The following is a 111042-nucleotide window of genomic DNA, read 5'->3' on the forward strand; positions in this document are numbered from 1 at the left end:
CCACCTCGGGATCTTCTCCTGGAGCTACTGCTCTGCTGAAGCTTCGGTTTCGTGAAATCTTAGGCAACACGATTCCTTGGTTTTATACTTATCATTATCCAGAAAATATAAGATAGATCTTGCTAATTTTTGACTTAGGGCTCTGAAGTGGCATTTCAATAGGAGGAGGGGAATATATTAATGTATAAGCCTTGGGCTATAGATTTTACTCCTGTCAGGCTGTCATACTGTGTTGTCTGGTAAGTCTCAAGTTTAAATATTGAAGGGTTCTATGGCAAGATTTTGAATGATGCAGGAAGCATCAAAAGATCATGGGAAAAAGACACAGTCATTGTCCCCAAAGGGGTTCCTGTTGACATCCAACCATTGAGCATATGCTCGAACCAATGATCCTGATAGAGCTCCAAATTGCACTGATGTCACTGGCAAAAAGCAAGGGAAGAGAGTATGCAGACAAGTTCTCTAAACTCACATTTAAGGGTCCTGGGAGGCCAGGATTCTCATGGAGGGAGGCCTTCCTGTTCGTGGGGTGGAGATGCGTCCCAGTCACATTCTCCTAAGTAAAAGTTATTCTCCACAACATCCCCCGTAATGCCAATCTCAGGTGCTGCTTGCTAGCACATGGGGGTTACTATGTACTCTTGAGGGTCTGCTTGAACGGTATCTGCCACCAAATGCAGTCAGACCATCGAACCCTAAGTAAGGTGTACTCCCATCTGATGAGGATCATAGATTGTTCCCCTGGAGAGAACCTCAGGAGCAGTTAGGTCAAGCCAGCTCCGAGAGGACCAAGGTTAGGCAGCTTACTCTAGAGCCTTAGTATGTACCTCCCTGTCACATGTATGCCTCTAGTATCCCCACTTCCTATTGCATGTACACCCCTAGCTCATCCCCCTGTTATGTGTATACTTCAAATAGAACCTCTTCCTGTTATGTATTACTTACCATGGCTTGCATGCCTGAGATCATATATGCTCATGTGAGAATACATTACTGCCTTGTCTGGTTCCAGTCGCCATGGAAGAGGTGAGCCCTTGCATGCCTTATTTCACGTCTCTTTAATTTATACCTCAATTACACAACCGCCTCTTAGGACCCAACCAGATGTGGGCTGGATCCCACAGCTCCAGGAAATAACAGAGTACCAGCTGAAAATGCTTCAAGCAGCTGATGAAGCACTGGAAGCATTCACTCATCTGGGCAAGAAATTTGGAAGACAGGTCCCTGGCCAAGTGACAGTCATATTTGTGCCCATTCTAAAGAAGACCCAAAAGAAAGTGGAAACTATAAAGCAATATTAATATCACATGCAGTTAAGATTTTGCTGAAGATAATTCAACAATTGTAGCAGTATATCCACAAAACATTGCCAGAAATTCATGTGTGTGCAGAAGAGGATATACCACAAGGGTTTTCATTGCTGACACCAGTTGGATTTTGGCTGAAAGCAGTACCAGAAAGTTTACTTATATTGTATTGATTATATAAAAGCATTCTGCATGGCTCATGGAGAGCCCTGGTGGCATAGTGGTTAAACAGTGGACTGCTAACCACAAAGTCAGCAGTTTGAAACCACCAACTGCTCTGAAAAAGAAAAATGAGGCTTTCTATTTCTGTAAACAGTTACAATCTCAGAAATGAAGAGCAAGGAGTTTAGCCTTCAGTATGGATTGCAACTAAATATAAAAACAAAAATCACACCGGAGCCAATAGAGAAGAGAAAAAATATTGAAGTTGTCATGGATGAGTCCACACTCAATGCTCATAGAATAGCAGTCAAAAATCAAATGGTGTATTGCCATCGGGCAAATCTGCACAAGACCTTTTCAAAGTGTTGAAGAGCAAGAATGTCCCGTTGAGACAAAGACATGCCTGGCTTAAGACATAATATTTCCAGCTGCCTCATGTCCATGTAAAAGCTGGATACTGATTAAGGACGACCACAGAAGGATTGATGCCTTTGAATTACACTGCTGGGTGGTGAGTATCGGAAGTACCTTGAACTACCAGAAAAACAAGCAAACCTGACAGAAATTTCAAGGGCCGGAGGCAGCTCCCTCTCTATGGGAAACTGACAAAATAGAAGAACATGTGTCCATCATGAGCAAATCTGCCCCACATGGCATGGATTTGGGAACTAAATGGATTCAAGAAAGCAAAGTAGAAGTTGCTGTGTGTTTCATGATAACTTCAGACATCAGACTCGGTTATTTTTGCAATGTCCCGTTGGTCACACATGTCAAATTACTCTCTGTTCGATGTGGGAAGGTGATGCTATTGGCTAAGTATTGGACTGCTAACCTTAAGGTTGGTGGTTCAAAACCATATGGCCTCAGAAACCCTATGAGTAGGAATCAGCTAAACGGCAGTGAGTTTGTATTGGGGGTTTTATTCCATGTGAAAGGAGTCAGACAACACCAAGAGGTGAAAATCAGTGGCTATCATGCTGACCATGATTTTGCCCAGAGGACTGAGGAACCACTGTGTGAATTTCTGGACTTTAAAGGCAGGAATGAAAATTGCTACTTTGGGGTAAGGCAGTTCATATTTCTTAGTCATAGGGTTGGAATCAACTCGATGACAATGGGTTTGGGTTATTGCATTGGCAAATCTGCTGTAAAAGAACTCTAGTGAATGAAAGAGCAGAAATGTCACTTGGGGGAGTGAGGCGTGCCCGACCCAAGCCATGATACTCGCAGTCAGTCTGCCTGTGGAAAGCTGAAGAGGAAGGCAGACTGAAGACCTGCCAGGCATTCAGGCAGCCCTGATTCTGAGCCTGTCGCGCTCCACGGTCCGCAGGGTCACTATGAGTTGGAAATGACTGCACAGCGCCTAACAGCAGCCGTGTGCCAACAGTAAAGTGAGAAGTGTGTACACAGATCAAGGAATTTCTCAAACTCGAGCTGCTGACAAGGGGAGCTGCAGAAGACAAAGCCAATTGTTATCGTGAGCGTGCAAGGATCTGGAATCAGAAAACCGAAAGGGAATCATATCAAACTGAAAGAACTCAAGTAAACTCAAAAAAATTTTTTTCAAGCCTTGAGTTACACTATTGAAATATTCTATGGGAAACTACCTGGCCAACTGACTGAAAGAGATCCATTTTTGTACCTACTGCAAAGAAAGGTGACCCCACAGAATGCTCAAACTATAGAACACTATCATTGATACTGCGCACAAGTAAAATTTTACTTAACATCATCCAACAGTGGTTACAGCAGCACATTGATTGGGAACTGCCAGATGTTCAGGCGGGAGTCAGAAGAGGACAAGGAACAAGGGGTATCATTGCGGATGTCAGATGGATCTTGGCTCAAAGCAGAGAATACCAGAAAGATGCTTGTGTTTCCTGGACTATGGAAAGGCATTCGACTGTGTGGACCATAATAAACTGTGGATCACCTTGAGAAGAATGGGAATTCTGGAACACTTCATTGTGCTCATTGAGAATTTGTACATGGATCAGGAAGCAATTGTTGGAACAGAACAAGGGACTACCATGTGGTTTAGCATCAGGGCTGTAACCTCTTACCACACTTGTTCAGTCTGTACGCGGAGCCGTCATCGAGAAGCTGGAGCAGCAGCAGAGTTGGAGGAAGGCTTATGAACAGCTTGCACTATGCAGATGACGTGGTTTTGCTTGCTGAGAGTGAGGAGGAACTGAAGCACTTGCTGATGAGGACCGAGGACTGCAGCCTGCAGGGTGGAGTCCAGCTCAGTGCACGGAAGACCAAATCCTCACAACTGGACCAGTAGGTAATAACGTGATCAATGGATAGATAGATTGACGTGGTCAAGGATTTGGTCTTACTCAGATCCACAAGCAGTGCTCATGGAAACAGCAGTCAAGAGATGAAAAGATGTATGAGGGGTGCAAAAAACCAGCGACAACCCCGAATCCCCCCCCATGTATTAATTTTGTTTTTGTGCAAAGCAGCCTTATGACTCTCCATTACACTTAATACATTTATCAAATCTGTGATTCCATTCTTGGAAACATTTTTTAAATCCTTTTATTGGGGGTTCATACAACTTTTTTTAAAATCATTTTATTGGGGGCTCGTACAACTCTTATCACAATCCATACATACATCCAGTGTGTCAAACGCATTTGTACATTTGTTGTCATCATCATTCTCAAAACATTTGCTTTCTACTTGAGCCCTTGGTATCAGCTCCACACATTTCCCCCTCCCTTCCCACCCTCCCTTCCTCGTGAACCCTTGATAATTTATAAATTATTCTTATTTTGTCATATCTTACACTGTCCAATGTCTCCCTTCACCCACTTTTCTCTGTTGTCCATCCCCCAGGGAGGGAGTTACATGCAGATCATTATGATCAGTTCCCCCTTTCTTCCCCACCTACCTCCTCCCCTCCTGGTATCACTACTCTCATTATTGGTCCGGAGGGGTCTATCTGTCCCGGATTCCCTGTGTTTTGGAAGCTTTTTTTCAAGCTGACAGCACCTCCCTCTTTGTTTCTTCACTTCTTCTAAGTTGTCAAACCACTGTCCTTTCATGACCCTCTTCATTCACAGAAACAAAAAAAGTCACATGAAGTGAGGTCCTTTGAGTAAGGTGCGTGGTACAAGAGAGACATGCTATTTTTGTCAAAAACAGGCACACTGAGATGGCTGCGTGAGTAGATGCATTGTGGTGGCAAAACTAGTCTCCTGTCTGCCACAAATCAAGCCTTTTTTTTTTTTGCCATACACTGTTATGCTCTCTTTTCAGAACCTCTAAATAGAAAGCATGATTAGCAGTCTGACCTTGTTGAATGAGCTCCAAATGCACTATGAGGCTACATTTTGTCCATTTGGGAAGTTGACAGACATCCAGAATGAGGTTTGTCATCCATCAATATTTCGTCTTAGTTGAAATGAGAAAATGAACTACTTGTACACTTGAGTTTTTCCCATAGTGTCCTTGTAAGCTGTGTTCAACATCACATTTTCTGTGGCATTTCCCCACCCCTAAAAGCAGGAAACAATTTCACAGTCACACACTGTTCTCTTAAATCAGCCATCACACAAAAAAATGAGATTTGAGCGAACCTCCCTTTAAGAAAAAAATTCATGGTGACCAGAGAGAACCTTTCCAGGTGATGCCTCTGGGTGAACTAACTCAGCAAATTGCCGGATGCTCACTTAGCAAGGGAAAATTTGTAACATAGGAATCTCCACTCAGTGCAATTCTTGGTTTGCTTGTTTGTTGGTACCCCTCGTATTTCATTAAGTAAATCTGCCCAAGACCTCTTTAGAGTATTGAAGAGCAAGGGATGTTTCTTTAAGGATCAAGGTGTATGTAATCCAAACCATGGTATATTTAATTGCTTCATATGCTTGTGAACATTGGATATTTAAGGAGGACCAAAGAATCGATGCATTGAATTGTGGTGCTGGGGAAGAATACTGAAAGTACCATGGACTGCTAAAAGGACAAACAGATCTATACTGGAAGAAGTAAGGCCAGAGTGCTCCTTAGAGGCAAGGATAATGCGACTTTGTTTTACATACTTTGGACATGTTGTCAGGAGAGGCCAGTCCCTTGAGAAGGACATCCTGCTTGGTGGAGGGGCAGCGAAAAAGAGAAAGGCCCTCGAGTTGGGCTCAATGGGTGCAGGACCAGACTGTTTCGTTCTGTTATGCATAAGGTCACGGTGGGACCTAACGATAGACAATAGCTTCTAATGAGCACTAATTTAATTTCTATCCCTTCTTTGTCTTCCAGAATGCCATATAAATGGAACCATAAAATATATATTCATTTGGCTTAGGACCACCGGAAGAGCGTGTTTGAGATCGCTGACTAAAGTGGCAGAGACACAGAGACCAGGGCATGGAGACTAAGGGTTGAAGCCAAGGATCCAGGCTGAGACCAGAGACCAACACAAGGAAGCTCTTAGCTGTACCCGTGCACATGCTCTGGTCTAGCTGGATTTGTAAGGTAGAACTGGGGTCATGATGGTGGGGAGGTAGGCAATAAAGAACTAGAGGAATGGTGTGTGTTGTGTCAGTGCCACACTTCACCCTGACTCATCTCTTCCTTGTGACCCTTCTGTGAGAGGATGCCCAATTGTCTACAGATGGGCTTTGGGTCTCCACTCCAACCCCATTTGTTTGTATCAATAGGATTGTTTGTTTTAGTCCTCCTGATGCCTGATACGTTGACACCTCACGACCACACAGGTTGGTGTGCTTCTTCCATGTGGGCTTTGTTGCTTCCCAGCTAGATGGTCACTTGTTTATTTTTAAGTCTTCAAGACCCCAGGCACTATAACTTTTAACAATTGGGCCCTATCCGCTTTCTACACCACATTTGCTCAGGCGCCCATTTTGTCTTCAGCTATTGTGTGGGGAAGCGAGCGTCACAGAATGCCAGGTTATTAGAACAAAGTGTTCCTGTGTTGAGGGAGGCCTTGAGTCGAGGAGGCTCAGTTCTTTTTCTTTTTAAAAATCATTTTATTGGGGGCTTGTACAACTCTTATCACAATCCATCCATCGTGTCAAGCACATTTGTACATTTGTTGCCATCACCATTCTCAAAACATTTGCTTTCTACTTGCGCCCTTGGCATCAGCTCCTCATTTTAGAGGAGGCCAGTTCTCACAGCTTCTTCTTCTCCGGCCAGCTCTACTCTGACATCCCAGTCCTCTGCACAGTCCAGGCAAGCAAACAAAACTTGCAGCCACTGAGTCAGCTCCAACTCGCAGCCATCCCATAGGACAGGGTAGCACTGCCCGTGTGAATTTCCAAGACTGTAATTCTTTTTTCATCCCCTGCTCTTATTATCATTTTAAAAATCATTTTATTGGGGGCTCTTAAAGCTCATCACATTCGTACATCAATTACATTAAGCTCATTTGGACATATGCTCGAGACTGTAACTCTTTACAGGAGTAGAAAGCCCCAAGGAACGACTGGTAGTTTTGAGCCCCTGACCTTGCAGCTAGCAGCCGACGCATAACCATTATGCCACCAGGGATCCTTCGTGCTTGCACATTTCTCTATTAAAGCATTGATTAAAGTGCTTCCAGGGAGAAGACAATGTAGCCTTCGGGATCTGACTTATTTCACTTAACACAATGCTTTTGAGATTCAGCCACGCTTTTACATGCATTAGCAGTTAGTTATGTGCTTCAGTGGTTGGTTCCTTTGTTTAATAGCCGAATAGTTTTCTATCCCACAAGGAGCCTGTGGAATAGTGGGTTACTTGCTGGGCTACTAATTACAAGATCAGCAGTTTGAAACCATCAGCTACGTTGTGAGAGAAAGGTGAGTCTTCTCCCATAAAGTTACAGTCTTGGAAACCCACGGGGACAGTTCTACTCTGTCCTCTAGGATTGCTATGAATCCAAATTAACTCCATATCAGTGAGATGGGCGAGGTTTTTTTTGTGTGGTATTTTTGGTATAGGTGTACCATAAATTGTTAATATTTTCAGCAGTTGATGGACACTTGAGTTGTTTCCAGTTTTTGTTTATTCTAAATAAAGTTGGCTTAAACATTTGCACACAGGTGTTTGTGTGGACATGTGTAGCAAAATCTGTGAAATCCGCTACCTGTGTAAGGCGGAAACCTGTCAGAAGTGGGACACAATGATCTTCCACCAGAACCAGCGATAGGAAATGAGTGAGACCTAGGAAAACAAAGCTGTGAGTTTCTGCTCTCCCAGCTTCCACGGGATTTCGACTTATCTTACATAAATGCCCAAACTCGGATTGCTGTGTTCCTGGCTTGTAGTGTAAGTATGTGTTTAACTGACAGGAAACGGCCGAACTCTTTACAAGGTGGCAGTATTTTCATCCCTACCAGCAATGTAGGGGAGATGACTAACTTTAATGCTACCTTGTTTTCATTCTAAGTGAATTCCTCCTTTGGCTCCGCCTACAAGTCCCAGGAGGCTCATCATATTGGGAATAACGGCGCTGTATGTTTAAAATCTAAAACATATTTATTGCATTCTATACAGAAGGCACACAACACAAATGTACGAGCTGGTGAATTTTCATAAGGTATGCACACTCATGTGGTCACCAAGCAGACGAGGAAATAAACAGGGTTAACGTCATTCTAGAGGGGCACCGCATGTGCCCGTTTTTGTCATCCCTTCCTTCCTCAAAGGCATGATTCTGACGTTGAATAATTTAGATTAATTTTGCCAGCTTTGAACCGACTAAAATAGAAGGCACCAACGACATACATGATGTACTTATTTTGTTTGGCTCTTTAGCCAGACGTTATGTTGGGAGTGGTCATCCTCATTACCCACATAGCAGAGGTCATTTCTTTTTCTGTGTGCAATAGGACCACAATTTATTTATATATTCTGCTGGTCATGAAAATGCGGGTTGTTTCCAGTTTGGAGCTATTAAAAATAAGTGTTGCTAAGGACTTATTCAAAATAGCCCCAAACTGGAAATAGCCCAGAAATCCATCAATAAGAGAATGAGCAATCAAATTGTATATTTACATGATGAAGTACAACTCAGCAATACAAAATCCTGGGTGGATGCCACATCATGAATAAATCTCAAGACCAGGATATGGAAAAGCTAACCATTGAATAACATGTGCAATGTGGTTCTACTTCTACAATGTCCAAGAAGAGGTAAGACTAATTTGCCGTGATAAAAATCGGAAGCTGACTACTGATGATCGCGATTCAAAGGAGTTTTGGGGGACGTTGGTGGCAATGTCGCACACCTTCATGCGGTGGTTACATGGCTGTATGTCTGCCTGTGTCAAAACTCAGACTTTGTACCTCTTTGCATTTAACTCTATATTAATTCTAACAATCAAACTTACAGACAGAAAGTGTTGCTTATTCATGAAACGTCTTGCCAGTGCTGCCGTGACCCTGTTTGGGATGCATGCCTGTGAGGATTACTTTGGAGCAGAGTTGATGGATCTGCATCCTAAGCCATGTGGAAATCCTGGCCCTGCCACCGACGGCTGGATGACCTCAGACAAATAGATGTAACCTTTAGAGAACACTACTTTCCTTGTCTGTATCAAGGCGCCAATCTCGCCTTCCCAGGAGTCAACTTGAAAATCAGATTTTGTTCATGAACACAAGGACTGAGTGATGAGAAACGTTATTTTCTAAAATCAGATTTTCAGAAAACTTGATGTTTGAAATCCTATAAGAATGGAGCATTTGGCTGTTGCCAGGAGAATCTGAGTTACTATGACAGAGAGAAGCAGCTTCAATTTCTCAGCCAGGTGCAGAGCTTCAGATAAGGCATTTCCAGATACATCATTTCACATCTATCTTCAAGTTGTAGTTTCCAAGGAAACAGGATCCCAGGTCCTCTTGTTAGTTGAAGCCTGATGCTAATCCTTTTATACACAGCCTGGTGTGCTTTGAGGCTATAAAAACACAGCTCCTTTCACTCACGTCCTAGAATAACTCTCTCTCTTTCTGTGCCTGGTGAGATGCTCCGTGATTCGAAATCTCTATGCCAGCAGCGACACCACAGATGGGCCTTATCAGCTCAGATTATCAATAATTTATGTAAAAACGGGATTGGCAATACTTTATGTAAAATGTGTACACACTTCTTGGCACCTAATAGGCATGTAAGGAATGGTAAATATCTTAGGTATCTAGTGCTGCTCTAACAGAAATACTGCAAGTGCATGGATTTAACAAACAGAAACTATCCTCTCACAATTTAAGAGGCTAGAAGTCTGAATCCAGGGCATCAGCCCTCGAAGAAGCCGTTCTCTTTTTGGCACTGGGTGAAGAGCTCCTTTCAGCATCTGTGGAACCGGGGGGGTGGGGGTGGGGGAGGAGTTCCTTGAAGAGGTTCACGTGTCTTTGCATCAGTCTTCTCTGAATCAGCTCAGGAAGCCTGGGTCCTATGGACGTGCTACATTCCTGGCTCTTTTTCTTGGTGGCACTAAAGCCCGCTCCTTTGAAAAGATGTGATGCAGTCCGCACCCCAATAAGAGTCCCCATAAACCCTGACCCCAATAAAAAATGCTGTACCATACTCTCACCCCCTTACCACTGGCTGACTAATCACATCAGACCACACCGTTAGTCAAAACAGTCAGTGACATCAAGTCAGTTCTGGCTCATGGTGACTCTAAAGACAAAGTCGACCTGCCTCTTTGGGTTTCTGTAGCTGTGAGTTTTACAGGAGTCAAAAGCCTCATCTTTCTCTGATGGAGTGGCTGGTGGTTTTGAACTGCTGACCTTGTGGTTAGCAGCCTAACACATATCACTAGAGCTCCTTGACACCATTAGATAACTGCTAAATGACAACATTACATAATGCCAAACCACTGAGAATCATGGCCCAACCAAACTGACACATTTTGGGGATACCATTCAACTTATGACATAAAGTTATTTTTATTATTCATATATTAATTCAATAAATGCTTACTAGACATCGAGTATTTGCAAAACATAAACTGTTATAATAGATGAACAGATGAAAACAAAGGGAAAAACACAACTGAAGCAGACCATAGATATATAGGTAAAGTAAATACTATAAATGGATTTTGAGCTAAGACTTAAGAGTATAAGCCCTAGTTGGAGGACAATTAGTTCTTACGATGTGGCCTTGCTCCAGTGTTGACCCTCGTGAGATGATCACGGGAGACACGCATGCCATGTAGAGCACAGCATAGCAATCTGATGGTGCCCAGCTATCAAAAAGAATAGCGTCTGCAGTATGAAAGGTTTGTCTTAAAAACAAGCCGTCGTCTAAGGAACATGTCAGCTAGTTCATACAGAAGAAGCTCATTCGCCTAAATGTGATCAAAGAACTTTTAATAAAATCCATAAACAGAGGAGGGGGTGGATTAGAGCTTAAATTCTAAACAGTAAGTTTGCAGAAGGCTATTTTTTAAATTGAAAGTCCTAAAACTGGAAATAATAATCTATAATTTATCAAGGGTTCATGAGGGAAGGGGTAGACATGGGAGGGAGGGGGAAGAAATGGGGAGCTGATATCAGGTGCTTAAGAGGGAAGAGAATGTTTTGAAAATGATGATGACGGCATGTGTGCAAATGTGCTTGACACACTGGATGAATGTATGGATTGTGATAAGAGATGTAAGAGCCAATACAAAGCATTAAAAAAAACCAAAGTCCTAAAACCATTTTTGAATCTCCACATAGATCCAGCCTCGATTGAATTATTTCTGCCCATTACCCATCAGTGTGAACAGTTTTGCTCTCTGACAGGATGTGTTTGGAAGTGAATCACTGCCATTGCCCTAGCCGATCCAGTCCAGCTCTCAGGAGCTTGGCTGGGTGTGTCCATCATGGAATTTGAGGTATTAAGGTCTGCGCGGTCAGGAGTCCTACTCTGAGTGCCTTCATCAGATGGCTATGAGCAGTCTTGCAAGTTTCTCTCTCTCTCCATATAGTGTGCATATCTCAATCGTGGTCCTTTTCCTGTTCTGTAGTCCTGCCTTGACTGTGATGTATTGGTCTGCCGCCAATCATTCTTGTTTTCCTTGTACCCCACGTCCTATTTAAGTGGCTGGGTTTCTGTACATCCCTGGGCTGCTGGAGACCCACCGTGACCTGTGCTGATGGTCTCCCGCATTTGGATGAGGTGTCTTTGTCTTTGTGCTATTAGATTTAGTAATAAATGTATCTCCATAAATTGTCACTGAAATATGGGGTTTCTTTTCTCCTCTAAGCCCTGGTGGAGTAGTGGTTACAAGTTGGGCCGCTGCTAATCACAAGGTCAACAGTTCGAAACCCCAGCCTCTCTATAGGAGGAAGACAAGGATTTCTGCTCGAGTAACGCATTATAGTCCCGGAAATCCCCAGGGGCAGTTGCAATTGACTCAGTGGAAGCGAATTTAGTTTTGGAGATTTCCCCCGCTAGAACAATTCCTAGGAGATAAATACATGTATTATTTATGAAACTTCACTCTGTATAGTCTTAAATGCAAGTTAAAATATTAAATACTATTTTATGAGTAAAAAGTAAAATTTACATGTTTTTCTATACGACTTGACATGAAGCTATGGCTTCTAAGAAATGACAGCGTTTTAATTATTATAATTATGATAAGATATGAGTCCTCAAATGTCATCTGTTCTTCTCCATAGAGAAAGAAATCCTTTTACAAATACGTGAGAGAAAAATAGAGGGAGTTTTACTAGTTTTGCTTACAAACACTCTGAGGCTGAATGCAGACTCATTCATCTATTTGGAGCGCCCTCCCACATACGTAAACATTGGCAAGCAACTTCCTCCTTCTCTGCAGTTTCTCCGAGGCTACACACCAGGCTAGGATAGGGCAGCACGGAGAACACAAAAAACCACCTCCGTCAGCTCCCCTTCTCATCTTCCCTGCTTTCCAGTCTCCTAGATGAAAATCTGTGTCTTTACCTTCATCATATTCTGGCAAAATGCAGTCGTACAAGAACATTGAAGTCTTATACTCCACATTTCTTAAGGGAATATTTTTGACAATTGGGAAATAATAGTTCTCCAAAAAATCTCCATTTTGGATCCAGATGAATAGGCCATTTGGGAAGAGTTTTTATAGACAATTAATTTGGGATCATGGGGGTGAGTTTTAGGGATATTGGTGATGACAGAGTTAACTTAGTGTATGAGTTTTGCAAACTTTAATAAAGAGAACCTCTGTGATATTTTCTCATCTGTAAGAGGGAAAATAATAATGCTGATTTTGACCAGCTACTTCAATTTTAAAAAGTGTTCATTATTTATTTTGAAGATATAGCAGAACATTGTCCCTTGCTATAAAAAAGCTTATATACAAGTGAATTGCAGTGAAGATTTGCACACAGCAAATGCTCAATACATTTTATTTATTGTATTATTACTGATCCAATATTTATTTTTATTATTTAAAAATTATTTAATCACTTTACTGGGGGCTTGTACAACTCTTATCACAATCCGTACATCCATCCATTGTGTCAAGCACATTTGTACATTTGTTGAAAATTCTCAAAGCATTTGCTTTCTACTTGAGCTCCTGGTATCAGTTCCTTGTTTTTCCCCTTCCTCCTTGCACCCCTCCCTCATGAACCGTTGATAATTTGTAAATTATTATTATTTTGTCATATCTTACACTGTCCGACGTCTCCCTTCACCCACTCTTCTGTTGTCCATCCCCCAAGGAAGAGGTTATATGTAGATCCTTGTAATTGGTTCCCCCTTTCCAAACTACCCTTCCTCTATCCTCCCAGTATCACCACTCTCAGCACTGCTCCTGAAGGGATCATCTGTCCTAGATTCCCTGTGTTTACAGTTCCTATCTGTACCAGTGTACATTCTCTGGTCTAGCCAGATTTGTACATTAGACTTGGGATCATGATAGTCGAGGGTGGGGAGAGAAGCATTTAGGAACTAGAGGAAAGTTGTATGTTTCATCGTTGCTACACTGCACCTTGGCTGGCTTGTCTCCTCCCCTTCTGTAAGGGGATATCCAGATGCCTACAGATGGGTCCCCAATCTACACTCCCCCTCATTCACAGTGATTTGATTTTTTCTTTGATGCCTGATACCTGATCCCTTTGACACCTCATGGTCACACAGGCTGGTGTGCTTCTTCCATGTGGGCTTTGTTGCTTCTGAGCTGGACGATTGCTTGTTTACCATCAAACCTTTAAGACCCCAGATGCTATATCTTTTGATAGCCGGGCACCATCAGCTTTCTTCACCACATTTGCTTATGCACCTGCTTTGTCTTCAGCCATCATATTGGGAAGGTGAGCGATCATGTCATGGAATGCCAATTTAATAGAACAAAGTATTCTTGCAGCTCAATACATTTTATTCATTGTTTAGAAGATGGTTGGAGGGAGAAGTTAACGTGGTATGTAAACAGTTAAAGTGCTCCTCAACTACTACCAAAGACGACTGCATTTCCCTCATTGGGCTGAGACCTCAGAACTATATGAAGACGGACTAACCATCAAGATTGGATGAAGGCTTATTAACAATTCTGCTTACAAGCTGCCATATGTAGGGTACATAACCTTGCTTGCTGAAAAGATGAGGACTTGAAGCACTTGTTGATGAAGACCAGGCTGTGGCTTTCTGTGTGGATTACCTAAATCCTCACAATTTACAATATCATGATAAACAGTGAAGAGACTGAAGTTGTTTAAGATTTAATTTTACTTGGATCCACACTCAGTGCTCATGGAAAAGCAACCAAGAAACTAAACGATGTACGCATTACATTGGGCAAACCTGCTGCACAGGACTGACTTCGTGAACCTGTTGAAGAGCAAGAAGGTCACTTTGAGGACTGAAGTGCATCTGGCCCGAGTAACAGTATTTTCAATGGCCTCGTGTACATGTGAAGGTTGGACAGTGAATAAGGAAGACTAACGAACGGGTGCGTTTGAATCACGGTCTTGGTATAAAACACTGAAACTACTGTGGCCTGGCAGAAGAGCACACAAACCTGTTTTGAGAGTACAGGTTAGAAGGGAGGATGGCGAGCCTTCAACTCATGTATTTTGGGTTCCTTAGCAGGAGAGACCCGTTCCTTGGGAAAAGAGCAAACAAACACCAATCTTGGTAAAGTAGCAGGGCAGAGAAAAGGAGGAAGACTCTCGACGAGGTGGATTGCCACAGTGGCTGCAACAATGGACTCAAACATAACAACTGTGAGGATGGCGCAAGACAAGGCGATGCTTCCTTCTATTGTAGGGCAGCGATGAGTCAAATCCAAGTTGGCGTTTAACCTCAGAATGGAACACAATAGGATGTCAGCCGAGATCATCTGGTACGACTTTATGCAAAGCGCACACTCCTGCCGGCTGTCACTGTCCCGGAGAAACAACACCGTCATCCAGTCCCCAAGGGGGGGGGGGGCCCAACGACGTGACGTCACGACCCCGCCCAGTCCCACATTTCCAATTGGCTGTGTGTCCACGCGCTAAGCTAGCGTCCCAGCGTCGGCTCCAGCGGCGCCTGCGCACTGAGGGGCGGGGCGGGGCGGATGCGTCCCAGCGCGTGAGAGGCGGGGTTTCTGCGCACGCAGCGCCCGCCCCTTCCACGCCCTTTCTCGTCCCGGTTTCTCCGTCAGCCGGTCGGTGCCGCCCGGCAGCTGCTTCCGGTCGGGGCGCAGTCCGGAGCGAGCCGCTCAGCCTCCAGTCATGTCCTACGGGCCGCTGGACATGTATCGGAACCCGGGGCCCGCGGGGCCCCCGCTCCGCGACTTCAGCAGCATCATCCAGACATGCAGCGGCAACATCCAGCGCATCAGCCAAGCCAGTGAGGCGGCACTGGGCAGGGGGCGCGGGCGGCCCGGGGCAGGCCTGGGAGGCTGCCGGGACGCGGACCCGGGCGGGGCAGGACCGACTCCGCACCTCAGGCCGTGTAGGGCCCGCCCCGCCGGCGGCGTGGCTGTCACCCCAATCCCTCCGGCCGGGCCCCCAGGGCCCGAGGGCCAGCCGAAGCGCGAGTTTCTTTTCGGGAGTTCTGCCTCCACGGTGTTGGGGCCGAAGCTGCGGACCTGACAGCCCTAGGGTGTGTGCGTGTGAGCTGTGTGTGGTGTATGTTTGTGTGTGTGTGAGCTGTGTGTGGTGTATGTTTGTGTGTGTGGTGTATGTGTGTGTGAGCTGTATGTGGTGTGTGTTTGTGTGTGTGAGCTTTGTGGTGTGTGTGTGTGTGAGCTGTGTGTATGTGTGTGCGTGTGAACTGTGTGTGGTGTATGTTTGTGTGTGTGGTGTATGTGTGTGTGAGCTGTATGTGGTGTGTGTGTGTGTGTGAGCTGTGTGTATGTGTGTGCGTGTGAACTGTGTGTGGTGTATGTTTGTGTGTGTGGTGTATGTGTGTGTGTGTGTCTGTTGTGGGCGTCCAGGCCACCCTGAAGTGTGCGTTCACTTGGTGTGGTGGTCAACCAAGTTTTTTCTGTCACTTGCTTTCCCCATTTCTCTTCGGAATTTAAATGAAAGGAAGTGGCGAGTGCACCAATGCGGGTGACTTCATACACAGTGCTTCCTGTCGTGAATTTGGGGATAATCAGATACGTTGGCTAGTATCTGAGGAAATTAGAAATTTCCGTTCTAATGCGGAGCGTCCACAGAAAACATTTCCGTGCGCATTATTTTGTTTTTCTGTAGCAAAGGTTTTGCATATGTTTTGGGGTTTCAATGATACAGGCTTTTGTTCTTAGTATTCAGCTGCTCTTTTGTACAAGGCTCTGCGACAGGGTTGCCGAGATGGCAGTGAGTTTTGGACAAGCCTGATGCAGTGAAGCTCAGGGACTTAGCTACAATCACTCAAGTTAGACCCAGCAGAGTTAGTGGTGGAATTCAGAATGTCATTGTTTGCCCCCGAACTTCCTCTTCACCGCTGTAGCTGAATGAGCCCAATACAGCCAATAGCTTTTGCCTGCAAGTCCGCTCAGAGCCTTGTAAACGGAGGGACAGCAGCAACAATTTTACTTGGAACAACTGGTAATCTCTATCACTGTTGTTTATTGCTGAGTTTTTGAACTTGGCTGTACTCTGTTAATAGATGGAACTCCGTACTTGTTAATAGCAATAGCTACTTGGTCTTCAAGGACGATTACTGGTATGTTCTATATTTTAAAGAATAAGCCATTACTTTGCTTTTGAACCAAATGTGTGATGTGAAGCATTTCTGATGGGAAAGGATTGAGCCTGGATGATCTGGAAGTGAAAGAAGATATGTCTTATTAAACCCAGAAACTTAAAAAATAGCAAGAATAGGACCACTGGTTAAAAAGCCCCAGTTTTCTCTTGTGAGAAAATTTAAATCAGAAAATTTGGGTCAAGGCAGTAAGCTTGCTGTTGGCTAACTATAATTTTAATGTCTGCTTGCTTGTGAAATAGCCACTTAACATACACTTGAGTATCACACTATGTAGAAAGTAGAGGGACTGGTACAAAATTCTTTCCCCAGGGAGTCTGTGAGCGGCATAATAACCAAAATGTCAAGCTGAAAGGGATGGGTGCTATAGAAGAGTTACAAATAACAGCTGGGTCTTCCAGAAAGAGACTGGCTGTCAGCTGGGAGAACTAGCTAGCTCTGGAAAGGATTTGGAGTTTGAAAGTAAAGGGCGGGGCAAGTATTCAAGGAAGAGGGAATAAAACAATTAATGTGGTCATGAGAAAGTGTGTATAAAGAGAAGTCGAGTCATTCAGTTTGTCAAATAATGATGGACTCAGGAAACAAAGGACATTGGGGTTGGGATACTACATTTATTCTTAGCCAAAGTTGGGAAGGAAGTTGGGGTCCAAACATGCAAGGTTTTCCATGCTGGGCTGGGGGTTTAATGCCTTAGTCATATGCAGATTGCACTGGAAGAGAGACTGGACCGAGGGAATGATAGGACATGGACTTGGTAAGATTTATAGTCCAAAGGGACGCAAAGGGGTACATTCTCTACCACTAGCTGTTGAACCCTCTCTGGAGGCACTTCCGAAGTCAGACCTGGTCATGTGCTTCCGAAAAGTCAAAGCCTTTCAACCGTCTGGAGCAGTTCTATGCTGCATCCTTGGGGTCACGGTGAGTTAGGATCAGCAGTAGTTTTGATTGGGTATTAGACTCCAGGGGGTCATTGGAGTCAACCAATAATAATATTATCAGCTGTCATTTTTTGAGGGCATACTGTATGCCAGGCTTATATTCGCTTACTTAATTTTCTCAAGATATGCTCTGGTGGTGTCATGGTTATGCGTTGGGCTGCTTATCGCAAGGTATGCGGTTCCAAGCCACCAACACCCCTGCAGGAGCAACACAAGGCTTTCTACTGGTAAAGAGTTAAATCCTCAGAAACTCACAGAGGCAGGGCTACCCTGTCCTGTAGAGTGGCTGTGAGTCAGAATTGACTCAATGGCGGTGATTTTGCATTCTTCCATAATTTTATAGCATCCCTGTGAAATAGGTACCAATCGAATTTCCGTCTTAAGGATTAGGGAAAAGTAAGAGAGGTTAAAGAATTGCTTAGCTAATAAATGGCAGTACCTAAATTTGAAACCAAGTCTATCTCATGACCAGCCCACACCAAAGCCATTGCTGTCAATTCTGACTCATAGCCACCCTATAGGACTTGGTATATCTGTTCTATAGGGTCCTTAAGGTTAAAGCAGACTGCCATGTAGGTGTCCCCACAGAGGGGATAATGAGTTAGAGCCACCGATCTTTCGGTTCGCAGCCTGACACTTAATCGACTGCTCTACCAGGGCTCCTTGTCTTTTTTATGATGTTTAGATTACTGTTTGGTTCTGTAGCAGCGAACACTTAAGTATACTAATTTTTCTCTCTCTAGAAGAAACTCAGAAGACTTTCTACTAGTCTTGCTACTGGTGTGTCTTGTCTGTCTGCCTTTTATTACATTTTTAGCTTCTTGGAGGCAGAGGACATGACTTATTCATCTTGATATGCCTAATCCTTATCTCAGTTTTTTTGACAAATATTTTTTTGAGCACGGGATATGTGCCAAACATTCTGGTGCTGGTGTTAGAGGGATGCGGAAAACTGATACAGGCTCTGCCCTGGTAAAGGTGGGTGTACAGAGCCTCATTGAACAATATAGTTGAATGCTTGTCTGCTAACTGAAAAGGTCAGTGGTTTGAAGCCACTCAGTGGTTCCTTTGTAGAAAGATTCAGTGATCTACTTCCATAAAAATTACAGCCTAGAAACTTCTATAGGGCAGTTTTACTCTGTTACTTGGGCTTGCTGAGTCTAAACCGACTCGACCGCACCTAACAACAGTGTACACATATTGCCGAGGAATATGTCCTGCAAAGGGAAATAAAGCAGTGTGAGGGGATAGAAAGTGGAGGGAGAAGGGGGTGGTGGAGGATATGCTATTTTAGATACGCTGGTCCAGGAAGTTCTGTGGGGGTGACGCTTTTGGAGACACATGAATGAAGTGAGGGAAGGAGCTATGTGAAGAGCTATTCTAGGCAGATGGAATAGCAAGATCAGAGACCGTGATGTGTCAGAGAATAGCAAGGCTACTAGAGCTAGACGGCAGTTAGAGATGGAGCATAGCAGGAATGAAAGGTCAGACAGGCAACCAAATTTCAGATCACATATTTTATGCTTAATCAATTCTTACTCAGTTGATTTGAGTAAATGGCATCTGCTTCCTATCTTGGAATTCTTCCTGTCTCTTTCCCCTGGTACTCAGTTACCTACCATATCCTGTGACTCCAATCAGTACAAATTGAAATTCTTCCCTTGGGGTTGTTTGGTGAGGAAATAGGAAATTGGAAGGATGACATTATTTCTACCGAGTTAAGATAATACTGTGTATTCCTCAAACCTCTCCAAGGTGTGACTGGTACATCCAAGTATACTCCCTCTGAATATGAGCTCAGGGACATATCACACACTATACTGGCCTGCAAGAAGATGTACTCATTGTACATTTGAGAGAATGTCTGTTTTCTACATTCCTCAGCTACAGATGGGAGTTTGGAATTGCTAAGTTCATTCTCCCAAGAGACAGCAGGCCAGTGTGTAGCCTGTTACATTACAGCCAAGGTTGACTGCCTGGTACAAAAGGCTGGTATTGGTATATGTACACTACAGAGGAAAAATACTTAACTGTTAAGGAAGGGAAGGCCTGAGTGTATTACAAGGTCAATTACGGGGAAAAACCCAACAGCCTTAAAGTTACCGTAACTCTTAAGAGCTTAAAAAACAGCCCTTCTGTTCTTTTTTTTATATGTAGATATCAAAGTTTATTAATGGTTACTAGGGTCAGTGTACAGAAAGTGGGGCTGGAGAATAGGGGTGATGGAAAAACTACATGGATCATGGAATGGTACACTTGCAAACAGATTCTTGTAATTGCTGACAATAAGGCTTTAACCTGCAAATAACTGAACAGGTAAAAGTTGTGTGATAGATATACTAAGGAGCTTCAAAAACTTTGTGGGAAACTTCCATTATTTTAAGATTTATATGCAGTCATCATTGGAGCTATTTCTTGCTGCTGATTTACTTGCTGGCCTGCTCTTCCTCCTGCATGACCAGGAGCAGGGCTTTCGTAAAACCTTGCAGGACTAAGAGGTGCTTGATAAAGTTGGTGAGCGTGGATTCTGCTTTGTTCTCAAAGGTCTCCAGGTCATAATCAAGCTGCTTGGTCATCTCGGGACAGCTTAAGTCAGGCTGGCCCTTGCTTAGGAGGAAGCCTCAGGTTTCCTGCTCCAACTGCAGGGCTTGCTTTTCGAAGAGCGTTCACTTCTTCCTAGTGAGAGAAGCTGAAGATCCGGGAGGTGCAAGGAGGCCCGGGAGAAGACACCAGTGGGAGCGCCGGCTACTAAGTGTTCAGGCTGCCGGTTCTTCTCTGGCACCGGCTCCCCATCCCTTCTGTTCTTTATACTGCTAAATTATTGATAGGATTTTGTTTCCTAACATAATAAAAAGCAGTTGAACTTCCAGAACTTAACAACATGAAGTCCTGTGGATTCTTCTTTTGAAGTTATTTGCCTACTGGCCTCTTGCTTTTTAAAAACTTCATTGCTACTCTCTTAAATCGTCATCATCTCCATCTGAGAGTGGTACTTTCCATTCTCGTTCAGTCTGATAATGCAGATGAACACGGCAGTCAGACGCTGAAAATCAGGTTCACATTGTGCCATTCACCTCCGTTGTTTACTGCAGCAAACCTCAACAGTCCGCTCTTTCTGAGATCTTGAACTATCCATGTCGTAGTTTCTTCTCCTCAGTCTTTCCCCTGGGCCGGCCATTTTTCATATTGTCCCCAGACACTGTCCCTCCTGTTGTTAAAACCCCTTCTCTCCCTGTCTTACGGGCTATCTAAATTAGACAAATCCTTTGAGTTGTGCTTAAATCCTTCTCCTTGCAACTGAGCCTGCCTTTACTTTTGAAAGGCAGCGGGACGTCATAGGGGAGCAGGGGCTTTCAGTGGGCACATCTGGGAGTGTCTTAGCTGCTGCCTGCTCTGTTAATTTGGGCTGGTTATTTTCCTTTCATGCCTATTACTCAACTGTACAGGGAATTGTTAAATGCATTGTAAAAGTGAGGGGTCTGTGAGTGTCTAGTATAGTGCTGGCACATAGTAGACATTCAGCAAATGGTAATACTATTTGTCAAGCTCTTTCCCACCTTCCATTATCATTTAGTAATTAGATGGGTGGGCCCAAGTCTGTTTCTTACTGTAGAAACATAACACATATTGCTTTACCCATTTTCAATTTCCTCGCCCATAAAGAGGAGTTGATAATAATGTCTAGCATGGCAATGAGAAACACGTGTACCTTTAACAATATTGACGCAGTGGCTGCAAAATGGGCTCAAACAAGAACAACTGTGAAGGTGTCACCGTGTTTCATTCTTCTGGACACTGGGTCGCTATGAGTTGGGACTGCCTCGACGAACCCTTAGCATAACCACACTTCATAGGGTTGGAAAGATTAAGTGGCAGTTTATTTAAGCTGCTTCGACCCGTATACCCTAGTTATCTAGTTGTACACTAAAAGAGGTGGCTTTAACAAACATTCATTTCCTCATAGATTAGGAGGCTTCAAGTTCAAATAAGAGTGCTGGTTCTTGGGGAAGATTTTCTCTCTGGGCTCTGGGTGACGGTCCTTGTCTCTTTGAGTTTCTTCTCCTACATGATCTTCACATGACTTGGCATCCCTCCTCCTGCATCGCTGCTCCTCTAACCTGCTTATTTAATCTTTTCTGCATTTCACAAGAGATGAACTCAAAGCACCGTATGCTAACCCTGTCTCATTATCGTAGCAAAGACAGTCCATTCTCAAATGGGATTATTATCTCTGGTATAGAGGTTAGGAATTAGAACACATAATTCTGGGGGACATCGTTCTGTCCATCACACTGTGCCGACTGCATAGTGTAGCTCTCAAGTCAATTCCAACTCGTACAACATAGTAAGTGCTTTAGAATTGCTAGCTGTCATTGTGGGGCTAGAGACCATGCATTATATAGTTCTCTTTAGCTGCAGTGCCTGGCACAGCAGTGAATATTCAGTTGGTACTCAAAATGAACCTAATTGATTTTATTGCAAAGTACATTTTTTATAGTCTTGAGTTTGATAATAATGCTAATGACTACCCTTCACCAGGGCAAACACTAAGGGCATGCCACCGATCCGCCAGGGAAGCAAAGCAATGAGGTCCCCGGGGAATACCAAAAATAGACTTTGGGGCCAGGGTGTGGCACCCCATCAGACTAGATGGGAAAACACTCCTAAAGGCCAACAAACAGACCTGGAACGATTTATAGGCTTTTCTTTGTTGTTGTTGTTGTTGCTTTGTTTTGCTGTCTTGTTTTTGAGCTTATTGTCTCTGCATGTATGTCTAGATAGGATATGTGGGCTAAACAATCTGGAGAAGAAAACAACAGGATCAATGGTTCCAGGGGACATGGGAGAGGGGGAGGTGGGAGGAAGGGAGGTGTCAACAAACCCAGGGACAAGGGAACAACAAGTGATCTAAAATCGATGTGAGTAGGGCGCCTGGTGGGGCTTGATCAAGGACAATATAGCCAAAAGGAATTACTGAAACTTGAAGGAAAGCTGAACATGCTAGTGGGACAAGAGGAAAGTAAGAAGAAAGAGAGGAAGGAACTAGGAGACAAAGGACATTTATAGTGGTCTAAATACAGGCATTTATATATGTAAATATATTTACATATAGCAATAGGGAAATAAGTTTATGTACATTTATTTATATGTTAAGTATTAAGGTAGCAGACGGACATTAGGTCTCTACTCAACGCAAGAACACTTTGTTCTAGTAACCCGACAATATGTGATACTCATCTTTCTGACATGATTGCTGAAGCCAAAATGGGTGCATAAGCAAATGTGAAGAAAGATAATGATGCCCAACTATCAAAAGATATAGTGTCTGGGGTCTTAAAGGCTTAAAGATAAACAAGTGGCCATTTAGCTGAGAAGAAACAAAACCCACATGGAAGAAACACACTACCTGTGTGATGATGAATTGTCAATGGGATCGAGTATCAGGCATTAAAGACCCAGAACAAAAAATCATATTGATGTGAATGAAGGTGAGGGCTGAGTGGAGACCCAAAGCCCATCTGTAGACAATTGGACATCCCCTTACAGAGTAGTTACAAGGAAGAGATGAGTCAGTCAGGGTGTAGTATAGTACTGAAAAACACAACTTTCCTTTAGTTCTTTAATGCTTCTTCCCCCCACTATCATGACCTCAATTCTACCTTACAAATCCAGCTAGACCAGAGGATGTGCACTGGTACAGATAGGAGCCCACAACACAGGGAATCCAGGACAGATAAACCCCTCAGGACAAAAAATGAGAGTAGTGATATCAAGAGGGGAAGGGGAAGGTGGGGGGAGAAATGGGGAACTGATTACAATGAACTACATATAACCCCCTCCCAGGGGGATGAACAACAGAAAAGTGAGTGAAGGGAGACAGTGGTTGGTGCAAGACATGAAAAAAGAAAAGTGTTAATTATCAAGGGTTCATGAGGAAGGGAGGGGGAAAAATGAGAAGCTGATACCAAGGGCTCAAGTAGAAAGAAAATGTTTTGAAAATGATGATGGCAACATATGTACAGATGTGCTTGACACATAGATGGATGTATGGATTATGATAAGAGCTGTAAGAGCCCCTAGTAAATGATTAAAAATAATTATAATGACACCCTTCATTGAGAACTTTCATGTTCTAGAACACTATTCCAAACTCGTCATTCTGTGATTTCATTCCATCCTTATAACAGTCATAGAGTGTGATCTTGGTGGTCCCATTTTTTAGGTAAGGAAACTGACGCACAGATCCCGCAGATGTGACACCAAGATTCTAGCATCGGCAGTCCTAATGGCGAGTGCTGTTCTTGACCCGATGTGCAGTATCACAAAAGAGTATGCTTGATGTGTAGAACTTATTTCAGTTTGTAGTTTATGTAGCACATCACTGTTGAAATACACTGGCTATTAGTAACCCTTTCGTGGCTAGAGTTTTTTCAGTTTGAATCTTATTGTTGATGCCATGTGCTTTCAGTGTGGAAGGCATGCTGAAACCAAGGGAAGACGTTTTTTAAAGATAAGGATTTTGATACTGTTATGTGGGACACATATCCTAAGTGGACTCTGGCGGTAGGGTTGGTGGAGAGACCCTTTTTTTTCTTTTTCAGATTTCGGCAGTAGCACTTACTACAGCTGGTATAGTAGAGTCCCCAAAAACATGAGAGGCTCAAAGTGTTGATGAGTGATTTATGTCCTGGGGTCACGAAGCATTAAACAGTCAGATAATTGTCATTGTAGCTAAATAAAAGCAGAATGTAGTCCTGTAAGAGTAAGGTAAAGAAATGACTTAATTGTCCTAATCACCACATAGGCAACATTTTTCTCATTTGGTGTAAATAAGGTATTTTAGTTAAAATTGCCTTCGTTTCTTGTTTATTGAGTCTTCAAATGAAGATAATTTTCTTTCCAACCTGTGCTAGTGGTGGTGTTTCTTTTATTTTATTTTTGTGTTGTTAGACCTTGGTTTGGATTAAAGTTTATTTGGAAGTTCAGATCCTGCTTGTAGTGGGTATCAGCTAAAAGCACGTGGAGTGTTCAGTTTAGAGTGGTTCTGGGTATGGATGTTAGCTGTATTGTACAGTAAATTGATCTGCTTTATAGTGTTAAAAGTTTTAGCCAGGCCATGCTTTTAAAAACGGGGCTGCTATGAGTCTGCAGTGACTTGATGACAGAGAGTGAGTCCTCCCAAACATCTAACCAGTGCGGCTTCAATTTCAGCCCTCTGCATTTCTAGCTCACGTTCATTCAGATCTCCAGGCATGGAGAAAGTACCGGACTGTTGAAAAAAAAAACAAAAACAAACAAAACCCACTGTCATAAAGCTGCTTCCGAAACCCACACTCTGTGGGTTTCTGAGAAAGTAAATCTCTGCAGACGCATCTAGCCTTAGAGTCCTCCTGAGGAACAGCTGGTGGGTTTGAGCCTTCGCAGCCCACTGCCTAGCCCGCAGTGCCACTAGGGCACCTTGTCATAATACGGAAGGGAGGCAGACCAGCATGTCAGCAATTACTGACGTACTCACTGAGCGCCTGGCACTGTCCCGCACTCTGGTGAGTACACAGGAACATTCTATGTGTGGGAGGGATTTGAGGAAGGTGGAAGCAAGGACATTAGGCTTTCTGGAGCTGAGGGTGATTAAGTTAGGGAGGTAACAGATAAGTAGGGTGGGGTAAGTGGAACACTGGGAAATCCAGGCCTGAACTGTGTCATTACATTGAAGAGTCAGCCTGATGTTGTTCAAAGAATGTAACTATTGGAATTAGCCCTGAATTTGGTGTCTCATGACTCTGCTCAGACTCATCAGTGGCTTCCCATCGCATTAAAATATAAAGTCCTGACACCCGTTTACAAGCCCTATATAACCTGGCTCCCTACTACCTCTTTGGCTGCTGCTTTTACTGCTTGCTCTTGCTCACACCAAGCACTCTTGCCTTGGGGACTTTGAACTTGTTACTCCCTCGACTACTAGGCCCCTTCCCTGGTGTCTGCATGTTTTGAGCTTTCCCTTCCTTTAAGAGGTCTACTCATTGCCACCTCTCAGTAAGGTCTCCTCCTACTACCCTGTCATTTTATTCCTTACTGACTGTATAGCACTTAACACCACCTGATACATGTTTGCTTGTTATCTCTTTCTTTGACTGTACGCTTGCGAGCAGGTGTCCTTTAAGACTTAGAGCAGCGGTTCTCAACCTGTGGGTCACAACCATCGGAAAACACATAAATATTTCCCAATATATAATTACATATTGTTTTGTGATTAATCACTATGCTTTATGTTTAATTATGTTCAATTTATAGCAATAAAAATACATCCTGCATATCAGATACTTATATTACGATTTATCACAGGAGCAAAATGACAGTGATGAAGTAGCAATGAAAATAATTTCATGGTTGGGGCTCACCACAACATGAAGAACTGGATGAAAGGGTGGCATCAGGAAGGTTGAGAACTATTGACTCAGAGTTACATGGGTGAATGAGTTCTGTAACTTCCATAAGGCTTCGTTTGCTCACATGTAATATTTGGATAATAATATTAAAAAGGGGGTTTAAATACCTAGCCCAGTATCTAGCACTTAGTAAGTGCTTAGAAAATGCCAGTATCTTGCCCTCTTTAGAAATAATTTGTATGGCTGGCCAGTTAGTTCCCGTTTGACTTAAGTAAGAAGGACATTCTCCCTGTTAGAGTAATGAAAAATGATTATTTATATCTTCCATATGCTGCCGTAGCAGAATGCTGTAACTATGATGCTAACGTTTTCACATACAACCATTAATCTTTAAGTAACTCCCACTTAATAAGATAGATATATTTTAGGAAAGTTTGTCAAATGGTAAATTTTTAATCAAGTGAATCCTACATTTTCATTATAAAATTGGAGTTAAATTTTTGCTGGAAAAACATGTTCCCAAGATAAAGTCATAATTTGAAGTGCTATGGACCTAAATATGCTTGACTAGACATGCTTGCTTTGCAGCACCCGTAAGACACTGATGTTGGCTAGGGGGAAATAACATGCACACTGTTAAGGACCAGGCTATTAATTTCTGCTTCGCATTAGAGTCATCTTAATCAATTAATTTGAAGATTTTACTTCATTATAGTTTCATATCAGATTTAGGGCTCCTCCTTACCAAGAAACCAAGATTTAGTAAACTTTTTTTTATTTAAAAAAATTTTTTTAACATTTTATTAGGGGCTCATACAACTCTTATCACAATCCATACATATACATACATCAATTGTATAAAGCACACCTGTACATTCTTTGCCCTAATCATTTTTTTTCTCCTCTTTTTTTACATTTTATTAGGGGCTCATACAATTTAGTAAACTTTTAACTCAGCTTTTCACTACTTTTGTTTCGATGACCAGGTTGGGAACAAGGATATGCTTGTGACCCCCAAATTGTTATAACATGAGCTTGGAACAACTAATTTGAATTTTCTTTGCAGAAATTACATAGTAGAGCATACACCAATTCTACAATCTTTCACGTACAGTTCATTGACATTAATTCCATTCCTTTCGTGGAACAACTCATTTTTAAATTTCAAAATTCTAATAAGGGAGGGTTTTTCTTTCCATTGGATGTGGGCACATCTGTGGATATGAAGGGACTTCAAAAAGTTCATGGAGAAAAAGAATGAAAAGTTAGTGGGAATTTTTCTAATAACTTTTGAAGACCCTTCGTGTTCTCCCTGTAACAGACACACACCGATGCATGATTCATTGGTTCTTCATTTCTTTCCCGCTAAGCTGCTCATAAAGCGGTCTGGTGTCACACGGAAAAATGTTACATTCCTCCAGAGAGAGAGGCCCATGTACCAGGGGGAACCCCCAAAGAACAAGGAAAAGGGCAACTGGGTGGCGCTTTCGTAGCACGCATTTTTCCCTGCTAGGTGAGCATTGAACAACACTCTGAGTTAGTGCACCCAATGGCATGGCCTGGGAAGATTCTCTGGTCACACAGAATTTTTTTTCATGAGAGCAGTTTCACTTGGTCCTGGGTTTTGTTTTGTTTTTTTTGATGACTGATTTAAGAGAACAGCATAAGGCTGTGAAATTTTGTCTCCTGCTCAGGAAAAATGCCACAGAAACTGTTGTAATGTTGAACACAGCTAATGAGGACAGCACTATGGGGAAAACTCAAGTGTCTAAGTGGTTTTCTCACTTCACAAAAAGGGGAAATGTTGATTGATGACAAACCTCATTTTGGATGTCTGTCAACTTCCCAAACGGAAGAAGAACATGTTGACATAATTCGTGCACTTGTGCTTGAAGACCAATGATGGACCATGGAAGAGAAGGGGAAGTTCTCTGGACTGTCTTGGAGCTCGGTTCAGCGAATTTAACAGATGGTTTGGGAATGAGAAGGGTCGCTGTGAAATTTGTCCTCGGGTCCTGACTGACCAGGAAAAAGAGTGCCGAGCGGAAACAGGCTGTGCTTTGAAAGAACAGCTCTGAAGGGCCCCAGACTTATTTTTCCAAGCTCATTACTGGTGATGAGACAAGGTGCTATTCTTAAGACCCTGGAAGCAAACATCAATCAAGCCATCAATACCTCGCCCCCGCACCCCCCCCAAAAAAAACCCCCAAAAAACTCGTCTAGTGAAATCAAAGATCAAGATGATGCTCATTTGTTTTTTGTTTTTTTAATGTAAGGGGAGAATGCATTTGGAGTTTATTCCACCAGGTCAGACTGTTAGTCAAGCTTTCTATTTAGAGGTTCTGAAAAGATTGAGTTACTGGGACAAAAAAGGCCTGATTTATGGCAGACGGGACAAGTTTTGCCACCACGACAATGCACCTGCTCACACAGTCATCTCGGGGTGCCAGTTTTTGGCAAAAAACAGCATGCCTCTCTTGTCCCAAGCACCTTACTCACCCTACCGTGCTTCTTTTTGTTTTCTTTGAATGAAGAGGAAGATGAAAGAACAGTGATTTGAAGCAGAAGAGGTGAAGAAAAAAACAAGGGAGGTGCTGTCAGCCATTCAAACAGATGAGTTTGAAAAATGTTTCCAAGAATGGAATCGCAGATTTGACCACTGTATTACGTGTAATGGAGTGTACTTTGAAAGTGATCAGGTCGTTTTGTAAAAAATCTTAAATACTTAGCTTTTGAGGTGGGGGGGGTTCTGGTTTTTTGGGGGGAGGTTCCCCCCCCCCCCCGTACTTACTGCATTATATTATCCCTCCTGAAGTTTTAGTGAAACTTGAAGACAGAATGTCTCCTTTGGTCATCTGTGTATGCTCAGCTCTGTATAATAGACGACATTTAACATGCTTAAAAAAGCAAGTACGCAAGCATCCTTCCCCCCCAAGAAATCATGCAATTGAATTACAACTTCTGTAAATGAGTGATGACTGAATGACTTTCCCCTTCCCACTGCTCTGTCTAACCAGAGAAGCAACAGGAGAAAGCAGAACACCAAAGAATTTAGGTTCCCCATTTTTGTTGCAGAAATCAGTGAGAAGCAGAGGTATTGAGGCCCCTTGGCAGGCTGGTTTGCATTGTAAGTTTCCCTCCTCATTAACAGATGACCAGTTCCTCTGGACCTTTGCTTTCCTGGTCTAGGTGTGTGGGTTTAGACATCCCGGATTCACACTTGGAAGTTCTGGGGTTTGGGTGTGATCATTTCTAGTCTTAGCAACACATCTGGGAAAAAGTGGAAAGGTTGTTGCTATACCAATACTGTACATTTGCCTGTATCATGATGGACATTGCAGGGTTGAAAACCACAGGCATTGTAATCTGCTGTGGCTGAAACTGAATTTTGACCCTGCTACTTATTTTTATTTAGAGATCATTTTATTAGGGGCTCCTCCAACTCTTAAAATAATAACATATATCAATTGTATCAAGCATATTTGCACATATGTTGCCTAGACATTTACTTTCTATTGAGCCCTTGATATCAGCTCTCCCCCCCATACCACTCCCACGGCCCTGCTACTTATTAATTAAACCACAATCATTGCCATTAAGTTGAGTCTGACTCATAGTGACACCGTGGGAGGGAGTAGAACTTCCCCTGTGGGTTTCTGAGACTATAATTTTTTTTTAAAATAATTAAATCATTTTATTGGGGACTTGTACAACCTCTTACCACAATCCACACATACATCCATTGTGTCAAGCACTTTTGTGCGTTTGTTTCCCTTATCATTCTCAAAACATTTGCTTTCTACTTGAGCTCTTGGTATCAGCTCGCTTTTTTCCCTCCTTCCCTACAGGCCCTCTCCCTCATTAACCCTTGATAATTTATAAATTATTATTATTTGTCATATTTTACACTGTCTGACATCTCCCTTCATCCACTCCTCTGCTGTCTGTCCCCCAGGGAGGAGGTTATATGTAGATCCCTGTCATCTGTTCCCCCTTTCTCGCTCACCTTCCCTCCACCCTCCCGGAGTTGATAAATCTTGATGTGAGTGGAAAGCCTTATCTTTCTCTCTTGGCAGGGCTGGCAGTTTCAAACGACTGACCTTGGGGTTAGTAGCCCAACTCATAACCCACTATTCTACCAGAGCTCCTTATTTATCAAGTATACATCCTTATATAAGATATTTTTCTTGAAACTTATTTTCTCATCTGCAAAATGAGCATATAAAGATATGTCTACTCAGACTTTGTTGTGAAAATTAATAAGATAGCGTATACAAACTCCTATTGTGGTGCCTTGACACATAGAGGTACTCAGTAAATGGTAACTTATTATTATAATGCAATTGCCTTTCTAAAAACGTTTTCTATAGAAAATTTTTTGTGTATTATTAGGCTTACAGTTTGTATTATTGCTAACTGATATTTGGTCTCATGTTCCTTTCAAAGACACACACAGTTTTGAGCCAGTTGCTAGTGGAGATGTGGGAAAATGAGCGAGTTCTTTGGAGGTGATTGAAAAACAAACCCAAAACTACTAATGTCCACTTTGTGACAGTTATCTACATGAGAAAGGCCAGCCTTGTCATTAGTTTTAGGGAAAATGTATTTGCAAGGTTTTCGGCTCACCAAGATTTCTAGTAGCTGCATCTATTTGTTCAGAATGTGGAGAGACCAGTGATCAGAGAGAGTACTTGGTGATTGTACTTTTCTTTAAAGGAATTCTTTTCTCTCCCCCTCTCAGCTTCTCAGATGAAGAATTTGATGAGCCAACTAGGAACCAAGCAGGACTCCACCAAGCTTCAGGAAAATCTGTGAGTGGCTTCCAGGTTGGGTTTTGGGAGGTCCCTTGAAGGATACACTTAGTGGCCTTACTGCATGGCTCGGGTTAGGTCATAGGTCTCCATGAGGTCAGAATGAGTGAGAGGCAAGGGGACATGAGGTAATAGCTGAATCTAGAAGCGGAGCATCAAAATATATTAATGAGTTGTGATGTCTGCTGACTCTCAAAATCCTTGAACTCTGCTTTGTTCTTCCCATAGGCGGTGTAGCAGAAGATTTTAGGGAAGTTGAGGAAGGAACTCCTGCTATGTTTTGCCCATGGCTCTTCCTAAATGACCCTCTTTGTTGGCATAGGACGCTTAATGATCCATAGCGCTTATCTGGTCAAGGTAGAAATACGTATTATTAGAAAAGTTTATTCAGAATGGCCCCAAGGGAGCTTGAAGGACTCCTGGCTCTTTTTACCACAACCTTTGACTACCTTTCCGCTTTTAGAAGTTCTGTTCTTCGTCTCTCAAATACCCAGAACAGTCTTCTACCTCTGACATTGTGAACTGAGGGAGTGATGGTATCACTTGCACCTTGTCCAGGGAATTGTGAAATATGAAAACAGAGACTTTTAGTATAGTCTGGCATGTTCAGGCTCCTGGTCAATTCTTCATTAAAATGACATCCTTTAAAAAAAAATCCTGGATGCCTCATTGCAGTGAAAGAAGCATTAATTATTTGTGGTGCGTTGTCTCTGTCTTCCCTTAAAGCCTTGGCAGAAAGGGCCAGAGAGGAGAAACCACAGCGACAGGAGTTCTTTTTATACTTCTGCTGTATTTCAATCCCACGCATACACTGCATATTCCTTCCTCAGAGCCTTCCCTCCCTACTGCTGTGTTTTTAAAGAACACGCAGCTACTTGGTTTTAGAGGAAAGAGCCAGAAAGTAAAGCGTAAAGGGCAGGTAGAGAGCCAAGAATAACATTGAAAAAGAAGGAACTTTTAGCAAGAATGTGGGAGTAGGTCTTTGAGGGTTGTTCCCCAGGGTGGGAAGCTAGGTTTGTGATGTGCACTCCACCCTCCACCAGGGCCAGGATTCGCTCTAGCTGTGAAATGTGACAGACACTAGCCATGCAGAAGTCCTGGGCAACCAGTGTGAGAGTTTTGTGTTCAAACTCTTAGGGTGGCTGACAATTCTTCTGTTCCTACCAGAACACCTGATAGGCATTTCTTTTCTCCCTAAAGAGTGAAGGAATACTGGTCTGTGCTTCCTTCAGCAAGCTTTAGTGAGGGAGGCGGGTTTCTTCTGTTCTGTGATGGCACGCTATCTTGAAGTGGGTTTTGACGGAGCAGGATTTCTGGAATTTTGTTGTGAACCTGAGCATCATCTGGGAGCCCATTTTCTTTAATTGCCCTTTTCTTTCCTGCTTTGTGAGACCCTCTGAGAACAAGATGATGCTGACTGCCACAGACCTCGAGAGGTGAGACTATCCTGACAATGGTCTTTCCTTTCTTAGGCAGCAGTTACAACACTCGACAAATCAGCTTGCCAAGGAAACAAATGAATTGCTGAAGGAATTAGGGTCCTTGCCCCTTCCTTTATCTACTTCAGAGCAGGTTGGTATTTTCACTTTTTTTTTTTAATAGGAAAGGACTTGCTTTTGATGGAAAGACAGTACGTAGAATGGATATAACGTGGCCTTTGGTGCTAGAAAGCCTTCTCAGAACCTCAGTTTTCTTACCTGTGATAATAGAGAGAATGTATTTACCTGATATAACAAAGACCCCGGCATTTAGAAGATCCCCAGTACACGGTAGCTGCCACCGCTGTCAGTATCTTATTGTTAATAAGTTAATCCAACCAGACTCCAAACTCACTGCCATTAATTCCGACTCAGCGCAACCTTGGAGGACCGAGTAGGACTGTGTCTGGTTTCCAAGGCTGTCAATCTCTACAGGAGCAGAAAGCCGCTGCTTCCTCCCTTGGAGCAGCAGGAGGGTTGGTTTGAATTGTCAACCTTGTGATTAGCTGCCTGGAGTGCCTCAATAAATTAATAAATGGGTTCAAGTTTGCATCCTTTGAGGTTTGACTAGCAGCGTTATGCTTACAGGCTTACCCCTAGTTTGTAGTCTTGGTCCATTATCTATCACAGTCAACCAAATGTCTTTTGTATTTGCAGTCACAGCCATGTCCCTTCCGGTGTCATTCATAGGTCTCAGATTGATGAAATGCTAAGGTGGGGGTGTGTGTGATTATTTTTTTCAACAGTTTTATTCAGTACACAGTTACATCCTTTGAAAACACAATTTCTACTGGACTTCATTGTTCTCTTAGTATGCCAGGCCTTTCCTTCACCCTGAAGTCAGACTTGTTTCTTAAAGGTGGCTTAACTCATTTATCTGTCTTTATGGCCTACCTCAAACCCTCTCTTTCCCAGGGAAAAATAAAAATGCCCTTCCCATCCACTTCAGGCTATGTGACTACATCGTACTTTTAGCTTCTATACTAGACTGCACTTAACATCTATTGACCTTTTTTAAAAAAAAAAAAAGGCAATATTTTGTTTCTCTGATAGCTCTGAAGCGGAATCCTACACTGTCTCTGTCCTGGGTTATTCAGGTTTTGGTTTGAGACCTGTTGGAACACTAACTCATTTAAATTGTTGTGTTTACCATTTGATATAAAACTCCCATATCATACACTTCATAGTTAAATCACTTTTAAGAAGAGTTGTATATACATTATTGCAATCAGCTCTAGGGCATCCTCCCCTCCCATATTCATTATTTGCTCCCCATTTCTCCTCATCCTTCCCATCCCCAGTAAACGATTTCATCAGTTATTGTCTCTATGCATCCACTCCTTCTGTATTTAATAAGCTGGGAAACATAATTGAAACATTATAAAACAAATGAAGTAGAGTAGAAATATAAGCATGTGAAGGGAAAATATTGTTTATGAAACTTTTGTTTCATAAATATGTACAAGTGTAGCCTTAAGTCAGGGGTGTCAAACTCAGTTAAAATGCAGGCCATTTGGTGCACAGGCAAGATTTATGCAGGCCACATCACATTTACAAATTTTGTTAAATTTATATTTTGAAGTGAGGATTCAGGAATATGGATAGGATAATTAAAACACTATATAATTGCTTTTATTTAAACATTTATTTAATGTACTTATCAAACTACAGTTGACAAACGTGATGCACAATCTAAAACATAACAGCACAACCCAGAGTGCTCCTGTTAACCTTTTCGCTATTGGGATCTGTGTGCATTACCTGGCACTGAGAGTGGCAGACATATCGCTTCCAAATGTTGCTGGAACTGAGTCTGCGCGTTTATACATGTCCACAGGCCCCCAGGAGAGGCACTGGCCACGTGCATACTCGTTTTCGTAGTTAAAGGGCTAATGAGGGAATCATGTGTACGGTTTTTCCTCCATCTCCCCAAAGCGCTATTTTCTTCATAACAATTTTTTCTATTTTCATTTTATCTCAGAGCATCGCGAGGCCACAAAAAATTACCTCGAGGGCTGCGTGCAGCCTGCGGGCTGCCAGTTTGACACCCTGCCTTAAGTCATGGTGTTACATTCACATGATGCGTCTGCTGGGAACTTGACACGCACGTTTAACCCATACCTAGGCTGAGCACTGGCTCAGCCTAGGCTGAGCACCGGCTCAGCCTCCCCTGCACGGAAGGGAGGGACATGTTGCTGCTGAATTCTGGGAAAGAGGAATAGAGAACGATGCTTGGGCATCCTGCTACAAAGTGGTTATGATGAAAAAAATAGTCTTAATGTAATCACCTTTTGGTTCACATGCAGAGTCTTTGTTTTAGTGGTTACTCACAGTGATATTTTGATTATGGGAAGCTCCCCTTGCCATCTCATATTACTAGATTTCTCCCTAATTTCCCTCTTCCTCTCCCTCACTGCATGGAAGGAACACACACTTGTTTCCAGTTTTAATTAGTAATAAAAAGGAGTCTGAGAGTCTAATGTAGAGTACTAAAAGTACTTCAGAATTAAATAGTCTAAGCAAAATATAAATAGAAAGTTAAATCTGATATAAAGAAAAATATGCATCTAATGTGTTCCAAAACCAAACAGGAGTTATTTTGGGATTGATCCTTTCCATTAGCTTGGCTCATTACCATGAAATAGATCTTCAAACATAGACTCTCCTCCTTCTACGGGAATACCTTTTCCCTTTCCGTTGTTTCTTCCTCTAAATAACCTTGGCCGTATTGCCCAGCTTTTCCTTCTTGTCATATGCATCAAGCCATACAGCTGGTTGTTCCATACTCCGCTCACACTCGTGCATCAGCATCAATGATCGTCCAGTAGCCAGATCCAGTTTTTACTCACTTTTCTTTACCGTTTCATTTGATTCTCTTGCCCATCCTGTCTTCATGGAAGCTTTTTTCTCTTTATATAATTCTGTCCCCCAACTTTGGTGTTCTTATGTGCCCACTTTTTCTCTTACCCAGCGTTGTATCTCAGCCTCCCCTCTGGTCCTCTACCTTCTTAGAAATGGGCTTGTCCTAAGGTTCTCCCACGGATCTTCTAATTTTATTATTCTACTGCTTTTTCCTTAGAAGTCTTGCCTACTACTGTGAGCATGACTCCCATATCTTTCCCCAACCCGAGCCTCTAAATTTTGAATCTTTGAACCCTATTGTCAGTTCCTATTCTGACATGCCCTCTTGAATCGATAGGCTTCATCTGAAATTTAAGGTGCTTTATGATATGTTTCACACAAACCTTTTAAGCTGATTGATTATGTTTGTCATTTGAAAAAGTGTGCGCCTTTTGACCTAATATTCCCTCTCAGACACATTTTTCCGAAGTACAAACATTCTAAAGGAAAAAACACCACCACAACCATATTAATCCTAGAACCTACGTAATTTCTTTTTTCAACAGTCTTATTGGCACATAATTTATATACTATATAATTTAATAGTTCCGTAATTTCTTGAATTTAAATACCACTTCTGTTTCTTACTTTGTGACCCTGGGGAAATGACTTATCCTCTATGGGCATGGCTTTCTTATCTGTAAAATAGGGATATCGCAACTCAGTTAAATGAATTGTTCGATGAAGAGGGACTCATACATTATAAGCACTATGTACGTATCAGCTATTTGTAGTGGGATTCACTTTTGCTTTCTTTATAATAGTTTAAAAGCTAGGATTATTTCAGTTAAGTTTACTTGATAAATTTGATGGACTGTTACCACAGTGACGACCCAGTCAATCCTCACTCGGCCACCCGATCGGACAGTGTAGGACTGCTCCTCGGGGTTTTCAAGGCTGTAAAGTGTCGTGGAAGCAGCAGAGAGCCTTGTTTTCCTGCCACAGCGCTGACTCAGTTAACCTACTGCACCACATGGACATCTTTGATGCAATAGTGTGTAGTAGTTCAAGGTCATAATTTTGAAGGTATGGCAACATGGAAAATAGTGGTTGTCATGGACTTAAAAGATTGAGTTTTTCCATGGTAAAAGTGGGAAATGACATCTTTTCCCTTTATTATAGCCCTACTGTTGTTTATGCAGCACATGAAAGTTCTAGCAAGAAAATGTGTATATCACAATATTCCTCTGGTTCTTTGAGGCTTCCTCACTGCCCCCAACTATCATGACCCCAGTCCTGCCTTTCAGTTCTGGCTAGATCAGAGCAAGTACACTGGTACAGATTAGAGCTTATGACACCCAGAATCTAGTCAGATAAACTTCTCAGGAACAGAAATGGGAGTAGTGATACCAGAAGGGTAGGGGGAAAGAGAGAACTGATCATACTGATCAAAGCATTATAACACCCTCCCTCCCCCATCCAGGGGGATGAACAATAGAAACATGAGACAGGTTTGGTGTAAGATATGAAAATAATAATTTATCAAGTCACGAAGCATGGGGTGGGGGGAGAGGAGCTGATAACAAGGACTCAAATAGAAAGTAGATGTTTAGAAAATGATGGCAACATATGTAAAAATATGCTTACTATAAATGATGGATGGGATGTTTTAAGACCTGTAAGAGCCCTCAATAAATTGATTAAAACAAAAGAATTTTGTGCATGAATTTTTTAATGGAAAACTGATTTGCTCTCCAAACTTTCACCCAACTCACAATAAAAAGCTAAAAACCAGAGGAAAAAAGCCAAAGTCCTGGGAAGATAAAGGGCTCCTTATCTAAATGTGCTGTCCGCATCCCATCACTGAGTCACCATTGACTTCATCCCTCTGCTCCCACAGCTAGTCAGACGGGCGCGTGTTTCTTAAAATTCATTTCTGTGTTTCCACTACTAACAACGTGTGCACCTAACTTTAAATCTGGAATACTGTATAATCTTTCTGACTTATCTCTGTTCCCCCATTCTATTTCATACCTTATCACAGATTAATCTTTCTCAGTTATCTTTGTTTTTATTATAAAGTTAAAGCTCCATGGATTTTTTAAAAAACAATCTTATTGGCATATAATTCACAAATCATACAGTTCATCATGTTAAAAAGTCTTGTGCAATCATCCCCACAATCAGTTTTAGAACATTTTCTTCCTTCTTGCACTCACTGTTATCAGCTCCCCATTTCCCCAGCCTGCCCTGCCACCCCCCAAGGAGACCTTCACCCAGCTACTATCCTTGTGCATCTACCTGGCCTGGATGCCATATACAGAAAAACACTTAGGAACAAACAAAATAAAGCAGAGGGAAAAATTCCTCAATAGAAATGAAAGTGGTAAACATTAAAAACTAGAAAAAAATTTTAAATGGGTCAAAAGGGAGATAAAGTGTTAAATTTTCACCTATCTACAAGAATACACTTTGTAATGCATTCCGCATGACTGCAAGGTCTCCGCAGCCCTGGTCTGTGGTGGGAGGGCTTTTACCAGGGGTTTACTCCAGGTGTGTTTCCCCTTTACTTTTTTTTTTTTAACTGAAACATTGATTGCCATTGTTTTGTGGTTTTTTTGTTTTTCTTTCTTTATTTTTTGGTTACCATTGCTGTACCCATCATGTTCGTTGCTCTTTATTCGTTAGAGGTTGAACCTCAAACTCATTAGTTTGGCGCTTATAACTTGGCTGTGGTTATTTCCTTCCATGCCTTTTACTTTCCAGTTTCACTCATATGAATAAAACTTTGGATCCAAACAAATTTTTCCCTTAGAAATAGCTTTCCAATTTCTACCCCTTACCTTTGCACCAGAGAGCTCTAGTGGCATAGTGGGTTATGAGTTGGTCTGCCAACCGCAAGGTAAGAAGTTCAAAACCAACTGCTCCGTGGGAGAAAGTTGAGGCTCCCCATTACAGTCTTGGAAACCCACAGGGCAGTTCTCCTTTGCCCTATAGGGTCTCTGTGAGTCGCCATTGACTCTAAGGCAGTGAGTGAGAGTACCTTTGATCAGTCTTGTCTTGCTTGGATTTCCTCACCCCATCTTTACACATGCTGGTGTCTTATTCTTTCTTGAGTGAATACCTCCTTTTGACACCCATCCCGATCACTTGATGTTTCTGTCTCTGAGCTTCTATAATACTAATTGGGTAAATACGTATTAATGATTGTATCGCTTTTATATCTATATCCTTTCTCTACGCACAGATGGTAAGTTGTTCTAAGGTAGGGATGATTATTTCTTTGTTCTCACAAACAGCAAATACTCTCAGTTTATGTTTGCTGAGACTTAGAGCAACAAGCTTGGTAAAGGTAACTTATAGATATATGAAATAGATTCTATATGTATACAAAGTTGTTTTCAGGTTCTCAAAAGATTTTAAGCCTCACTACATTGAAAAAGATTATGATTCTGTGATTTTCAAGAAACTTAAACTCAATACAGAAGACTATAGTTTCAATATTTTAGCAAAAACATGTTCATTTGGATCCAAAAGTATTTTGTTTTTTGAGTCTCTAGATAACAAGAATTCTGAATTTATTCTTTAATTGCCTAACAAGATAAAATCATACCAGTTTCCAGGCTTGTCAGGGAAAATGAAGGAGAATACTGACTTGCTGATAGTATTAACTAGAAACTTGAGTTAGCAAAGAACAAATTTATTGATTTAAGAGAGAACCTATTTCATAGTGATTTTTGTAGTTGGCAGTCCTAGGGGGCAGAATTTTATATTTAGCGATTGAATGGTTCTGGGTTAATATGAAATTCTATGTCTTATTTCGTTTACTGTCTCAGCGCCAACAGAAGCTTCAGAAGGAGCGGCTGATGAATGACTTCTCTGCTGCCTTAAACAGTTTCCAGGGGGTGCAGCGAAAGGTGTCTGAAAGAGAGAAGGAGAGCATCGCCAGAGCAAGAGCTGGCTCTCGCCTTTCTGTAAGTTGCTCCCTTGCGAAAGGAAGAACGACCTTTGTGTTTTTAAAATGGTCTTTCCAGATTTTGTTTTGTTTTCCTCTTTGGCCGAGAGCCTTTGTTCATTATCGCCCCAAATAATACATGTACACATCAGCTGCTCTGAAAAGGAGAGAATGATGATACAACCTCCGTAAAAATATGTCTGCATATGGTCAAAGACTGGAAAGACTCTCACAGAGATTGAAAACCACAAGTAGAATTATGTGTACCCTTGGTGTGCATTGCTCTATCACACACCCAAAGTAAACATGCGTGCGCAGAGCTTCCAGGCTAAGAACAGATTACAAAGAAGGAGTAGGGTGTCCACTGGAGATCTTATGACAGCATTGAAACATTGTCAGATGAGCCCCCCGGTCAGAAAGGACTCAAACTACGACTGCCATATGACCGAGGAAGAGCTGCTTTCTCTAAGTAGAGTTGCCCATGATGAAGGGGATGGAGTAAAGCCTCGGGACCTTCCTTTGCTTCATGGGGCACAACTCACAGTGAGAAGAAACAGCTGCAGACATCAATTCATAATGGGAACTTGGAATATATAAAGTATGGATGTAGGGAATTTGGCAGTTGTCAAAAATGAAATGAAGCGCATAAAGATTGTTATTCTAGGTGTTCGTAAGCTGACCTGGACTAATCCTAGCCAAGCTGAATCGAAAACCTTATGGTTTCCTATGCCAAGATTGACGGATTCTAGAGGAATGACACCATTCATCATCAGAAACGATATTTCAAGATCTAAAAGTACAGTGTTGTCTGTGTTAGGGTAAACTCTACCTACATACAAGGAAATCTAGTCAATGCAACAGTTATTCAAATGAATGTGCTGCCCACAACAGCCACAGGAACAAATTCACAGAGAAGTAAGGGCTTGTGCGGTTCAAATATATCTTGTTCAAGAATCAACTCTTAAGTTATACACAGATTTTTCGACTGCATGGTACGTTTTGCCTCTAACCCCCACATTGCTCAGGGGTCAACTCTATTCAGACTAAGGGCTAATTAAAGACATATTTAATCAGAAGAGAGTTTGCTATCAGGGCACCATACTAAAAGATTCTAAGGGCTATGCTTTACGCAGAAGGGAAATAGATGTAAATGGAGAGTGTGAGAAGCAGAAAGGAGTAAAGAGCAAGCAAATGATAAATATGTTAAAAAAGAGCTATAAACAAAGAGAAAGAATTACTATATGTCTAAGTAACAACTATTCAGAATGTATTCAGAATTGCCATAAATCAATATGAAAAAGACACAGCCCAATAGATAACAGTTTCTCAGGCCATCATTCTCTTCTAAAAATTATTAAGGACCGCAACAAACTTTTGTTTATAGAGAATATAGCTATTGATAATTACTGTACTAGAAATTAAAATGGAGAAATGTTTCATGATTATTAATATTAAAAGCAGTGATAAATATGATATAGTATCATAAACATAAATTATACTATAAATTAACTTTAAAACCAAAACTTGAGAAGAATATTTGCTTATATTTTTGCAAATCTCTTTAATGTGTGGCTTCACAGGTACTAGCTAGATTTTCATACCTGTTTCTGTATTCAGTCTATTGTGGTATGTTGATTTAGTGAAGATCCAGCCTCACAAACATAAGTGGTTGGACAAGAAGAGTATTTTAATAACCTTTTTAGATCATCTTAATATTCTTTGATCCTGCATCAAAACTTGGCTGAGGTTAGTTGCTTATTTTGAAATTTGAAACCATATTAATGGATTTTTATTCCCTTAACATTAGAATCTATTGATCTGTCTGATCATTTAAGTGGATCTTTCATACATGCATGGTTTCATAGCATCGTGTTGGTATCAGCTGCAAAGCACTGGTTCTCTGAAAAATACTTGGTCTTCCATATGTTGATATGTTTCAACATAAGAAATAAATACAATATTTTTAAAAATCACATTTGGGAGTTTTACCATCATATTCATTAGAAGAATGTTTTAAATTTGGGGACACTCTCAGGTTCATGGTGGTAGAAAGACATTTTCCATGATTCCTGAATCACTTGACAACTGTACTTTTATTTTTGACAATAAACACTATCAGTTTTCCTTTAAATGACAGACTTACACTGTCTATTTTAAAGATATTATTAGGCACCCATCTGAATAACTTAGATTTGAGTGTATTTTTCCCCTCTCTCTCACAATGGTGGGGGTCTATTAGGGAAATTAGTAGGTTCCCACAGGTCAAGATCAGTCAGTAAACAGTCAGGACATAGTCACTGGTCCACAGTAATACCTTTCCTCAGCCATGATTATCCTCAATTCTTAGAAGTAAAAACAGTGTTCCAAGTGTTTTTCTTTGAGACAACCATCAGACTTCTGTATATAGAAAAAATGCTTCAGGTATACATCCCATTTCATCGTATAAAAGATTCAAAAGATCTGTATTGAGAAATTAAGAGTGAATGAGTAATTTCGATGGATTCATGCAGGACAGACTAACTTGTAAAGGGAGATAAAATAATATGTTGTTAAAATTTAACCTACCTGCACCTCCAGTAAGGTATAGTGTCAACAGTCCGATCAGGGCCAGCACATGCTGGTCCCTCTATGCTAGATCAGTTTTGGGTCTCTTGCAGAAGGATCTTTACATGTGCGTGATCATAAAGGATGCGAGTAAATGACCCATATGCTCCATTAGTCACATAGAACATACAGAGCTGTTCATGTGATTCATTTTCATCATCTGAGCCTGTTTGCTCCTTTAACACAGGCTTCTTGGCAGCGCTCTTTACAGCAAAGGTGAAAGCTGATGTGACTTAGTACCTGGCTGGCCCAGCCATGGTTTTTCACTCTAGAACATGTAGGAAAATACCTTTCCAATGGTGGGCTGATTACACTGGTGGTCTCTACACATGTAAGCTTCCTATCCTCTGATCCAGGAAAGCCACCACCGTTCTCCAGTAGATACATAGTGCAGCCAACCTCAGCCCCTGTGTCGAAGACCCAGCGGGCATCAGACATCGCACGAAGCTAGTACAACCACTTCCCACAGGGAAGTCGATACCAGTGACATCACCAATTAGCTCTTTAGTCAATTCCAAAAGAATCATGCTTATTTTGAGTGTGACCCCAACTATAACACAGAGGTGACAGATGGCTTTAAAGTCACTGGTGGCAATCCACAAAACCATCCTTGTCTTTGGATGCGCCTTGGCCATTTGCATTATTAGTTCAGCTTCACTGTCTGAGGTCTCATCTGAACTCCGTTACTGACAGCATATTTGATTTCAGATACTTGCTTACAAGGATTTGCATAGACTATTTTCTCTGGAGGCACACTGACACTGCACCAGTTGTGCTTTCAGCTCACGTTATTGTCGTCGAGTCTGTCCCAACTCAGCAACCCTATGCGCAATCGAGTGAAGCATTGCCCGGGCCTGCAGCAGCCTCACAATTGTTGCTATATTTGAACCCATTAGGTTGCAGCCACTGCGTCAGTTCACCTTGTTGGGGGCCTTCCTCTTCTTCACTGCCCCTCTGCTTTACCAACCAGGGACTGGTCTCCAGACAATCTGTTCAAAGTACATGAGACAAAGTCTTGCAAAATCCTGCCCTATGGCAGCTAAGGTCATCACTGTGCCTCAGCTCTCACTCCATCTGACTGCGTCAATGGAGGTGACTAGAGGTAAGAGCTTTTAACTATCTCAGATGTTTCTTTAAGATGTCTCCAAGATCCACAGCGTAGAAGACAGCTTTGCTATATGAAGAAGACACTTCTTTAATTTTGGCGTCCAGAATTCCCTGGGCAGTAAAACCATCATCAAAGAAGTGGCAGTCCAATTCTTCACGACTAAAGTTTTTTATGATTTCTTGATGTTCCTCTGAAATACACCAAAGTGGATAAGTATTAGACAGAATTTAAAGGAATTATTTCCAGCTTTTCACAAGGTGATTCTCCAGGAATTCCAAATCCCAGTGAATAGCAGACTCGGAGTCTTGGTGTACAGGGGAAACGTTCTTAGTGCACACTGATGCTGTTGGCGAGCCCCATGGAAAGACTACAGTGGGAGCTTGGGAGAGTGGCTTAGCTGCCCAGGTGAAGTCTTGCCAGTTCCATCACATCCAGGCAGCCACCGCCCATTTTGGAGAACTGCTGGCCTGCAGTGGTGCTGAAGCTGTTGGCAGACCAGTGGCCATTGGTGGAGGTTAGAGGGGACTGATCCATTTTGAATGTTTCTTTAGGATGCATGTACAAAGGGCCTTCAGAAAGCTCATGGAAATGGAGAATTGAGAGGTAATGGGATTTTTTCTTGAACTCTTTGAAGCCCCTTTGTATACCTTATGATTCAGCATCCCTCCTTAGCTTCTCAATTTGTAGACCAGGGAATATATGTATAAATGTTAATGGTAGTAAAAGATTGGAAACATAGATGTGTCCATCAACAGTGGGATGGATAAAAATGTGGGCTGGTTACATGCTATATTATTTTATAGACAACAAAGCAGCAAACCACAGTTAGAGTCACTGCGAGGGCTGGTCTGGCATAATTTGGATGAATCAGAACAACATAGAGCCAACAGTATGATTCCATGTATGTAAATCTCGAGAACAAGCAAAACTATAGTCAATCAGGGTGCATTTTTTAACTGTCTGGTGAAGAACATTGAATGACATGCCAAAAGAACATACAAATCTGTCTTAGAAATAGAGCCAGAATGCTTCTTAGAGGCAAGGATGGTGAGACTTTGTCTCATATACTTTGGACATGTTGTCATAAGAGGCCACTTCCTGGTGAAGGACATCATTCTTGGTAGAGGGACAGCAAAAAAAGAGGAAGGCACTTGGTAAGGTGGTTTGATGGCGTAGTGGCTCCAGCGGTCTCAGACGTAAGAACACTTGCCTGGACGGCTCAGGACTGGGCGGTGCTTCTTGCTGTGGTACATAGGGTCACTGTGAGCCGGAGCTGACTCGAGGGCAGCTGACAACCGCACACACCACTTTTAAAGGCGAGGAAATGGTCATGTCAGGATAATTATTACTTTACAGGTAAGAGAGAGAGGTGTGATGGGAGAAGGACACATGGACGTTCTTCTGGGACACTCGCGGTGATTTCTTCATCTAGGGAACACATGAAAGTCCAAATTACAAAAACAATGTTTCCTCTGCGTGGGTAGAATTTTGAAATGTTTCATTTGCTTCATTTTACTTGCCCTCTAACGCTGTTATACAAAAAGGGCGGAATTACCTGTTTTGTTTTTTGGTGAAAAAAATGTTTAAAAAAACTCTTTTCGAGACTGAGAAGGCTCAGAGTGAGCGTCCTTCGAGCGCTGGTGCCACGGAGTTAGTTCCATCTCTTCTTGGCAATGTCATGTGTTACAGAGCAGAACAGTTCCGTAGCGTTTCTGGAGCGTCATGTTTGTGGAAGCAGATCTGTAGGCCTTGTTCTTCCATAGTAAGCAGGGTATAAGTAAGAGGAAACCTGGAGAACATGACAGAGCCACACACCAGGATAGCTTCGCTGCTCCTCTCAAATGTGGTCTGGAATCCTGATGGCTAGTGTTTGTCCAACAGAAGTGTGCAGGACACGTGGTTCTGGAAACAGAGCCCTTCTTCATGGAAGAGGAGACCGTGGGACAAAATTACCCACAGAGCCCATTGGAATCTGCACACTAGGAGGGAGAAGACTGCAATGGATGGATGCATGGATTGTGATTAGAGTTGTATGAGCCCCCAATAAATTGATTTTTAAAAAAGAAAAAACAAAACAAAAAAACCCTTTTCTTCCTAAAGTTAGCTTTTAAGTTACAGAAGGAACACATACATTAGACCAGTTTTGAAGTACGTTTGCCACTTTAGTGCCTACGTGCTATAAATGTCAATGTAAAAAATTCTTTGCTTGTTCTGAAATTTTGTTTCCTAAGTTTTCAGATCCTTTCCCTTCACCTCCCCTCCCGCCAGTTCTAAAATACTTACTTTTTATAGCCTTTCCTCTTCCTTGTGTTCTTTCCACCCCGTACAGAGTGTTGTGTGCTCTGGTCCCAAACCAGAACGCAGATTCTCTCCAGCCCCTCAGACCCACCTTCTAGCAGAGACAGATTGCCAGAGTCCTCCGTGTAATTTTACAGCGCTAGCTGTCAGAGCCAAGGGATATAATTTCTTAGCACAGCATAGGGGCACACTTTGTATTTTATGTCCTGTCTGTGACATGCTTCTGGATCGCAGCAGTAATCGTACCATCTGTTTTCTAGGCAGAGGAGAGGCAGAGAGAGGAGCAGCTTGTCTCGTTTGACAGGTAAAGGCCTTACTAACCACCCTGCTGGAGAACTGAGAAGAGATTCTGTGTCTATACTTGTTTTTAAATTCTAGCAATGAAAGAATAAAAGCGAGGAGACAGTCAAGGGTGATTTGGGGTGAGGAATCTTATAATCCACTAAGTAAAATCAAAGAGTAAAAACGATGGGCTTTTTCAGTACCATTGCCCTGGAAAGAGCAATGCCTAGGTGAGTAGGAATTCCAAGAAGCCCTAATGTCTATATGTTGGGGGAGAGTTTGGCTCATTAGGATAAGTAAAGCCATACATCTGCAGATTAGGTGGTTCAATTATTTGACATCCAATTCAGATTAGAGTGCTAGGGCCTCTGTTCTCTCATTCTTAAAGGAGAGGCAACTTACTCTTTTAAGAGTATTAAGAGGAAAAGCCAACAGTCCGAGTACCTCAAAGGCATGGGTGCTCTGTGTTGGTCAGTTTTATATCTCTAGTACCTGGAAGGCATTCTTTAAGTTCTGTAGAGTTAAATGTTGTTACACAGTTGGAAAAAATGGTTATTACTAGATTTTCAAAGCGTTTGCATCTAGTGCAGCGGTTCTCAAACTGGGGGTTACAATCCCTTTGGGGGTTGAATGACCCTTTCACAGGGGTCTCCCGATTCATAACAGTAGCAAAATGATAGTTATGAAGTAGCAACGAAAGTAATTTTATGGTTGGGGGTTCACGACCACATGAGGAACTGTATGAAAGGGTCACGGCATTAGGAAGGTTCAGAACCACTGATAATGTAATATGTAATATGCCTTTCTTTTAAACATAGTATTTGAAAAAGAAGTTATAACATTCCACTAGTTTTTCACTTTTGTTGTTGTTATGTTTTTTAACAATTTGTTGTTGTTGTTGTTGTTGTTAAGAGGCATAACTTCCCAAGTAAATATCTGAAAGCCAGGACTTATGATCTGGACTAGTTAGTGAAGCACTGACAGGTCATTAGCTTGGTTTGCTTCACCCATTTGATAACAACATACCAACAGAAGAGCTTAGGCTGATCATACTTCATTGACTTTAATCCTTGGCTGCCTTCTTGTTTGACAAGCTCTAGCACAGATACAGAGTGGGAACAACATTTCTTATGACCCTGACCAATCTCAGTCTTGCCATGGAAGCCAAAGCTTTGACTTCTGGGTGTTGTCCATTGTTGGCCTCTGATCTGAATGCTGTAAAGAACATAGCCCTCAAGGATTGTGTATTGATGCCATAGGAGTGGGAGGCCTGATCGCTGCCTTTGGCTAGTTTGAATGGCAGTAGAGATATTGTAGACATATTTTGTGCACAACTTGGAGAAGAAGACTTAGCTAGTGTGCTTGTTTCCCTGCAGCCATGAGGATTGGAACCAGATGCAAATCCAGGACGATGATGCCATCACCGAGCAGGACCTGGAACTTATCAAAGAGCGGGAAACAGCAATTCGCCAGTTGGAGGTAAGGTCCAGCTCATGTTTTTTGCTTGACTTTGTGGGTCTGCAGGTATTTGGACTCTCTCTTATGGGAAAGCATACAATAGTTTATTTTATGATTTCCTTATATTCTGTGTTATCACGCTGCCTTTGAACTTCTGTTATGATGGTTTTGTTCATGGTGGCCGGTGGCCCGATCTTTTCCTTAATCACCATGTGTCATTTGGTCTTCACTGGAAATATACATGCAGAACAGAGCAAGGCTAATGAATATTTCATTGATCTTTAGGGCTGTCCCCAAATCTTAACACAATCGAGGTTAGGATGGTCTCTACAGAGTGCTTATTTGCTTAGTCTCCAGAGTCCAGAAAAAAGGCAGGCCAGAAAGTTTGGTTCATTTTTGTGTAAAGTCAGTCCCAAGTTGTGTGTGACACTTTGAGGTGTCATAAATGGGAATATTGAATTGCGTGGGGGCCAGAGGTCTTTAAGTCTCTCTTATCTTTGCTCAATTACCAGTAAAGTATCCTCGAACCTGACTAGTTTCCTCTTCTTTTGAGTAGAAGAGTGCTATCCCTAGGGGAGGAAGGGGGCGGCGGGAGGAAAGTAGAGAGAAGAGTTCTGTCTTGACTAGCTACCGTTTCATAAAGCCACCCATCCCGGTTTCCCTACACAGATAGGCATGTAAAACAAGGGCACACAGCACACAAGAACCAGCAATGATGAGCATATACGTCAGCCTACAGCAAGCAGAGACTATCAAAGCTTTAGAGCAGATTCACGTTGGGTCCAGAGGTAGTCATAGCTTCCTTTTCCTCTTTTTTATGTACTACTAGTCTGTGACTTGGTTCTTTTACATAGAAATACTATTAAAGCAGGGGCTCGAGCCAGACAAAAGAGCCCTGCTTGTGCTCAGATGCGAACCCCAAAGTCAGCAGTTCAGTAAGCTGAAGGAAGGAATGGAACCAATACCGACATCCAACACACCCGGGGTGCGGAGTGCCGTGGATGGCCTGAAAGCCCCAAATCCATTTGCTGCAGGCTCCCTGTGCGGGCTGAGTCCCCGGTGAAGCCTCACAGCCCTGGTGTCAGACAAAGAGCATTGGAAACTGGTCCTCAGACTGGAGTGTACCACCTTGTCGCCAGAGCTTCCTTTGCACCACGTTCAACTTAGTCTAAATTTTTAGTATACTCTGCTTTTTCTTAGATTGAGGTCTCGCTCTGTTTTATATGACCATTGTTGCTAGATCTTTCGTTTTTGCTGTTCTGTGTGTTTATCTGTAGAGGGAAGTCAAGATGGGTAGATTTTTTTCTTTTAATCATTTTATTAGGGGCTCATACAACTCTTATCACAGTCCAGACATACATCAATTATGTAAAGCACATTTGTACACTCATTGCCCTCATTACTTTCAAAACATTTGCTCTCCACGTAAGCCCCTGGCATCAGCTTCTCATCCCCCCCCCCGCTCTCCCCTCTCTCATGAACCCTCGATAATTTATAAATTATTATTTTGTTTATCTTGCCCTGTCCGACATCTCCCTTCACTCACTTTTCTATTGTCCACCCCCAGGGAGGAGGTTATGAAGGCAATAACAGAAATAAGTCACCTGGGCCATGGGAGAGAAAAGGTGGGGGAAATGGGGAGTCACCCCAGTGGGTGCAAGAAGAAAGAAGCAGTTCCAGAGTTGACGGTGGTGATGATTGCAGTACCCTGCCTAACTAATATGATAGGACTACTGAATTGCATGAGGTGGTAACTATAGCTCAGTAAAACTAATTTTTTAAAGTCAGAAGTTTAAACTGACTAGCAGCAGATTCTGGCTGATAAACCGCATGGGGCAGTTTCTACTGTATTGTACAGACGCTGTGCTTCAGAATCCCCTCAAAGGCACACAGCCACTACCACCAAGACATGTGGAACTTAGGAACGCTAGATGTCGCAATCAGTAGAATTAAGTCCAATGTCTTACAGTCTAAGCTTGCCTTTCATATTTAGTTGTTTCCTATTTCTAACATCCAAACCCAGTGTTACAGCCAAGCTAGAGTACTGGTCCTTAACTCAGCTGGCTATTTATATGGCCTCTCCTTTGTTTCAAGACACAAATCAGTCCCACCCTTTCTGCAAGGTTTTCTTGCCAAGTCCTGATTGGGAAGTTCTTGCTTCCTAGGCATCATTTTTGTTCCATAGACTTCTGGGACGCAGTGGATTGTAATGGCGAGCTTTAGAGAAACAACATCCCCGATACTTCATTTCATCACTTGCAAACTATGTGACCAGACAAGTTATTGAACCTCTCTGGGCCTCATTATCTTTAAAGATCCATCCGCGAGTTTGTGAATGATTAAGGCAGCTCTCGAGGAGGCCTGGCATAGATTCCCCACTCGCCGAGAGCAGACTGTCCCTGTGCACTTGCAGAAGCAGATTGCCCCTCTTTCTCTTAAAGCATTCTGGTGGCTTTTACTACTCACTTTTGGCTGGCAGCCAAGCACTTGACAATTGCATCACTACAGCTTCTTTAGTTAAGTGATAGTTAGTAATAAATCAGTTTCATTTCTAGCAAGTTGATTCAGACTCGTTTAGACCCCGTGAGACCGGGTAGAACTGCCCCGTAGTGTTTCTAAGGCTGTAGCTCTTTAGAAGCGAGATGTTATGTCTTCCCTCCACAAAGTGGGTGGATTCAGTTCTCCAAGGTTTTGGTTAGCATCCAGGTGGGTAACCACTGCCCCACCAGGGTTCCTTGATAGTGGAATAATAGCGAACACGGTATTACGTGCTTCCTGCACAGTTATAAATGCTGTACAGGTATGAATTCATTTAAGACCTCTAATAACCCTATGCAATGATGGTATTTTTAGGTGCAGTTGAGTCAACTCTCCCCCACTGTAGAAGAATGAATGGTCACACACCATCCTCATGCTTGTATGTTGGAACTACTGTGTCAGTCCACCTTGTTGAAGGCCTTCCTCTTTTTGCTCTCCCTTTACTTTAACAAGCATGGTGTCATGTGCGAGAGACGAATTTCTCCTGATAACGTAGCCAGAGTACTTAGATGCAAGACGAAGGTTAGCCATCCTTGCTTTTGAGGAGCGTTCTGGCTGTACTTCAGACAGGGTGCTTGTTCTGCTGGCCACCTATGGCACGCTCAGTAGTCTTTGCCGGCACTGTCATTTAAAGACATCACTTCGAATTCATTGTTCAGCTTTCACAGGCATATGCAGTAACTGAAAATACCATGGCTTGGGTCAGGTACACTTTAGTCCTCGAAGTAACATCTTTGTTCTCCATCACTTGAAAAAGGTCTTGTGTAGCAGGTTTGCCCAACGCAATATTGTCATTTGATTTCTTGATGGCTTTTCCACCAGTGTTGATTGTAGTTCCAGCTAAAATGAAGTCCTTGACATCTTCGATCTTTTCTCTGGTCCAGTTGTGAGGATTTTTGTTTCCTATACAATGAATTGTAATCCATGCTTAGTACTGTAGCCTTTGATCTTCATCAGTCAGTGCTTCAGTTCCTCTTGGCTTTCTGCAAGCAAGATCGTGTCATCTGCATATTAAAAGTTGCTAACGAGCCTTCCTCCAATCCTAATGCAGCATTCTTCTTCATGGAGTTGATCTTGTCAGATAATTTGCTCAGTTTGTAAAATGAATAAATATGTTGAAAGGATATAAACCTGACAACACACCATTCCTGGTTTTAAACTGTGGAATAGCTCCTTGTTTGTTTGTTTTTTCAAACAATTGCTTCTTGGTCTGTGTACAGATTCCACATGAGCACAAAGAAATGCTCTGGGATTTTCCTTCTTTACAGTGTGATCCATAATTTAGTATGACCCACACAGTCAAATGACCTTTGCATAGTCAATAAAACACAAATAATCATCTATGGTATTCTCTGCTTTCAGCCAAGATCCAGCTGTCACCAACAATGATAACCCTCATCGAACGTCCTCTTCTGAATTCAGCTTGAAGTGTTTGGAACTTCCTGCTGATGTATTGACGCAACCATTATTGAATTACCTTCAGCAAAATTTTACTTTGCATGTGATATTAAAGATAATGCACAGTAATTTTAACATTCTGTTTTGGCACCTTTCTTTGGAATGAGCACAGATATACCGTATATACTCGAATATAAGCCTACCCAAGTATAAGCCGAGGTACCTAATTATTCCCTGGGAAACCAGAAAAACGGATTGACTCGAGTATAAGCCTAGGGTGGGAAATGCAGGATGTGAATTAACACAGAGACCAGAGGGGAGAGACGAGCACAGCCACAGACACATCCTTACCAGTTCAGCTGCCTACAGGTACTTCTCTGAAATGGAGCCGTCCACGTCATAGGCCGGCTCCGATTGGTTAGATGTGAGTAAACAAACATTCAAAGCTCTGCAGTGTCAGCGGGGCTTTGAGTAGACAGCGGAGGAACGGCAATCACCCACGAGATGTTACACCTCGGCGAGATGTTACACCTCGCTGGGGTACCACTGACCCGTGTATAAGCCGAACCCCAGTTTTTCAGCACATTTTTTTGTGCTGAAAAACTCAGCTTATACACGAGTATATACGGTAGTTCTCTTCCAGTTAGTTTGCCAGGTAGCTGTCTTCCACATTTCTTGGCATACACTAGTAGTGAGTGCTTCCAGGACTGCTGTTAACTAATACTGGTATTCCCTTAGTTCCTGGAGCCTTGTGTTTCTTGGACGTCTTCCTTTTATACCCACGTTACTTCTTGAAGTGTCTTAATTTTAACCTGTTATTTTTGGCATAGCGACTCTGCACAGTCCTTCCATCTTCTCGGCATCATTCAGTATTTTGCCCATAGAATCCTTCAGTATTGCAGCTCAAGGCTTGCGTTTTGTCTTCAGTTCTTTCAGCGTGAGATCATTTATTGTGCTGTAAAGGCTGTCTTCCTGAGCTGCATTTTGAATTTTCGGTCCCACTCTTCCATCCATTTGCTTTTATTGCTCAAGAGCAGGTCTCAGAGCCCTTCTCTAGCTACTCACATTCAGGACTTCTTTCCGAGTCTCCTCTGACATCCACTGCGGTCTTTTCTTCTTTCCTGTCTTTAATGGCCTTTTGCTTGCTTCAGGCATGATTTCTTGATATAATTTCACAACTGTTTTGTCATTTGGTCCTTATCATTCAATGCATCAAATCTATTCTTGAGATGCTCTCAGCATGCAGGAAGGAACTACTCAATATTGTTTGTTGGCTCCTGTAGATTTGGTTCAAAATTTCCTTCAGTTTCAACATGAACTTGCGTTTGAGAAATTGATGGTCTGTTCCACAGTCCATCCCCTAGCCACCTTTTGGCTGATGACACTGAGTTTCTCCAGCTTTTCTTCCCACAGGTGGATTCAATTTGATTACTGTGTATTTGTCTGGGGAGGTCCACGGGCATGTTGACTAGATAGCACCTCAAAACTATGGTCCTGAGCCCTCAAGTCCAATGTCCCTTAATAGACATAATGTTTTTCTTCTTTCCTACCTTCCCTCCTTGTTTTTCTTCTCGCCACTCTCCCTTCGCCCCTGGCCCCAGCCGTTGTCTCATCACAGCCTTCAAAGTCTTTTCCTTTAGTGTGAAAGCCTTCTCCCCCCTTAATAATAAAGGTGTCACGAAGTATTTATCTTTTAGAGAGTGACTTCGCGGAGTATGATGTCTTCCAATTTTGTCCATGTCATGAGTTGTTTGACAGCTCATCATTGTTTTTAAGGATGTATCATAGTTCATTGTGTGCATGTTTATCCATTCCTCCACAGATGAGATTTTAAAATTATTTCCATTGCTTTGCTATTATCAAAGTCAGTGGGATAAGCGTGGATGTGCATCATGTGTTTTGTTGCTAAGTGGAGAGCTTATACTGCCATACTGCTTGCCATAGAGGCTGTACGGTTCTGCAGTCCACCAGCAATGTCTGAACATTCCATCCTCTTGAGCATTTATTTTTAATTTTGATAAGTATATCGATATCAGGTGGTATCTCATTGTTTTAATTTGTATTTCTCTAATAGCTCATGAACGTGAGCATGTGTTCATACAGTTGTTGGCCATTTGGATGTAATCTTTAGTAAACTGTCTATTCGTGTCTTGTACCCCTTTTTGACTGAGTTATTTGCATTTTCTTATTAAGCTGTTGTAGTTTTCACAGATTTTTGAAATTGGCCTTTTATATCTGATTGCCAAATTCTATTTGCCCAATCTAGGAGTTATATTTTCACCCTTTTTCAGAAGTCTTTTGATATATATATATATATAAATGCATTTTTAGAAACCTAGTCGTTTATTTTGTTTTCTGTAATGTTGGTGTTTCTCATTATGTTGGGTACTGTGTTTATGCCTTGTATTAAGGCCCTTAACTATGTCCTTATGTATTTATTAATGATCTTTATGGTTCTAGGGTTTATATTTAGGTCTTTAATCCATCTTGAATTTATTTTAGACATAGTATGAAGTGTGGGTCCTTGTCAGGGGAAGCCAGCCCCTAACACATCATTACGGGTCCGGTAGACGCAATTGTACAGCGATAATAAGTAAAGATCATAGTAAAGTTACAGAGAGCATGAGAGATAGAAGTGAAGTATTGAAACAAGTGGAGTCAGACACGATTCATGGTCGCATGCTCACCTCAGCTCCTCTTGCTGGTCCACATGAGGGAGAGAGAGATCTTTAATGCTAGCCCAGGCTTTTTATATTCTCTGGGGACATGCAAGCCCCCTAATTACAGGTGAGGACATTTGTCACAGGAAGGGGCTGTGCTACAGGTAATACAGTACTGAGGGGGTGGTCTAGGGACATACACGCAATAGGAAGAGGAGGGATTAGGGGTATCCATGTGACAAGATGGATGGATCCTAGATTCAAGATGGCAGCCTATCCTTAGTCATCCTTGGGCGTATTTGACCTCTCTGGGGTCTCCTACATGGAAACAGACAACTACTATCCTTATCAGAAGGAAGTGGGCTCTATTTGTTGTGGGATAAACAGTGGTGACTCCTTGCTCTAGATGGCTGATAGCTCTCAGGGAGAATAACCCCTGATCTACTTCTGATGCCCTCCAAGTGTATAGTCATTTGTAAGCAGCTATTTGGCATACATTTGTGGGAGACAGCCTGGGAGAAATCCTTCTGTTTCCCACAGGTCCTATTTCATTCTTTTGCAGGTAGGGATCCAGTTTTTCCAGTGCCACTTATTGAAAAGGCTATCTCTTCCTCCACTTAATGTGTTTTAGTCCTTTATTAGAAGTCATGTGTCTGTAGCTGCTTGCTGGTATTGCTGGCTTCTCTGTTCTAATCCATTGGTCAGTAGATCTGTCATTTTATCATTACCAAGCTGTTTTGATGACTATGCCTGTATAGTAGGTTTTGAAACCGGGAAGTGAATGGCCTCCTGCTTTGTATCATTTTTTTTCTGCTTTGTATCATTTTTTAAATAGTGTTGTATTTATCCTGGATTTCTTTTCTTTCCATATATAGCTGTCACTTAATTTTTTTCCATTTCTCTTAAGAATTGTGCTGAAACTTAAGATCAGAATTGCATTGAATTTTTAGAATGCTTTCAGTAATATTGACATTTTAATATATTGTCTTCCTAGCCATTCTTCCATTTATATAAGTGTCTTGATTTCTTGTAGAAATATTTTTATAATTTTCTTTGTATAAATCTTTTGTTTTTCTGGTTATATGTATTCCTAAGTATTTTATCTTTTGGGTAGTTACTGTAAATGGAATTGTTCTTTTAATTTCTTTTCCAGAGTCCTCTAATATACATGAATTCCATCAGTTCTTGTATGTTAATCTTACCCCAGCGGTGTTGCCAAATGTTTCCTGTAGTTTCAACACTGTACCGTCATTCCGATCATAAACCACCTCCTGAAATGCTGACCGGGGCTTCTTGATATAGTCACTGTGTAGTCCTTCCATTTCCTATTGATGTTTCCTTTGTCGCTCAAAACTTTGCTTATAGAATCCTTAAAAAAAAGAATCCTCCAATATTGCAACTGGAGACTGATTTTCACAACACCCTCACTACCCACCCACCCTGAGCTCGCTCCTGTCCCGCCCTTTTACAACACATGCTTGTCCTCAGGAGTTTCCTTCGCAGTCTTCCCCTCATCATTCTTCCATTTGCCTTTCTAGTCCATGTTCAAGAGAAAGTTTCAGAGTTTCTTCTGATGTTTTTCGGTTTTTGTTCCTTTCTGCCTATCTTTTGGATGACTTTTTGGTTTGATTATATATGGTATGTTTGATGTCATCTCATCTATGGTTATTTGTGATTAGTGCATCAAAAACTATTCAGAGATGGTCTCTAGAATCAGATGGAATATACTCGTGGTCGTACTTTAGCTCTTAAGAACTTGTTTTAATTTCCTTCAGGGTCCATGTGAACTTGCATACGAGCAGTTGGTTGTTCCACAGCCGAGCTTTGGACTTCAGCTTTTCACCAGCCGTGTTTTAGCAGTGCACTGCCAGGTCCCCTCTCCTTTGCTGGTCATGGGAAGTACGAGTGGCATAGCTTCCGGCAGCAGCCACCCGAAGAACAGGATGGCCGCTGACACGCGGGTAGTGGAGTAACAGAGCCAACGGAAGTAGAGGAAATAAATTTTCCAACATGTTGCTTATTCCTTAATTGTTTTTGCATTTTTTAGGCTGACATTTTGGATGTTAACCAGATATTTAAAGATTTGGCCATGATGATCCATGACCAAGGTGATATGATTGGTATGTATTACTGATTTCTTTAACTTGAAGGTGAGTTGTATTTGTGTGCAAAAACATCAGCCAGACTTACGGACCATAAACATTTTAGGAATGCCATTTTTTTTAATTGCCAAAATAACTTTTAAGCAATTTTCTTCTGTTGTCAAATTCAGAAGTTGTGGTGAGACCTCCTTGAATACTCAGCTCCATTGACTAGCCTCAGAGAAATCTGTAACTGTTTATGGATATAGCTGTCAACTTCCCAGTTCTCTGATCCAGAAACTTGTCCGATTTTTAGATGAGTAACTTGGAGAAGCCGGATTATATTTGTAGATAGTTTCAAGTGTACAAAAGTAAAAGTAGTCCAGGGAACTCCTTCATTGCCTTACTCAGGTCACATCTTAATAAACCATTCTACTCCATTTACTTTGTTAGTTGTGCTCCCGCGCTTTCTATTATACACACTTAGCATTGGTGACCATTTGTGAGTTTCATAGTTCACAGCCCTCTGCCCCAATATTCTGCAGTGTTTATGTCCAAAGTGAGCTATTCTTTTAGAAGGTTAGCACCTTTTGATACCTTGGTTGGATACTTGCAATAGTGAGTTGAACCCAGGAATGCATAACATCAGAAGTCTACTGACTGTTTAAACATCTCTGTGTGGTAAAACGCCTACTTATTCTTCTTCCTGGCAGACAGTATAGAAGCCAATGTGGAAAGCTCAGAAGTGCATGTTGAAAGAGCCACCGATCAGTTACAGCGTGCGGCTTACTATCAGGTAAAGCCAATGGAAGAGACTGGGTCATTACCGTACAGTGACACATTCAGAGCAGCGTAAGCTGGAGGCCAGTAGTCCAGAAAAATAGTCCTAGTTCCATTTTTAGCATTTTTCATTGCTTAGAAATCAAACCTTAAATAAACTTACACAGAAGCCCACCTAGCTAGCTAGCTACAAAGCTAACCCCATAGATTTTTTTTTTTACATTTTATTAGGGGCTCATACAACTCTTATCACAATCCATATGTATACATACATCAATTGTATAAAGCACATCTGTACATTCTTTTCCCTAATCATTTTCAAAGCATTTGCTCTCCACTTAAGCCCTTTGCATCAGGTCCTCTTTTCTTTTTTTCCCCCTCCCTCCATAGATTTTTTTTTTTAGGTGTTTTTTTTTTAACATTTTATTAGGGACTCATACAGCTCTTATCACAATCCATACATACATCAGTTGTATAAAGCACATCTGTACATTCATTGCCCTCATCCCCATAGATCTTATAAGGCAAATTAGATAGCCTAAAATGTTGATTGTTATTTCAACTAGTATACTAAGAGGTACATTAAAATAGGGCTTTATGGATAATTTTGGTTGACTGTTGTCACGTGGGCCCTGGTGGTATAGTGGTTATACATTGGTCTGCAATCTGTAAGGGCAGCAGTTTGAAACCACAAGCCACTTCTCAGGAGAAAGACAAAGTCTTCTACTCTTGTGAAGAGTTACAGCCTTGGAAACCCTACTCTGTGCTTCGAGGTCATTATGAATCAGAATGGCCTTGATGGCAGTGAGTGAGTGAGTTACCACGTAGATTGGGTATAGAATCATCATGTTCTTTATCTTCAAATAAAAAAAGAGGAACCCCTCATGTGGGAGAGCAGAAGTACCCTATAGGGTTTTCTGGGCTGTAATCTTAATGGAAGCAGATGTCCAGGCCTTTCTTTTGAGGTACTACTAGGTGGTTAAAACTGCTAACCTTTTGGTTATTAGCCAAACACAGCCATTTACACCTATGAGGGACCTTAGCTGTGAACAAATAGGGCTTTATCATGAAGCTGTTTCTGTAAAGTGAGATTCCAGATAGGTGCTGAAACTCAAATTTTATGACTTTTATTTGGGTCTTTATCTCAAAATATTATGAATGAGACTCTCTCCCCTCAATTTGGCTTTTTTGTTTGTTTGGTTTCAATGTTTTTTGTTTTAAATTTTAATAGTTTTATTGACATAATTCATGTACCATACAATTCAGTGGCTTAAATATATTAAAGAGTATGCATTCATCACCACAATCAATTTCAAGACAGTTTCTTCATTCTTGTACTCATTATTATTAGCTTCTCATTTTCCCCCAAATTCCTCTAAGAAGCATAACAGTAAGAAACTATTAATCTAGTTACTGTCATTATAGATTGACCTATCCTAGATTTCATATAAAGAAAATGATAGAAAAACAAACAAACAAAAACACAGAAAAGCCTCAATCCAAAAAAAGCAGAAAATAATAAGAACTAAAATTAAAAATGGGAAAACAAATGATAAGATGTCAAATTTTAACCTAACTGTATCTGCTTTAACCTGCTTTCTAATGCTCTCTGCCTGAGGGCAAGACTATTAGCATTCCTGGTCAATTGTCAGAGAGGATTCACCGGAAACTTAATCCATTTGATGCTAGAGTTGCCTTTGAAAACACAAGTGATATATTCGGGTCTAGCGATAAAGGGGAGTACTCCTGTCTGTCTGTGACTTTGACAGTGAACATGAAATTTTACGATGACTCTAAAGCTTCTAAGAACTCATGGACACACGTCCAGATGACTGATTTTGTCCATAGCTCCTGGCTGCATGCATAGCTGTCAGCAGTCCTTTGGACAGGTGTATTTGGGGACTTGGAATTAGAGCCTCCTCTCCTGCTAGCACTGGTGAGCATTGAGATTGGGGGAAGCCTCTGCATATCCTTGTGTGAGTCAAGTTAATTTTTAATTGGAAGGAGGCAGAATTATGAAGCATTCCTGGAATCTTAGCTATAACAACCAACCAAGTAACAGCCTACATTGTTTCATGAGTTACCTTCTTTACATATTTCTTTCCTCAGAAAAAATCCCGCAAGAAGATGTGTATCCTGGTGCTTGTTCTGTCGGTGGTCATTTTAATCTTGGGACTTATTATCTGGCTAGTTTCTAAATGAAGTGATTGCTTCCGAGCCGCCTTCTGCTGAGCTGTTTTCAAGAGCAAGGGTTTGGTGCGGAGTCTTGCCAGAACGAACTGATCACAAGAAGAACGCAGACACCAGAACGTCCTGTCATAATTTAGTTAGAAACTAACTACTAATTAGTCCTTGGAATTAGTGACCTACAGAGACAGTATTTATCAATTTATGTATGAATTTTATTGATTACTTAAATTAGGAGTTAAGTGGATTTTGCTTTCTCTTGTATTTTGATTGCCCTTTCTCCCAAGTATATGCTGAAGATTCCATTCTCAATGCCCTCGCTTTCCCAGGTGACACTACAGTCTTGTAATGGTATCTTTTCATGTGTGTACCAGGTTTACCTTTCTACTAGCAACCCATAGAGAAATACTTTCTGGCACCTGCATATTGGAATCTGTTGGAAACTGTATAATAAGCCAGTAATTTTTAATATTTAACATTTTAATTTGAATTTCTAAGATGCTTATTTATCTGCTTTGAAAGATGTTGGCACGGTGTGCAACTGCAAAGTTATAAAGATGTCCGTGTGATCCAGATTAAATGAGCAGGACCTATCTGAGCTGGTCAGTTGTTGGGGGACATGTTAACAAGCTGGGTTTAAAGTTTACTTCAATATCTGCTAGGCTCCTCGAGCAGTTAGTTGGTCTTTATTACACATTAAGCCATCGTGTTCCATTTGTAAAGAGGTAAATTAAATTCACTTTACTGCAGTCCACAGGATCCCTCTCCTGCCTGTAGAGGAAGGGGAACCTGGACAAAGCATGCTTTGGGAAAGCAGATAGTAATTGTTTGGAGTGATTTCATCTGTTTGATAACTGTTGTCCACTTGAGCCTCCTTGTGGATGATGAATGTGGCTGTCAAGGGCTGCTCCCTAACCCATGAGGCTTGCTTAGGCATTTGATGGGAGGGAGACTTTAAATGCTACACTGAAGTTGGTGTGACACTTAGTCTGGTGAGCCTGGAAATAAAGAAAAGGTTCATTTTTGTAAATAATACTAGTTTTGGGTAGTGACATTAAATGTACCCTAATTTATGAACAAGAGACTAATCACTCCATGCATAGGAAGACGCAACACGCACACAAATGTTTCAGTAAAAGATCGTTGTTTCAATGTTAATGTCTTCCACTCCCCCTTTTCACAGGCCTAGAGCAATTAAAGGGATCATAATTTCTTCAGTTTTCACACTAATATGGGTCGGGCCAATGATTTCAGTTCATCCTTTAGTGTAGGCGTCCTCAAACTACAGCCTGTGGGCCACATGCAGCCCACCGAAGACTTTTCTTCGGCCCACTGGGTGTTTTTGCCTCGTTTGTTTTTTTACTTCAAAATAAGATATGTGCAGTGTGCATAGGAATTTGTTCATAGTTTTTTTTTTAACTATAGTCCGGCCCTCCAGTGGGTCTGAGGGACAGTGAACAAGCCCCCCATTAAAAAAGTTTGAGGACCCCTGCTTTAGTGAATTAAAGGGTATGACTACCTGGATATGTTTATATTCCTTTCTTCCATTCTGCTTAATGCGGCTTCACATTCTTTTACTAAACTAATGTGAACAGCAGGGAAACAAGGACCCAAATGCCAAGTTTCTTTGCACTCTTGCATCATTCCACTCAACTAATACAAATAAACATTTCTAAAGCTCTTGTAGTAAGTTTTTATTAGTTAATATCCCAATGCGGTAGGTATGAAGTAATGTACTCTATCAAAAAAAATGAGACCTGTAACACTCCTTGGAGATCAGGTGCTACTGCACTCTTTTCCGTGCAAAACAGGATGGAGTTGCTGACATGTCACATTCAGATTTATATCCTTGGTCCTGCCATCATAGGCCCGTACATCTGATCCATCATTTGTAACACTCCAGGAAAGAAAGCCAACATTGTGGAAAATGATTTGAATCTGGGTAAAATAAAGTGACTACAGTTCTGTGCAATAACATTCAATCCAATGGTACTGGTAATAGTAGTCATGGGTAACAAAGATGAACTTGGCCAAGAATTTGTGGTAGTTGCCAAAGAAATTGTACATTATAGGTTCCCAAGCTTATTTGGCTGACCGCCCCATACGGGGGGGAAAAATGAGCAACCCTCTGGCAATTAAAACTTTTTGTATTATAGCCCATAATCCAGGATAAAGTGTAGGTATCTGCTTTTGCAGCCACCCCAACCCCCACCCGGATCATTCCAGCACTTCCCAGTGGGTGTGATATTATCCATTTTTGGAAACTGTGCTAGATGGTCCTAAAAATGTATTCATAGAATCATCCTAATCCATGCTTTGATTATTGTTGGAACAACATGATCCAGGAAAATGGTTCTTTTTCCCTTCATTTTAAAAAACGGTGAATGATGTAAAGGTTTACAGATCATCAGTTTTACATCCAACAATTTATGTATCTTTTGAGTCAGCTCATCACCTGCAGTCCCTCCACTTCCTGGGTTTCCTTCCTCCTCCCCTCCTAACCCTCTGGAATGTGCAGGACAGGGGTTTTGAACATCAGCTTCACACTGCAACCATGCACATACCTGTGCGCTCCTGCCCCAAGATTGTCCATTCGTCTGGAGCATCACCTGGGTGTTTTTGTGTTAGACACAGCCCAGTTGGTTCTGACTGAAGTAACTGTACAATAGAACAACACACTGCACCGTCCACACAATTTTTCTTGTGTTTGAGCCCAGTGTTGCAGCCATTGTTCCAATCCATCACATCAAGGGCCTTCCTCTTTTCTGCTTCTCTTCTCCTTTACACCGAGCATGGTGACCTTTTCCAGGGACTGTACTCCTGGTAACATGTTCAAAGTACCTGAGACTAGATCTTGCCATCCTTCCTTCTAAGGAGCATTTTGGTTGTTCTCTTGGCAGTCCATGCTACATTGAACTTTGTTTGCCAACACCATAACTCAAATGCATTGATGCTTTTTCAGTCTTCCTTATTCAAGGTCCAACATATGAAGAAATTGAAAAAACCTTATTTGGGCCAGGCACACCTTAGTCCTCAAAGTAATCTCCTTGTTTTTTAGCACTTTATTATTATATTTTTTTTTCACAAGAGAATAGCTTGTAGTTAGTTCTGGGATCGTTTGCTGGCCCTTAGGAGCATTTTCCAGTCCAGTCTGTTGGGGCACCACGCCCTGGCCCCAAAGTCCACTTTCAGCATTCCCTGGGGACCTTGCCACTCCATTCCCTTGCTGTTCCACTGCACTCCCCTAGTGATTTGCCTCGGTGTGGTGGGATCAGGTCAGGTGCAATTCCCACACTGTCTCTCCGGTGCTGTCCCCTGTATCGCCCTTAGTCACTGAGGGGCATCATTGTCTCATAGTAGGGCCAGCCATGTTGTTCTCTCTGTGGACTGGCTGCTCTACTCAGGAACATCATCCTCACGGCCTGGTGGGCCAGGCTGTGCTCCACTCTCTCCTCCTGCCCCTTCGTCTGCTCCCGTGTGCTCTGATCAGATATGTCCATCTCCCGGCTTTTTAGCACTTTAAAGGCGTCTTGTGCAGCAGAGTTGCCCAGTACAATGTGTCATTTTATCTCTTGGCTCTTGCTTCCCTGAGCATTGATTGTGGATCTAAGCAAAATTAAATCCTTCACAATTTTCATCTCTTCTCTTATTTATCATGCTCTCTATTGGTCCAGTTGTCAGGAGGATTTTTGTTTTCTTGACATTGAGTTCTGTACGGAAAGCTGCCATCCTTGATCTTCATCAGCATGTGCTTCAAGTCCTCCCTTTCAGCAAGCACGGCTGTGTCATCTGCATGTGTCAGATAGTTAAGAACCCTCCAATTCTGCTGCCACATTCTTTATGTAATCCAGTTTCTCTGGTTAATTTGCTCAGCATTCAGATTGACTAGGTATGGAGAGAGGATATAACTCTGACTTTCCCCTTCCTTGTAGTAGTCCCTTGTCTGTTTGCACAACTGCCTCTTGATTGTTCTGCATGAGCACAACATAGGGGTCTGCGTTTCCGATTCTTGTCAAGGCTGTCCATCGTCTGTTGTGGTCCATACATGCGAATGCCTTTGTATGAGTCAGCAAAGCACAAACATCTTTCCGGTAGTCTCTGCTTTGAGCCAAGATCTATCTGATACCAGCAATGGTATCATACCCTTGTTCCACGTCTTCATCTGAACCCGGCCCTGTCGGATGAGCTTCAGCAACATTGTACTTGCATGTGTTAATGCTGTTATGCTATAAACGTGCGTATCCTGTTGGGTCACCTTTCTTTGGAATGGGTACAACTGCAGATCGTTAACAGTCAGTTGGCCGGGTGGCTGTCTTCCAAAGTTCTTGGTGTAGATGGATGACAAAGTGCTTCCAGGGCTTCATCAGCTTGTTGAAATACTTCAGTTGGTATTCCATCAATTCCTGGAGGCTTGTTTTGGATAATACCTTCAGTGCAGCTCAAGAATGTTCTTGAGCATAAGCTGCTACTTCTTATGGTTGGCTGTCGGCTTTGGGGTTCTTTCTTGTACAGTGAGCCTTTGCAAAGTTCCATATTATTTTTATGTGCAACCATATTTGAGAGCCCGTGGCTTGAAGTTCAAACGCTAAATGGGTGTAGGGGACTTGGCCACTCTCAGCTTGCTGTAGGTCTTTGAGCAGGTCACTTAACCCACAGGCCTCGAGCTTTCTCAGTAAGCATCTCTTTCCCAGCTCTTGAATTCTCTGATTATAAGGATCACATGGGTTTAGGGTGACTGTGCAAATTGTACGTTCGATTCTGTATTCCTTTCCTTGAATCTCCTTCTCTCTCCGCTGTGGAACATTCTAGGAACACAGAACAAAGGTAGCATTCACTCTCCAAATGAACTAAAACTGTAGTACTGGAGAGCATCAAGTAGAACTGTCCTGCTGACCACTTCATCTGGAAATGTTCCAGAACAAGCGCTCGCTAGACCCCAGTCCCATGCTCTTAGGAGGTGGGGAAGGGCCCCTGGCAACAGCACTCACTCTAGTTCTCAGCTGAACTTCAACTGCTGTGGGCCGTTGGTGAGGAAGGTCAAGTGAAACTACCCTGCAGGCCCTGCAAAGTTAGATCCCCCAAGGCTTTTCCATACGGAGCACTTGCTATTCAGAGGTTGCCCTCAGTCGTGGGAGGAAACTTCTCTTTGTGGTCAGTAAGTGCAACCCAGGGCCCATCTTGAATTTCAGTCCATCGTGTTCTCTTAGGGCAGCGGTTCTCAACCTGGGGGTCGCGACACCCTTGGGGGTTGAGCAACCCTTTCACAGGGGTCACCCAAGTCATTAAGTAGCAAGATTACAGTTATGAAGTAGCAACAAAAGTAATTTTATGGTTTGAGGGGTCACCGCATGGTGAGGAACTATATTGAAGGGTTGCAGCATTAGGATGGTTGAGAGCCACTCACTGCCTTAGGGGTAGGGAGCTTCGATTTCCCACTTTTCCAAGCCTGTTTAGTGTACCCTCACATTTTAAAGGATTTTTATTACTGCTTTCCAGATCTACACAATATAACTACTTTAGAACTTCTTTTTAAGTAGGAAATGGTTTGATTCCCAACCCCTGGTCCTACATTTAGGCCAACTGAGTGGTTAAGTTGTTACCAAAATGAAATTTGATTCATATTGTAGCGCTCAAAAAAAAACCACAACAAAAAAGAATGTAGCACTTTTTGAAAAAGGGCAAGAACATTTTCAATGGACTGATTCAAGACCAAGTTCTTGCTAGTCCACAGAGAAATATGAGAAATTATATAGTGGTAGAGTCTGACTTTATAATCTTCCAACTTTTAAAAGGAATCTGAAAGTGAAAAGGTTTTATGTTAGATGCAATCTGCTTTTAAATCTCCATAGGTAACAGTCAAAGTTGATTCTACCGTATGACTTTTCCCCTGTTCCAGGGTATGGCACCTCAAAATTCTCCCGTAAGACCCATCATCTTGAAACTAAAGAAGCTGAGAGACCAGGAATGGTAGTGTACTACAGGCATTTAAAGGCTTGAATGAGGTGTTCAGCATGTGGCCGTTCATGGAATAATACTGGAACCCTTATAAACGAAAAGATTTATATTTTATATTCTATTGCTCTAGAAATAGATTTTTGTCCCCCCTTTATAGTTCAGCAAACTGAGTTGTAGTAAGGAGCTTGCTCATGGTCTAGTTATAAGTGACGCCAGGATTTAATCTGCAGCACTCAGCCTTCAGAAGCACAGCCACTGCCTCCCTACCCCAGTATCACTGCTAAAATCCCATCGCGTCTCACTCATCACCTTGCCCGTGAAGTCTCTCCGTAGCACTTGGAATGGCAATGTCTACTCAACCTCTTACTAGCTTCTTCCATCAGTACCTTGTGAGCGTTCCTTCATTCACCATCATGCTAAGTAAAGCCTCCTGCTTGCACTTCTATGCACCAAAATCCAAACCCTCTGCCATCGAGTTGATCCTGGTACACAACAACCCGCGAGAAGCGTGGGACAGTTCCATAAGTTTTCAAGACTGTGCATCTATAGGAGCAGAAAGTCTCACTCATCTCCCAGATGAACTGCTGCCCTTGTGCTTAGCAGCCACCGCACTACACAATATATTTTCAGGAGCTCCATTTGAGTACTCATATCAAAAATATTTTCAAAGCGTTTTCTGACATTAATATGCTTTTAAATAAAATGTCTTTAAATTCTTTTTTAGTTTTTTTTAAATGTCTTTAAATTCTAAGGAAATCTATTAATGACTAAGGAATTAATACCACTTTGTTGCAATGCTGACATCCAAAGGCAGCTGGTTCATCAGTCTTTCCATGGTGAAGGTTAAGGGTCTAGAGCTGCCCTCCAGTTTCTGGACATCAGTGGTGCCCAAACAAAGGGCATTTGCTTTATAAGGGGCTAGTTAAGCATCAGAGGTCAGTGTGAATACCAGCTGTGCTGGGAACATGAAACATGACCAAAGAATAAGGAATTGTAAAGAATTATAAGGGTAAGAATACGAGTCGTTGAAAGTTTGGCCAGCACTGAAAATAAAAATAAATCTTGTTGCCATCCAGTACATTTTGACTCCTGTTGACCCTGTATGTTAGAGTAACGGAAGGCTTTCTTGGCTCTAATCTGTAGGCAAGCAGATGGCCAGGCCTGCCTTTTGCAGTACTGCTAAGTGGGTTTTGAGTCCCCAACTACAGGTTATGACACAGCACAAACTGTGTCACAAGAACACCTGTAGTAGCACAATCACACTGCTGTCAAGTCACTGCCCACTCCTCGACCCAATCGGACAGGGTAGACCGCCTCTGTGGGTTTCCAAGACACTCGCTCTACAAGAGGAGAACTGCCGATTTTGCGCTCAGCAGCCCAGCCTGTAGCCACTCTGATACCAGAAGGGATTAAAACCCACTCACAGTGAGAAAGGCCACATGGGTGAGCTTTTTATCATTGATAGCCAGAAGTGGATGAAGCACCATCTCACACCCGAAAAGCGCATGAGACTTCCAATTTACACACAATCGCTAGGTAAAGTGCCTTGTTCTCTTTGGTTACGCTTTAAGCTTTTGTGGTGGTGGTGGTGGAGGATAAATATATCACTTCCATAGTTGTCATATTTGTAAAGTTGTGTATACATCGCCATAGACATTTCTAGGGCATCCTCCCCACTCCTGCCGTCATTATTTGCTGCTCATTATTTCCCTCCAACACCCTCCCCACCCCCACCCTGAATTCTGGCTCCACCAGATGCCGATAATTGTCTGCTTTTGCCCGTCTTGGACTTTATACTGGGAAACATGGGGGGGGGAGCGATAAAACAACCTAAGGTATTATTTTGTTTTAACATTGTGTCCTTGTGCTCAAAAGAAAGAGCCATAGAGTTTTTATTTTCTTCAGACTAGGTGTAGAATCGGTATTTTCTCCTCAGCCTAGTTTCAGTCAGATTGTAAGGCTGGAAAGGAGGATCTGACTGGGTCATCTGATGAGTGTGCTGGTAAGTTAACATCTTTGCTGCATGAGTTTATTGTGCTTTTGAAGACCTGAGGAAAAAGTGATTGTCCAAGCTCAGAGGTTTCACTTTCAGCTGAGGAAAAGGAAATTCTCCGATCTATTGCAAAGTTCTTTTTTTTATATTAAATCATTTTATTGGGGGCTCTTACAGCTCTTATCACAATCCATACACATATCCATTGTGTCGAGCACATTTGTACATGTTGCCATCAACATTTTCTACTTGAGCCCTTGATACCAGCTCATTTCCCTCTCCTCCATTTCCTCCACTCTCCCTCATGAACCCACGATAATTTATAAAAAAAAAATTTCATCTCTTACACTTACTCTTACATCTCTCTCCCTTCACCCACTTTTCTGTTGGCCATCCTCTTAGGAAGGGGTTCTAGTAGATCATTGTGATCGGTCCCCCCTCTCTCCTCCCACCTTCCCCTTCCCCTCCTGGTCTCTATTCTCATTGTGGGTCCTGGGGGGTTTATCCTGATTCCCTGTCTTGTGGGCTCGATCTGTAGCAGTGTACATGCTCTGGTCTAGTCAGATTTGTAAGGCAGAATTGAGTTCATGACAGTAGGGGGGAGGTGGAGGGGAAGCATTGAAGAACTAGAGGAAAGTTGTATGTTTCATCGGTGCTAAACTGCACCCTCACTGGCCTGTCTCTTCCTTGTGACCCTTCTGTAAGGGGATGTCCAGTTGTCTACAGATGGACTTTGGGTCTCTACTCTGTGCTCCCCCTCATTCACATTGACAAGAGTTTTTGTTCTGGGTTTTTTGATGCCTGATACCTGATCCCATCGACAACTCATCACAGGCTGGTGTGCTTCTTCCATGTGGGCTTTGTTGCTTTTCAGCTAGATGGCCCCTGGTTTATATTCAATACTTATGTTAAGTATTAAGGTAGTAGATCGACATTGGACCTCAACTACTCCCTCAATGCTAAACACTTTTCTAATAATCCAGCATTCTGTGATGCTCACCTTCCCAACACGAATGCTGAAAACAAAATGGGTGCATAAGCAAATGTGAAAAAAGCTAATGGTGCCCGGCTACCAAAGATACAGTGTCCAAAAGTTCTTTCTTTTAATATCCAAATTAATATTCTGTAGTTAAATCTTGATACCTGGGAAGTTCAAGGGCAAAATCTTTCAAACAGGCAAGTTTTGAATGTAAGAACTAAGGGACCAACCACAGGCAATGGAGAAGAAAGGAACTCTGTCAAAGAAAGGTCCCTTAAGTTGCTGTGCAATGAATGCCATCGGCTGCTTTTATAAGGAAAGAAATTGGAGGTCAGAGAATCCTGCCGCCATGTTCCTACAAAGGGAAAAAGGTGTTAGATTGTACTAACACCTAAGCTGTGAGAGAGCGCTCACTGAAAAAACCAGCCTGACAGATTTAGATTGCATTCCCACTCCTGACTTACTTCTAGGAGGAACCTGGGCAATGCCCACCGGCTGAGCTGCTCCTCAGAGATTGTAATTAATATTAAGACTCAGTATTATGAGGATGAGATGATCCAGATAAAATATATGGTGTTTGGGGTACAAAAGAGAACCCATCTCAAATATAAAGAGAACATTTATTAAGTGTTAAAAGAGACAAAGACACAGTCACATCCAGATGAGGGAGACTACCAACAAGCTTCAAATGCTATCTGGGAGATCACAATTGAGGCTGGAGAGAAATAGGGCATGGGGGAGGGGGCACAGAAAACTCAAAAGCATGAGACAATATATCAAAGTTACAGGTGGGACGACAGAAGCTGGAGAGGGACCACGATTGGGGCATACACGTTAAATAGAAGAGCTACAAGCTCTTACAAAGATTGGTCCAGGGCCTTCAGACCAAGGCAGGCAGGGTCAAACTGATAGGGCACAACTCATGATTATGTGAGCCCCCTCCTCCTCTCTATGTCCCTAGTACAGTGACCTATTAAGGACAGACCTAGGCAAGTCCCCAAGAGAGACTGCCCCTCCCTGGGCTAGCCAGACAGGGGAGGTGGCAATTCACTTGTAATTACATAATCTGTTATCAATTTAAGATTTACCATTGAAGGGGTGGGGTTTAGCCTGTCAATCAGGTCACAGCTTGATGACCTCATTTGGAGGCGCTAAGGGGATAAACAGCTCCCTGGAGGCAGGATACAACACTCACTGTCTGGGAGACATTGCAGCTGGCAAGACACATGGAACTACACTAGAGCCCTGAAGCTAGAGGAGCTATATGGAGACCCCTGCCAGCACTGAGATGCTTCCACTCCCACTGGATCCAGAAGACTTTCCACCCACTGGCGTGTGATCTTTCTGTATTCTGTGTTATTGGATGTGTTGCGTGAGTCTGAAGAGGAATTTATAGACTGGTATCAGACAGATGGGCTAATATCGGATTTATAGACTTGATCTGGGCTGGGATGTTTTCTCAATATTCAACTGCTCTTGTATATATAAAGCTCTTTCTTATATACGAGTGTCTAAGAATTTGCTTCTCTAGTCTACCAGGACTAACCCCACCACTCTCCAAGGCATTCTGCTGAGGGAAAATTTATCCCATGCCCGCCCCTCAAAAGTATCTATATCCTTAATGATCAGAAGGCATTCAATAGAGGCTTAATCTGTGTGGGAACTGCAAATGGATTTTGGGCTCCCACTGCCATCCATAGCCTTTTGCAAACCAGGGTGCTCAGGATTTAAGCCCTAATACAATGGCTAAATAAGCACTCAAACTGAAAAACCAAGCTCACTGTCAACAAACATGTCCTTTTTAATTCACTGACCCCAAAGGGTGGACTAGAACTTACCCGTGGAAATCACTACGGAGCTGTTGGTGGATTCAAAATGCTGATCTTGAGGTTTGCACTCAGTCATCAGGGTTCCTAAACACTCAAAAAACAAAGTCATGACGACCACAGGCCCTGCTGATGTCTAAGGGTGTCTTACTGCTAGTGGCCTAGGCCAGACTAGTAACCCCAATGCTTAGACTGTAAACTTTCTTTTTGGCTCGAGCCTCAATTCGAACTCATGGCAAGCTGTATGTGTCAGAATAGAACCGTGCTCCATAGTATGGAATTTTCAAGGACTGATTTTTTTTTCTCAAGTAGTTCACCGAGCCTTTCCTCTTAGGCATCTTTGAGTGGACTCAAGCCTCCCACTTTTCAATGAACAGCTGAGCCTATATACAAAGGACTTAAAAAAAAAAAAAGGTCGGGGGTCACGACTCGATTTGCAGTTTTGCCCAGGCACCGTTTAGGTTTGTGCAAAAGACACCTGCCTCGCTCGTGAGTGGCGCCTGCCCCGCTGATTTTAGCTAGTCCAGAATTTTCAGAGAGACCGTAAGGTGGCTTCCCAGTCCAATGCCCACATGGGCGGGCACACGGGAAAAACAGAATCCGAACTCTTGCTTCTAGCTTCTCTCCAGATTGGGGTAGAGTTCCCACGGTTTGAGGAGTCCGTGCTTGCAGGAGGATGTAGGGTGGGGGGACACCTCTTGGCCAAGGAAAGCCTTCGGAAACTTCCAGAGTACACCAACTCCCTCGAACACTAGAAAAAAGACCTCAAAACCGGACCGCAGTCTCCACCACGACTAAACGCACGGTAGGCAGGCGGCGGAGCCCGCGGGGGAGGGTACCGGCACCAACCCGGGCTCCGCTTGCGCGCGCGCGTGTGCAGAGGTTGCTGGGAGGCCCCGCCCCCGCCGGTCTTCCAGTTTCCCGGCGTGCCTCGGGCCCGCCAAATGGGAGGGGGAGACGCAAGATGGCGGCAGCCGCGAACTCCGGCTCCAGCCTCCCGCTGTTCGACTGCCCGACCTGGTGAGTGCCGGCGAGGGCAGCGTGGCCTGGCCTGCGCCGGGCTGCACGAGCGGCTTGCTCGTGGCCGGCCGAGTGGCTCGGAGACCCGGCGGTTGATGGAAGCGGGCGCTGGCCGCCACGCCGGCCGGGCGGCGTGTGGAGGAACTGGGCACCTGGAGCCCGGGCCCACGAACTGAGGAGACTCAGGGCTGGAGGCCCTAGGGCGCTGCCGCGGGCAGCCCTGCGGAGCATCAGCCGGTCGCCGGGGCGCTTAGGGGCCTCGTCCCGAACTTAACTCAACTCCTGACTGGAGTGCCTGGTGCTTTTGTGGAGGAGCCTCGATCCTGCTCTGCCGTCCGTCCCGAGCGCCCGCCGCCGGCCCCGCAGCCCCCTCGCCGGCCCAGCCCCGAGCTGTCCTCGGCTTCCCCCGCAGACGAGCGCTCCCCGAGGACAGGGACTGCTCTGACCTACCCGCCCCCCTCGCCCGCCTCGGCGTTCTTGGCCACCAGCGCGAAGCCAGGCACGAGTGGGCATCAGTCGTGTTGGGAGGATCCCTCCCATTCCTTCCCAAGTGCCTGGGAATAACTTCATTTAGCCTTGGAGTGGGGGTCCAAGATGAATGAATAGGAATTGCAATGCAAGGACACGCACGCGAGTTAGAGCTATTTGGGATGGAGCGCTTACCCCAGAGGCGTTGACGTGTGTGTGGGGGGGTGGGGGGCAGCCCCGATTCCCGTTAGATTGAGATCCGCAAAGGCACGGGCACGCGTATGCATCTTTGTGCTCTCCGCGCCTAGGCCAGGGCCAGGCTCCGAATAGGCGTTCCCCAAAGACGCTAGGGACCTGCCTCTTCCGAGGGCTCGGGGCCGGATTCTTTGTAGTTTAGCATCTTCAGTTCGATTGGACCAGCATACGTTCTTTCATATGTGACTGTAGGGACTCCGGCGAGGTTATTCATAAACCTCAAAGGATTCAACTTAAGGAAGCATGTGAATGTATGACTACTCTGTGGGTCCCTGCACGTCTGTAGCTCGCAGTCACGTCAGCCTGTAGTCTATGTCCATTTTGGCATCCCAGTGCCTTGACTTCGGACAGAACAGCAACGTGCAGGTAGAAGAGACCGTCTGAGAGTCATGTACCATCTCCTCTGCTTATGATATGTGCCCGGCATGTGTGAGTGATTTGATGTATTTGTATGTCTCTTGAATGGTCTGACTGCAAGAGTAGGGAGGAAAGTTCCTTTAATCAAGGACAGCAGGTAGCTCTTGTGGTTTCGTGGACATGTAGCTGGAGGGTTGCCCTAGCTCCCTAACTATGGGTAACTGAGTTGGGTCTCAGAACCTAGGACAATACTCTCCTTGTCCTGTGCTAGGACTAATTGTGATTAGCCCAAAATTATCAACTGGGTTTGTCTACTGCTTTATGGTATTAATGATGATAGTGCTAAATCTTGGTTTCAAACTGCAGGCCATCAGACTAACTAACCAGCTTATTGTACTTGCACTCCGCTGCCCTCTCTCCAAGATAACAGCCCCAAACCCATGCCACTGACTCGTTGATTCTGGCTCTTAGGGCCCCTTCAGGGCACTGCCACCTATTAGCATTTCCGAGGCTGTCGTTCTTACGGAAGTAGGCTGGCACATCTATCTCCCTCAGAGCACCCGGTGAGTCTGGTCCTTGGGTTAGCAGCCAAATGCTTACCTGTGGCACCACCAAGACTCCTTCCAGTGGTAAGATATAGGATTCACTGTGTGATCTCAGTGCAACTACACTAAAATCCCTTTTGGAACCACTGAATCCCGGGGAAGCAAGTGTCAAACGTAGAGAGGAGCTGTGATAACAGTGAAGGAGATGACATTTGCTTGAACATGAACTAATTATAGACTGGGAGGAGAACTGAGCTGTTGAATGGGATGGTTGTAAATAGCCTTTATGAACTCATCATGAAAATGCTTTTTTCCTTCTTTATTTTTGCAGGGCAGGTAAGCCTCCACCCGGTTTACATTTGGATGTAGTCAAAGGAGACAAACTGATTGAGGTATGGCAAACGCATGTCTTCTCCCTTTCTCACTGTGCTCAAGCTCGCTGCGGTGACTCAGTCTCCGCCCCTCTCTTGTGCTTTGTTCTCCAGCAACGCTACTCTTGTTCATCTTGATTTTTTTTTCCTATTAAAACACAGTGAGCTTCGTCTCGCTCATACTCAGTTTATTGTGACTTCTGCCTTTCCGGTAGAGAGCTTTAATGGGTCATAAGTCCATGGGTCTCAGTAAAACTGAGGCCATGTAATTTGGCATAGCCCTTCTCTCTGAGAATATGTGAAATTCTGTGGCAAATACAAAGGTCGCAATAACTGAAGTGAATGATACAGATTAAGTTCAACTTTTAAGTTACTTTTATACGTTTCAGGCCCAAACCTTTCAATGAAGTATGATTAACTAAGGGATTTGCTCAAATACAGTGAATGGTGGTGAAATACATTGATTCACAACATTTATTTAATGCTTGTTATATAGTAAGCCCTATGTTAGCTATAGATATTACAACAGTGAACAAAACAAAGATAATTATTATCTTCAAATAATTCAGTGGGAAAGACAAATCATACACCAGAAATTGTATAATTATAATTGAAATAAGAATTACAAAGGAAATGCTCTCAGGCATTCCAGCTTATGTAGACGTCTCTAGAATAAGCACCAAATACAAAGGGGCTCCAAAAAGTTTGTGGGGGAAATGGAATTAAAAGCTAATGGAATTTCCCACAGACTTTTTAACGTCTTACTTGTAGAACTAGAAAAAAGGAGCTTTGAATAGTTAGGTTATATAAGTTTTTTAAACTTATATTTATGCAATATGAAATGAAGAATAAGTTCATGGAACTGGGAAGTCTCCATGTCTTTGACCAATTTTATTTACTTAATCAGCTAGTACTCTTTGAGTACCATTTTTATCCTTTGGTGCTTACACTGAAAACAGTACATTCCATGGTTGCTAGCTTGAAAAGTCATCTGGGAGAACTGAACCATGCTCTGTAAATCATGTCACTGTTAGGGTATCCCAGGTAGTTTTGCAAAGTTTTAAGTCATGATTATATCAAACTATGCCATTGCTAACAAACCCTCATTTCCTTAGGCAGTCACTTAGTACCCCTTTGTCATGGATCCTTTAATTTTACAGATTACGGACAGTTCCTGGATTATCAACTACCAGTGAGTTCTGTTCCTAAATCTGTCTTTAAGTTGAAGCAGCTGGTATCTAAAGTCAGTCAGGTGTTTGTCTTTGTATGTAGTGTGGTTTTTTTATTCATTAAAAAACATTAATGAAACATTTCTAGATATAGGCAAACATCTTTAAAAAAATACAATAACAATTGCTTGATGCACTAAGTAGTCCCCCTTTATTATCATGAACCATTGTACATACCTTGGACTTTTAATAGGCATGAAGTAGGCTTTATGGAGGTTATTTTAATCTGGGGACTGCCGGTACGAAATATCAAGATTATTGAAGGAATTCATTGAACTAAAACTTCTGTAAAACCCTTGTAATTGCAGTTTTCCTCAGAAACAAAGTATTTGTTGCCAAATAGCATAAGTTGCGGTAGGAATCTATTTTGGTTCCAAATTTGGTAAATTTTTAGTTGGTAACAGGAAGGAGCAGATAAGCTTAGCTTTAAGGGCAACATCAAAGTCCTTTGTGAAATGATGCTTTTCAAAGCACTATACTTGTTAAAAACCCCTCGATTACTTGCTTCCATTAGCTAGCAATGTTGTCTGGTAATAGATTGAATTATAGCCCTCCAGAATATGTGTAGTAGATCCTAACCTCCGTGCCTGTAGTTGTAATTCCATTGGGAAGTTGATGTCTTGTTATGTTAATGATTGAGGGTTAGTGAGGCTGTGTTTCCCAAAGTGGGGGTGCTGGAATGATCCAGGGGGTTGCAAACTCATACCTACAGGTAGGGTTTGTTTCAAGTCAGTCTCTTGAAGTATAAGAGACCAAACAAGGAAGCCGAGCTGCACAAGACCCATGCCAGCCCCGTGAACATTGTCTGGGAGCAGAAGCTCAGAAAAGAGAGGGCCCTCCTTCCAGAGCCAATGGAGAGAAAGCCATCCATCCCCAGGGCCAGGATCTGGAATTTGGACTTGTATCTGCTAACTGTGAGAGGCTAGGTTTCTGTTTGTACGGCTGTAGTCACAGTGCTGGGCTCCTGGGTGTGCTGGGTTGCCACGTAGTTGTCAAGGTACAGGCTGTGCAGAGAGGAACAAGCCTGAGATGACATGTGTTTAGGGCTGTAGGCAGCACTTGATACTAACCGAGCTATCTGTGTCCTCGCCTATGTCAGCGGCCTGTGACGTGTTGTGATAGCTGGGTTTAAGAAGTGCAATATTAAAACAAGCCATGAGTCTTTTAAGCCCAGGGTGTAAAGCCACACTCTGAGTTATAACTCAAAGGCACAACTGACTGGTGGCACTGGCCATATCAAGACAAGAAATTAAAGCTTTGAAATACTGAACAACCAATGTGTTACTCATGTGGACAGAAGAAGCACGTTGTCCAAGAATTAGCACATTTCCTTGATTCTAGGGTAGACTAGAATTACAATTCTGTCATTGGGATGCCTTTACTGGTGAGAATGTACATTCAACTTGAAGGGCTCTCCAACCCTCCAAATATCCTAATGTCTTTGATATGATTTGGGCACCTTAAAATGCTAGCCAGTATTACTATATTCAGCTCTCACTGACTGCCATCACGTCAATCAGATGCATAGTGACTTACGGAGCAGGATGGAACTGCCCCCTTGGGTTTCCCAGTTTAGTCAGTCTCATCGTTCTTCTGTGGATTGGCTAGCGGGTTTGAACCACTGATCTTGTGTTTGGCAGCTCAAGGCATAACCTGCTCTGCCACCAGAGCTCAAGAACTGGTGGTCTTACGTGTTGTTTTCCTTGAGAACAAATGAGTACTAAGGTTATCAAATTTAAATTCCTAAGGCAGTGGTTCTCAACCTTCCTAACCCTTTAATACACTTCCTTGTGTTGTGGTGATCCCCCCCACCATAAAATTATTTGCGTTGCTGCTTCATAACTGTAATTTTGCTACTGTGATGAATTCGGGTGACCCCTGGGAAAGGGTCCTTCGACCCCCCCAAAGGAGTTGCGACCCACAGGTTGAGAACCGCTCTCCTAAGGCTATAATCTGCACAAATGTAAATATAAATGAGAAATGCAGTGGGATCCAGTATATATGAGTAGCACCCATTGAGAACAAAATGTTGGAATTTTGAGATTTTGAATTCCAAAGATCTCTCATTTTTCACCTGAGACTTGGAATTTGGGTCAGAGCAGACATGGACGTAAGCTGTCTGAGCAGTGTGGTTCTGGGACCAGCCCAACCGGTAGCAGATGGGTACTGCTGGAAAGGGTTTCCCAGAGGTGACCCACATAGCCAGGCTAGCTTAAAAACAAAAGAAACTAGGTAAGTGATTGTTTATAGAAAAATTAAGTGTGACCCACAGTACTTATTCAGTCTTTAAAATACTCCTTGCCATATTGTACATCTTTTGATGTAAATGGGATGAAGTAAATATAGAATGTACTGGCCAAGGGTTTAGGTTCTTCTAGCAGAGAGACCTGAATTTCCAACCCAGCCCCAAAATAGGTAGTGATGTGAACTGAAGTGTGTTGCTCAATTCCGTTGTGCCTCAGCTTTGTCTTCTCTGTAAAAAGAATGATAATGTGCCTGCTCATTTTATAGGATGGTTGTGACGATGCAAATGCACACGTCTGGTATGTGTCACCTAAGCATTGAGTACTTACCAGTGCAAGAGCCTGTTTGCATGAGGTGTATTTCTGGTCTTATAAAGGGGTACCGGAGCATAGGGAAGAGTAGTTGCCCTCTGAGTTGAGTGGCGTGGCCGGGGATGAAACTCAAACCCCTGGATTCCTAGCCTAGTGCCATACTAACTTGGCTGCCCTTTCCTGGTCAGCTTCATGCTTCTACACGGGGCTTTTAGAAATAAAGTGTGAACAATGAATTAAAGCTGAATGAGACTTGAAGTTTAAAGGAGAGGAAATGTCTGAATGAAGCTTGCTCTTCAAAGTTGGTCAGATTGTAGACTCTTAGAAGAGTGTTAGTAATAGTAAAAATCCATTTAGCGTTAGCCAATCTGGCAATGGCTTTACCGATTCAGTCTTAGTTTTCATAAAGATACATTCAGTTAAAAGGATGCTTTTGTTTCAGACCTTGACTGGAACATTAGCCTTCCCCATCAGCCATGGCTGACTTTAGATCCTAGCTCTGCCACTTAACCAGCTGACCGCCTTGGACAAGTGACTTCATGTTTCTGTTTTCTTACTGTTATCAGTAGAAATGACACCTTTCTCACAGAGTTGTTCTCAAAATTAAATGAGATGTTTCAAATACCTAGAAATTAATAATTCTTTGTGTCAGACTCCCAATTTGCCCCATGAGATCATCTCATGCTTGGAAGCAGCAAATACACATTTGGAGTTAACTCTGGTACCACTTTTTTGGGAGGTCCATGGTAGTACACTGATTAAGCATTTGGCTGCTAACCAAAGGGTTGGAACCCAACAGCCATTCCACAGGGAAGAAATTGGTTATCTATTTCTGTAAAGATTACAGTCTTAGAAACTGGAGTCACTCTGAGGGTCACTGTGAGTTCGAATTGACTGTGGTGAACAACAGTAATACTTTTGTGTGTACAAAATGAAATGTGATAATGTGTTGGAATTTCAGGGGTTATAGAATGGTGCCTAATGTAATTCCAATCCTTCAGGAGGATTCCAAAAGCACTTGGGGTTATGGCAGCATACTTAGAATAAAGAGAGATGTTTGTACCCGTTCCCTCCCAACCAAGTGGTCTCCTTTACTTGAAAGTGTAGGTTCTAAATAGCAGTCTTTGTACTGTCTTATGATCCAGCGAAACCTTAACTTTCCAGTGGACAGAAGACATTCACTCTTGATGGAATTGTTGATCTCTTTGATGTGCATGATATTCTAAGTAGATGTGCAGATTATTAAATTCTAATTTCTAATGGAATTAGAAAAAATTGGTTTCATACCAACAATATACATATTCGTACTACATTTGGGGAGGTTAGTCAGCATAAATGCCCTGCCATAGAATTTAGACTCAGAGCGATCTTTTTTTTAAAATTTATTTTATTTTTAAAATTATTATTATTATTTTGCCTCATAGCGATCTTATAGGACAAAATGTAATTACCCCTTTGGGTTTCCAAGCCTCAGGCTCTGAATCTTCATCTGTCTGCTTTCGGTGACCATGGCGGTGCTTTAACTTGCTGTCCCACCACTCCTCCTTTTAATGCCACGCATCCCCAATGTTGTCTTTGTACATTATTCTGTGCTTGAGGGTCTTTTATTCTTGAAGATCCGCTGTTTGAGTAGAAACATGTTTTGACAAACCCTGTTGAAATGAGATTTAAGTAACATTTAATCTAATATTTATTCTTTAGAAACTGATTATTGATGAGAAGAAGTATTACTTATTTGGGAGAAACCCTGACCTGTGTGACTTTACCATTGACCACCAGTCTTGCTCTCGAGTCCACGCTGCCCTGGTCTACCACAAGCACCTGAAGAGAGTGTTCCTGATCGATCTCAACAGTAGTAAGTAATCCACTCCACCTCACACAGCCCCTCTTGGGGAATGTGAACCTGCTCTTTGGCTTCTTCAGTTTGGAAAATGTGCTTGATTGCTTAGTAAAGTTTTTAAAATCAGCTTTCCTCTGGTCATATAACTTATATTTTCATAAAGTAATTGCTGGCTGAGTATAGAAAGAAGGGAGCTGTAGGGAGCTTTCCCCTGGAGAATCATAGGTAGAGAGAACAAAGAGAGTCCCTGGGAACAGAGATTCTGTGTGAGATGATCTTGGAAATGGTTAGGGGTGGTGGTCATAGAACATTGTGAAATGTATTGAATGCCACCAGATTCTACATTTAAAAATGGGTAAAATGGCAACTTTGATACATATCCCTTGTCCCCCACCCTCCAAAATACTACCATTAGCTCAGTGTATGTTCAGTATTCCTAAGGCATGTGACACACCATGGTCTGGTTTCAGCAAAAGCCATGATTCACTCTGTTAAAGTAGAAGAGCATCAGGGCAAGACATTTTTAAAAATTGTTTTGAGAAAAATTTTCATTTTTGATAACGGATTCTTTGTCCTAGCTACATTTGTTTTGATGACTACTACTCCCATTTTCATTTCATGAACACCCTCCAGTTGATGATTGGAAAGGCAGCCCCAGCCTTCGATGGGGGATGGCAAGATGCTCGCTGAGATGATCATGTTTGATCCTCTCACACACATACACACGCTCCAGTCTGCTCAGATGGTGGTCCTAAACAGCCTGTCTCAAAAATACTTACTTGCAAGTCCCTGGTGCCACATGGCCCTGCTGGGTGGGGTTGCTCAGAGCCTGGCTGCCCATTCTGTGGCACTACCCAAGCCAGGGAAGAATGAGGGCTGCGGGACTGGAGGCCCCATGATTATTGAATGCAAGAGGTCAACAAGCTGGCCTCTGTGCTCCATTCAGTCCCTGAAGAACATGGGTGCCCAGAGAATGCCTGCCTGGGGTCAGCAGACAGCAAAAGCCAGATGCCTGAGAGTGGCAGGGTAGCAGTGGCTCCAGTGCAAGCAGACTCCAGCCCTGAACTTGCTCCCCCTTCCCACGTGTTAGTTGTGCATTGGACACGAGTTCCTGCGCTCTCCTCAGCTGTCAAACACTTGTGCAGACAAAAACACTCCACTGCCTTCCATTGTCCCCCAACCCCTGCGGCAGCCACCTCCAGGCCTGTTGCTATAGAGCCTACCTGTATGTCAATAAACAACAGCTGAAGCAAAAAAAAAAATACTTACTTGCAAATTTACCATATCTTCCCTCCATTTCAGAATATGCAGAATGCAGGGGTGGGAAAGTATTCAGAATGTCCAGTAGGGTTTTGGCTTACATTGGCGGCATTCCGCCACATCTGTTTTAGCCAAGCTCTTTTCTTGTCTCAGGAAAAACTCAAACATAATTGTCATCAGGCCATCAATTCCTGTGCTCCTTAGAGCTCAGGCCACAGTGATGCTGTGTCCTGGCCTGAAGGGCACATGTACTGCTGATTAAGAATAGAGCCACGTCTATCTGGCAGCAGAGGGCAAGCAGTGGGGTTTGTTTTTGGGGTGACCGCAAATCTGCAAACGTGTGGAAGTCCACTGGAGAGACTTAAGTTCCAGTGAAGGAGTTTTCCTTTTCATTGTAACATGCTACAAGGGCTGCAAAATCTGCCAAGTGCCATTTCCAGTATTGAAAGTTTGTTTTCTCTGACCATAATCTGAAAGTGTGGCATTTCTAAATGCAGACGGGCGGGGGTGGGGTGGCGTGACACACTGGAGGTGGGGAGGACGAAACCAAAGCTGATGTGCTGGGAGGAGCTCACCTGGGACAGGAAAGTTGAAGATGATACTGTCCCTCCTAAAGGTTAGGTTTGGTCTCTCTCTCTTTACATTTCTGATTTGGCTCTTCCTAGCACACGGCACTTTCTTGGGTCACATCCGGTTGGAAGCTCACAAGCCTCAGCAAATCCCCATTGATTCCACCGTGTCGTTTGGTGCATCCACAAGGGCATACACGCTCCGTGAGAAGCCTCAGACGTTACCATCAGCTGTGAAAGGAGATGAGAAGATGGGTGGAGAAGATGATGAACTCAAGGGCTTACTGGGGCTTCCAGAGGAGGAGACTGAACTTGATGTAATTCTCTTTCCATCTTACAGTTTTATCTTGGGACACTGTTTACTGTTTCTGCAGCCTGGAATTGTTTTGTGTAGCTTGAAATGCCATTGATTTAGCAGTAGGTTTCCTTGAGACTAGTAAATGGTCCTTTGCCGCTTTCAAACTGTGTAGTGTCAATTTGGTCATATGGCCAGGACTGACAAGGAGACTGGATTTTTCTGACTGTGGACCCCTATAGTTGTCTCTGTCTGCCTTCCAAAAGTTAGCTTCCAGACTCCAAGGCTGGCGATTCACTTTATCCTTCTGACTTCTCAGAATTCTGACACTGCCCCCTAGGGTAGCCTTCAGCCACATTTCTAGCCAGTTGCTCTTCACGTGTGGCTGGCACCTACTGTCATAGACAGTGTGGACAGCGAGCGTTTCTCATGACCACGGAATCTCACATTGGACGGATCTGACTTAATTAAAGACACTGATGGTTTCATTCATTTGTGTAGGGTTTGTTTTTTTGGGGGGGTGGGGGGAGGCTACTGTGAACTGAACAGCCGGGGACTTCTTGACTAGACTGGTTCTGGTTGCCTTGAAGGTGATAAATTCTGCATGGTAAAATTCTCTTTCCAGATCTTTTTCTTGAGGCTGGCTGCTGTATATGATACGGCTGTAGTCCTTCATGTCTCTGGCACTGTGCTGATGTGACTAGTCTATTTAGATAGACAAAATCCGTGCATATCCTGACGATTCACATACCGTTCCTATACACCAAGGCTATTTACCTCTACCTGGGAAGAAAACCACAACTGAAGCTTTACAATATAGAAAGGATTTTCTTTTCAAGCAGTGGCTGTGCAGCTAGGGACCTTGCCAACCGTCACGTAGGCCCATTTCCCCTCAGACGGTTTCCAGGTGAAACATGCTAAGTCCTCTGGGTCCTCATTCATAAGAAACCGGGAGTATCAGAAACTGCAATGCAGATGGGAACGAGTCCAGTAGATTGGAAAGAAAGAAGCAGGGAGCAGTGCTAAGTCCAAGTTAATCGTTGAGATGGATGGATGGTTATGAGTAGAATCAGGGCCAGGCATGAGGAGGACAGACTATTAATGCTGAAAGGTAAGTGCACCGGCAGTGTCCTTTTCAAGGGGTTTTCAAGGAGAAGGCAGCTGGAAAGTAAGCTGCTATTGTCCTTTCTCATCTCTGTTTCTTTCTTTACAAACTTCTTGGAATTACTCCCATTCACAGTTCCTTTAATTCTCAGCCTAAAGATGTGGTAGCCATGCTTTAACGCAAACATAAGCTCAAGTGGTCTGTTCTCAGCCCAAATTCCTTACCTCCTTCTGACTGCCCCTGCATCCCCAGCTGATGAAGATGCTCCACTTTCTCTAGAGTAAGGCTTATTAGTATTTGAGGTCTAGTGATGGTAATGAGTCTTTTCTCAATGCAGAAGAGTGTCTCGTCTAGAGAAGGCACCACTCCCAATGCCTTTTATTTGGTGTTATCCCCCTCGCCCCCAGTTCTCTTGTATTGACTCTTGTCTTCCCTTTGTGAACCCTGGCCTAGAACCTGACAGAGTTCAACACGGCCCACAACAAACGGATTTCCACCCTTACCATTGAAGAAGGGAATCTGGATATTCAGAGGCCGAAGAGGAAGAGGAAGAACTCCCGAGTGACTTTCAGTGAGGATGATGAGATCATCAACCCAGGTGAGGTACTTCTTCCGAATGGTTCTGGTGTCTAAGAGAGTTGTGGTTAGAGGTCAATTGGACATTTCTCCACAAGATTGTAGGGTAACCAGTGCTGTGTCGAGGGTTTGTGCAGGGTATCAGTGGAGCATCCTGAACATGGAAGCTTTGCTTTACCCAGTCACAGGGAAAGAGATGGCTCACTGAAGGACCGTGTATAATTCTCTTTGCTCATCCAGTGGAAGATCCAGTAAGATAGAAGTATTTACTGACTTCACCTCAAAGTAGAAGACAACATAGTTGCCTTTATATGATTCTGAGTTTGACTGATAACTCCAAAGTTGGAGAACTTTCTACTGCCACCATTAGCTACTTTGAAGACTTGCCTCTATGTAAAGTAACTTACTATATACTTTGTATGGAAGTATCAGTAAAATGAGAGCATAAAGATTATTATAAGGGAGCTCTGATGGCCCTGTGGCTACTAACCACAAAGTTCTTTGTTCAAACCTGTCAGGTCCTTCTCAGAAGAAAGATGAGGCTGTCTGCTTCTGTAAAGATGTAGTCTCAGAAACTGTGTCTAGGGCCACTGTGACTGGGAATCTAATTGATGGCAGTGGGTTCGGGTTTTTTAGGTTATCTATCTATGAGGAATGTAACTAAGTTTACCCGTTTGTTTCATCATACATTTATTTATTGGACTCATGTTATATGCCTCAATTACTGTGGTAGGTTCGTGGCACAGAGTTGGGATTTTTATACAAAGATGACAGTATTAAAAAGAACTTCTTTGCAAGTAAACCGCTCTGTGAAAACCAGGAACACAGACTGACTAGGTACTCCCATTTCCCAAGTAAAAATGCAGTGAGAATAGCTTTTAAGTACTACATTTAGGTTCAAAGTAATCAGTTATTTAAATGGGAGGATCTACTCCAGTGACTGGTTATGGGGAAGAGAAAGATCTAGGGAATTTAGTTCATAAAAAACAGTCTGAATCAGCAGTGGGATGTGAAAATGAATCAAATTCAATTTTAAATTACAGTGATAGAAGAACGAGAGGAGTGACCTCACTGATCTGTGTTCTGACCAAAACTCACACAAGTGTGTTAGGTTGACCTGAGGAGCGTGGAGGCCCACAAGCTGGAGGAGCACAGTTGTGGGAAACAGTCCCCTAGATGCCTCACGCAGTCACTGTCCAGTCCTGTATATACTCGAAAATAAGCCGAGTTTTTTCAGCACATTTTTAATGCACTTTGTGTGATAAAATTAAGTGCCTCGACTGATATTCAGGTCGACTTATACTCGAGTATCTAAGGTATTTTGGGGGCTTGCTTCAGGAGGAAAGATTGAGGCAAAACCTCAGCCAGGGGTCCCCAAGTAGTGGGCTCTGTATGTGAAAAGAAATCTTGGCTTATATTTAAAGAATTCTACTGGGGATGGAGGAGATAAAATTGAAAGATAATGGAATTTTTCCACAAAATTTTTTTCCCATAAATTTTATAAAGGGCCTTAATTTTCAAAGACTTCTTGGCACAATCAGGACATCCATTACTATAGGTGGTACATGTTCATGGTGGATATGGTGAAATGGATTACTCTGAGAAATTAATGCGTGGGGAAATGCTTACACCGGACTAGAAGACCAATATGAGGGGTATTTCTTGGCCTCATACCAGAATCTATTAAGTAAGAGTCTCCATGGATTGGAAAAACTTTTTCTTGTACAGTGTGTGAAATCAAGCTCAAAACCAAGGACATAAACAAGTGAAAAATCTCTAGATGTGAGAACTAACAGTTTCCCACGGCTATTGAGTGTATTCTATCTTACAATGCCCTGTAGGGTTCCTAAGGCTAGAAAACTTTACAGAAACTAACTGCTACACTTTCCCACGGAGGTGCTGGCATTTTCAAATCACTGACTTTTTGGTTCCCAGGTCTGCAGTTACCTACTGCACCCCAGGGCTGCTCCTCAGTAACCCAGGGGTCAAAGAGAAAGCCTCAAAGGAAGCAAAGTACAAACAGAAACACAACTTCTAAAACTGTATGGGAAGCAGCTAAAGCAGCTTTGTGAGGGAGATTTCTAGCACAGGCAATTTTACAGCACTGAATATTTACATACATGAAAGGTCTCATCAATAACCTAAATTCCTATTTCAAGAAACTAGAAAAAAAATCACATTAACCCGAATTAAGGAAAGAAATTATGAGGGCAATTATTTATTGGCTTTAAATTGAAACCATAGAGAAAATCATTTTTAATAAACCAAGATATTTTTTCTTAGAGGGGAATAAATAGAATTGATAAATCTCCAGCAAGACTGGCAAAGAGAAAAAAAGACTACACAAATCGCCAATATCAAAATAAAAAGAGATTATCTCTATAAATCTTGTGTTCATTAAAAAGGTAGTAAAATGCTCCCGACAATTTTATGCTCAGAAACTTGATGACAGAAAAATAGGTTAAAACAAGATTAAAATAGGGAATCTGAGTACCCCTGTAACAGTTGAGGAATTGAATTCATAATTTAAAAGCTCTTGGAGAAGAGAGCCCCAAGCGCATATGATTTCAGAGGTAAATTTCACCAAACATTTTGAGAAGAGTGCGTTAGTCTGGGTGGACTAGAGAAACAAACTCATAGACACTCGTGTATAAGAAAGAGCTTTATATAAAAGAGTAATTGTATATTAAGAAAACATCCCAACCCAGTCCATAGCAAGTCTATAAGTTCGTTATTAGCTCATATGTCCAATACCGGTCTGTAAATTACTCTTCAGACTCATGCAACACATGTAATGACGCAGATGCAGGAAGATCACAGGCCAGTGGGTGGAAAGTCTTGTGGATTCAGTGGTGGTGTAAGCATCTCAACATTTCAGGCGTGGGTCTCCATGTGGCTCCTCAGTTCAAGGGCTCTGGCTCCATCAGCCTAGCATGTGGCTTGTCGACAGGAATGTCTCACAGGGAGAAAGTGTATCTGGCCTCTGGGGAGCTATTTATCTCCATAGAGCCTCCAAATGAGGTGATCAAGCTGCGACCTGATTGACAGGCTAGACTCCACCCGTTGACACCAGATTATGTAACTCCTACAAAGAGTTAGTGCCCGTTTTTCACAATCTCTTCCCAAAAACAAAATAGGAGGAAACCCTTCTAAATTCATCCTTATGAGACCAGAATTTTCCTGATTGGAGGCCCTAGTTGGTACAGAAGGTTGATGTGCTTGGCCAGTGTCCATCCAGAGGCACCTCAGAAGGAAGACCCGAAGATGTACTTCCCCAAAATCAGATTGATGGGGCACACTTCTATGCTGGTTGCCCTGAGTTGGAATTGACTCAGTGGTTATTGGATTGGTGTTGGTTGTTCATTATCTTGATCAAGAAAGTACCCAAACAAGGAAATTGCACATGGTTCTCTCTCATTGTCTTCAAGTTCTCAACAAATATTAGCAAGCCAAATCCCACAATACATAAAGAAATTAAGTAAACTCCTGTTTGTACTGATGACCAGCAGCAATTTAGGGACCATGGAAGGGACTGAATGACCTCTGAAGTCACTGTCCAGGAATCAGTCTGAGTTTTCTGCTTGAAAAGCAGTGCTCTGGAGCTGCATGTTCCGCAGTGGAGTGGAGTAGAGTGGTTAAATAGCCTGGCTCTGAAATTGGGGCGTTTGCATTGCCTTTCCTCTTGATTCTTGTTTGACCTTGGCCAAGGGACTTAACAGATACTATGATTCAGAATCGACTCAATGGCAGGGCTTTTTGGGTGGTGTTGTATTTGTAACATCAGATTGATGGGGAAATGGAATAAATCCTTGTAGGCAATTTTCCTTAAGCTTGGTGCCAGACAACTCAGTAAGCCCTTGATAAATGCTGGCCTTTATCACCACCACCATCCACCGGCTCTCCTTTTACCCTGACAGCCCTCCTGTGCCAGGAGCAGACTTAGCCAGGAATTTGGTTTAAGTCCCCCCGGAGCCAAAAGATGGAATTGGGTGCTTTTCTTCTGCTGAGGACTGGAATGGCAGGAAAGAGGAACGATTGCCCTGAACAATCTTCAGGGTTCTACCAAGAGCAGCTCAGGCCCTCCCCCCTCCCCTCAGCAACCTGTGTGTACAAGGTCCCCAAGAGCTACTCCCTTTGGGTACTAGTATGGGGATGAAAGAAAGGGTTAGAGGATTGTTTGTAGCCACCTGTCACCTCAATGAGCCTGAATATCTTTCTTCCTCCATATAAAAGCCATTCATTCATTGAACAGCAATTGGTTGCTGCTCATTTATATTCAGGGGCATCCTATCTGACAACTTAAAACAAGCAAAACCTTGGGCAGTTACATTAAATGGGATTCTTTGTTTTACAGTGGGATTCATTAAGGTTTGTGTGTGTGTTTTTAATCACACACGCCCCCAATACATTAAACTTAAACGTACAGCATGTATCAGGAAAACAGTTCTTTTTCCACCACTACATTTAAGATAAAAGGAATTGGGAGTCATTCTGCCTAGTAGTGATCAGTATAGGCCTTCCTGTCTCCGCACAGTTTCTCATTCAACCTTCCCTGAGTAAACTGTTGTTTGTTCTTAGTGCTCTGGCCCAATCCTCTCCTGTGGAATCACCTTTGTTACCATGTCACACTGTGAGCTCTCAAAGGTAGAACAGCCTCGTGGCCTTTTTCTTTCCGTTCCTGATAACTAGTAACTGAAGAATGGCAGTGACTGCCAGTGAGTCTATCACTCTCCATTTCCTCTCTGCAGTATGAACGAGGCTAAAAGCTTTCATGAGGGATATCATAAGCAGTGTCGTTAGGTGCACCATAGTTGAAATGCATCGATTCTTCCGTTTCCCGTACTTGGTGAGGGCATTGGAAAGACCGTGGCTGGGATCAGGTGGGCCTGTGTCCTGAAAGCTGCACCCTTACTCTTGGACCCTTCCCACAGGTCTTGTGCAGCTCGTTCACTCTGTGCAGTGCAGCCTTTCATTTCTTGATTGCTGACTTCAAAATGAACATTGATTGGTTCCGAGCAAGAAAACATCCTTGACAATTGCAATCTTTTCTCTTTTTTTAATTGGTCCAATTGTGAAGATTTTAATTTTCTTTACCTTGATTTTGAATCCTTAATTGAAGATTGCAATCCTTATTCTTCAACAACTGCTACAAGTCTTCCTTGCTTTCGGCAAGCAAGATTATATCATCTGCATTTCACAGTTTGTTACTAAACCTTCCTCTGAGCCTGATGCCACATTCTTCTTCATATAGTCCAGCTTTTCTGATGATTTGCTCAGCATACAGATGAAAAAGTGGTGAAAGTGACACATTTTTGCTGACTTTAAACCAAGCAGTGTTCGCTTGTTTGGTTCTCTTGACTCTTGGTAAAGATACTGGTTCTGCATGAGCACAGTGCGGTGTTCTGGAACGCCCCCGTTCTTCTCAGTGGTGTCCATAGTTGGTTTTGAGCCACAGTTGGATACCTTTTCATGATTAACAAAGCAAAAAGAAAAACATCTTTCTGGTAATCTGTAGCAATGGTATCTCTTGTTCCACACTGTCTCTTGGATCTGGCTTGAATCTCTGACTGCTCCCTATCAGTGCATTGCTGCAAACTTGTTAAATGATCTTCAACAAAATTTTACCTGCGTGTGATGTTAATGATAATTATCCTATAATTTGTGCATTTTGTGGGGTCACCTTTCCTTGGAATGGGTTCAAATACCAAATCTCTTTTAGTCTGTGATCTGGTATCCATCTTCCAAATTTCCTGGAGAGACAAGTGAGTGCGTCAGTGCTGCATGAGCGTGTGGAAACATTTCGTCTGGTATCCTGTCAGCTCCTCGGGCCTTATTCTTTGTCTGTGCTCAGTGCAGCTCAGGTTCCTTTCGTGCCCCCGTCCTTGTTCGTAGGTTCGCTTGAAATGGCACTGTTGACCAGTTGTCTTTCATGTAGCGACTTCTTCACCATCTTGTTTTGCTTCCAGCGACACTCAGTTTATTACTCATGGAATCTTTCGGTGCTGGAACTCGGGGCTTAGCTTTTCCTCGTTTCTTCCAGCTTGGTAAGTTTGCTCATTTCATTATAATACTTGTTTTGGTCTTCTTGAGTTGCCCAATGAAATGTTCTGTTCAGCTCTTTAGCTTCATCGTGTCTTCCATTTGATTAAGATTAATCTACAATTCAGAGCAATTACTCTGTGATTCAAGAGCAAGGGTCAGACTCTTCTGACGCTCACTTTGATCTTTTCTGCCCTCTGAATGACTGCTCCCTTTTTTCGAGGGTGGTGTTCTGGGTGCTCTCCCACAGCTCATCAGGTCTCCTGTCGAGATTCAGGTGGGATAGCCTCAAGGTGGCCTTTTGGGTCTCGTGGACTTGTTTCCATTTTTCTTCAGCTTTAACCTTAACTTTCCTGTGAACCGTTGATGCTCTGCTTCACGGTTGCCCTGGTTTCGCTTCAGCTGATCATCTTGAGCTTCTCCATGTCTCCATCTGAAGACGTCCACATGTATGGCTGTCATTTATGTTGTTGGGGAAAGAAGTATAATGAGGGTGGATTGTGAAAAGGCAGCTGCTCTCCCACCCTTCTGGGCAGCAGTCTCAGGTCCCTTAGTAAAAATTCTGATTGTTTACAGGTCAAGTTGTTCAGGTCAAAGGGCAGCCTGGAGCCTGGTTGCTGGTTTTGTTATTTGATGAGTGATTTGGGGCAGGGTGTGGGGTATCTTAACATACAGTGCTTGTATCACTGTACCTTCACTCTACCCTCCAAAGGAGGAAGGAAGTGGAGTGGCAGAGGCAGCACAGCAGTGCAGACAACAGCCTCAGTTTCCAGCTTCACAGAGTCAAGCCCTGGCTCTTCCATGCTCCAGCAGGGTGACCGGGCAAGTCACTTTACGTCCCAGGCTCCAACTGGCGGTCCTCTGTTAATGTTGGTCACCGCCCTTACCTCGCAGGTTGCCAGGAGGGTTTAGCAGACCCCAACACAGAGCTGCACTTAGTGTTAGCAAGAGTTGGCTGTTTTCAAATTGGAGGGGTTGTGATGCTTTGTGTGCCGTGAGCCCGGGAGAATCACCCCTCCTGGTGGAGCACCAGCCTAACCTTGCCCTCATTCTCTTTGCAGAGGATGTGGATCCCTCGGTTGGTCGGTTCCGCAACATGGTGCAGACTGCTGTGGTTCCAGTCAAGGTAGGACGCGCGTGGTAACCGTATTTGATTGAAAACCCCCTCTGTGTGTAGATAAATGTTGAAAGTGTGTTTATCTCCCATGTTTCGTTCTGTGGACATGTTTTCCCTCACTGCTGTCTACGAGACTCTTGGAGTGCCATAGAAAGGTCCGGGTGGCCCTCATGGCGCAGTGCTGGGTAGTGAATTGCACTGCAGTTCCAGAAGAGCGTGGAGAAAGGCCACCTTTCCTTGACCTTCCCTTTCTGGTTCCTTCCTAGACCAGAAAGGGGGTTATTGCAATGCTCTGGGAAGGACAGCCCAGGTGTATGTTAAACTTAGGATGAGATATGATAAAGAACAAAGTGGGAGAGTTACAGACATGCTCGAATTGCTCAACTTGAGAACGAACTACCTGACAGCTGAAACTTCCCCGTGCAGTCCTGGGACCTTTGTGAATTAATGGTGTTGTAAACAAGATTATCCAGAGGCCTTTATTTATTTATTCCAGGGGTCTTTATTGTTTAATAAATCTTTAGAATGTATTAGATTTGTTCATTGCTATGCTATGTCAGCGTTCCAGGTTAGATTTGTTAAACACACAAGGGAGCGGGAGGGCATCTTTCAGGAGGCTAGTCCAGTATGAACATAGTAGGCAGCTAGTCCAGTATGAACATAGTAGGAGGCCAGTCCAGTATGAACATAGTAGGCGGCGTGTCTCTGTGACTCTAGTATTCAGGGTCACATTTCTCCTTGAGCTCTTTTTGTCTTTTGTAATTTATCTCTGTGGTCATTAAAGTACAAAATCAGCTTTTTAAACTTTTATTTCTTTTTTTTTTTAATCATTTTATTGTGGGCTTATACAGCTCTGTTCAAAATCCATACATCATTGTGTCAAGCACATTTGTACTTTTGTTGCCATCATCATTCTCAAAACGTTTTCTTTCTACTTGAGCCCTTGATGTCAGCTCCTCATTTTTTCCCCTTCCTCTCCCACCCTCCTTCCCTCCCTCACGAACCCTTGATAATTTATAAGTTGTTAATTTGCATAAAATAAGATTCACCCATCTGAGTGTGCAGTTTGGGTTTTGACTGGTGTGTATACATCTGTGAAATCACCATCACAGTCTAGATGTGGAAGGATTCCGTCTTTAGCAGTTCTCTCTGTCGCTGTCTCCCACCCCAGGCAACCACTGCACTGCTTCCTCTCAATGTAAATTAGTCTCTTTCAGATCAGGGTGTAAAAACTGGGCCCTCCCCCTGAGATGCCACCTTTCTCTCTCCTTTCCTAAAAGAAACTTTGTTTGAGTAGCTGCTGACACCTCTGCTAGGTGAATATACCCAGTGTCAACATCCGTTTCCTTAGGGCATTTGAACATCAGAGAAAGGAAAGGGGAGTGGACATGACCTTAGAAGAGCCACTTCAATTTAGATGTTTAATTTTATTAAAAAAAACCCTATACACGATCATTTCCCTCAGTGTGACACCAGATGTTGAGAATGTTAGGAAGCAATGTTCGGGAACACTAAGCGATCGCTAATGTCCCTTCAAACGCTGAGATTCCTGAGTAGTGGTAGGGGTCTGGGAAACAAGGGTTAGAGACCTCTCCCAAAGTTGCTTCTTCTGGGGCTGGAATAAAAGCAAACTAACACCATCTTGTTTTGTTTTCTGTCTTCCTTACCCCATTTCTCCTCTCTCCTCCTTGTAAACCACAGAAGAAGCGGGTTGACGGCCCTGGCTCCCTGGGCCTGGAGGAATCCGGGAGCAGGCGCCTACAGAACTTTGCATTCAGCGGAGGACTCTATGGGGGCCTGCCACCCACACACAGTGAAGCAGGCTCCCAGCCACATGGCATTCACGGGACAGCACTCATCGGTGGTTTGCCCATGCCATATCCAAACCTCGCCCCTGATGTGGACTTGACTCCGATCGCACCAGCAGTGAACATGAACCCTGCACCAAACCCTGCAGTTTATAATCCTGAAGCTGTAAATGAACCCAAGAAGAAGAAATATGCAAAAGAGGCTTGGCCGGGCAAGAAGCCCACACCTTCCTTACTGATTTGATACTTTTGGTCAAGGAGAAGGGTGGGAAAGGGTGGGAATGGGGTGGAAGGGTGCCTGAGGGAGCTAATGAACTAGGGAGAGAACTTTCCATGTGTGCAGTCCCGTCTTTCAGAACGTCTCCTGCGATCTTAACCATGCGATGTTAAAGCTGAGGGTAGGGTTGAAATATCCCAGAAAGACCTGCCTTCAGAAAGCGTTGATGTACTTTTGAGTAGACCTCCTCTTCCCTAGACCTTCCAGTACGTCATTTTTCCTTTCTCCCTCTTTCTAGGATTATTTTATTCAAAGTCACATGTCCCTGGCGAGAGGCTCCAGGCACTCCGCTTGAATCCAGAGCTGTGGGGTTTACACTAGCCTCACCTGCGCTGTGGGTCCAGCAGGTCCCCCTCAGGTAGCAGAAGATTGTCATGGGTCTCAGGTTGATCAAAAAGAGGGTCTAGGATGCTCCGGATAGAGTTTGTTTAAACTCAAAAAATGTTTTCCTGAGGTCAATGGTTTTGAGGTCCAATAATTAGGCTTTCTCTTTTGTCCTTCCCATTGGAAATGAGAGCATTGATTTCTCTGTAACCAGTGCCGTAGACACGGGTTGATAGTTTTAAACTTAGAGTATTTTTTTTTAACTCTACCTGTTTTCTTGTTAAACCTGAGCACTCCATTGGCCGACTTTTCTCGTTTGATTCCAGGGGACTGTCCTCTACTCTCTAGGATTGCTTTCCTTCCCAGGTGTGTGATGAAGGCAGTTTTGTAAGGTATGACCAGCTAGGGCAGTTAAAGTTAACAAGGGGAAGATTGTACTTTGCAGTGACTTGCCGTCTGGAGGTTGTTTCCGCTTGTGGTGGAGGCTCTTTCCCCCCTCATTGATTGAGAGCTCCCGGACTAGACCTGGCTGGCTGGCAAGCACAGGAGACCAAGGTAGGGAATGTTGATAGGAGCTTGTACAGAGATTTGTACATTTGTGTCATAGGCCTTTTCACGCTTTATGTGTAGCTTTTTACCTGTCACCTTTATGACATTGTAAATTAAACGTAACTTTTGTCATTTGTGTGCAGTCTGTGACTCAAGTGTCCATCACCCAGTCCACTGCCCTTAGGGGGTGATTGTCAAAGCCACAGCTATGGGGCTTGGGAGGTGATCCTGTCCCCATTTTACTGCCACAAATAAGCTATCCCTTGGTGAATGTGGAAGTTCTAATTAAAGATTCCAGTCCCCTGACTGAAGCCTTAAAAAGCAAAATGGGTTAAGAGGTGGCTGCCGCCCTTTGGCAGGAAGGAGCAGAGCAGACCTGCAAGGGGAGACTGGCCTCTGGGGGTGTCCTAGCAAGGGCCCTGTTTAAGCCAGGCCACACACACTCCGGTTCTCTAAATGACCACTGAATGCATTTGAGCCTTAGGTGACACGGGAGTGAAGGGAAGCCCGGTTGCTGTTTTGGAGGGATTTCAGCAAGAGTTTGGATTAAATGAGTGTGCTGAGATAAGGCGATCTGGTGAAGATGTCACAAGCGGTTCCAGATCCCTTGGACTTAGGACAGGAAGGAGCAACCTTCGAAAGAACAGCAAGTCAAATGACAGCTGTACAAGTAAAAATGAGTATCTAAGAGTTGTACGAGCCCCCAATAAAATGATTTATTTTTTAAAAAGGGGTATCCTCATCTTAGAAATGTCCTGTCGTCGTTAATGACGGCTCGTGATCACCTGCCATGCTAAGTACTTGCAGCATGCCTTTCACTCTCATTTAGTACAGCAGGGCCGTTTAAACAATTCCCTGTGGTGCCACTGGAAGGGAAATCAATGTTGAAAAAGTGATTCCAGAGCCTGAGTACAGGAATACAAAAAAAAAACCCGGAATTGCGCTGGACAGAGCAGCGCTTGCTTAGTACGGGTTTCCCTTTAGGTGAGGTTGAGCGAGCTCGGAGTTAGTGTATCCAGTGGCATCTCCTGGGAAGGTTCTCTGGTCACAGTGAGTTATTTTTAAAAAAGCTGTTTTGCTCAAACCCCACTTTTTGTGTTGGCGATTTAAGAGAACAGTGTGACTGAAATTTTGTTTCCTGCTCAGGAAAAATAAAATAATCCCCAGAAACTTGTGATGTTGAACACAGCTTACAAGGAAAGCGCTATGGGGAAAAAAAAAAAAAGTGCTTTTCTCTTTTCAAAAAAGGTACAGTGTCGCTTTGATGACAAACCTCACTCTACATCAGTCATCCTGAACAGATGAAAATGTCAACTCAGTAGTGCATTTGGAGCTCATTCCACCAGGTCAGACCACTAATCAAGCTTTCTACTCAGAAGTTCGGAAAGGTTGCATAACTGTGACATAAAAGGCCTGATTTGTGGCAGACGGGACTGGTTTTGCCACCACGACAATGCACCTGCTCACGCAGCCATCTAAACACACCAGTTTTTGGCAAAAAGCAGCACGCCTCTTGCTCCACACACCTGACCTTACTCCGTGCAACTTCTTTGGTTTCCGTGACTGAAGAGGGACATGAAAGAACAGCGATTTGACGATGTAGAAGCGGTGAAGGAAAAAACGAGGGAGGTGCTGTCAGCATCCAAACAGATGAGTTTGAACAATGCTTCCAAGAATGGAGTCACAGATTTGACAACTGTATTAAGTGTAATTAATGGAGGGTAGTTTAAAGATGATAAGGTAGTTTTGTTAAAAAAAAAAAAACAACCCCAAACTCAAAACACACAGCTTTGAGGGGGAACATTCCAGGTTTTTGGGGGGACTACCCCCCTCGTAGAGCCTTAGTGGTGACTTAAGGTGAGGAATGTGCATGGCCAACTGCTCTGTTGGTTACAGCTGTGTCTTTCTCCGAGGTATTTATTTTAAAGAGATTTGTTTTTGTTTCTAAACCGGGCTTGTTAACAGGTCCATCTGGCCTGGTGAAGGGGTTTGTGTCAGTGAAACTTGCAGACGTTTCCTTCCCTTGAGGGTCCAGTCTACCGGAGCAGAAGCAGGACCAGCTGGATTTGGTATATCTAGGATTAACGAGAGCTATGTGTAGTGCTCCTCAGAAATGAGTACATCAGGAAAACAGTTTGATCCATCTCTGGACAATGACCACAGATTCACCCCCTCCTGCTTGCCACAAGGATGGCAAGTAGTCTCTCTGAGCCACAGCTTCCAGTCCTAGACCATAGGCCCATTCTGGATGCGAAATGTGAACGAGCCATTTGCTAAGAAGGGAAGGGACGACCCATGTTCCATCCCCAGGATGAGATGGTGCTTACTGGTATACATAGTTCTGTCCTTCGTGAACGCTGTCTTAGGAGCAGCTGTTTGAGGACCACTATTCATGTTAAATCAGAAGTTTAACCAGAAAGAACTTGGAAGACCCTGCCCTGTCTCCACCTACATTTTGCTTGTGAGCACACATCACTGCTGTCTGACATGGGTTGACCAGGTGGTCGTCTTAAACAAAGCCTGGCCTGCAAAAGGCGACCTGCCAGAGGACAGACACCTAGGCTCTGAGCGCTTTCACTAATGTGTGTGTGACTCAAGGACAGCAGAGGAGCAAGAAGACCTTTGCTTCATGGAGGAGTGTCAGACAACGGACTCCAGAAAAAGACATTCATGAAAGGTGGGATTGGCCTTTCCATGTCTCCCAGTGGTGGATGGGAGGATATTCAAGCAAGAGGAACTGTCGGAAAAATGTAAGTCTTGTCCATGCGACATGTGACAGTAGCTGACTGGTCAACTGGGAATGTTCTACATCCCTGCAGTGTTTACCTGCTACATTAGGATTTTGTCTTCTGGGAGAATGAAATAATGGCCTATTTAGTTAAGGGAATCTGAGGCTTCCATTTCCGAAAGGAGGTACGCTGCAGTTCTAGATTCCGCCAGCAGGCGGGGCTCTGCTCCCGTCTTGGAATCATGGTAACCAGTGTTGACTCTAGGGCAGTGGAGCAGGAAAACGGGAGTGGGGAAGAAAAGGAGCTGATGGTAGGCAGAGAAGAGGTTGGTGATATCCCTGGTGAACAGAGGCTTCACTTATGGTTCAGAGAGTATGGCCCGAGGTCATGTAGCTGGCCAGTGAGTTCTGTACTGTGAGCACCGGTCGTCCCCCCCGCCACTCCCCACACTTCCCTTGTCTGCTCCTGCAGTCTCTGAATTTTGCTGCATTGTGCTGGTAACCACAAGGTCATCAGTTCGATTCCAGTATTTTTAATGACTTTTTGCTTTCTTCATATAAATGTTCTTGTTGGGAATAAATTTATCCTAGCTCAGATAACATTGTGCTTCAAGATCATGAATGTCCTTTTGACAGTGAATGAAATGCTCTCCCTCGTGAATGTGTCATTCCCGGCCTAGTAAACCATACGACCATACTGCGGTCATCCAGAGTGCACAAGATCTGTCTGTTTGAGCCCACTAAGGCCCAGACTGCCGATCTGTATGCAGTCCATTTTATTTTTTATGAATTCCAATTTTCCTAGATTCATACTAGAACATGACGAGTTCTGATTATTAATAGATGCTTACAGCCGTTTCTTCTCGTTTGGAGTTGTGCCCCATCGGCAAAGGAAGGTGTCGAAGGCTTTGGTCCATCCTTGTCGCCCTGGTCGGTCGACTGCTTGAGAAGGCAGCGCTCCCTCAGTCATATTTCAAATGCCTTCCTACCTGCGGGGCTCGTCTTCTGGTGCCATACCTGACAGTGTCCTGCTGCTGTCCCTGAGGTCTTCAGGCGCAGTTCCTCAGAAGTGGACAGCCTAGTCCTTCTTTGTAGTCTCTTCTTAGTCTGGACACTACGGAAACCTGTGCCCCATTCTTGGAGTGTGTGCTTCGGCAGCACGTATACTGGAGTTGGAAGAGTGACCCGGCTGGGATCTCAAGTACCAGGAGCGTGGCTTCCAGCATCACGGCAGGTGGCACCGCAAGCCACCACGGTACTACCGCAAACAGGCTGCAAAGGGAAACATCTTAGGTGTTGCCTGAGGGAATGCGTCACTGGGCTTGGAGTCTCAGAACTGTCTATGGCCTTTGGGGACACCAAGGTCAACTGGTATAACATAGGTCTCAGAGACAATGTTCTACATCCTGCTTTGGTGAGTAGCCAAGCTCATGGGCGGCCAGCCATCAGATTGATGGAATCAAATTCCAGTGAATGAATGGACCACATGAACATCATTCTTTACAACTCTGGGGCCAGAAGAACGCAATGGTCCCAGGTACCACTACCAGACGGAAAGGAATCACATTAGAAGGTCCTACATAAAGTGTGTGTGGGGGTGGGGGGGGGGGACCGCAGCATCAAAAGGGACCAAGCTGCTTTGTCAGCTAGAAACTGGTAGCCCTTACAGATCCCCATGGCTCAATTTCAGCCTAGCAATCGGTGTCTAAGAGGAACAATAGTACTAGATATGTATGAACACCATTAAATAAGACAGCATTTGAGGTCAGAAGGGCAGTGTTTACCTAAGAACAAAGTTCAGAAGGATTAAGAAAGAAAGCATGGAAACAAAACCAGGAGAAAGTAAGATAAATGATATTACAGTGTGGGAATTGCAAACAATGACATGAAACAAAAGGTGTGTAAATTGAAATGTTTTTCCTAATAAGGAAACATTCTGTGACCTGTGAAAGATCAAGACAAAAACATGACAATCATGTCTAAGCACAGACAAAACACATTGTTCAAATGCAAACATGATCCGCCATCTCTAGAGCAATGGTTCTCAACCTTTCTTATGCCATGACCCTTTCATATAGTTCATGTGGTGGTGACCTCCAACCATAAAATTATTTTCGTTGCTACTTCATTACTATCATTTTGCTACTGTGATGAATCGGGTGACCCCTGTGAAAGGGTCATTTGACCCCCAAAGCGGTCGAGACCCACAGGTTGAGAACCACTGCTGTAGGGAGTTGAATGTATCCCAAATGATATCTCAACCTGAAACCTCCAAGTATGGCTTCATTTGGAATAATCGTCTTAGCAGATGTAATAAAGGTAGGAAGGGTCTTGAGGTTGGATTATACTGGACGAGGGTGGCACCGACATCCAGTGACAAGTGTCCTAAGAACGGCAAGTGCCAGGTCCTGCTGGAGTGCAGCACACATCCCACCGTCCCTCATTAACCTCAGTCGGAGCCCGTTCCAAGACCTCTGGAGCAGAAGTCCCACATGACTGGCCACGCCTCTGACTCAGAGTTCCTCAATGTGCTCTTTTGTTTCCCTCTTCTTTTTCATTGCCACCCGGCCACCACTTCCTCTGAGTGGCCTTCCCTGGTGCCCTGGCTACACAGAAGGCCATTTTGAATAGCCACGTGCACTCAGTCCTGAAGGGCAGAACCTGTAGTTCTGCCGTCTACCTCTGTCTCCACACAACCCACTGTGCACCCCAAACAGGATGCCTAAAATGCAAATGACCAGGAGCTGAGATGCACTGAAGAAGCTCCCCACACCTTCCTTCCCCCTGGCTCCTTGAGTCCTGCACTTAGCCTCCCTCCCAGTCCTGGGCGGTGCCTTCCTGGCCCCCTCGGCTTGTGGCCCTGAACCAGCAACCCAGTGATGTTGGGAAAAGATATTACCTAAATGAAGTCACATTTCAACGAAACTCCCAAGCCCTTTGGGGAAGTAAGCAGTGCAGGGTTGGAGCAGGGGATTCTCGTGGGCAGGGCTCGAAAGTGACTCATAAGGAAAGAAACTGGCTGACACCCTTGTTGCCTGCACAGAGCAGCACAAAGATGCTCTCAGCTCACCGGCCAAACCCAGGTTCTGTCTCTTCTGAGCTGGGCACATTGCTCGCCTGTGCTGAGAGCAGTTTCCCCATCTGTAACCTGCAGAGAAAACCCACGCCAGCCGCAGGGCTGTGGGGAGCTTAAGGAATTCCTGACCCAGGGGGCCACTCTCGTGACTTCCCAAGGTCCCCCTTCTGCATGCAAGTTCGTGCGATACTCGGACCAAGGGTGGATCAGGAAACGGGAAAGCCCATCAGGGCAGGCAGGCAGTGCTGTCTGTGACTGGTGCAATAGGGCCCTGGGATGAGGGAGGGGGTGGCAAAATCTAAAGAAGGGGAGGGACCTTTCACCACAGAGGTCACCCCTTTTTCTTGGCCACCGGGGAAACTGAGGTGGAGAGATTGCAGCTTCTGCCACTGTTGCCCAGTGCTCTTGGTTTTGCCCTGTGGCTTTCAGCCTTAAAGCTTTACACGTGCATCTTGTGGCTCCTCTAGAAGACACACTGGGCCTCCCAGTGGAGGAGAACACACACAATTCCAGACTCCCGACGGCTCTCCTCCCTCCTAGTGGGGGGGACTGTCCTCACAGTCACAGATGTGGGCATTCTGAGAGCCCCTCGTCTCCCCAGTAAGCTGGCTCTGGCTGGAAGCAAAAGAAAGACGTGTTTGGCCCTCGTGGACCACAGGTGGGTGGGAAGAGATGTTCAGAAAAGATCTCGCTGGCAGTAGTCCTGTGATCTGTTTAAACAGAGTGACTGCTTACATGCATCCAACTACCTCTTGGGATTGGGTATCTTGGCTTGAGCTTTAAGGTCATAGGGTCATGAGCACCCAAGTTAATTGACTTAAACACATAGTGTTTCTATGGCATCTCCTAATTTCCTGCACAGTGTCTGGAGCTTCAAAACTTTAAAATGCATTCAAGGCACACCCCCCACTGTTTTTATTCTATCCCCCTGAGCCAGAGGGGAGGAAGGAGAGGCGGAGGTAGGAGCCGGAGCTGGAATGTGTGGCGACTCTGTGTGCTGTCTCTTTGGTCAGGAAGCCGGACCTGGACGTGACCTAGGTAGCCTTACTGAACATTTTAATCAAAGATTCCACAGAAGAATTCTAAACAAAGGAGAAAAGCAATTTTTTTTCCTTCTCATGGAATCCAGAGGTCTGGATCCATGGAGGCTGAATGAACGCCTGAAAATGATTGCCCTGAGATAGTAATCTTTACACTTTTTTAAAAAACATTTTATTAGGGGCTTATACAACTCTTATCACAATCCATACATATACATACATCAATTGTATAAAGCACATCCGCACATTCCCTGCCCCAATCATTCTCAAAGCATTTGCTCTCCACTTAAGCCCTTTGCATCAGGTCCTCTTTTTTTTTTTCCCCTCCCTTCCCGCTCCCCCCTCCCTCATGTGCCCTTGGTAATTTATACATTGTTATTTTGTCATATCTTGCCCTATCTGGAGTCTCCCTTCCCCCCTTCTCTGCCGTCTATCTCCCAGGGAGGAGGTCACATGTGGATCCTTGTAATCAGTTCCCCATTTCCAACCCACTTACCCTCCACTCTCCCAGCATCGCCCCTCACACCCTTGGTCCTGAAGGTATCATCCACCCTGGGTTCCCTGTGCCTCTAGCCCCCATATGCACCAGTGTACAACCTCTGCCCTATCCAGTCCTGCAAGGTAGAATTCGGATCATGGTAGTTGGGGGAGGAAGCATCCAGGATCTGGGGAAAGCTGTATTCTTCATCGGTACTACCTCGCACCCTGACTGACCCATCTCCTCTCCTAAACCCCTCTATGAGGGGATCTCCAGTGACCGACACTTGAGCCTTGGGTCTCCACTCTGCACTTCCCCCTTCATTCAATATGGTATATATATATATATATATATATATATATATATATATATATATATATATATATATATATATATACACACACACACATATATATACATCTTTATTTTTCATGGTGCCTTATACCTGGTCTCTTTGACTCCTTGTGATCGCACTGGCTGGTGTGCTTCTTTCATGTGGGCTTATTTGCTTCTGAGCTAGATGGCCACTTGTTCACCTTCAAGCCTTTAAGACCCCAGACACTATCTCTTTTGATAGCCGGGCACCATCAGCTTTCTTCGCCACATTTGCTTATGTACCCATTTGTCTTCAGCGATCCTATCATGGAGGTGTGTAGTCAATGATATGATTTTTTTGTTCTTTGATGCCTGATAACTGATCCCTTCGGGACCACGCGATCACACAGGTTGGTGTGTTCTTCCATGTGGGCTTTGTTGCTTCTGAGCTAGATGGCCGCTTATCTTCAAGCCTTTAAGACCCCAGTCACTATCTCTTTTGATAGCCGGACACCATCAGCTTTCTTCACCACATTTACTTGTTCACCCGCTTTGGCTTCAGCAGTTGTGTTGGGAGAGTGAGCATCATAGAATGCCAATTTAATAGAAGAAAGTATTCATGCATTGAGAGAGTGCTTGAGTAGAGGCTCAAGGTCTTTCCGCCAACTTAATACTTAACCTATAAATGTAGACACTTAGATCTATTTCCCCTCCTCATATATATGTTTGCATGTACATGTCTTTGTCTAGTCCTCCATAAATGCCTCTTGACTCCCAGCTCCTTCCTCTATCTCCCTTGACTTTCCTCCTGCCCCACTACCATGCTCTGTCCCACCTGGGCTACAGCTATACCTCTTCTCTACACAACCTTACCCTTGATCATTCCCCACCAGGCCTGCCACTCCCCCCTCAATACCATTTTGGGTCCCATGTTGTTCCCTTGTCCCTATGTTTGTTAACACCACTTCCTTACCCCCTCTCCCCCTCCCCCACCCCAAGATCTTTACACTTTAAAACCATGTCCTGACATCTTAAAACTAAAGCAGTAGTTTAGCTTAACCAGCAAAGAATAACTGTTTTTAGCACTGTGGTCTTTAAAGGTCTATTCACATGGGATAAAATGGACAACATCAACCCCCAGGATCAGAGAGGAACCTTGAACCCTAAACCCTCTCCTGGCATGAGTTTAAATTGATGGCGAAGGAACAACTCCGAGAAGGAAGGTGGGCATGGGAGCACAATTCAACACCTGTCGTCAGTGTCACTGAATCACACGTTGAAACGGTTAGTGGGTGTTCTTCTCCATCTACGCTCAAAACTACAATAAAATTCACTAAATAAAAAGGAGTGATGTCACACAGGAGTCATTTTTGGGTAATGTTTGCTTTACAGTGCAAAAGACACCTCAAATATAATGTAAGGAGAACATTTATTAAGTCTTCAACAGGAAAACACACAGATCAGACACATCGTCCAGCTGAGGGGGACCATCAGCATGCGAGCATAATGGCATCCGAGACTACAGAGAACCAGAGGCAAGAGAAGACACGAGAAAGCAAGGGGCATTTTCACGAGCGCATGACTGCCACTTATCCACACATCCCAGTTGCAAGCAGGACCACAGGAGCACGACTAGGACCCGGAATGGGACATGCACATTCGGCTAGACAGAAGAGCCCCCCAAATGGCACTCAGAATGCGACTCGGGACCAGATGACCCTCGCCCCCAATTTCCAGTAAAGGCACATCCAGGCGGATCCCTCAGGACGAAGCTATTTCTCCCTGCGCTGGGGCCAGGAGTGGCTGTAACCCACTTTCCAATGCACGCTGTTTACTGGTTCATTTGGCCGTCGACGGTACTTGTACTTCAAACGCATCAGTTTCTCTTTGGTCTTCCATCATCAATGTTCAACTTTTATACGCACATGACACAATTGAAAAGCCCGTGGCGTGGGTCAGCCACACATTAGTTTGCCAAGGAAACGCCTTGCTTTTCAACACCTTAAAGAGGACGTGTGCACCAGATTTACCCAGTGCTTCCATGAGCATTGATTGTGGATTCAAGCAAGATGAAACCCTTGACCACTTCAATCTTCTCTCCGTTTATCATGCTGTCACCCGTTGGTCCAGTTGTGAAGATTCTTTACGTTGAATTGTAATCATGCTGAAGGCTCCCATCCTCCATCTTTATCAGCAAACGTTTCCGGTCCTCCTCACTTTCAGCAAGAAAGGAAGGTTGTGTCATCTGTCTACGCCACGTCCTTCATACAGTCCAGGTTCTCCGCTTCTCGGTTCAGCACACAGCTTGAATGAGTGCGGTGAGAGGCCACAGCCCCGAGGCACACCTTTCCTGGCATCAAATCATACAGCACTCCCTTGTTCTGTCTGCACACCTGCCTCTTGATCCAGGTACAGATTCCGCATGAGCATAAAGAGGTGTTCTGGAATGCCCGTGCTTCTTACAGCTAGCCACGGTGTGTATGATCCACACTCTCAAATGCCTTTGCAATCGTAGTTCATACAGGGCCCAAACTATGGAAACTTCTTCTCTGTAGTGCAACACCTCGAGAGACTGCGTCACAGGGCTTGAGAACTTGGGACTATGGGCTTGGGAGACTTTGAGGTCAATTGGCATCGCATCTTCCACAGAAGGAGCCCTGGGGGCTTGGTGGTTACACACTGGCTGCTAATCACATGCTCAGCTGTTCGAATCCACCTGCATCTTCTCCGGAGAGAGATAAGGCTTTCTACTCTTGTAGATAGCTACAGTCTTGGAAACCCCAAGGCAGTTCCACCCTGTCCTATAGGGTCACTGAGTCAGAATCGACTTGATGGCAGTGGGTTTGAGTCCAGAAAGACCATGTTTGACATGCTACTTTGGTGAACAGTGACGCAGGTCTGAAATGGTCGAGAGAAGCCATAGAATGCGGAGCTGTGGCCCTTCCTGGTCCTGAACAAAGAAGAGTGAAGAAAATGGAAATCTCAAAGACACAGCTAGTCCAGAGGACTAGTGGACCACAAGAACTCCTCCTCCACCACTCAAACCAGAGGCCAACAGTGCCCAGCTGCCACCACAGGGTGCCGTGATGAGGGTCTCAATAGAAGATTCTAGACAAAGTGGGAGAAATATGGAGAACAAAATGTTAAAATCATAGAACAGACTTACTGGTCTGATAGAGACTACAAACCTGGAACTGAATCCTCTCCCAGAAATCACCTGTCAGGTAAGCAACAGACAGGCCTAGGCGAGCCATAGTGGCTGCAGGAAGGCCCTCAAACAGCACTAACGGCGAGGACGGCTCACGACCAAGCGGTGTTTCATTTTTGGGGTACAGATGGCTGCAGTGAGTCAGAACTGACTCCACGGAACCCAGCAGCAATGCCTGTGCAGGGCACGCCCCCCCCCCCCCCCCCGGACAATATGTCCTATGAGATCAAAAGGGCAGACAAGCCCAAAACATAGTTCAGAACTCAGGAAGGGGTGGGAAAGATGGACAAATGGAAATAGGGAGCCCCAAGGAGAAGTGGAAGATACTGTGATGTTGGGGGGAATAGAATGAATTCACAAAACAGAATGCGTATCAACGTATCAATTGTCGTAAAATTTCACCCAAATCACAATAATTTTTTCCAGGTATAATTTTCTCTTTTCTCTAGTTCTAGAACTTGACTTTCTCAGACAATGCTAGGAAAAGAAATTCTAGTGCCCGGTCCTAGGAATGAAAATGTTCTTCCTTCATAGCTGCTCCAAAATCAAGCTTCAGAGAGATGACCAAGTTGTCCTTTCTCCTCCGAAGTTGGAGAGAGGAAACCATGTTTAAGAAGCCAAACCAAATCCACTGTCCTCGAGTCAATTCCAACTCACTGGGACCCTAAGGGATAGAGTAGAACGTCTCCCTGGCAGGTCCGCCAGGGTACATCTTTCCCGAAGCAGCTCCACCTTTCTCCTGTGGAGCAGCGGGTAGGCAGGAACCACCGACTTATGGATTAGCAGCTGAGTGCTTTACCCATTGTGCCACCAGACCCCCTAAGAATCATACACAATAGTGGTCAAAATAAGACCTTTTTTAAAAAAAATCACTTTATTGGGGGCTCATACAACTCATCACAATCCATACATACATCCATCGTGTCAAGCACATTTGTGCATTTGTCACCATCATCATTCTCAAAACATTTGCCTTCTCCTGAGCCCTTGGTATCAGCTCCTCATTTTTTGTCCTTCCTCCCCACCCTCCCTCACAAACCCTTGATAATTCATAAATTATTATTTTATCATGTCTTACACTGTCCAATGTCTCCCTTCACCCACTTTTCTGTTGTTTACCCACCCCCACCTCCCGGGGAAGGGGTTATATGTAGCTCCTTGTGGTCAGTTCCCTCTTTCTACCCAACTTTCTCCACCCTCCTGGTATTGCCACTGTCACCACTGGTCCTGAAGGGTTCATCTGTCCTGGATTTCCTGTGTTTCCAGTTCCTATCTGTACCAGTGTACATCCTCTGGTCTAGCCAGATTTGTAAGATAAATTGGGATCATGATAGTGGGCAGGGCAGGAAGCATTAAAGAACTAGAAAAAAGTTGTCTGTTTCATGGGTACTATACTGCACCCTGACTGGCTCATCTCCACCCTGTGACCCTTCTGTAAGGGGATGTCCAGTTGCCTACAGATGGGCTTTGGGTCCCCACTCTGCACTCCCCCTCATTCACAATGAAATGATTTTTTGTTCTTTGATGCCTAATATCTGATCTCATTGACACCTCATGATCACACAGGCTGGTGTGCTTCTTCCATGTGGACTTTGTTGCTTCTGAGCTAGATGGCCGCTTGTTTACCTTCAAGTCTTTAAGTCTCCAGACACTATCTCTTTTGATAGTCGGGCACCATCAGCTTTCTTCATCACATTTTCCTATGCACCCACCCTGTCTTCAGCGATCGTGTCGGCAAGGTGAGCATCATGGAATGCCAGTTTAATAGAACAAAGTGTTCTTGCATTGAGGGAGCACTTGAGTGGAGGCCCAATGTCCATCTGCTACCTTAATTCTAAACCTGCTACCTTAATACTAAACCTTTAAATATATGCACATAGATCTATATCTCCATCATCATATATAAATATATTTACATATGTACATGCCTGTATTTAGACCTCTATAAATGTCCTTTGCCTCCTAGTTCTTTCCTCTATTTCCTTTGACTTTCCTCTTGTCCCATTATCATGCTCAGCCTTCATTCATTTGGGTTTCAGTAATTCCTTTCGGTTACATTGTCCTTGATCATGCCCTACCAGGCCTCCCACACCCTCCTCCCCACCGATTTGGATCACTTGTTGTTCCCTTGTCCCTGGGTTTGTTAACACCACTACCTTTCCCCCCACCTCTCCTTCTCCCATGTTCCCCTGGGAGGGACATGTTTTCTCATTGTTTTCTTCTCCAACTTGTTTATCACGCCTATTTTCTCTAGAGAGACCTGCAGAGATAATAATATGCACAACGCAAAACAGCAAAGCAAAGTTGTGTTTTTTTAATGAATCATTTTATTGGGGGCTCATACAACACTTATCACAATCCATACATACATCCATTGTGTCAAGCACATTTGTGCATTTGTCAACATCATCATTCTCAAAACATTTTCTTTCTACTTGAGCCTTGGTATCAGCTCCTCGTTTTCCCCCTCCCTCCTTCACCTTCCCTCCCTTTGTCACCCTTGATAATTTATAAATTATTATTTTTCCATGTCTTACAGTGTCTGATGTCTCCCTTCACCCACTTTTCTGTTGTCCATTCCCCAGAGAGGGAGTTATAGGTAGATCCTTTGATAGGTTCCCCCTTTCTCCCCCCACCTTCCCCTTCCCCTCCTGGTATCTCTACTTTCATTATTGGTCCTCAGGGGGCTATCTGTCCTGGATTCCCTGTGTTTCCAGCTATGATCTGTACCAGTGTACATTCTCTGGTTTAGCTGGATTTGTAAGGTAGAACTGGGATCATGATAGTGGGGGGAAGGAAGCATTAAAGAATTAGAGGGAGGAGCTGATATTAAGGGCTCAAGTAGAAGGCAACTTGTTTGAGACTGATGATGGAAACAAATGTACAAATGTGCTTGACACAATGGGATGTATATATGGATTGTGATAAGAATTGTATGAGCCCTCAATAAAATGATTTTTTTAAAAAGACCTAGAGCAATGTTGTATGTTTCATCGGTGCTATATCGGTGCACCCTGACTGGCTAGTCTCCTCCCCCAAAATAAGACCTTTCACAAACATGCAAAATCTTGTTTTCCTGTCCAACGTGGGGACTAATCACAAATATATGTTTGTTCCATTATTAAAAGTCTGCCGGAGGGGGGGGGGCTTTATTTGTCCTAAAAAGCAGTCTGCTTCAGCTGGGCAGCATCTTATGATAACTTTTAACATTCCAAACAAGCTGTGATAGCAATTGGATGTCACAATTGGTATTTGAAGCATGATAACGCTGTTAAAATCTGCACCTCCAATTTTCTAAATGGCATGATGACTGGCAATCTTTGTCTTGGGGGCGTGGTGGAAGGTCGCAGCGAAGCAGCAGGCCTGTAGCGACGTCCTCTCTCCGATGGGATGGGATGGGATTTACACTAGCCACCCAGCGAGGTCGGCACGCAATGGCACAGAGCTCTTCCTGTAGGAAAGGGCCGTCCAGTTGGTTCTGGCTCATGGCAACCCTGCACACATCAGAACGGGGCCCAGCCTGGACCGGTTTCATCCTCCCCATCAGTGGCTGCTGTGAGAAGCTGTGGGAAGCCAAGAACCTGGAAGAGCAGCCTGTGAGCAGCCTGCTCTTGACACTCGTGACCACAGGGCTGGGAAGACCTATAAAGCCGCCTTCTACAGGCACCTGGCTCCTCACCAAAGCCGCTGAAGGGTGCCTGTCTCTAAGATGCTTTTGTCTTTTGTCTCTTCATTGCCAGATGCTTATCTTGACGTGGTACCCTGAGGACCAGGTGTCCACGAGTCACACCTTGCACCTTCGGTCGTGTGTGCTACCTAGAGGCTCGCTGCCTCCTTACTCCATTAGCCTCTTGTTGACTACACCCGACAGGTCTTCTCTTGGCGATCGGTCCCCAGTGCCCTGTCCTTCTGTCTCTTTAGTTCTCTAATTGTGCAGTCGTCTCCTCAGAACCCCATTCTATCGTGGGGCTGCTCCCCACAAGAGACAACGCTTCCTTATTTTCCCTTCTCAGGAGCATTCTTGTTAGGTTTCGGGGGTGGTTGACCCAGGTTCTTGTTCCACCATGCTGAAAGAATTCACGCGGCAGAAGCACATTTGCAAATCCAAGTGGCCCTTATGCGGAAAGGAAAGTTTCGAGCGTGCAGGGCTGCAAGGCCGGGGCCTGGGAAAGTTCAGGAAGGTGGTCAAACCACACGGAACACCAGACAGGAGGGCGGACTGACGAGGAGCCACCAGCGGAACCAGAGCAGAAATCCTAGGAGAGGGAGCAGGCAGCCAGCAGTACGTGGGTGGGTGCTCGCCCCCACACAGCCCCCCCCTTTACAATAACATGGGTGAGCTGATCATAATGAGCAACCCCGACCCACACACACCCTCCTCCAGAAACTGTAGGGGAAAGGAGACAGCAGCGGGTGTAAGATATGAAAATCATAGTCATTTATCACGGGGTCATGAGGGTGGCGGGGGCAGGGAGGGAAAAAGAGGAACTGATACCAAGAGCTCAATAGAAAGTGTCTAGAAAAGAACGATGGCAACATACGTACAACTGTGCTTGATGCAATTGATGTATGGATTGCTTTGAGAGTTGTAAGAGCCCCCAATAAGATGATCTCTTAATAAAAATAACGGGTAAAATAATGGTGATAACGGGGATGGGACCTTCATTTGTGATGGGGCGTGACTCAAAATGAGAAGAAACAGCTGCAATGATGTGCTCATGATTGGAGGTTGGAATGGCGAAAGTGTGATTCTAGGAAAATTGGACACCATAAAAAATGAAATGGAATGGGGGAGCAGGGAGGGAGGGAAAATAAATGAAAAATGAGGAGCTGATTCCAAGAGCCCAAGTGAAAGCGAATGTTTTGAGAATGATGGGGGCAATGAATGTACAAAGGTGCTTTGCACAATTGACTTCTGTATGGATTGTGATGAGTTGTATGAGCCCCCAATAAAATGATTTTTTAAATGAAATGGAATGCATCAAGATCAATACTCCGGGCCATTTTGAGTCAAGCAGTTGTACGCTGTGCCACACCAGGAGTGACAGACATAAGAGGACCAGCGCTGCATTCATCCCTGTCAACGGGAATGCAAAAGTCTGAAACAGAGCAAGGAGCACTAGTTGGAAAACATGGTTGGTGACAGAAGTGAATCTTGGGATCGCACGATAGAAGTTTGCATGGCCAATGGCCTTTTTTTCAACAGCTGAAAAGGCAACTGTCCACATGAACTTCCCTAAATAGAATACACAGAAACCAAAGAGAGTCATTTGTGGGAAGAGAAAATAGAGAAACCCACTGTCAGCACCTAAGACCAGACCAGAAGACCATCAAGCACTCAGATGTAAGTTCAGGTGGAAGCTGAAGCAAACGAAACAAGCCCAGGAGAGCAAAAGCACCACTTTGAGTTTCTCCCACCTGATGTTCAAGCCCATCTCAAGTACAGACTTGCTGCCCTGAACGATAATGGCCTGATGAGCTGAGGGGTGAGATCGGACAAGCACACATGGGACAAGCAAAGGTCCTTCAACATACAGGAAAGAAGGCAGAGGGGTCAAAGTCGACGTCGGCAGAGACTCTGAAATTGGCTCTTGACGGTAGAGCAAGCTTCCATTGCGAAGGCAAACGGGAAAAATGCTAACGAGAAAGCTGGACAGAACATGTCAAGGGCAGCTCAAGAAGACAAAGTATCGTAATGACATGTGCAACGACCTAGAGTTAGAAACCCAAAAAGAACGAACGCAAGAAAAAAAGGCAAGTTTTGAATTGCAATTTGAAAGATTCTCTGGGCCAAATCTCGCATGTTGCTGCAGTTCGGGTGCCGTGGAATCGGCCCCCCTTGTGCACAGTACACGGTCTTCACAATTTGCTAATTGTTCTCATGCTCGAGCCCTGTTATTTAAACAGTAGGTTATTGACATATGCATTCATGTACAATTCTGGGTAGGGCTATATAGTCACTAGTGCTAATGGCTCTCCTTTCGCCCCCTTCCTCCCCCATCTCACTTCCTTTGACTTCAGGGAGCCATTACTCCTGGCAGTGTCTCTGAGGGGTCTGAAATGTACAAATGAACCCATGCAAATCGAACATGATGAGTGAGGTATAATACAGAAAGACCTTAACAGTATGGGGAGGAGATCTTAAAGTTTTAGAGGATCATTATGCGGTTCATCAGGGCCACACTGCACCCTGAATTCAACCTTCATCCCAGGTGACCCTTCTGAGAGGGACTGACCAATTGTCTTGCGGGTGGACTTTGGGTCTCCACTATATCCACACCCCTTCACATCAATTTGGTTGTGCATTTTTAATCCTGTGGACACCGCATGATCACACAGGCTGGTGTGCTTCTTCCATGTGGGCTGTGTTGCTTCCCTGCTAGATGGCTGCTTGTTTAATTACAGGCCTTGAAGACCCCAGATGCGATATCTTTTGATAGCCGGGCACCCATTTGCTTATGCACCCATTTTGTCCTCAGTGACTGGGTCAGGGAAGTGAGCATGATACAACGCCACAGTATTAGAACAAACCGTTCTTACGCTGAGGCAGGATTTAAGTAGAAACCCAGAATCCATCTGTTGAGCCCACTGTTGCCGCCACTGTCAACCCACCTCCTGAGGGCCTTCCTCTCTTGCGCTGCCCCTCCAGTTTACCAAGCGTAATGTCCTTCTCCAGGGACTGGTCTCTGCTTTAAACATGTCCAATGTTACATTAGATGAAGGCACACTATCTCTGTCTCTAAGGAGCACTCTGGCCTTATTTCTTCCAAGAGAGATGCTCTTATCACAATCCATCCATCCATCGTGTGAAGCACATTTGTACATCTGTTTCCATCATCCTTTTCTTTTCTTTTTTTCCCATCATCCTTTTCTAAACAGTTTCTTTCTACTTGAACCCTTAGTATAGGCTCCTCTTTCCCCCTCCCTCCCCCTCCCTCCCCTGGCTTGTCCTTTGGCGGTCTGTGGTACTTTCGGTGTTCTTCCCAGCACCACAATGCAAATGCATCGCTTTTCTTCCCTTTTTCCCCCTCTTTCAAGAAGAGGTACACATATGGAGTGCTTCACGAATTTGCATGTCATCCTTGCCTGGGTCCATGCTAATCTTCTCTGTATCGTTCCAATGTTAGTACTGAAGCCACCTTCCTTACTCAATGTCCAGCTGTCACATGCGTAAAAGGCGATGGAAAATACAATGGCTTAGGTCAGACACCTTAGTCCTCAAAGTAACATCCTTGCTTTCAATCCTCTAAAGAGGTCTTGTGCAGCAGATTTACCCAGTGCAAGGTGTCATGTGATCTCTTCAGTGCTGCTTCTGTGAGCACTGATGGTGGAGCCATGCAGGACAAAATCCTTGACCACTTCAATCTTTTCTCCCTTGATCATGATGTCACCCCGGGTCCCAGTGGTGAGGATTTGGGTCTTCTTGACATTGAGCTGTCATCCACACTGAAGGCTGCAATCCTTCATCTTCATCAGCCAGTGCTTCAGGTTCTCTTCACTTTCAGCCAGCAAGGTTGTCATCTGCACATCAAGGATTGTTAATGCACCTTCCACCAATCTGATGCAGCATTCTTCTTTGTATAATCCAGTTTACCTGCTTATTTGCCCAGCATACAGACTTAATACGTGTGGTGAGAGGATGCAACCCTGACACATACCTTTCCTGATTTTAAACCATGAAATATTCCCTTGCTTTGTTGACACTGTCTCTTGATCCATGTCCAAGTTCTGAAGGAGCGGGACGAAGTGGACTGGAATTCCTATTCTTCTCAAAGTTATCCAGAGTTTGTCATGGCCTGCAGGGTCAAATTCTTTTGCATCGTCAAGGAAACACAGATGAACATCTTTCTCACATTCTCTGTTTTGAGTCAAGATCCATCTCACATTACCAATGATATCCATGTTCCACATCCTCTTTTGAACCCAGTCTGAAACTCTGGTGGCTCCCTGTCAACGTACTGCTGAAACACTATTGGATGATCGTCAGCAAAATTTCACTTGCATATAATATCAATGAGATTGTTCCGTTATTTGAGCCTTCTGCTGGGTCACCTTTCTTTGGAATGGGTACAAATACAGATCTCTTCCAGTCAGTTGACTAAGTCGCCATCTTGCAAACTCCCTGGCATAGATAAGTGAGTGCATCCAGTGCCTTACAGCTTTTTGTAACATTTCAATTGATATGTCATCAATTCCCGGAGCCTCGTTTTTGGTTAATGCTTCTTCCTTAAGTACCATTGGTTCTTGCTTATCTGCTATCTCTGGAAATGGTGGAATGCCGACTGGTTCTCTTTGGTACAATGCAGTGCTGTAGGAGACATCAGAATGAAAGTGTACAAAGAGTCACTGTATGATATTTAAAGTGGATTGAAGTGCTTGCTGAAGATCAAGAATTGCAGCTTTCAGTATGGATAATGTGAAGAAGAACAGACTCCTCACAATTGTACCAGTAGGTAACATCATAGTAAATGGAGAAGAGATCGAAGTGGTCAAG

General features: G+C 43.5%; 2 protein-coding genes, 1 non-coding gene and 2 pseudogenes across 3 annotated transcripts; 3 read left to right on the forward strand and 2 right to left on the reverse strand.

Moving 5' to 3' along the window:
- Nucleotides 1-15026: 15026 nt before the first annotated feature.
- STX12 (syntaxin 12) lies at nucleotides 15027-60073 on the forward strand. Its single transcript, XM_075553024.1, has 9 exons — nucleotides 15027-15243; nucleotides 30654-30723; nucleotides 32196-32295; nucleotides 38879-39016; nucleotides 45268-45311; nucleotides 46666-46768; nucleotides 55391-55463; nucleotides 56138-56220; nucleotides 58314-60073. Exons 1-9 carry the CDS (start codon nucleotides 15126-15128, stop codon nucleotides 58404-58406), a joined length of 822 nt encoding a protein of 273 aa, XP_075409139.1. The 5' UTR covers nucleotides 15027-15125; the 3' UTR covers nucleotides 58407-60073.
- LOC142428822 (ornithine decarboxylase pseudogene) lies at nucleotides 41634-43962 on the reverse strand (annotated as a pseudogene).
- Nucleotides 60074-70081: 10008 nt separating the features above from the next.
- Nucleotides 70082-92745, forward strand: PPP1R8 (protein phosphatase 1 regulatory subunit 8). Its single transcript, XM_075553031.1, has 7 exons — nucleotides 70082-70164; nucleotides 72121-72181; nucleotides 77646-77799; nucleotides 79710-79930; nucleotides 81467-81611; nucleotides 88690-88754; nucleotides 90447-92745. Exons 1-7 carry the CDS (start codon nucleotides 70109-70111, stop codon nucleotides 90795-90797), a joined length of 1053 nt encoding a protein of 350 aa, XP_075409146.1. The 5' UTR covers nucleotides 70082-70108; the 3' UTR covers nucleotides 90798-92745.
- Nucleotides 74443-74605, forward strand: LOC142437847 (small Cajal body-specific RNA 1). Its single transcript, XR_012782356.1, has one exon.
- Nucleotides 92746-109593: 16848 nt separating the features above from the next.
- On the reverse strand, nucleotides 109594-109690 carry LOC142438254 (U6 spliceosomal RNA; annotated as a pseudogene).
- Between the last annotated feature and the right edge of the window lie 1352 nt (nucleotides 109691-111042).

The sequence above is a fragment of the Tenrec ecaudatus genome, chromosome 1, assembly GCF_050624435.1.
Source record: "Tenrec ecaudatus isolate mTenEca1 chromosome 1, mTenEca1.hap1, whole genome shotgun sequence".
Classification (NCBI taxonomy): domain Eukaryota; kingdom Metazoa; phylum Chordata; class Mammalia; order Afrosoricida; family Tenrecidae; genus Tenrec; species Tenrec ecaudatus.

Bases quoted from the DNA above. Each gene is read 5' to 3' on its own strand.
- STX12 (XM_075553024.1), top strand. From the start codon at position 15,126: ATGTCCTACGGGCCGCTGGACATGTATCGGAACCCGGGGCCCGCGGGG. The intron at 32,296-38,878 runs GTTGGTATTTTC...TTACTGTCTCAG, and splicing joins CTTTATCTACTTCAGAGCAG to CGCCAACAGAAGCTTCAGAA. The intron at 39,017-45,267 runs GTAAGTTGCTCC...TCTGTTTTCTAG, and splicing joins GAGCTGGCTCTCGCCTTTCT to GCAGAGGAGAGGCAGAGAGA.
- PPP1R8 (XM_075553031.1), top strand. From the start codon at position 70,109: ATGGCGGCAGCCGCGAACTCCGGCTCCAGCCTCCCGCTGTTCGACTGC. The intron at 79,931-81,466 runs GTAATTCTCTTT...ACCCTGGCCTAG, and splicing joins AGGAGGAGACTGAACTTGAT to AACCTGACAGAGTTCAACAC. The intron at 88,755-90,446 runs GTAGGACGCGCG...TGTAAACCACAG, and splicing joins CTGCTGTGGTTCCAGTCAAG to AAGAAGCGGGTTGACGGCCC.